The following is a 144,179-nucleotide window of genomic DNA, read 5'->3' on the forward strand; positions in this document are numbered from 1 at the left end:
CTTGATGACAGACCTCAGAAATAAGGTCAAGAGCCTGGAAATAAGGTCACCTGTGAATATTTTCAAAACTGCTGCTGTGGAGAAAGAAGAGCTCTTTAGATTGACAGGAAGTTTAGAGAGCATCCTCAAAGCTGCTTTGTGTACATGGGTTATTTAGCTCAGATACTAATAGCAACTCCATAATGAAGGAACCTTCTATCCCTGTCTAGATGAATAAAGAGAAAGAGAGCTTCACTTGCATAAGATTTCTACTCAGATATCTTTTTGAAAGACACTTTGTGAACCACAACAACTTAGCATAACTCAGTACTAATTAGCAGTTAAATTCAGACAAGAAAGTCTTCCATTCTAAGCCCATTAATTTGGCTTTGGCAATGAAAATTTTGCTTAAGGATCTCAGATATATTAGTTGTCTGCTCAAGTGTTATATGGACTATATCGTTCAGCACAGGAGCTAATAGCAGAGGGTGATACAGAGATGATTTTCAGGAAGAATGCAATGCAAAGAAAATCTTTGTTGAAGTCTCAGAGGACAGCAGCACAAACAAGCTTTCCTAGTCTTTTGCTATATAATTTTGAAATCACTAAATCTAAATGAGATGAGGGAAATATGAGGATTAGGCCAACATCACTTGCTGGGGCAATTTTCCTCGTGGACATATCAAAACTGTAGGGCTGTAATACTTGTCGAAACCAAACTATAAATGGGTTTCATGGGACAAGGGAGGGGAAGGGATAATGGAAAGGATAGTTTGTCTCTCACAGATGCATGTGTCTATGTGAAGAATCATCTAACCTCTTCTTGACAACCCTGTTATGCTTCCTTTTTCATTTTTTGCACAACTCTCATGCTCTATATTCAATTTTTATGTTATTTCTTTTCCTTCTCTCTTCCTCCCCACCACCTCAATTCTCTCTCCTTCAATTTTCAACTTATACAATGAGGAATCCAAGCAGTCAAAGTAAGAAGTTCCATGCTGGATCAAAAAAAAAAAAAAAAAAAGTGCTGTCTCTGCCAGTCTACCAGTTGCTAATACTAACAGAACCACTTAAGCCTTGAAGCATAATGTTGGACATCTTTTCAAAATAAGGGCTGTAATACTCTCACAGTGATGGTATTCCTTCTGCCTACCAATATGTCCCTTCCTTTAAAAAAATTGCTAGTATCTTGAGATGTGTTACTGAATTTGAGTCTTATGTACATGAAGGAAAGGGGCGGGAAAGGGGAGAATTTAATCATTTTACTCAGAAAATCTTTTGATTTATTTCAGTCTCATTTTGCTCTTGTGTTGCTCTGTTTGCCCTATCAGCATAATATGCCAGATTTAATAAAGTCCATTCATGCTTCACTGTCATTTTTATTTAAAGACTATTAAAGCACTGATATTTAGAAATTTCAATTTAGTTAAAGGTGAAGGTTTGGGTTTCTTAGGTATCCTCAGATGCTTAAGCAGAAATGTTAAGGTATCAAAGGGTGGCTAAATCTCAGGTTTTGGATTACTGGTCTTAATCTGAACTTTTGACATCTGGCATTTCACTCAGCTCCCTAAAAAACGTGCTTCAGAAGTGATATAGCTGTGGAGATCACAACACAGCTAATTAGCACCAACAGATGAAGTGTTGATTTCTCACCACAAGTGAAACCTGCTATAAGAAGAAAAATAAAATAACTGATAAATGTTGGTGATTAGAATTTGTAATCTTTGTTTTCATGGTACACACAAAAAGTCTGGGAGGAGGTTTGCATAGACAGCCTATATGAAAATAGCTGCACCTGTACTGTGGGGGAGGGAGGAAACACAAGGCAGCAGATGGAGGAGCCACATGGACTCTTCACTTCCTTTGCTTTCAACTAAGTGCTTTCTGTCACCAGTTCCATAACCCAAATCAGAAGGCATGGCAGGTACAGGCTATACCATAGTCCAGATGAACACGTGGATTCCTAATAACAAGAACCCTGTCAACCTCTGCAATGGAAGGGATTTGACTGTTTTCAGTGGTTGGAATAGCAGCTACAGAGGAAGTTACACAATTACCAGGTAAGGCCTGCAGTTGGATGCCATACTGACGCCTGCAGAGACACTAACCATGAAATCCTCACTGGGTTGCCTTCCAGAGTCAAAGAATTTCAAAAGCCTTGAATTCTTGTAGACCAATCTTTACGCTAAGCATCTATATTTTGGAGAACAAAGGACTGGAGAAATAAATCACATTCTTAGTCTAAATTAACCATCAACACTGCTCTGTATTCAATGAAGAGGGATGGACACTGAAAAAAAGTAATTCATCTCATCTGTGTTGAGATGGAATGAATAGCTCTCTGGAGATAGCTCTTTCTCTCCACTGACTACAGAGTGAGCCTGGATGACTACCTTAGATTAGAGCTCTATCTTTTTGGTGGCTGAAATAAAGTAAGATGAATCTAGGCAAAAATCACTAGAACTTCTAGAAGCCCATTTATTTTTCTTTCATCTCATGTTACCTGCAATCACTGGGTACCATACAGATGAGTACATTTTCTCTGCTCATTAAATTTAATTCAGTAATGTTCCTTACATAGCATAGTATAAATTTCTTAAAAAATGCCATATGCTGTTCAACTCTAATAAATTCCTACCAACCCTTCAGCTCTGTTTAATTTTTGAAATCAATCATTTTAACCCTACATCATAAATTATGCAGTATTTCAGTTTATTTAAATAGTCTGAACAGTGGTCTGTGGGATCTAAAATCTCTGTTCGTTAACTGTCGGTCACTTTTCCGTTTTATCTTTTTACTCTTAATGGCTCTTTAAAAGACAAGCCTATAGGAACTATCATATTTTAGAGCTAGCATTAATTAATTAGTAAAAAAAATGTTATTTTAATTCAACAGAAAGACTTTAACAGATTTAGATTTGGTTTTTTGTGCTAGAATAACTTTTAGGTTTAGTTTAATATATGTCCTGCCTGGGCCTGTGGTTCTTTCTTTGACATAAGATGATGTAAAAATCTCTTCTCCAGCTTGCAGAGGATAATTTGCATTCAAATACACATGGATAGGAATCACTCCACATTATTTCTGCTTAATTATCTCTTTCCCTCTCCAGAGCAAATGCAAAGAAGTGAAAAATGAGTTGGACTTTGGTTGTGCCTTTTGCACAGCACTCTGCACTACTGAACTGATGCCAGCCAGAAGCTGGCAGACCCTGGAGTCCCTGAAGCTGGACAGACTTTGGGTCAAGAGTATTTCAGGAGAACACTTCTGTAGAGGATAACACAGAACAAGTAATAATAAAATTAATGTTCCATTCATCAGATCCAAAATTATCAGCAGCATCTTTCTGCTTAGGGGAGACACATTGCTAATAAATAGTATAAACCCAAGAAAATGGAAAGAACTTCTTGTCCAGAAAAAGGCAACAAAGCTGGTGAAGGGGCTGGAGCTCCTCTTATGAGGAGCAGCTGAGGGAGCTGGGGGTGTTTCATCTGGAGCAAAGGAGGCTCAGGGAGGACCTTATCACTCTCTACAACTCCCTGAAAGGAGGTGGTAGCCAGGTGGGGGTCAGTCTCTCCTCCCAGGTAACAAGTGACAGAACAAGAGAAAATGGCCTCAGGTTGCACCAGGGGAGGTTTAGATTGGATAGTCGGAAAACTTTCTACACCAAAGGGGTGTTCAAGCACCAGAACAGGCTGCCCATGGATGTGATGGGAAAACCATTCCTGGAAGCGTTTGAAAAATGTGTAGTTGTGCCACTTGGAGACATGGTTTAGTGGTGAACACTGTGGCTTTGGGTTAAAAGTTGTAGTCTATGATATTAGAGGTCTTTTATAACATTAACAATTCTATGATTCTATGAACAGTTTGCCACATGTCTTGAATATATGCTGTTTAAACTCCTCTTTGAGCAGAAAATAAAGGTGTTTTTCTCTCAGCCAACAAGCCACACTTGTCATTCTCCCAAGCACAATGAGTGGCAGCTGCAGGGCACAGAGGAAGGCTGGGCATGAACTGCTTTGCCTAATGATGCTCCACCATCTTCCCACCTTATGCTACTTTAGTCAGGGCTAGATTTAATCAGGACTAAACTTAGTCAGGACTACTTTCATGCCTGCTTTACCACATGGGTGCTGGCTGACCTGCATCCTGAGGGCTGTGCTGGAATCCTCTCCCTGCAGGGTGGCCTGCTGTGGGTGATATTTGGGGGATGCTCCTGAGGGCATGGGTGGCCACTGGCTGGGCAGGGTGTCCATCTGCTGTTTGTGGTCAGCACACACAGTGTGCAGGGCTGAACTGGACATGGCTTGGAACAACCCAGCCACTCCAGGTCTAGCTGAGCTGGGGGTGGGTTAAGATGGCCTCTGGGGGTCCCTTTTCACCCAAATTATGATTCAATAACATTATTGTCACTGAATGTTGATAAACAGTCTGGGGCACTGCTCAGCAACAAAGCAATAAAGGTGGAGCTACAGTGTTAGTGAGATGCTTGGACCAAATTAGCCCAGGCAAAGTTTGTGGCATGAGGTGATGCAGTGGGACAGTGTGTAATAATACATATTTGACAAATGTTAATAATTAGATGCAGGTCTAAGGGAGCCTAATTCACATGTTAAGCTGCTTGGAAGAGTCTCCTTCAGCTTATACCTGAATGCAACTACAACAGAGAGCTGAGTAGGCTGGAATTGCTCCTTGGCTTGATGCTCTCTGTGCTTGTCAGCACTCAGTGACACCTCTACATAGGCAGGGAATTAGGCAAGAAAAAGTACACAAGAGGCAATGTGAATGGGAAAGGAAAAGGACCTATAAAAAGAGAAAGACATTGATACTTGAAATTAAAACTCCATACTTCATCATTAGTTTTATAATATATTCAACCACAAATCTATTCATAATTTGATTATCAGTGGAACTTCTGTAAATATGAATTACATTACTTCACAAGCTCATATTTGAAAGCCATTTCATTGAACTGAAATTATTGGGTTTTTTCTTTTTACTGTTGAGAATTTGTCAAAGATATTAGAAAGAAGTGGTATTTGGAGCAAAACTCCTGCTGCTTACTGTGTGCAGGGATCTGCCAGAACCTTTCAGAAGGGGCATCATGTTCCCACTAGGCAGCTCCCACCTTTGGGAAGTTACCCAGTCTGTGTGCAGAAAGCTGCAAGGCCTTTCACACTACACTTAATTTTTCTAACTGAACCTACAAACCAGGTCAGACCCCACCCAGGCACATACACATATGTGAGGTGCATGACAGGACAGAGAAGGTTTCTGACTTCCTGTGGGCCACTTCAGCAGTTAAAATATGTTAATACTGGTGGTTTGGGTGGTTAACATCTCCCCTATAATTCCAGCAAATGCTGTACTAACAGCCTCACTTTCTCAAGCCCACTGGTTTCTTTTCTGTTTTTTTTCTTCCTGGTAGAAAGAGAGCACTTGCTCTTAAGTGTCATACTATTATGGCTGGTTCTGCAGTAGTGTTTATCAAGAAATCACCCTATACAGGGCTCAGCTGACATCAGTGATGAAGCAGGTGCACTACATGAGCAAATATGCTTTGGCAAGATAAAGCAATGTTTGCAGCTAAAATTGTGATTCTGCAACAGAACCAGCAATCTTAACCCCAGTTTCACTGGGGGAAAAACAAGGTTTGTCAAGGCAGTGATTATTTTCAGTCTTCTTAAAGAGTGTTACAGATGAAAAAAATATCTTACTTCAGTCTGTACTCTGGTTTCACTTAACATGTAGAATGCCTGCCTCCCTTACAATGGATTTCAGGACTGAAGAGGCCTTAGCAACCTGATTTGTAAACTTGCTCTACTGTATTATTCTTTTATGAATTCTGTGTGATACCTGGCTTCACCTTTCAGTTTGGTAACTTCTCAACAGAGGAAAGAGGTTAATTCTATAATTCTAAATCTTTTATGGATAGCTCCTGAAAGAGAATGCATTTTTCACAAAGGAGACTTGGCAATGATAACTACATAACCTAGTGAATGCATAAATGTTGAATCCTGACTTCAGATTAGGAAGAGTTTTAAACGTTCCTTCCATCCTGCTTGTCAACAATTGGCAGAAATTTCACAGATTTCCATTAGCACTAATTAGAATTAATTTGCTTTGTAGTATGTGACAATTTTGTCACTTCTTTAAACTTTCCAGAGTTTTGCAGTTATCAGAATAGAAAATTTGGAACTATGTGGCCTCAAAAGTTCAACAATTATTTGATGCCAGCAAATGTCTATTCCAAATGGCATCTGTTTTCCTTTGAGATTAAAAAGGATGTATTTTTATTTACATTTCCCATTCTATTCTTGCATGTAAGTCTAAAGAAAACCTATTATAACATAGAAGTAAATCAGATAAAATTTAGATGCACCTGTGCTTTCATAATTATATAAATAAGTCTGAAAATTCTGCATGGTTCCCATTGTTGCATTAACTCAGCTTTGTGTCCCTAGAAATGGATTAAATTAGATCAAATCAATAGTCTGGCTTTCCTTTTGATATATTGCAGGGACAAAACACAAAGCAATGAGCTTACAGTGATTCCATCAAGAAGGTAGTTCCATTCTGATGGGTCTGCAATAACAGTTGACTCAGAATTAAGTCTTTCAATGCTCAAATCCCCTACCAGTGGAAATGAAGAGTAGAACTCACCTGCGTGGCTAAAAGGCAATTTTAAATATTTTAAAAATAAAAGATATTAATGAACACATGATTATTCAGCTGGGACAACATCCAAATACCCAGCAATACCATGCTCTGGACATGCATTAAAAACATGGGTCTTCACAGTCCATTACTTGCTTCAACTAATTTTCAACTAATTTTTTAAGAATTTTTAATTAATTTCCAGAGGCACTGCAAATGCTATTACTTTTTCACTGTAGAAATACCCATCTATCCTGATTGTTTTGAAATCTATGAATAAATAGAAATTCCACAAACACTGTATGCATAGCTGAATCTCAGATAGTCTTTTCTGAAGAATGACTCAACACAATGAAATCCTACTAGTAATTAAAATTAGCATACAATTAAAAATAGGAAGAATTTAATATACATCTTTTAAAGTTATGATGTGCTCTCCAAGGACCTATCCACATAACTAGCTGTTCCAGAAGCTTCTTGTACACCATTAACTAGTGCAAAGCACTACAGATAAGTGTGGCCCACTTGGTAAATAATGAATGTCCTGTTACAATTATTTGTAGCTCCATGACATATCAGCAACACAATAGAGTGACTAATGGAGGAAGGAAGAGTATGAAATGAGAGATTTAGAGATGCTACATACTAACTAAACCCAGAGTATCAAAGGTATCAGGTGGCAGAGCTCAAACTTTTAATTTCCCTTTTTTTGACAGACAACTGCCCTTAGAACTGGACTGTTCATGTGATAGCATCAGATATTTTAATTCAGTTTTTCTTATGAAAATGTAGGTTTCAAGTTACAAGTTTGTTCTATTGCAGCATCTTCAGAAAAAAAATTTATTAAGGCTCCCTTTAGACATTCTTAAACAGTTGCAATGTAGATATAGAACATCTATATGATTATAATGTAGAAAAATATTTACTATGCTACTCCAGAGTACATTTCTTTAGCCTTTAGCAAACTATAAGAACAGTTACATAGGCTTTTTAGTTCATACATGCCCATAATTTCAGAGACCCCCACAAATACACTGCAAGTGGGAAGAAGTGTTCCTTTGTCCCTCACCTCCCACCTGTCGTTGCCTTGGCAAACAGGTGATGTAAATTCAGGTCTAGTATTGATACACTAATAAATACTAAATATTTACATACTAAATATGTTTCCTACTTAACCATTTGGCAGTTTTGCCACAAGCTGTGTTGGGAACATGATGTCACTTACTTGAAGAAGGTCTCTAATTTTGTTTTGAAAATGAGCTTGCATTTCTTTATTGTTAAATTCAAATATGAATCACTCTCAGATCAAGCATTAATAGGATAGACTAATTTAGGAACTACGTGGCCAAACATGGCGTTGATCATTGGATTGCTACAGACCTTGTCCAAAAAACTGTCAGGGTATTCCTGGAAAAATTAATTCCTGATGAGCCTCTAAGGCATTTTAGAAGGGGGTACTAGTTAGTGTCTTATGTATGAACCTTTCAGTACTTTGAAATTATTATCAGCCATGAATTTGAGGCATGGATTTTTCAGGGAAAGAGTTAAATCTCTGCCCCAAAAAAATCAATATTAAATGTCATATGATAACCTGACCTTAGGCTTATCTATGCATCCCCTTATCCCTCTAACATAGGTCTAGCCTATACCTACACCTGGATCCAGGCCAATTTTTTATTCATCATTAAAACTGGTACTTCCAGTATTTTTAATAGCTGGTTACTGTTAAAGTGTTTGTTTTCCACTAACGCCTGCTCTCTAATGGAAATAATTTAAGCTTTAAGCTTTTTCCAGCCTGGTTTTTAGCACATGAAAGCACAGTAAATTGTCAGTTTTCTTAAGATAGATTTTAAAATAGAAAATAGCCAATATTTATTTGTAAATAATAAGAAGTTTACACCTAAGTCTGCCTTGATCCTTCTACAAGTCCAGTGCATCAGCTTTGGCAAGTATCAAAATGAGACAGCAGGATCAAAGAGTTCTGCACAGGTGGAGTCAGAGAAGTGAACCCTAAGAACCCAGTCTTCTAACACTAAAGTCACTGATTAAACAGCAAATAACAGTTTCTGAAAAACTGGAATCAGCTTCCACTACTATAAGGCACTTTTTCTTCAAAAACATGGTGATAGGAAGGAATGTCCTCATGAGAACATTGTGTCACTAGGGTGTAAGAAGCATAAAAGTACTTTTTTTCCCCAGATATGAAAGCCAAAATGAAAAAACAACCTTTAGGAATTTCATGATCTCCTAATTACTCGATCAAGGGTTTTCCTTCTGGATTTACAATTTCCAGATGTTTCATGATTATAATGCCAGCTTAAATTCTGATTTGACATCAAAAAGAGAGAAAAATAATCAATAACAAGTTTCAAAGGGAAGCAAAGGACAAAACATGTTTATTGGAGAGTTCTTCATACATTTTTAAAAGCAATTATTGCTTTTAAATGTCACAAAAAAGTGACTTCTCCCAAAGCATTGATACTTCGCACTCCCAGACTAGACCCTGAGTAAAGTCACTCAGCTATTTATGTCTTCATTTCCCAGCTATAAGGCTCAGGAGGATATGAGGTTTTCCAACCTCAAACCCCTTCAGTTACAGAATGTGCAACTGTTTAATTGGTTTATTCACAATTGCTACAAGTTTACACGGTTTTGATCCTTTGAAAAGTTATATCTGGGCAAGTAAAGTTGCTTCACTTTCTTTGACCCAACACGTGCACTCTGAGTCAAGGACACCTGGAAAAAGAGGGCAGCTGAGGAGAAACCAATGGGAAGAAAGGGATACTCAGCACTCTGGTGGTATCAGATTCCAGAGTGATTTCTTGGGAAAAAAACCACCCCAAACAATTCATCAATTTTTAACCAAGCTGGGCATATACCAACTTTTAAAATAAATAAATAAATACATTAGCATAAATAAATAAATTTCAGAGCACTTAATTCTGTATTATCTTCTTTTACTTGGATAACTATCTTGGATTTTGACAAAAATAACTTAATTTGGGATCTTTTGTACAAACATGTTTTTTACTAAGCCTTTCAGGGATAAAGCAATAACAACGTGTCACAGCTGCAAGGCACTTTTAGTCAGTACTCTTCCACAAATTCTCTCAAGACTTGTGTTTTTATAGTCACAGCAAGTTTTGGCATCTTCATTTTTTCTTTCTGTGCTCTGGCTTGACTTTGCTTCTCTCCAAATGCCCTCCAAATAAAAATAAAAAACATTCCACCTAAATAACTTCAACATTTAAGTGATTATACATGTGCCTTTTTTTCTGTTTGGAAAATTTTATCTCATGAGTTCTGCAATCATAAGTTCAGAGCAGGGCCAGATCCTCACTCAGCCAGGCTTTTTTAAGATTTATTAGCTTAGTACTAATAAGTATTGAATTTATTTCCTGTTTTTAAAAGTACACTATTCTTTTACTTACTTGGAGCTTTCTAAAAAGAAACTGGATTTTAAAACACCTTTTTTACCTCAGTATACCAGATGATCTTGAAGGTCGCTTCCAATCCAAACCATTCTGTGATTCTAGGATTCTAAAATAAATATATAATAAAAATAATAATAGTAATAATATTTGCATATTTCAAAATTGCTTAATATTATGCCAAATATTATATATATATATATATATATATATATATATATATATATATATGGTTTTTTAAAATGTATTTGTCAGAGTTTTCTGTTGGTATTGAGACATATTTATTGCAGTGCCAAAACCCCCTAATTTTTCTCTGTGATAAATTCTTTTATTCCTCTGCTTCCAGCAGGTCTCCGGGTAAATTTAAAGAGTTAAAAAACGGTAAAGACTGGTGGCCTCCCTTCTATGAAGTGCAATATATGGCCTTACTTCTTCTGCCTTAGAGGATGAATCTGGGTCTCCAACATGTGTGCGTCCCCAGCACCTAAGAACTTCATAGCCCTTCTCTGGTATTTTTTCCCCTCAGAAGCAGGTAGCTTATTCTTGTGAAACAGGATTTTTTCTTCCAATATAAAAGAAGACAGCTTCTCCCTCCAACTGCTTTCTTCTTTGACACTGTTACACAAATTCTTTTCATCGATTTATATAACCTTCTAACTTTAACATTTGACTAAATTTAATCAAATGTATGTTGTCAGACACACTTGTTCCTGTGACAATTTTGTTTAGTTTAAATAACTCTTCTCTCCCTGTTACTTTCACTCCTAGTATGGAGAATCTCTCCCCAGACTTTGTTATACAAGCTGTTCCTGTTTATTTTCATCAAATATACATTTTGTTCACCTTCTCCTTACATTCTGCATTTCAATTTCTTATTTTCAGATAAGATTCTAGAAAACATTCTTGCTCCCCACTACTCTGCATCAAGACTTACTTAAGGACATTTGTTGGGAAATAATTTAATGAGAAAGAAGAAGCTGAGCATTGTAATTCTTTTCTTTTGAATTTCTGAGAAAAACCAGACTTGATCACTCAAAAAGCAAGCAGATAGTAATAGCAACACAAACACACCCACTTCCACCTTGGGCCATATTTTGGAAAAAACTGTCAATGATGGAGTAAAGTTATGGAAAGTTAAATCTTGTGGACATTATGATAAAAAATCCATAGTGAAACTGAGGATTCTCTAGAATGATAAAGTAATAATCCTCTATTTTCTATAGAAAGTGAGCATTTTTGAAATCTTCTAGCCATAAACATGTAATCTGTGGTAAAGAAACTTTCTAGATTTTTCTTCCAAACAATGAAGACAAATAGACATCTCCTAACAGGCTTTTTTATGCCCAGTTTGACATCTGTCTTCCTGTTTCACAAGCAACAAGTTATCTGCTTCACATTAGTAGTTAAACAGGTTCTTAACTTTTCTGCTGAATGAGCAGCTATCAGGAAAAACAAATTGTTATCATATAGCCCACAGTTTGTAGGATAATATAATATGCCTAAAACTTTCCAGTCATGGTGCAGCATTGCACTCAAAGTCAATGAAATTTCATGTAAACACAAAGACGTGTCTGTGTGAAGAGTGATCTGAGACCAGGACCACAAACTCCAGGATTCTAGATCTATTACAGAATAATGTTCAAAAGTTAATTTTCCCTGTGGTATTTAAATAGACTGAATGTGCAAGTAATTCTTGGTCAGCCTGAGTCCCAGCCATGTACAACTAGTAAGAATGTTAAAGTTGAAAATTATTGTTTCCATATAATCTTTCTAGATACTTCTGTCTCTCCTGGGTGGGGGATATAAGTTGTTTCTATCTTTACTATTCATTTCATATAAACTTATTTGGCAGCTTTGTGGGTGAAGGCATATCTGCATTAAAATATTTAAAATATTAGCTTTTTTAATCTACAACTCTTTGAATTTGTTCTCTATCAAATTTTCAATTAGTTGTCCCCCTTAAGTCAGGTTGCCAACAAGAAATTATTCCAGTACAGACACTCCTCAGCCAAAGCAATGCAAGACCATAAGGCTGGCTCAAAAGATCCTCATTATTTTCTGACAACTCCTTAGGAACAGTTGTTTGAAAACACTGTGAAATAGGTTGCATTTAAATAATGTAGAGGTGCCTGTAAATGCAGCCTGATTCAAAGCAAAAGCAACAAAATGTCAAGGCTGGCTAATTTTAGTAGGGGTAAAATGGAATAGTTTTAAACTTATCTTTTCAGGTTTTTGTTTCCAGCCCTGCCTAGATCCATCCTTCATCCTCTTTTTCTCTCTCCAAACCTTTGTTTGTGCTTATCCCTGTTCTTCTATTTAAAAAACACTAAGAGCAACCCCGCTGTAACCTCAGCTCCTCAGCTCCAGCTCTATGCTCAAGCCCCCACACCACCCCTCACTTTCTTGACATCTACAAAGCCCCAGATGGGAGGATGCAGTAGGGGTCAGTACCTATGCAGGCAACCTCACTGGCCTTCAAATCCAGACATTCAAAGCAACATTGCTAAATGAGGCCATTCAAGAGCTGAAGTACTTCGAACTATTTTGGGTGGGGGGGGAAAAACCACGCTCATTATTTATTCCAGGAGTGTTTGAGTATTTTCTTTTTTAAGCATAGGCTTTATGTATTCATGCTTTTCCTCTGAGGGTTAGAAACATAATTCCCATTTAAAGGAAAGCTGAATCTCACATAACCGTGTGATTTGGGGGCTATGGCCTGTTAGAGACAAATATAGTGTATTACAAGTCTCACCCATGAGAACTGGCAGAAGTGAGTGCAATGATAGCATTTCAATCATCATAACAGAATGTTTGGAAACAAATATATAAAATCAGAAAAAAATGGGACAAATATTTCTTCCAGTCTCAATTGTATAAAAGTTTGTTTATATGCAGTGTACAAGCCAAATCTAAGTTGGCATAGTCCCCGTAAGCCAGAATGAGGAAGAAAGGTCTAGACAAATATGAATAATACTTTTTAAGAACAAAAGCTTATCTGAATATCAATAAAAGTATTTCTCTTGAAGACGAGATAAACATTACTTCTTGTTTTATTTCTCTTATGTAATGTACCCTTAGTGATTATTTAGGTAGTTGTAGAAAGGGATTTTTAAAGACAGAAGAATTAACATGTAAAAATGAATAAGAAATGTGAGGCTTTTCTATGCTTCTTTTCATAATAGAAAACATAGTCACACCATAAATTAATAATCACAAGCAATAACTTCTAAGAAATTGATAATCACAGACTATGTATTTGTCTATAAGATGTTGTTTTTCTCAAAGTACTTAACACAGTGATGCCTTATTGTCACACACAGCTAAGGAATTTACTTTTTTGTGACTTCAGTATGCTTTGAACTAGGTTCCAGTTGAGAATCCCAACAAAATATATTACATTATGTGAAACGAATGTATCTGTTGTTTAAAAAATTCCAGCCACTTATAAAAATGATTATTTGAGTGCCCAGAATCACAGTTTGGAAAAAATATACTAAAAAAAATTGGCATTATCCAAATCAGTCCCTTGCATAAGCATAGCAGTAGTGGTGCAAAGCATTTACTGGAAGGCAGCCTGTGATCAGCCTTCCTCCAGCAATGCTGTTCATGGCTGTGAGTCAGTTCTCACGCCGCAGACTATTTCAGAGAAATCTCCATAAAACCATGTCTCTTAAAACACCTTCTCTTTTCTATTACTATTTCATTACAGGCACTTTTAGGAATCATTCTATGTGAAGTAACCATCTGCATTTAAGCTATATGTGTACTGGTAAATTACAGTACTGCTCATTGGTGTGTGCTCCTGACACACAATCATAAACACAATTAGTGGACACAATCATTCAATTCAAAGCATCAAAATCCTAGAAAATATTTTCGATAAATTTGTCTCCTCAGTCACCTCGTGAGGTTCAGAAATTGCTGGTTATTTGTGAAGGGTTAGCTTTTGTTGGAGGATGGATTACACCTAGTCAGCAGGATGGACCGTGTATACAATGAGAAGCATGTGCCAAGATGAAAACTGCTTTAGTAACTGCCCAGAAGTGCCTTGAAGGATTAAATGTATAAAAGGAATATGAATAACAAAATAAAAAGCTGAAACCACACATGTGACCTCAGCATAAAAAGACACTGAACACTTCCTTTTCTGGTTTACACTGAAAAACTAGTTCTCATTTGGTTTGCTAAACATTTTTTATCTCATTTAATATGATGGTAGGTGTTTTTAGCTTTTGTACTCCCATGTTAGAAAAGTGACCTTTTCTGTAGTATACGGGGCAGACTTATATAATGGAGATTAAAATAATTTAGAGAGACATTTTAACATATTAAATATATAATGCAAATATTAGCAAAGCAAATGTAGAGAAATAATAAATATACAAAGTTCACCTGTAGATTTGCTTTCAAAATAATGGGAACATTGTATAGAGCTAGAGCCCTAGAGGGATATTTCCTCTGTATATTATAGGAACATTATAGAAAATTAACATGGAAATAATTGTATGTAGCACTAACAGTACATAATAGACTCTGCCAACAGTGACTTAGGCAGGCTAATTAGAGGATCTGTCAATGAACAGCTATGGACCCACATCCAGTGTTATTAAGACCAGTGCAAGCAATGTTGTATCTTCTCTGTTGTCCACAGATGAAGGATGTGAAAATGCAAAGGCAGTTCAGAGGAGAGCCAAAATAATGAACTAAGGCATAGGCAAAATAAACCCCATTATATGAATCTTAAAGAACTCAACTTGTAAAATACGTGCTTGATCATGAATACATGAAATAGTGGAGGCCTTTGAACTTTGCTGACAATGTCATAACGAGATCCAATGACTAGAAATGGAAATTAGGCAACTCAGTTTCAAAGTAGCTGTAATTTCACAAAAGACTAGATTTCAGAGAAATGACACAGATTAAGTACTTCAACAACTTATCTTTACTAACACCTTGAACCTGTAAAGTGAGATTAGATACATTTCTCCAGAACAGAACTAATTCATCTTTTGGAAGAAATTCCTTGGCTTGTGATCATGGTTTGAAAGGAAGAATAAGATTGGAGAATCTTCCTGGTTTTGAACTCCTTGAATTGGATTAGTATCAGTCATGTCTTTTATTTCTGATCACCAGGGAGACCAGGACTTGCATGCACATCCCCCACAAGCTCTGTAGTTCTGCCTTAAGATAAGGATTACAAATTTCATGCTTTGGGATTTTTCAAAATGCCTGTAAAGAATTGAAAGTAAGTGTTTTGACATGACACCTTTTTGGTGCAGAGTGGGGCAAAGATTCTTATCTCTCTCAGAAGCAACAGAGTCTAGCTATGGGGAAGGGTAAGACATGTAGCAGTATCACCCTCCAAGCTTCCCAATTAGTATACTTTATAAATAAATTAATTAACTATTAATTTAAACTGATGTAGGAAAGTAAATTTCCTCTCCAGTGAGGATGGCATAAACACTCATTTTTCGCAATTTTGTAACTTAAGAAGAGTAATTCTGCTTTCTCCATGTCCTTTTCACTCCAGAAAAATCAATTCATTGTTACATGTAATAAATATTTATTTCCCAAGTACCGAAGTCCTTGGTCTTGTATGTTATGTCTGATAATCTGTAATATAAAACAATATCAAACAAGTTCTCATGGACTACTAGTCTTTGACCTGATTAATTAAGTTAAATTAATTAAAATTAATGTAAAAATCTTAAATATTGCATTTAACATTTGGCCAGTCAGTCTAAGCAAAAGGCAAAACACAATACTTACATATATATATATATATATATATATGCAAATATGATTAATTGCCTGAATAGAGCAATTTTAATAACAGAATCTTCCTTTTCCTGTTGCTACTAAAATCAGAAGATCAGATTTCTGTATGTGCTATTACTAATCTATTTCTTATAATTTTTATATTCCTATTGCACTTAGAAACTTAGAGAAAACCAAGAAAAACATTTTAATGATTTCCTGCCTTGGCCCAAATAACTCAGTTATTTCTAAGGTGGATACTAAGGATTATTATAATACATTGCCCATGTAAAAACAACTTTAAATGCATTTTAACCATGTAAAAATAATTTTCACCATTTTTGAAGAAATCTAGTATTCCAGCCCTCAAAGTTTAAAGAAAGTCTGTGACAAAAAAATGACATTTATATTACAGATATTTTTTTTCTACTGGAAAAAATATCCATATTTTGAAGTTTTCTGTAAACTAAGAAGTCTCACAGATCTATAGGAGCTTAGACAACCTGAGCTGCAAGATTTCTGAGTGACTTCTAGAAGTATCTTGCCAGCTGTGACTCTGAAAAGTCCCCTCCTTGCAGAGTACTCCATGGTCCTCCACTGTCCTAAGTCCCAGCTTCATTACAGAGTCTAGAAACAGGGAGATGTGACTCATGCTGAGTGGACTCCCAAAATTAAATAGGGTGAATTCTGCACCGAAAGCATGCTCATGCTGTTGGGGAATTTCACAATATTTCACAAAGGTGTATTTGGGTTTACTTGAAATGTACTATTGAGCCTTTCCCCAACCTCAAACTTGATTAGAGAGATATTCTTGCAATTTACACAAACTAAACAGAACATTCTTCTTCCACAAATGCATGATGTCAGCAACTTTTACCCAAACCCATATTTGATAACTCTGCTATTTAAACTCACAAGCGGAGTACAAAAAGCTACCTAAGTTGAAAGTAGCTAAGCTCATAATGATTTGTGCTGGTTTTAATTAGTATATTCTATAGGAAGCTGAACTGGAATAAAATATTAATAGATATTATTTTCATTGTTCAGCAGGCCTGATAGGTTTTTATTTCTTAAACAGTGCTGATCTGTTTAATCTGATTTAAGTCACGCTTCTCCACAGCACAGTATGAAGATTTCAAAGCCTGTGTTTCTGGAAAAACAAAGTAAAATAAAACAAAACCCATGCAAATGAGCTTAATCAGCATAATATCAATGAAAACGTGATTTATTACCAGTCAAAACCTCTATCATTTGTTTCAGTAAATTTTTGTACCTCAAAGACAGACATTTTTGCTATGTGCAAATATCATATTTCTAATTAACTTGGAGAAAAGGGGATGACTGAAATGGAAAGAAGACCAAAAATATTGATAAATTTGATCAAAATGTAATGTCCTATTCTAAAAATAGAAAAATTTATTTTGCCAAATAAAATAATACTTAACTGCAACCTCACCTGATCAGTAATTAAGCAAAGGCTCCCATAAGGCTTCCCTGGAATTATGGCCTTTTAATTTAGCTTTGAAGAAGAATACGTTTGGATTAAAAAGATATGTTCTAACCTCATTTATATTGACAGAGTTGATCTATTACTGTAGAGTCTGTGACCTTGATAACACATAGAAATTTTAATATAGACATGATCTCCATTCAAAAAATTGCAGAGGCACATTGTACACAGAGCTTCCCCATCAGATACACCAGCCTTATCTATATTAGCATTATTTACAGGACGATTTGGCCTTGTAAGTGACACTGAGGAATGTATAAAAAGAAAATTCAGAAGTCAGCAAAATGCATTGTAAATAGGGAGGCATACTTTGCTTTTCAAAGCAGTATTACAGGCAAGAGAATGGTGAGAACAGTCTGTAAGCGATTGAAAAATAACCTTCCTAGAAAGGTTTAATTAAAATTTTGTAGTGCTACAGGCACCTTATTATTGCTTCAGGGAACAGATGCAGAATATCCATGTTCCACATATACTAGAAATTCCATTATGAATAGGACTTATCCATAAAAACATAATAAAACATAACTCGGGATAAAAAAGGATGGGCAAATGTTTTGGGTTTTTTTCATTGTCCAAAACACAAGGACAATGTCTGTCTGACAGCATGTCATCTGTAGGGCGCAAGCATAAACAGTGCATAAATAATAGGTCTTGCCCTGCCACTTACTAATTCCTTTCCCCAGCACAGGGCTTGGATGAACCCAGGTAAGACAGAAGGTTCCTGCTAAGCCCTCATACTCATAAACATTTTTATAGCCTTTCACTGAAATTGGAAAAGCAAAAAGTTTTTATTCTGTTTATCTCAAAGCTGAGTTTATTCATCATTCAAATTGTGTTGTAAAAGCTGTCTTTCTGTGTTTACTTTCTCATCATAATTCTATTGTTAGAAAACAAATTTGGTGATTCTGACATTTCATCCTGTTCTGGTCGCTACCTGTAGTATTTAAGAATGTAAGGGATATTCCCATGCTGTCATGACTGACAAGATAATTGACTAAAAAGAAAAATAGAAGATGTAAAAATTAATTGAAGTAAATTGGAGATGTGAATGTAGGGCATTTAATTATTCATCCAAGAACAAAAGGGGCTAAACAGAAAAGAGAACATCCTGCAACACAGAAAAGTCAATATTCTGCAAACCATAAAAGGCAAAGTACAACCCATTCTTCTCTCTGCCTCATAGAGAAAAATTCTCTTTGTCTATTGAATTCATGAAAGGGCAATTCCACTGGCCCTATTAAGCTTCAGCTCTTCAGTATGGGAAGCCTGCAAGAGTGGCTTTGCCTGGGACAGGAAGCCTCCTCCCCAGTACAAGAGAACTTGCAGGTCCAAGGCTGCCCAGCGTGCTCACGTGCATTAAGCCTGTCCCCCAGGCAGCCTGCAGCTCTACCAAGGCAGCCATGCAGATGGAAAGCTTGCAGGAGGTGAACCATGCTGTGTTTACATCTGTCCTGGGATACTGCACTTTCAGAGACACAAAGACATGGCCATTAGAGTCCCTCCACTGTAAACGAGACATTTTCTCACAGTGAACAGCTTGGGTATTAAAGCACTAATGTACCATTTACTAAAGGCAAAGTACTACTGATGTTAACTATAAAGATAAAACAACTTTTTCTGAAGAAAAGAGAGTTTGAGGGAATTTAAATCTAACCATTTTGAGACGCTGAGAAATTTTCTAGGGAAGTAAGGTTTTTCAAATTCCCCTCATTGAAACAGGATGTCAGTGCTTATGGGTTTTAGCTTTTGTCAATGTCTGTTGCTGGAATGATGGTTACCAAAAGAAATTGTGAGACTGGTCACTCCACAGCAGTACCTTATTGTTCAGCCATAAAAAAGACACATATTTGTTGCAAAAATTTTGCATGATCCATAATAATCATTAAGGAAGGTTTGTTCCCTTGGAAACAAAGAGTTCTTTTATAAATGGTACCTTTTTGAACTTTCTGAACTTAGTCTAACAAATGTTTAACTCCAAAAATTTCAAAACTGTTTCAAAATGGCTGATTTTTTCCCCCACTTTTTCCTCAGTTAAACTACTACTGGGTTCCAGTGGTAACAGAGTTTTCAAGTAGATTTAGATAAACTGAAGTTATTTTTATCAACAACTTTTTATCAAAGCAAGTAAGCCTCAGCAAAAGAATACCATAGTCATAGAGTCATAAACATAGCACAAAAACACTGTCCCTCAGAAACTGTCTCACAGCTCCAGAACTTTCTGTTCTGTAAAACATGAGAAAGAACAGACTTCTGGAACAAAACCAAAAGTCACATTATTACTGCTTCAGTCAGGTGAAACCCTGACCTGAACAGAAAGCCAGAGATGATGAGCTGCTGTGGTGGCACTTCTGCAATATACACCGCAAAGGTCCATCCTGCAATAGACAATACTGGTATGATCAGTGCTTCAAAACTCTTCCTAAGAATTCCTGAAGTTACTCCTCCTCAGCAAGATGGCAAAGACTGCCCATAGCACAGCAATAAAAGAAAGAAAACTGAATTTTCAGGGGTGTTCTACAAAGAAAGCCATAGTGTGCATCTTCCTTCTCTAAAACAACAATTCATGAGAACAGTGGGACTCATGCTGAGACCATTTTATGCTAAACTGGCACTCTGCAGTTTTACAGACAGTAATCATAAATGTGTTCATCTGCCATTATGTAACATGGTTCCATGCAATATATTAATTATAGTATTTTATTTATGCACAGAGTACTGTCAATGTTATGGCTTCAAATGTTTGCATTAAAAATCCCAAATAAAAATACAGCGTGCTTTCCAACCACAGAAAAAGTATCAATTGGTTTGTGGGTCATAGGCTGATCTGATCAAGAATTGAAAATACCTATTCCATTTTTGACTGATTTCCTTCATGGAAAGCAGATTGTCAGATAAAATACCCTTTTTTTCCTGAGAAACACAACAAGCCTGCAGAAAAACTAGTGGAAGGGGGGTCAGCTTACAGCAGAAGTATTTGTTTTGGAAATTCTATTAACAAGATTTATTGGGGCTATATTGTTAGTGCCCCATTCATGCTAGTTTCTGGGCTCTCTAAAATGCTGCCAATGCTCTTGTTCTGGGAAACCGTTCCTGTATACTATGGACTGATGTTTTCAGGATATACGGTTTTCTCCCACAGCAACATTGCCTTTTTCTACAAAATGCTATTATAGTAGAAAAAAAATGTTTACTAAAGTATATTTTTTAGAAACCTCATATATTTTTTTCTATTTACATATTTACGCCTTAAAATACAAGGAAAAACATTCATGTTCTCCACAGTAGTCCTATACATGAGTACAAAGATTTACTGAAACCCCTTGAAACCATGGCGTAAGAATAAGCACATTGTTCCCAAATTATTGATTTTGTTCTGAGAAACAGATAATGAAAACAGTTAAACATACCTTGAAATAATGTGTAAGCTCTTTGAAAAGCTTTAGAAGATGAGAAAACTTAAAATCAGGAGATATATTTTTCCCCATTAAAATTAAGCAGCAGCCTATCAAAACAAAAAATTTTTCTCTGTGTTAACATTTGAAATTACTATTGCCACAGAGACAGAGCTGCTGAATATGGGTTAAGGTAGGTGAGAATGAGAGAGCATCTTGTCTGTCTTACTGCACTTTGAGGTATATTCTTAGAGCGGAAAGGCTGAATATCTACCAGTCTCACAGAGCTGATTGGTGCCTGGACTGTTGTGGCCATCCACAGGAAACTTACCAAAACCCCACAGAATATTTGTCCACTGGCACTATTTCAACCTGCCAGTGCCTCTGACCTTCAGACAGCTTTGTTTTTGTGGAGCATATAGCAAGGCTTGAAAGTTTGCTTTACAGGGGAAACCACCTGGGCATTGTGCTAGCTCCAAACCCACACACCGTGAAGGAAGACCTCTGTGAGTTGCCCTTGATTCTTCCTATGCTCTTCTGCTTTTAAAAGGTTTCTGCTGAAGAGTTTTATCCAAGGGGATAACTTGTGTTTCCCAGTCTGTTTTTGCTCCAGCAGATGCCTACTATGTCTTGAAATCTTGAATTTCATGGGATGAGGGTCCTAGAAATAGCCTGATGCCTTGGATGGTAGCATAGAGCAAAACCTTGTGCCTGCCTTAACTGTTTTCTTCTCTAGCAAGAAAATCTATAGAGCCCCTATAAAGCAACTGTACTTTTTTTGCCTAATTCCACTGCATGTTTTTTCTGCATTGCTAATTATGTTTGTGGGTAAAAGTTATGTATTAGAACTGCATTACAAAGTTACACTTAATAAACATGCAAATAGTTTCCTAAATAACTGTCTTTACAGCGAGCTTTGGCAGCTCCTATTAGAGATATATTTTGTTACTGTGAAGCTTCTGGTTGCATTTCTGGCAAGACTGGGAATCGAATTAATGTGCCATTTAAATAAATTGAGCAACATGCTAATTATTGCCAGAAACAAATTAGTGAAACCAGATTGCATTCATTTAAATCAGATAAATAGGTACTTCTTCCTACAAGTAACCGTTGGTTGTTGCTGTAAAGACAGTCTGAAAAAATTTTTGACAATGCCTTTTGACAACTGCTTTTCACTTGCTGGTGAAATCACTGTTTCCATTCTACCACTGTTCCCTATTGTACCGAATACAATTGGCCTGGTGCTATAAAGAGCTTCAAAAGGAGATTGAGAAGAATAAAAATTAAGCTTCCCAAGAATTCCCACACCTTAACTGTAATCTCACAACTGATTTTCTGAACCAGGAGTGTAGTAGTGTCTATGGCAACTTCTACCCATTTCATTAAACTTTAATGTGAGAATACAGACGGCCAAACGAGAGAGGATAACCAGTGAAAAGTTTACACAATGCCTCTGCAGTGCCACAGTCTCTGCATGAAGATCTGGCTCCTGGCAGACATTTTTAGCTATTTATAGGTTGAGTTAATTATTTGCAGAACTGAAAACCAAACTCTTCAGTTCTTCCTTCTGTAGTACTTGACAAGGAGTCTGGCTATGCTGTCAGCAGGATTTTCAAATCCAGTTTTCAAAGGTGTCTAAATGATTTTAGAAGTTTATGTCCCATTTTCAGAAGCAAACCACTTGTTTGTTAACTCACACTTGATTGTGAGAAAATGTCTTTTTTTTTTCTGCAACAACTCCATATAGGTTTTGTTTTGGTTATTTCCTGTTGGATTGGGGTTCATTTGGGGTTTGTTTGGGGTTTTTTAAAAAAATTTAAATGTCCTGAAGAACTTGTATATTTTCTTCTTAGTGAAATAACAATGGCAAAAAAACCTTAAAGCACTAACTAGTACATACTGTCTTGCAAGTTGTTAATAGAACAAACTTGCACTAACTGTACAAATGAACAGACAGGGACCTTCTTGGTTATAAAATGAAGCATTTTAAAATGCTCAGCATTTTAAAATACTGGGTCACCCCAAGGATAATGCAGGTTCCTCTGATTTTCTCCAGTCTGATGTTTGGACAAAAAACTCATGCAATTTCCTGCAGGGGCCTGCCTGAAATTTGTTTGCATTGCACATCCCTCTTCTGAAAGTAAAAGCCCCAGGAAATCTGCTGCCTTTTGTGCAACAGAGCTAAACCAAAAGCAAAGCTACACATCTTCACTTTTCCCTGCGTTTCACTTTGAAATTTCATTTAACTAACAATAAATGAAAGGTTTTGATCATTTTTTATTGTTCTTGGCAAATGGTACTTGGCTGGATTTTTAACCGTGCTTCATATGTTGACTAGTCATTTTTTTAGACAGCACATAAAAGCTAATTCTCATTTTCTCATTACCCTTAGTTACGCTTTTTACAGACTCTTGGTGGCTTGGGGCCTTTTATTTTTCTTGCTTCTTTTTAAGTTGCATAGAAGCACCCCTTCTGAGACTAGTTTATTGGAGACTGGAATATATTTTTTTTGTTATTTTGACTAAGATGGTCTTTTAAGGACAGGGGCATGATTAGCATGTGCCCTGCTTCAGTTTGCTTGGCAAGGGGCCTCTGTGCCACAGCGGTTTAGCCAAAAGAAACAGCCAATCTCCTTGACTCCTGCACAATGTGCTGCATGTTCCTGTGTTCCTGTGTTTGATGGGTAGAGGAAGAATGGCAGTGCAAAGTACATCATGAAGATCCAGCATTTCTGTTGTCTGCAAAAGATTTTTATTTTTTTTTTTTAGTCCTCCTTTTCTCCATGGAACATCTACACCTACAATCTGGGCCAAGTTTGCTAGTCTAAATGATTGCAAACCCTCTTCTTAATCAATAACAGACATGGTTGGTAATTTTACTAGTTGTATTTATTAGCAAGGATTTTATTTCCAAAGGCCCCCATGCCCACAGTAAAGGCAGCCACCCAAATTCAGTAGGTGTAAACTGCCAGAAAAGTGGCTTATCACAACACCTGTGATGAGGAACTTAGCGTAGTGTTACTTCTGCACTCTGAGTGATTTCCAGCTAAGTTAAGTTACAAGAAATAAAGAAGTATTTCTGTGATTCTGCTGAATAGGGTTCTCAGTTGAATCTGCTAATGTATCCAAAATTTTCTTCCTACTGCATTTTACATCCCCACTACTAACAACTTCAGTCTTTTAATGTTCTCAAATCAAACTTTAAAAAAATAAGGGGTCTTTTTTTCATGTGAGTTTTCTCTTTTCTTCCCCCTCTAACTTAAACCTTGTATTTTAAGATCCAATCTACATCAAAATGCCTATAAGTTTTCCAAAAAAGAGATTATTACATAACTATGTAATTATTAAATTCATAACAACTCACTCATTTGCAATACTGTGAGTTATTACAAGTTTACAGTTTAGCTCATGCCATCTTTGAATACTTTGAAATAAGTTTAACAAGTGCAAAGACCCGAAGAAAATGTTGGCCAAACTGCGTCATAAGGCATTTCATATTTGATAGCTAATTTTCAGGCAGCTTTCTTCAGAATATTAAGGACTTTTCAGATGATTGGAGCATAATGTTCAATATTTAAGTCAGGAAAAATGGCTTTTATTCTTGTAGTATGTGATAAGAGAAGTCAGCACTCTTTGGTGACTTTTTAAAAAGAAGCTGTTTAGAGAAAATGCTGTTTCTTGCACATCTTCCAAAATTTTAACCATCTCTTGATTTTAAAAAGTAGTTAAGGAACTCTTTTTCTCAGATGTCCATCTGCTTCTACCAATACTGCTTACTGTAATTCACAAGCCATCACTGGCAATGTCCACTATCACAAACCCATTATTGTGATTTCAGAGAAAGAGCAACCTGCTCTAGAAATCTACCAAGAATACCACAAACACAGAGTAAATACAATCTGTACAGAATAACAGCAGGAGAAAATCAACTGTAGAAAAATAAACCAGTTTGGTTCACTACCAATACCATTCAGCAATAGCTAAATCCGGGTCAAAGTATTTTAAACTAAACTGAATGTGCACACTCATGGGTATATAGAAAGCTTAATAATTTTTATCTGTGAATTTATGGCCAATTTTAAAAGAAATTGTAAAAGAAATTTAAAAGAAAATGTAAAATAGAGTGAGGATAAGAGAAAGCTCAGGAACAGCTGGTTTGCAACATGCAGTTGCAAGTCCCTGCCCTTTGACAAGTTGCTGCACATTAGAAGAGCAGACAATAAGACTGGTTTTTACACTCACTGCAGTTATTAAGCTAAGAGAAAGTAATGGCAGTGGACAGTGATAGAGACAGAGTAAATGGAAAAGTTATAAATTCCATTTTTATGTCTAAATTACATGACTACTGATATTAGGAAATATCAGGCAGAGAAAAGCAGACAATTGGAAAATTGATTGAGTCATCAGCTTAAAAGTCTTGGCAATACAAGACCTGACAACTCTGAAACAGGTTTTAGAATTCTAGATTTCTTCAGCACAATGGTAAAACCAAACTTTTAAAAACTTTTTTTGTCTGAGTGTGTGTGTGTGTGTGTGTGTGTGTATGTGCATATTTTAATTCCCTCTTTTGTGACCAAGGAGTTTCACAGACCCATAACGTTTAGATTTGCTTTTCAGAGATACTTTTCGAAATTCATGTTTGGCTTTTAAAATTTAAATTTCATTTCCTAAATTCTCATATAAACACAGATCTGTATGTACAAATTCCATTACTGATTGCACAGATGGTAATGGTAGAACAATTTGTACAATAAATGGAAATTTGTCCATGTATAAATGGAGATATCATTAAGGCCACTTTTAAAAACATGATCCTGCTAAACACTTTCTGATGCTGCTCATAGTAATTGTCACATCTTCAAACAGATTAACACCTGCCAAAACTGAAGCATTTTTCTCCTTAGAATAGAGGATAATTCAAGATAAGCTCTTTTCTAGTTTAGCAAAAATTATTCTGAAGAAAAAAAAAGACAAAAAAGTACTGAAAATTAATACATCTAGATTTAAGTCTCTAAATAAACAGTATATTTATTTTTTCATCACAGACTCTTTTGAAGATATGCATTTCCCTGACTCAGGAATCATGAGCAAGGAGTAAGTACTGTACCTGAATGTTTGCCAGCCTCCCTTTGGTACTCAATACTTAGTTGTATGTGCATCCAATTATTAATGTTCATTTTATTCTTCACTCATGCTAAAAGGTTAAATGGCAGGCTCACAGTCTTTCCACATCTTCTAATCTGTTACTGCCTTCTACTTTTGTCCTTCCTGAAACTGCCATGTCCTACTTTATCTCCTAGTTCTCAAATCACCCCTCAAGGATGATTTCTGAAGGGTGACTTTAATTCCACTACACTTGCCTCTATACAAACCAAGTATAAACCTCTAAATACCAAGTACATTAACCTGATCTGACTTTCTAAGAGGGCATTTCAGGTTTTTAAAGAAGGCTAAAGAGCCATCAGCTCCATGCAAATCATGCCAGTGCTGAGGGGTTCTGTGGGAGCAAATGAAGTCACAAAAAAATTACACATGAGCAACTAAAGATCTTCCAAAACCTGGGAAAAACAGATGTAGCGCTCTAGAGTGAGCTTGTAGGAACTACAAGGGCAACAAAGCTGAGGCTGGATTTTGAATGCCAGTTAAAATACGTTGAATGCATGGCCAAACCCAAGGTCATATAGGGATTCAGTAGCACATCCTGGCAAGGAATGCAAGCTTTCCAAATCCCACTCAGATGTCCTTCACTGTGAAACACTGCCTCCTGTGTTTTTTTACAGCTGGGGCCTTTGAACACAAAGTTTTTCAAAACAGTGCCAGAGTCATATATTAGTGGATAGCTCTGAGAATATGTTTTAAATAATCTGGAGCCAATGGATTTTTTCCATGGGTAATAGATGGAATTTAAAATTATTATTGTGTCACATTATCCCTAAAAATACTTCTCTTGTGTAAGCATTCAAACTGAACAACTCATGTGGGAGATGGATTCAGTAACTTTTCACTTTCTTCATGTGTTTATCTTCTCTTGCATACTTCTCCAAATTTATGTCTGCTTCTTGAAAAAATATTAAGACAGAACTGAAAGGCAAAGACTGAAAGGGGCTTCTGTGTTTTCTGTTGAGATATTTTCCCCAAAGGAAACCTGATTGTCTAACAAGGTGACCCATCTTTCTTTTACTATGAGGCATCTTACCTTTTACCCATAATGAGTACCTGAACTTCTGCTCAGGTTACCTCACACCACTTACACTGCTGTTGCAACATTGTACCATCGATGTAATCCCTTTTTCTTCATTTTAGGGTGGCTTTGCTTCTGTGTAGCATCACAAAATTACTGTCCATTTGCTGCTCTTAGCCATCCCCACCCTCTTCTCTGTAGCAAACATCTAAAGCACATTGACTCATACCAGCTGCCTGGGAGTGTATGTGTTGCATCAGGATTCAACAGCACACACAGAAAGGAAATATTCAGCATTGAAATATATTCCCTTTGCTGCAAACCAATTCAGTTATAAGGAACAGAGCAATTCATATGCTGCCAGGAATGTGTGTTTTATTTCAAAACATGTCTTAGGTAATTGAGAGCAATTACTAAAATTGACAAAGGGAAATAACTCCCCAAATCAGTCTTTTGTTTTAGATCCTTGTGTGTCAGACTTTAAAGCTTTACCTTCTTTCTCCTTTATATTTCTCCCTTTTGACTGTCTTTCCACATTGCCTCTTCCCCATAGGTTTTTCCATGATTCCTTCAGTGCTCCCAAATGATGGGAGCCACCACACAGGGCCTTCCTTTAAACACAATTTAATTCCTTTAACAGATCCTCTGATTGCTAATATGAGAATGTATTTTTGACAGTTGGAAAGCTTTAATTTGATGCAATATGTAAGTGAACAAATCATGGAATGGTCGAGGTTGGAAAGTATCTCTGAAGGTTACCTCATCCAGTCTCCCTGCTCAAGCAGGATCATCTAGAACAGGTTGTCCAGGGTTGTGTCCCGTTGAATTCTGAATATCCTCATGGATAGAGACTATGAGAAAACTGTGCCAGTGTGCACTTGCCAGAGCAAGGAAGCTTTTTCTTGCATTTAAACAGAATTTACTGTATTTTTGTATTGATAAAATTGATACATTGATAAAATCCCCCTCAAGCCTTCCATTTTCCAGAGGGAACAGTACCAGGTCTCCCAGGCTCTCTCGGCATGAAAGATACTCTGGCCCTTTACTGGACTCACTCCAGCAAGTCCATCTCTTTCTTTTGCTGGTTAGCCCCAAGTTCCATACTCAGGACGGGGCTTCACTGGTGCAGAGTCACCATCCTCAGCCTTGCTGGCAATACTGAGGATGCATCTGGCCTTCTTTGCTGCCTCATGCTCAGCTTGGTGTCCACCAGGACCCCTGGATCCTTCTCTGCCAAGCTGGTTTCCAGACTCAGCAAAGATTGGTGAATGGAGTTGTTTCTTCCCATATGCAGGAGTCTGCATTTCCCTTTCTTGAGCTTTGTGAGTTCCCTCTCTGCCCATTTCTCCACCCTGTTGAGGTCTCTCTGAATGACAGTACAACTGACTGCTGTATCAACCACTCCTCCAAGTTTTCCACCTCCTGAAATCTCGCTGAGGCTGCACTGTCACATGGGTCACTGACTAAGATATGAAACACTATTGGCCCCAGTATCAACCCCTGCGGTACACCACTACTGACTGGCCTCCAGCTGGAGTTTGTGCCACTGATCACAACCCTTCAGACCTGGACATTCAGCCAGTTTTCAATGCTCTTTATTGCCCACGTGTCTAACTCATATTCATCTTGTCTATGAGGCTGAATCATGCATGTATATGCACATTCTATTATGCCTTTTTCCTATTCTTTTCCCTTTCTTCTAACATCACATTAGAAGGGATGTTATCACATCATGTACTTACTTTAATGTCCCTTACATTCCCAGAGTGGGGCTGGGTGGAGCAATGCACCCTGTGATTGGCGCAGGGACTGTGCAGTTCAGGGAACAGTAATTTTCCTTCAAGTATTGAATTTTGCTAATTTGTGGTTTTCGTCCAGGGGCACAACCACATTTCACTTTTTTCATATGTCGGCTTCAGAGAAGAACTCAAATTCAGGGAACATAAAGGAGGCCATGTAATTTCCTGTTTGAAAGTTTGCAGAACCCTCAGGTTTTGCATGTCAGAGAGGATACAACAGAAGCGACACTCTGGAAAATGTTATTTTTGGCAGCAGCAAGAGGTCACAGTTCGGGGAGGGGGTGAGGTTAGTGAGATTCCTTCAAGGTATGGCACTCTTTCGTTCAGACTTGGATCCATCAGTCAGGATCCCCTCACATTTCCACAGAGAGCAGGGGACCTGCAGCTTCTGCCTACCATCCCAATGGGAATTATAAGGATCTGTGAAAACATTTTTTTTTTCTGTAGAAAAGCTCAGCTTCTACTTCATTTTCTCTTGTGATTATTTTTAGGCACCCCAGACACTAAGAAAATTTCACTGCAGAAACATCCTACAGCTACCATGACCTATAAAGAAACAGCTAACTCAGCTTAAAGTAGTCAGCCTACTATTGAGAGTAACATACCAACAGCAGCTCACTGCTTGATGAAAGCAACCTTGGAGGATTTACCTCCATGAGCAGGAAAGGCTCTCAGTTCAAAACTAGTTCTAGCAGATTCACCTTGACTGAAGTCCCTCTAGTAACCAAATTAAGACATGGAGTCAGGTTTTATGCATGAAGTCGAATTTGTGTGTGTGTAGGAGCACTGACAGAATAATCTAGTACAAAATTGTGTTCTGGCAGGTAATGCCAGGCAGCTCTTTCCAGCAAAAGAAAAATTTTGTGTATAATATCCAATATCAAGTCATTCTGTCTGAAAACTGGTATCTATGCTGCACTTGCAGATTTTTTTTCTTCTTCAGAAGGGAGTGCTCAGGTTTAACTAAATGAGAAGACTTCACTAATACCCATTTTCTGAGATATCACAAAAACACACTTCATTTTTAAGGAAGTTACACTTTCATGGGGTCCTGGACCTACAAACAAGAAGGGGCAAACACTAATTAGAAAATTAAGAACCATTTCTGAGGTCCTGACAGGTTTATATATACTTTGTTATAGCTTTTATAGGTGTCAAATACATAGATAGACAGCTCTCCATCCAAGCTTACACTTGTTTTTTAAACTGTGATCTTCGTGGGTCACTTCCATCATAGGCTATTCTATGATTCCATGATTGATCAGTGGCAGGACTCACCCAGTGTGGGTCTATAATTTTGAATGCTTAATAAAATCCAAAAGAATGGCCATGTGTTAATTTAGACCATGACACCCATTCTGTAAATACAGAAATTCATTAATCAGTGAATGAAATACTGTAGTTCCTTCAGCTGGCAGCAAAACAGATGCCTGTGGACCTGTGTATAACTTTTGTGGGAAAATCCCATGTGTACAAAGTCGCTTAGCATTTATCATATCACAGTTATAGTAAAATAATACAAAATAAGATATGCACATATTTTCTCTCCTATCATAAGAAAAATAAAGCCATTTATTCCCCTAACATGAAAATCTATTCAAATAACAGCTTTAAATCCATGGGCTTAAATTATGTTACAGTCAACATTCTCTTTCATGCTCAAGCAAAAGATATTCCCAAAATCTCTCAAAACCTTGCTGCAGTCAGTCATCTGGTACAAAAAGCAAAGCCATAACCCATTGTTCCTGATATTTTTAACTAAGACCACAAATGAAAATAATATCTCAAATGGAACTCTCTCTGTCCATCACAAAATAACACCAAAGAGCACAAACAACCTTTGTGGTTCACCCTTGCACAGACTCTTGCTCTTGGAGTGCAGTGCAGAAATGGGTTTAACAGAGTTTCTGGCACTGTGCACTCATCCTCCTTTCTGTTTTTTCATTTCATTTTCTCACAAAGCTGACCAGAGGGAAGGAACACGCAGCTGCAATTGCTCTCTTCAAGGTCTAATAACAGCCATGCAATATATCACTTTAAAATACATTTTTTTAAATGAACAAGTTGCCCTCGAGGCTGAGGACTGGTGAAATCTCCCATGCTAGATCAAACCACTGCTTTTGGTTTCAGCCACAGGCCCTGCTGTGACTGCTCCTTTGAAGTGCTCACAGGTAGGGGCAGCTCAGCAGAGAATGCCCTGCTGTGCTAAACCAAGGAGCTTGAACCCAAAGATCTTATTTTCTGCTTGTTCTGGAAAAAATCCTGCTGAGCTGCAGGCATAGGTATTCAAATAGGAGGGCTATAGGTACATTAGAAATATTGCAATTGATTAAATGACATTTTGCATGGGAAAGGAGCTCAGATTTAAGCCAGGGTCTTTGAGCCTAAGTGTAACATAGCTATAAACTGAATTTCAACCTGTGTTTTAATGCTGGTGGCTTACTTCTGCTATGAGAGTGGGTTTTAACTACATCTGAGACTGAAGATGTGGTGTCACCTGCCTGTAAAATAGATACAGAGATATCTCTCTGCATTGAGAAACAACTCTTCAAGTTCCAACTAAGCTACAGCAAATTTAAAGGCAGCGTTTTAAGACAGTATGTTTCTTTGTCTGCAGAGAGGAGCTTCAGCCCCAGCTGTGAGTACTTCAAAGGCATAGATTCCACAGCTGGTACTAGAGCTAGAATTAAGATGCCAGCTTCAACATACGCTAGATTTTATGATCCAGAGTTTTTCATCATCAGTTTTATTAATGTATACATTTTAATAAATTGGAAGTCATCTATAACACTAATTTGCAATTTTAAATACAGCTACACTCGAAAATATTATTTAGATGAAGGAGACATTTTAGAATTTGTGAATTATTTACATTTTTCACAGGTTTTCCTTTCCAAAGGATCAGACATATACCTCCTGTAGTTTGGTAAGGTGCTGAAAGTAAGAATTGCCTTTATTAGCATGTCGAGGTAGAACTTTCCTATTATCAATAAAGGCCTCTGAAATATTTATACAGTATACAGAGGAATGACTCCATAACCTAGCCAAGTACAAGGTTGAAGCTACAAAAAGGCCAGTGCTACTACTTGGAAAGATGGCATTATTTCCTATACTTTTTCCTGAAATAACTAAATCACTTCAAGCACACAGCTTGGCATGTGAAGGGAGAGGCAAGAGTGAGACTGCAGCTTTTGCCACTCTGTAAGTGTGGCAAGGCAGGTAAGAACAAGCTCCTCATCACAGAGATGCTGTATCCAGGGGAAGCTTGGCTTACCCTGGGGTAAAGCACAGATTTCATAATACTGCTTAAAAAAAAATCCCACTGATATACATGTAAATAGTATTTCCTAGATTAATCCACAGACCCCCCCCCCATCTTATCCCTGATCCACAGATAATGTGGTTCTGCCATTCTCCATCTCCTGAGTTTGGAATCTAAAGATAGGATTTAGAGGTGGGCAAGGGACACAATAGGAAAACCCCTGCTGGTCCATTGTCTACAGGGTGTATTGAGCCAACAGGACTGGAAAAGTATCTTAAGAACAGGCTTTTTGGGGGCTATCAATTCCATTTTTAGTCATGGGGTTTATTTCATCTGAAATGAAGCCTACTTTGAAGAGTTTGCCCTTTTAATGAAAAATGTAAGTCAATAATTTACAGCCTTGCTGACAAAAAGGTCTCTTTAAAAAATCCTTAAGATTTTCTCAGTGAAATAGCTTTTTTCTCTTTGACTGAATTATTTGATAAACAAGGCATTCTAGTGTATTTGGCTTTGTTTATATGCTTCCTCTCCTTCAAAATGAAATGAAAAAAGACAAAAATGTAGAGAATGAGATGAAATCAGGAGTAAAAGCTAAATTAAACTGGAGACAGCTCGAAGCTTCCTGAGAGTCCTTTCTGCATACTCATTACACCTCCTATTTCCTCCCTCCCTTCTCTAGGCAAGAAGCAACATTGCATTTTATTAGCCCACGATGAGAAGCAGTACAATGTTTGCTATCTGGCCAGGCTGGAATTACTGTCAATTCAGCTGCTCTGTGCAAGAGACATTAAAGAGTATCTCTTGTTCCATACTGGGGTTTACATTTTGTCTGCAGCTATGAAGCTTTTTCAGTCTTTTTAACAAGGACACTACAATGTCTTTGGAGGGATTATATCGTTGCCCTTTTCTTACTGCAACTTAAAGTATAATAGAGAACCATGGAGTAACTATAATGCTGTAATTAACTGGAGTGGCTCTGCTGATGTTATTAACCATGAGCATATAATTCAAGTGGCTTCTAAATAGCCATAAAGCCCCAGGAGTGACATACAGCTCCATATTCACTTCATAACCATCTGTTATTATCAAAATATGTTGGATTTTCCAGTTTATGGTGAAAGTTTTAAAGTAATGCCTGTGGGAAACACAAAAGGTGGAAAGGCTCTTAGGTGTGAGAAAAAAGCACAGGGGGAGTAGGCAGAAATTATAATACATTTGTACTAAATATTAGTTTTATTTTACTGTATCAGATCCAAGACATGCTTGTAATTCTTATTGTCCTTTTTTCTCCCCAATGCAATATTCTTTTTCATTCTAATTCTTCATTCTGAGCAATTTATGTACATCTGACATATCTGTAGCCTGCATTAGGGAGAAGTGGAAAACATGCAGTTCAAAACCATTATGACTTTCCCTGCCCTGTGGTGCAGAGCTCAGCTTGTGTGAGTTGTCATAGCTTTATTAAGGTCAACGTTCCAGCAACTGGAAGAGCATCTGATGCTCCTGTGGTTTTGATCTGAACACACTCACAATTTCCTTCCCATCTGCTTTTCTTTACATGCTAAACATTTATATTTCAAAAACTGTGTTCTTAGAATTGCACCTTTTAATTCACACACAAGCACTTAAAAGTTTTTAAGGTGCATATGCCATCTCTGGCTTCTGGGAACACAAGACAAGAACCATGGCTGGCAAAGCAGAGTTTTAGCAGGCATCAATCCTTAAGTTTTTGGCAAAGAATTGGAATTTCCTGATTTTTTTTTTCTGCTTCTGTTATTATATGCAATATCCTTCGAATTCTATTTTTAAAGATCAAATTTTCAGGACAAATTATTAAAAACATTAAATGGGTCACAAGGAGCTAATAAGTCAAAGGAATCCAATAAGCTGGGCAAGGTGAACTTTACCCCTTCCCTTTATCAGTAGTCTGGCCAAATGTCTCAAGTACAGCCAAGCAGCCAGGCCACTGTAGCTGTGTGGAAAGAACTGGAGGCTGAGTCGAAAACAGTCAAGAGATGGGTGAATCCAGTTGTTGATTCCAGTGTGGGGTGGGGATGGTGTTATGGAGTACTGTTTAAATTTGGGACACAGTCAGATCTGGGACTGGAGTTTGAAACTAAAGTAACCAGAGCTCATTTATAACAGGGCTCTGAAAGGCATTTGAGGTTACATGAATGCTGCTGCTGCTACGGACAAAGAACCTCTGTTGGTTTGAGGCTGTATTATAATTAGTACTAGAATAAGAGTTAGTGTAAAGCTGTCAGAGAGTAAGCAGTGAGAAGGTGGTTGTGTTGATGAATGACAGTGAGACCCATAGGGACAGCAAATGCACATTACCAAAGGTGACTTTATATATGTTTATGGTTTGTTGAGACACAGTAGTATCTGGAGCAGAGGTCAGGGAATTAAATGAGCATGAAGTGAATTTAATATGATGGTGGATTTGATCGGACTGGTAGAGCTCAGATAAAAACTGTCCCAAGGGATGCAGAGCCAGAAGTCAAGGGAATTGATAGGACTATCAGAGCAAGGGCTTTGCCAGGCACTGGTAGCAAGATTCAGCACAGGGTTCAGATCAGACAAACTCATGGCAGTGAGGCAGGGGCAAGGCTAACCTGGGAAGTCAGTTTGCTGGTCAGGGTTCTGGCCTTACCTAGTGGGGGTAGTAAGAGTCGGACACAGCACCATGGTTGCTGGGCAGGATCAAAATCATGCTGGGAAGTCCTTTGTGGATTGGGGTATCGATCAACAGGGTCCATGGACAGACATGCACATGCCTGTGGCTGATCTGGAGTCTGTAACTTCTGTGAATTCATTGGGTAGGGTCTGACAGCCCCATTGGACTGAAATGGGGATCCTGGGCCAGGGCATTGGGCTGGGCCAGAGGCCCCAGGGGGTGGGTGGTCAGAGCCTTTAAGGACTATTAGTGCTCTCAGGGTCCTAGCAGTAGATGATGAGCCACTGACCTATCTTTAAGGTTCAGAATTGGGGTTGAGGCTAAAGGCATAGATTTATGAGATAGCTTTAAACGGTGTCAGATGTACCCCACAGAATTAGGATGTGGGCTAACAACAGCAGCATGGTGGTTTGGTCTATGAAACGTTTCACTCAAGTACAGTTAAGGCTAAGTTCCACTCAGTGAATAAATAAATACAGTAAAAGGCACAGTTTATTTCTGGATCAGTATAGGCTAGGATAAGAGATGTGAATAAGAGCTTTGCTGACTGATGGGTTAAAGCACAGCAATGGCCAAAAAAAAATGAAGATGGATTTCTTGAGTTTTTTACTTCTGGGCATGAACAGGAATACGTTGCAGACCAACCTAAAGCAAGGACAAAGGGCTTCCTTCAGAAAAATAGATGGGGTTTTGTGCATGTGTCAGTGGTCAATTCAGCATGGGCAAATACTGAAAATGGATCCCACTTCCAAAGAGGTTTTGGTTGTAATTAACATTATTGATTGTTAGATATTACTAATATTATGTTTGAAGCTGAGACCAAAGTATTGGCTTTAGCAATTCCAGTGATCTGTTGAACTAGATGGAAAATTTTCCAGTCTTTCACAGGACTTTTCTGAAGTCACCCCACTGGGCACACCATCACAGTGAAGCTGGCTGAGTACAGCACCACTGATCCTGGCCTTGAAAGTAAATCAGCTGGTAGCATTTTGAACACCCTCAGGGACAAGCAACAGAGCTTGCACTGATACTGTGCCAATGGGTTAGCTGAAAGTATGAGAGCACTATATAGAGAGTGAAGAACCTCTGAGTATGATGTCACTACAGCAAAAAAAATCACATTATGCAAAACATTCCATTTTAAAAAAACATGGTTTTAAACAAATACATTAATGTTCCCTTCAGTAGGAAAGGATGAAGTAACTCCCTAGACGCATCTAGCGTTCCTCCGGTGGTATCTTGAAAATACATTTTGTTGGGGTTTTTTACTGTAATAGATATTATAGAAACCTTAAAGACAACTGTATTACTGGACCATGTTACAGGATTAATGGTGCAAAAATGTACAACAATGAACCAGGTCTCAGTATGTGAATTCATGTTTCTAAATTAAAATAATTTTCCCTTCTTCCAGTACATGCTCACATTTGCCAGCCTTTAAGTTTCTAAAGCGCTCCTTCCCCTCTTGGCAGCATCCTGATGATGGTACTGGTGATATTGCAGAGAAAAGTACAAGACTTTTGCAGCCCTCCTTCTACAACATGAAATTTCGGATCTGTCAAAAGAGAGTACCTCTGTGGCTATCACTGACATCTTGGCAGCAAGAAATTTTAAAAAAGACTTATTGACTCACATGAATACCAATGGAAAACCAAAATATTTTATTAACAGAAAGTAATTCCTTTGTAAAAGTGCATACACATACTGAACAAGGTATGGAATTGCTGGAGGAGGTTTGTCATAATAGCCAAGGCAGAAGAGGATAAATGATGCCTTCCTTTTGACCTCTCCTGGACCTCTTTCTCTAGGTTCTGTCCCATATTGTAATGGGAGAAAGAATACCAACAATGGTAATTTTGGACATATAAATTATATTGAATGAAACTTTCATTTGGTGTAAATGGAATAAGTTTGACTTAAAAACCCAGCATAACTCTTTTCAGCTTTCACCAAAGACACTGCTGAAGTATCTTTTTTCTTAAGTGGAGCCTACCAGTTCTCATTTGACTGACTTTCCCAGCATGAGTTTCTATTTGCAGATATTTTGCACACATTTCCTTGACATTTAACCTTGCATTGTTTAATTTGGGACTGGAGGTCAGAGTTCGGTTTTGCTAGGCACATAATCTGAACAGTGGACACTAGGGATGGCATTATTTTAAGTGTCTTCTGTTTGTGTTGTTAAACTTTAGTTCATTTTGCTGAATCCCTAATTTGTTTGGAATGTACATCTACACATTAACATGTCCATACTAAAGTATTCTGCAGTATGCTAGAATAAGGGCATGCAGTAATGGTACCACTACTGAAAAAGGCAAGTTGGAAAAGCAGTTTGCTTACATTCCTGTTTTTTGACAGACTTCTATTGCAAAGAACAGCATTATAGGAATCTGATCAAAGCCTTTGAAAGTTGGTGAGAATTTTCCCATAAACTTACTTGGTATTCATTACATTATGAATGAAATTGATGATGGAATGATGTAATATTAATTTTCTGCCATGAACTGCAGAAGTAGTAGAGGTGAAGGAGATTTTTTGAGAAGGTTGTGACATTAATTTAGTACTGTTGGTTTTTACCAAGTAGCCTGATCACTGTGCTCTCCCCAGATACAAAAGCAGTATGTTTGGCCTCTGCTCCTCTAAGCAGTATCTGATAGCAACTAAAGATGCAAGAAACAAATACAAGAATAAAAAATAAATTATTACAGTTAACTGGAAGAAATTAACTAGCCCAGTGTGGAGTCAAGCCCCATTCCCAGTCCAATTTCAAGATTGCTTCAAGCACACAGGATGGAAAACTTGACGACGGTTCAAGTTTTATCATGTTCAAATCCCCAGGCATCACAGACAAACATCACCTAACAAATTTGTGTTGATCCTTTATGAAAATCCCATTATTTACAAAATAGTTTGTTTGTGGTTCCTGGACTCTGTTTCTGTTGAATGGCCCTCAAGGACAGAAAAATTGAGACAAAGATTAAACACCAGGCTGCAGTTGAAAGTTGACAGATGATTTAAGAAACCTTTCCTAAAAGTAACATCATGCTGCTTGTGAAACATGTCTGGTTTTCATCTTTGCCAGCTACCAAAAAGTCAGGCACTTATTCACAAAGGCTTCAGAAACAGCAAGGTCTATTCCCCTCCAGTCCCTCTTCTTTAGTAAGCTTTTCACACAGACACCCAGCCTTTCCCCTGAGTGCACATCTGCTGCTGTCAGGCGGCGTGAACTGAAATCCCATGAAGCCACGAGACCGGATAGCTGGCAGTGCTGAGCAGGTATGCAGCCGTGACTTCTGCAGAATTTATACCTCCAGAGTGGGGCACAACTGTAGAAGAGTGGTCAAAAGCTAGAAGAGGGTTAGTCTGGGATTAGTCAGGACAGACACCTGATAATTGCGGTGTAGGACAGGGCAAGAACATGAGCTTTTACGCCAAGATGGATAATTGAGAGAGGAAGGGAGAATTCTTCTGAAGTGGAGGACTTTTGGTGATCCTTTTAGATTTTCAGAGGCACTTAGATACAGCCAGGGAAAAACTACTCTTTTCAAACATGAATGCTGACACTGAGTCAACAGCAGGTTAATTCAACCATGTAATTTATATTTTAAGACCCAAATCTGAGTGATATGAATGTTTAAATAAGCAAACATAGCCTATTCAGCAAAGTCTCTTCACTTTCTCCCAAATGAAGCACCTCTTACATTTGATTTTTCAGTGTGAGTTCTACAGATGGCTAAATCAAGACATCAAAATATTTTGAAATTTACATATAATTAATAAATACAGTTTTCCAGTCAGAAATCCCCAGAAATAAACCAGAAACCACTGGTTTACTATTTGTTGTTCTCCCTGAAGAACTTTGTGTTTACGAAATGCCAGTGGCTGTTTTCCTAAAAAAAAAAAAAAAATACAATGAGGTAATTAAAAAAATGAAAAAATAATAAAATTAATTATTTTTGTTTGTGTTTTGCTGGTGATTCAAAAACTCCATCCATATGCTTATAAATGAAAGAAACAGCTATGAAGGTGCTTGCTTGTTCATTTTTACTTGGAAGAATTACCACTATACTTACCTCTAATACAGTATGGAAACCACTCCTGTGAGAACACTTCAAGCAATCATTTTCATCCTCCTATAAACTGGATTTCATTGGCAACCTGTAAATACAGTGTGACACTAAGGATGTGGATATAGGTTTAGAGGACAGTAGCTGGGAACTGGAGTTCTTTAGTGTACCCTGCTCTTTTCACAAGATACATATTTCTCTCCAACCTTGGGCAGGGTAATTTTATTCTCCCTGGATACTGAAAGCCATATTTTAGGCTATATTCTATGTCTGAGAGGGAAGGATCAAGGACTTACATTATTACATTTATATATAGATTAGTCCAGCTTGACTCAGATAGAGTAACATTAAATTAAAAGCTGCTTACCTGCCAGCTCCTTCCTGTCAGCAGGCAGCAAGGAAGAACAGAAATGGCATTTTCTTCAAGTTCTACCTTGTTACTTACCTGTCATATGCAGTAGGTAGGCTCAGGTTGTTTTATGATTTGCTGTTGAAGAGAAGTGGCAAACCATTGTCATAATGGGAATAAGGAGGGAATTTTGATCCTGGCACTTAAACTCCAAGTCAAATGTCTGCTGAAAGAGTAGGTTTGCCTAGGGCTACGGGGTAGACTGCCAGAGTCTGGCCTCTGGTATGTGCTAGAAAGAGCTATACACCTAATGACAACACCTCGAGCAGTGCTGAGTCTCACAGCACCCCTGAGGCTCTGTGGCGAGGAGCTGTAGCCAGCACCGCACCCGCTGAGACACAACATCACCTGCCTGACTTCTTGTTTGCTCCCAGGATGCTGCTCATCCGTGGAAGAGGGAGATAATAAACCTTCAGCTCTTCTGACCACTGAGGCTGGGATTCCTAGGTATTCCCTAGGTGAGTGGAAATAGTGGAAAACTAGAAGGCTTTGGCTTCATTTTTCACATGAAACAATCCCCAAAATGTCTGGCAGGTAGCAACTCAAAGATTCAAGGACTAGTGAGAGATTTAAGAAGTTAAAAAATTTTCCCTCTGACTTCCCCAGGTGAATAGGGATTTGCACCCTTCACTACAAGATGCGGGGACAGAGATAAGCAATATATTCTGATGTACGAACTTAAAAAACAGTAAAAATAACTTTGTAGATACCAACACAGAAAGTCTGAAAACTGTACTGCTTCTGAGAGGGACAAAAGAGAAAGTAATTTAAAATATATATATGAGCATTTGGAAAGACACACACTGAAGGTAGAATTATCTTTACATGGCATGCTTTCAAATTCTGTGTGTTTTCTGAGACTGCTTTTGTTACAAGGATCTTAATGAAAAAGTAAAACACATTTTTTGCCCATTCATGCCTTTGCTCTTCATTCCAGAAGAAACCCTCCAGATGTGAAATATCTCACAGGTTTGCACAGAAGCTAGAGAATGTAAAAATGAGTGTAGCCGCAATGATGCAACCCTAAACCTCTACAAAGTGTTAATATCATCCCAGGAACAGATTCAGATGAGGCATTGTAATTCAATGACTTCAATTTCTATGATCACAAAGCACCAGTGCTTCAGAAGCATCTTTTTCTACTGTTATTTTTTTACTATAAAGCACTTTACCTGCACAAAGAATTCCCTCAGTCATGTCCACTCAGTTTAGTACTTACCTGCTTGGACTGGAAAATGTGAAAATCCTGTCCACATGACAGATTTGGTTCCTTTGTAGTCTTACTCATCTTCTCATAGAATACATGATTTTCAGTGACTTTAGCAAAACTTACTGAGAAACAATTTTTATTCATTCTTAATAAGCATTTCTATTTCAGTCCACTGCTTGCCTAATCTCTCTGCTCTATACTGTGCCATGGCAGAGCTGTTATTTTAGATAAGAAAGTGCTTGGCATAAGCAAGCACAGTAATATGAACAGTAATTACAGGTACCCAGGCCTCCCAGCAGCATTCATCCAAGTGCCAAATGTCTGTGGTTACCTTCCAGGTACCCACAGCCCCTGTCTCTCCTGACAGCAACACTTCAGCCAGACAGTCACTGCCTGACAATTTATCAGTAGTCCAAACTACAGGAACCTGACTAACTGGGGTTTTCCTGCAGTCCAGGAATTGAACTGGATCATTCTTGTTAATCCCTTCCAGTATGCTGTGGATTCTATAAAAGCAGGTTGGTCTCAAATGTATGGACTTGAGGTGAGAGATGCTTAAACAAGTACATGAAGCTGTGGTACTGCCTTGTGCAATGTATATACCAGTAAGGAAACATACAGGAAGGGTAATGCAAGGAGGGGGAAGGCTCACTGTTCATGCCACTTTATTCAGAGGCAAAATTGTCATGACACACCTTCCTAAGAAATCTTTGCCATGTGGTTCAGATTATATTGCAACATTTGGCTTGAAATGACCCATACTACTCTGTTGCTGTGTGAACATGTTTTATCTGATTGAGTACAAAAGTTGTGGGAAGAAAACCATGCCAAACACTGAATGTTTTCCAGGCATTTCTTTGCAAGGCGTGGTGTCATGCATAACAACAAAGACCAAATCTCAGTTTCGGAACAGCAATGGCTTAAAAGGAGAAGTCTCTGTCAGTATTTGCAATTAAGACTGAGTTAAATATTTTCTCCTCCTGAAAGATTGCAAGCTTTTGACTTGAAACATGCCTTAGTAGAGTGTCAACCTTTGCTTCAATCACAATGGCCTACCATTTGTTCTCTTTTTCTCTCATCCCATGCAAAGTCACCTGGCTAGGGTTCATTACAGCTATTCCACATGAGATGATACTGTAATACAAATAAAAGTGTATTTTGTGTATCCTAATTGTCAGCCTGAATACCTGTACTAACCAGTACTAGAGAAGTGGCATTCATAACACATTCACCAAGGACTTGATTCCCTGATAAACTAGTTTCAATATCTTCTACGATTTTGTATGTGGAACTAGAGTACTGCATCCAGTTCTAGAGTCCCCAGCACAGGAAGGACATTGACCTGCTAGAGTGAGTCCAGAGGAGGCAACCAAGATGATCAAAGGGATGGAGCACTTTTCCCATGAGGAAAGGCTGAGAGGATTGGTATTGTTCAGCCTGGAGAAGAGAAGGCTTTGGGGTGGCCTAATTGCAGCCTTCCAGTATCCATGGGAGCCTACAAGAAAGACGGAAGGAGACTTTTTAAAAGAGCATGTAGGAACAGGATGAGGGGGAAATGGCTTCAAACTGAAAGAGAGCAGGTTTAGATTAGATATTAGGAATAAATTTTTTAGTGTCAGTGTAGTGAGGCACTGAAATACACGGAGTATTTGTGGAAGTGTTCAGGATCAGGTTGGATGGGGCCATGGGCATCCTGTTCTAGAGGAAGGTGTCCCTGCCCACGGCAGGTTGGTTGGAACTAGATCATCTTTAAGGTCCCTTCCAATCCAAGCCATTCTATGTTTATATGGTTCTTCCAAAGAGCTGGCACTTTGCAGCTTGTTACTGCAGTTTGGTACTACAGAAATGTTTCTATTCAACATTTCTAAAATCGGCATTTAACCAGCACAATAATTAATTGCTGTTCATAATACTTGTATTTCTGTGGGGTTATCTGAACTGATAGCGTGCTGATTGGTTTCTGTATTTACACATAGCATTTTAAAGGTTGCCAGGGAAACCTGGAGCACTCTTTTTGGAAGAAGAGAATCCAAATTAATTGTGCCAATCATGATTTCTAAGTAGCTTTGCAAGTGATCAGTTACATAATTTTGCTAAGATAATAGAGCCTTTAATATTTATTATTATGTTCCTAGCATTTACTTTAGGTAAAAAGAACAAGTCTCCTCCAACACGGCACACTTGGAGGACTATTGCACTTTAAATGTGGTAATCAAAAGAGCATGTTTTATAGAGCATTTTTCGTAAGTCACGACAGCGAGTACAATGTTGCTATGGATGATCTTATTACTGATTCATAAAACTGACCTTTAAAAATTAAAAGAACAAAAAAGCTCCATTTTAGGGCAGTAGTTGGGATTATATAAAAGTGGTCAGGCCTTTGCCTTGGACCCGGACGATATTAATATGCCAGTATCAAAACTGTGATCCTGAACCCCCTGTGATCTGCTGAAAGGTCAAATGGCTCTTCCCTCCCTTCCTGTAATCCCTACCTGCTGATCTGCCTGCAGCAGGCTACCCCTGGCTGGGGAAAGATGGAAAGCAAGGAAACTTGTGGGTTGAGATAGACACAGTTTAGTAAGCAAAGGAAAGAAAAAGAAAATAACCCAAAACAAAACTAGTGATGTGAAGACAATCATTGAGCAGTGGCTGTCTTCCAAAATGAAAAAAACCTCACTTGTATTTTTTAGCTGAGCACATGTTGTGTAGTGTGGGATATCCCTGCGGTTAGCTGGGGTCAACTGTACCAGCTTTGTCCACTTCCAGCCTCTGCCCACCCCCAGCCTACATGCTGGGAGGGCAGAACAGGAAAAAAAGAAAGCCTTGGTGCTGTGCAAGAACTGCTAACAGCCAAAACACAGTGTGTTGTCAACAGTGCTCTGGTCACAGATCCACAGCACAGCACCCTACAGACTGCTCTCAGCACAATTAACTCCATCCCAGCCAGAGCCAGTACAGCAAAAATATCTGACATATGTAGGGAGGTAACTGTGCCTCTCCAAAACTCTCACACTGTCCTGCATGTAGTTACAGCATTCAGGAACAGGAATATTTGGGCTCACCTTTAGAGAGATCCAAGCCCTCCTTGTGGATAGCACCCACAGGATGAGGACTGCAGGGTATTCTGGTGAGAAGCATTCATCACCTGCCCAGGCACTGTGCAGAAAACCTCCCCTCCTTCATGAGTATGTAAGCAAATTGTGAGGGAAGATCCAAGAGGCGTGGGTGCCCAGCTGGGGCACATGAGCCCACACTGGGTTCCTGTACGTCTTTTCAGTGGAGAACAAATATATAAGCAAGATACAGTAATGGTCACAGTACAAAGTTACATACCTTCTCTGACTACTAGATTATTTAATACAAAAGATGGTGGATAGCTATCCCTCATTTTTCCTCAGAGGAAAGTGTCTGCCCGATGCTCCCAGCTGTGTAGTGCAAGCACTGGCTGCACCTCCTCTGCAGCCTGAGCAGCCACCAAGACTCATTTCAGGCAGCTGCTCTCTGCTAGCTGGCAGCAGCTCCCTGTTCAGCAAGCTTGAGATTTCAAACCCTGCTTTGAGGTGTCTAACTCAACAGGCACCAGCCAAAGAAGTTCAGTCCAAGATCTGTAAAAGACCTATAGCCCTCTTGAGCAGCATCTGGAGGCCAGGCAGGATATACCCAGACACCCAAAGCAGCAAGGCACACCTGTGTTTAGCCAACTTTGGAATACAAGCTTACCTTCAATAGTGACCTAGCCCAATCAAGCCAGGTTATAATCTCTCTTACAGTCAGGTATCATTTCCAAAAGTGAACTCTTTTCTATGCACTTCCCTAGAAGTTTCTGACAATGTTAATTGTTGTTAGATTTAAACTGTTTCAAAATGACTTCTGCCCTCCTGACTGCAGTTTTGCTCAATCCAGGCCACAGCAGAAGTGGCTAAACCTCCTCCCAGCCCAAACCCTGCTATTAAGTAACAGCATCTACAGACATAGATGCAAACAGATGACAAAATAAACAGTACAACACACTTTCAAACCACCATGTAACTGAAGGACCTTGTGACTGCCAAGTCCCCCAAAGTTCAATCACACTGACACGTGCAGTGCATATACCACCTTTAGTAGCTGTTTCAGGAAGCAGGATGGTTTCTGAATGAGAGTATCCCTTAACAGTCACCCTGGCAACAATTTATTCAGAAAATAGATTTAAGCCATGGATTTATAAAATCAGAGTGTTAAATCTTTTGTTATGGGTTACTTAATGTAACCCATAAAATATAATACTGACCTCTTTCAATAGTAGGAATTGAAAAGCAAAAATTAAATACAAATGTGGTTTTCTCTTCTCACAGGCCTGACAGGTGCCAACTTTTCAAACTAGGGACTGACCCCCTTCAGATGTCTACACGCAGCATGGAGTTCCATGCTCCATGTTTTATTCCTTTCCTTCCAGAAAAACTCCTTCTTCTTTCAGCTTGTTGTTTTATCCCCATTTTTCAGTTGCAGACAGCAATTTTCTCTTGGTTTATACATCAGTTGGACTGGGACTAATTTTACAATTGTGACTCATCTGTCACAGGAGGACTGTTCTGTGATAGGAGCTCTCAAACATATCTGCAAAACCAAATATATATGATAGGACCTCTCAAATATTTCTGCAAAACCAAATAAATATGCAAATAACTATGAAAATAAGTAACAACAAAATCAAATAACCAAAATAATGTTTAAGCAATAAGCAATTGCTTCTGGATATTTTGGGCCAGATTAGGCGATTTACAGTCTGTCATGAAGAAGGATTTGACATGAATACTACATTGCCTTTGGAATGTAGTAACTGACTGAACAAAACATCAGGCAATATTGAAGTGTTACATACAAAGCATTGCAGTCAAAGGAGAGGCAGTGAATATGACCACTACTTTTCTTCTTGTTGTTTCATTGTTGAAACAGAAGAAAAGAGTGACAATCAAGATAAGAGGAACTGGACTTTTGTCTCTTTTAATCATCTGTACTTAGCCAACTTTCATTCCTATTAAGTAAAACTTACCCTGGTAACAATCCCCTTAAATGCTGTGAAATAAATAAACTTTCAAACAGAGAGTCTTAAAATTTCCCTGATAATTTCATGACTCTTGGAAATTTTAAGATCTTTGAAACAGACACTTTTATACAACCACTTTTATACAACCATAAATTAATCATAACTTATCACAACAGAACCCATCAAGATGAACTCAGTTGACTTTAATGTAAGTGTAATTTCTGTTTCTGTAGGTGCTCCATTACAATTGTTCTGCATTTAAATATTAGTCAATCATCACTCCAAATGAAGTCTACCCTCACTTTTTCTCCCCAGTATAAGTTCTGGCCATACATAATGTGACTTGAATGTTGAGAGGAATGGGTATTGCTGCTCTTTCTGTGTCACTAGCCTGTACTATCACAAACACACAACTTAGGATTTTGTATCTGGTCAGTCAGATATGAGTATCGTAAGCAGGAAAAGTTATAGAACACAGCCAGCTAAAAGAAATTCTACATTTTGCTTAAGTAAGAAGAGGTGAAAGTGTCTAAAAATGCATTTTTTAAAAAAATCCCACCCTTTTGCAGAAGGAAATAATGTTGCTGTAGCATTGACCAGAGAATGAAGAAAATTCTGTGAAGGAAAGATGCTTTGGCCCTATAATTAGACATGGGGATTTTAAAAATAGCATAGCTGTATTTTAAAGCAAAAATGGCAAAAAGGACTTCTTTTTAAGCAAGGTCAGGGTTTTATTAACATAGAACATTCAAAAGGTGCTAAATATCCTCATGATCTCAGCCATGATAAGTTTCATGACAAATCCTAAGCCATTTATGCTACTAGTTACCAGTAACGTGTATGTAGTTCTGATGGACTCATAGAGATATCAGTAAAACCTCAGTGCTGCATCTCACACAGAGAGAAAAGCTACCTAAACAGACTAAAATAGTTCCCTGCTGCAGGCAAAGGAGAACCTGCAGAAGGTCACTCTGCAGGTGCATGTTGGGAAATTTACCACAGGAAGGGGCAGGGAGAAATGAAGGAAATTCAAACACACAGAAATTATGTTCACTGTATGTATCATACTCATGCAACAGCCTTTTGCATTTGTAATACAGACTGCCTTGGGGAAGTTGGGAGAAGAGTTTTGCAAGGAATGAAATTGTTCTTTCAAAAGATAAAAAAATTACACATCAATGATAAAGAGCATTGAGATGACAGAAATCAGTTACTTGTTCATATTCCACATGCTCCAGAGACATATCAATGCAGCACAGATTTAACCACTTAACCAAAATTCTCTATAGCTATAGCAACTGCACAAGCATACCTCTCCTGCTAAATCCACAGCTGAAAATAAACATTTTGTCATTCTTCTAAAATTTGCATCTTTGCATTTGTGCCCTTTAGTATTTCCATAATAAACTGTCTAACATGACAGTTAGAAAAATTCATTAGCAACGTGTGCATTTAAATATTGATTAACGTGTGCGTGTGTGGGCAGTTTTTGTTTGGTTGTTTGGTTGTTTGTTTTGAATAGGTTTTGGGGCATGTTTGTAAAGAAAAACTGAAACCTGATTTGGCAACACCGATTATAGGATCTATGAATTTAAATGACTTTGAGTAGGACTAGGTCCAAAAGGACATGACCATCTTTTCATCTGTAGAAATTATTTATGAGATAATCCTAACTCTTTTTTCTGAAAACACTGAAATGTCTGGTAGTCAAAAGGTAAAAGTGGAAATCATCTCAGTTTTGGTTTCAAGGATGTATGGATCAGTATTATTTGAATAAAATAAGGAGCTCTAAGAGAGGCTCAAGAGCAATCAGAAGTAGAGAGGCCAAGAGGACTGAGCTCTGTTGTTTTGGTAGCTACACCACTGGTGTTTAGCAACTATTTTACCAGCAATAGAGATCTTGGATAGGTGCCCCTGGGTTTTAATTCTTCAGTTGAATTCAGTAAGTACCCTATTCTAATGTAACCAAAACAGTGGCTGCAGGAATTCAGTTTCCAGCTTTTCATTCCCCTGCCAGGAAACTGTTTTTCTTTTTTCCCAAATAGCTGAAAACAAAAAAATCAGGAAAATATTCAGAGAATGAAAATGGTTGAGGTAGAAAAGAAGGTAATCATTTACATATGTGCATTGAAAAGTTTTGAAAATTAGTTTTGGAGCTCTGCTTGCGCTTGCATTTCTTCCCCACTCATTGTTGGTCTCTAACAGTAAACTTTGTTCAATTCTGTCAGAGCCAACAGGAAAACAGTAGAATATCACCCAGCAGATTCAAACAGCAGGAAAACAGCTTTGCCAAAAAATAAGTAAGTAAATAAACTACTTTTTAAGTCACTGATAAATAATATAAATAAAAGTTTTATTATTGATGTGTCCATGCTATTATCACACACCCTACTCTAGTACACTCTTGTGTGGTTTACAGCCTGTTCACTGAACAGGAAACCACTCAGCTTCACCCTTTGCTCAAAAGCTGCTGCTAACTGAAACTATTTTGTAATTGTTAAGAGTGGGCTACTTGGAACTCAGAGGTTTGTGTTGGTATTTTCCAAACTTTAGGCAATTCCAAGTGTGGATGCTTAGATGTAGATAAAATGAGTGTGCATTAATGCAGTCTTAATGTGATCCCTGGTCAAATCTTCATTACAAAATAACTTTTTATGTTGCTTCTGAATACTAAGTAGTGCTACTGCAAAGATCCACAAATGTTGCTGGACAGGCTGATACAGAGCTATGGTCCAGTGGGTAAAGAGAATCATGGTAAGAGAATCAACACCAGAGAAAGGGTTTTATGGTTCTTCCACACCCAATACATCTCATATATTCTCTATGGGAGAGTAATACCAGGATGCAAGAATACCACACCTGGACTAGAGGAAGTGTTATCCTGAGCTGGCAGAACGGGAAGGGAGCCATGTGGAGTGGCACAGCTGCATGTGGAAACGAGTTTTATCTCCTACCTCCCTAAGGAAACTCATCCCTCCAACAATACACTGAATATGCTAAAGCATCAAGAAGGCTGTTACAATATTTATGTCTAAAATGAATGTTTGCAAAATGAGTAGAGCTCTCTGCAACCAACTTGGAGCTGTAAGTGAACAAAAATGTAAGGTTTGACCCAAGGTTTTTGAATTTCCAAATCTGCAAAGTCATTTCTCAAATGTAGATATTATCCTTGCAGTTTTCACTCATTAATTTAAACTAAACTCTTTGAAAAGTTTCATAGAATATTGGCAATTTCTATTATTTAATTAAGTGGATATTTTTTTCTATTTTTATTTATTTAGATCTTGCCCAAACATACGTGAAGTAATGAATCAGAATATACGTCTGAAAGGTAAAATTCTTTCACTGCTGAAAAAGGAAGTACTATAGCACGTCTATTTAACCTACTTCTTACTCAGAGCTAGTAATAATCTGTGACAGATCTGAACATTTTAATATCATAAAAATTTTAAATGAATTGTAAGAAAAAATTAAAAGTAATGGATACCCACTAAGGAGATACCAAATAATGCAGAAAACAAAAAGGCGTTTACTTCCAGTGTGCCCCCAAAAATTTTTGGTTTCTTGATGGCATACACTGCAAAAAGCCATCAATAAGTTACTCTCTTGATGGGGACTGAAAATATTACTTTCTAGAAAGCAGCTGGGGGAACTTTCTTTTTCCTTCTGCTGCTACCTTTGAAGATCTCTCCTCTTTTTGCTATTTGCTGTTCCAAAACAACAAGACAATGACACAGGATTTCTAAATCTGTTTCCATGACAGATTATGGTCTGTCAAGCAAGTAGCAAGCATGTGTTTAAGCTACATTAATTTCAAAAGTGAAACACTGCACTTATTTAAACTGCTGGTAAATGACACCGTAGTTCACAACTGTAGCTGTGCTGAGACATTTAATGCAAAACATATAAAATTATCTAACTAAAAAGTGGCACAACTGGCCAGATAAATTTATTTCCTGTACCATATGTTTATAGTGTAATGTGAAGTTTGCTTAAATGCATTCAATATCCATATAATATAGAAGATTTAGGGCTGGAGAAAGCACTTCTGGGAAAAATAAAACCCAGCAATCAATCATCTAACTGCAAATCCTTTCTTTTCTGTGGATAGGTGGCCTTAGCACAAATACCCACCATAACTGGTATTTATTCACATGCCTTTTTCACATCTCTGAAGTGAAACCTGCCCAGTCTTTTACTTGGTACTCTAATTAAACCTATACTATTCAGGAAGTTTCTGCCTGTTTTTCTAGCCCCTCGGTAGGCTTGGGGAATATGTCTGTATACTTGAACAGGACAAGTGTTTTCCACCATAATTTTGGGCAAGACAGTAAAAAAATGACTCTGAAAATGTCTATGCAGTTCTTCCTTGAAGCATTTCCAGCTTCAGGCTTTTTTCTACTGAAGTGGTTAGGACACACCATGAGGATCACAAGGTTTATTAAATCACAGCCCACAATTCTTTATCACTTTCTGCCACTGGCTGAAACACCACAGTGACTGAAAAAATAACACTGTGCATTCATAGATTCAGGGAAGCCAATGGGAACAGATTTACCTTCTGCTTTCCCACATAAAGGGCTATGTTTTTGATGTTGGATTTTCATGTACAAATTCCTAAACTGTCACCTTTTTAAACAGAACTTTTTTAGGTCACCATGAAAAGCAGTCAAGGTTGCCACAAAATTCACACACTCTTTTATTCCCTTACAAATTAAAGAGAAGATATTTTTTTTCCATTTTGTCCTTTGACGTCAGGCATTCTCTGTCCACTGGCAGAAACACACCCACATGTATGCCATAGAAATAAAATACCTTCCTATTATTATAACTGATAGTCTCTATTTATTAATTTCACAGGCAATGCAGCAAAGCAACAAAAAATTTTCAGACTGAATAAAATATGATCTGCCCCTAGAGCTTGAGGACTGAAACCTGATTTGGCAACACTGATTATAGTGTTGCCTACTCTAGCCAGTGCCAGCTCTAAATCTTTAGCTTGTAGTGAAAATAAAAATGATGCCAGAAGGTCCAGCTGATTGCAACTACCTGGCACAAAGATTCTGTCCTCTTTCATCCTTGTTCAACAGCCAGTGCAGCAAAAGCCAGAAAATTTGAAGATGTCCCTGCTCATTGCAGGTGGGTTGGGCTAGATGATCTTTAAAGGCCCTTTCCAAACAAACTAGTCCATGACTCTATAATAAATTGGATGTTCCAGGGTAATAGATAGATAGATAGATAGATAGATAGATAGATAGATAGATAGATAGAAAACAGCAGAAATAGTCTCCCCTTAGGTGTTAAGCCTCTGCAACAGTACCTCTTCTAACACCTGGACAAGTGTGCAGCACTTCATATTCTGAAGGCCTGATATGTACAGCAAGGCTAACAGAGTGAAATATTCATCTTCATTATAAAAATTATATTCTTAAGTAACAGGAAGAGTGGTTTCTAGCTGGTTTGCATTCCTCAGCTAGCACAGAGGAAATATTTGGGCAGTGACCTTAGGTAGAGGGCACACCCACGGAAAAGCAGCACCAGTGCTGCTCACTCCATTGGTCCAGTGCAAAGGAGGCCTAAGAAGAAAAGCAGAGGGAAGGCTGGAGTTTATCCCAACTCCAGTGATTCATGCATAACAGAAGAGATGATAAACTGACCTGGACATCAAATTGTAAACTGATATTGGATAGCAATACATCACCCCAAAGGCTTGTTGTCAAACAGTCCCCTTTTAGCATTAAGCCATGAAATGCATGGGTAATAGCATTGATGTTTACCACTGTTATTCATTTTCTATTGTTGAGCATAAAACAGCGACTTTTTTTATTTTTTTAGAAGTACAAAGGCTGAAAATTAAGACACTGCCTTTTTATTTTTATCCTGGCACCACCTTTAACTGGGTTTACTTCTGGTTTGCACCAGTATAACTAAACAGAAAATCAGACAAGTAGCTTGAACGAATAAATCTCCTTCCCTCTCCCCCATGAATGATCCTCCATGCAGAGATTAAAGTACTACATATACTGAATAAATGAACATTCAATGCCATCTGCTGGGGTATACAAAAGTATGCAATACTAGGCTCAAAGAACCAGAGCAACAAATGCAAAGAGAGTGTTTAGGCAGAAACTTGCTTCTTTCAAAACACAGATGTAAGGGAGGGTTGTGGGATCCTGGCTGTCCTTTATACCCTTCTGCCCTGGGATACAATTCCTGGACAAGAAGTAGTTCTGGCTTTAATTCTCTCCTTAGCACAAAAGTGTTTCAGTGCAAAATTATCCCTTTCTTCTAAGCAGTACAGCATGATGTAATTATTTGTTATTGATTGGTCTTGGTAGAAGGACTTTCATGCTCTACTTTTGAAATCAGGCCATTACATAGCCAGAGATGCAAGATTGTGAGGTTACAGGCAGCCTAAGAAAGGATTGAAACAGTCCAGAACAAGAACACATACTGGGCAAGGTCATACCATGGCTGTTTTGCACCAAGGAGTCACTGGATTAAATGCGTAAATCGGGTTATGCGCAGAGCTTGGGAGTCTGTGCCCACCAGCTCTTTGGCTCTGTAGCTCATGCCCTCCTGGCAGACAGGCACCACTGAGAACAGTTTATAGCCTGAGAGCTGGAGTGTTCTCAGTTTGGGCATTGTCTTCTGCTACTAAAAGAACAAAACATGTTTCTATTTGCAGAGGGATTTCCAGACCAGGAGTCCCACAGCTCTCACAGTTCTGCATCAAGAAGCAAAACTCAGGGGAGAGAGAGGAGTGGAAGCACATCCTTCTTTGGGTGTTTTTGGTGGGCGGGCTTAGACATGCTCATGGTCATGAATCCCATTTCCACACAGCTACTTCCTCATGCACTGCATAGGTCCACAAACTCATGGGTGGACCTGCTTCATGTCCTTTTTTCAGTATCTCTAAAATGCTGTAAATAAATACTCTAAAATCTGTGGCTGGCAGATTTTTATTCCTTATATATTAGCTACTGTATAGTTTACTACAGAATGGGACCTGCTGAGAGTTTTTCTCCATTTCATACAGAAAAGAGAACTATTCCTGCTAACACCTATCATTCTGTAAGTACCACATGTTCTTCCTAAAATTTTACTTTTCTTTCACTTCCTGATGTATATTAATATTATCTTGGCTATAATACTAACAAAAAATGCAATCATCACTGGTTTTTAATGCAAAATAAGGCACGAAAATTGTGAAATATAGTTGAGAACTTCTAGTTTGTTTTAGTGGGATCTAGACTGGAGAAGTGACTCACTCACTCACCAATTCTCCATTTATGGGCTAAAATACACCTTTATCATAAGATCAGGTGAAAATAACAGGAGTCAAGCTGAACAAGTATGTCAGTCATAAACCTCAAGGTTAAATATGTAAGTGATACAAATGAAAGCTGAAAAGCAAACAGTACACATTTCAATGTCTTTCTATTTGTATCTGAAAGCTGGGCTTGAGTTTCAGTTCAGGTGTATAAGAGTGTAAATACCTTTTAAATCACAGAAAGATGAAAATAAAGCACAGGTCTGTGTTCAATAAGCAAGTTGGGCAAATAAAGGATAACTAAAGAAGTTTGATGTAATCACTACTTTGACTGCTTCAGACTTCACAGAAAGATTAATAACAATCAGATGCAATATGGGATTAATACCAAATAGAAGGCAGCAACAGCACAAAGAAGAATGGGGAAAGAATGGTCAGGAGAATATTTACTTATGCTAAGACACTTAGGGAATTATTTAAGAAATTTCTGAGACATTAATTAATTATCTTTGGGAATTCTCCAATAAGTCCTGAATTCCTAAAAGGATGGAAAAGAACAGTGGTAACCACAATTTCTTCCAAGAAAGAAAGCAAATCCTAGGACTTATTTGGTACCTGGAGAGATTATTAACCATAGTCAATCTGAAAGCATCTTATGGAAAAAATAGGTCTGATTATGTAAAGAATTGTTAATGTGAACCTGAAGAACATCTCATCAACTCCTTAAACTAAAAGTAATTTCCTTTTCAATAGCTATATGAATACCATAATGAGAAAGAAAACAGTAAATGAGATATATCTTGATTTTTGTTAGGCTTCTGATATTTTCCAGAAGAGTCTCACAAGTAGACACCTGGAAACCTGGTTTAGATGAAAATGCATGAAGTGTTTGCAAAACTGATTGAAAAAATACCCACTCTCAGCCTAGCTGACAGTAGTCTGCTACTGAACTGGAAATAGTTGTGCAGAGAAGAGCCTGAAAACCCAGGTACCCTGCAGGGATCTGTCTAGGCTGTGGTGACGTTTTTATGTACTGTCATAACCTCACCCTGCAACGTACTGTAAAGAACACTCCTTGGAGGTCTGCCTCAAGTTGTAACAAAGGTGTGTACAACTTGGAGAGAGTTCACAGGAAAGTAACACTGGGAATATGAGATTCAAAATCTTTTAAGTTGGTTGACAACTCAGGAAAGCTTTAAAGAAGCATATTTGCTTAGTGAGAAGACTAAAAGAAAATATAATTATAGGCATTAGCATCATAAAAGTTGAAATAAAGTGGGTAGTAATCTTTTTTTTTAGTGTCTTTGGAGGTTTAAATAGGTTTAAATTTTGGCACTCAAGAGAAAAAAGCATGGACTGAAAGGGCAGTTAACTGATAGAAGAAGATACGTCAGGAAGCTATTGAGTCCCATCAGTAATGAGAATAAAACAAACATCAGGGAATAAATTTTCAGAATAAAATAAATTTGAGAATAAAGAAAACATCAAAGAACATCCAAGTTCATGGATGCACCTACATTGTTGGTAACACGATATTACTTCCAGAGGCATGGGGTACCCTCAGCTGAGCTCCCTTGGCAGCAACCTCAGCTCTGTGCTGAAGGAAGCCAGCAGTTATGTTCCAGTGAGTAACCAGTGAGGATGAAGGGTGGGGCAGCACTCCAGAACATAATCTGGAACAAACCTATACAAGTGTATAGACACATCCAGAGACATCCTGAGTCACTCTCAGCACCATATTTCCATGGACTCCACTGTTTCTTATGTACTCGTTATCACATTCACTTGGACTGCACATTTCCCAGCACAAATTCCCCCAAAACACTGTATGTTTTTATTTTGAAGTGTGACATTTTTGATGAGCTAGTTAATATATTCTTGCAAGCAACATATGTAAACAGTCAGTACAATACAAATACCACATGGATAATATTATAATAAAAGACACCGTTTCAAAAGTCTGCAATGATCATATAATTAAGCACTCTCATTATATTTTCAAGAGCAGAGAGGCAAAATTCAGAGAGATATTTAAACTGTCTCCAAAATGGCTATTTTAGGAATCTAAATTAAAAATATGGATCCTCAAACCACTTCCTCAACTACTTTCCAACCCTTCAGTTTCCATCAGAAAATTTCCCATGCACCAAAATGCCTGGTTATGGCAATCATATATTTCCACACTGAAATTAATCTTGAATTTAAAGTTATTTGTATTATCTCTATATCTCTTCTTCTGTCCAGAGCAAGTACTTTACAATGAAGGGCAAGAGTGACTTACAGTTTTCCTCCAAGTTATCTGAGGAGGAAGATGAGTACGAGACTGTAAGTTCTTCCATGCTGGAGGCCATTCATTCTTTGAGAATCCTTCCTGCCAAACCTCTACAAGAATCTGAATATGCAGGTAACATTTTCTGTCTGTGGAAACTGAGCAAAACCTAGAGTTATATAGGAACAGTACAGACTTGGAGTTTTCAGTCCAGACTTATTTTTTAAATTCAATGGTTTGACTGGAAAATAACACTGGTAGGCAGAAACATGAGAAGAGCTTTGTCTGCTTCTTCATATTCAACAGTTACCCTGATTTTCATTAGATTATGCTTAATTAATAATTACACACTCTTTTTTAAATTTTAATATCACCTTCACAGGATAAATTCTATTATCCCATTCCACATGGAATGTGCAAAAAACCGGCTGATCAAACCTATAACCATTTCAGAAAAGCTCACTGCTATTTAAGCCTAGAAACCTTTAAGATGGAAAACATACTAAAGAACACACTAAACTTTCCTCCAGATGATTATGTAGTATTCCTTCTAATGGTGTTCTCTGATGCTTTAAATAGCAGTAATAAGCAATTACTTTGAGAGTATTTCTCAAGCATTCTTAACCTTGTAAGGTAGCTGCATTAATCACCTTTTGGTTTACTAAAGCCATTCTAAATCACATTTAATGCCTAAACATACAGAGCCAATTAATATGCTGTTTATGGAAGTGAAATCTCATCATAGCTGTGCATTTCTCCAACCCATTATAAATACTCTGGAGGTTTTAAATCGTTAAAAAACTGGGGGAGAGTCCTAGATAAGAAAGACTGGAAACCATAAACCAAAAATATCTGAAAATACAGGATCAATATATCTATGAAAGCTTGCTCCAGTTCACATCAAAGTCAGCAAAGACATTTTCTGCTGATTTTTTTGTGAAAGTTTGTTTGATGGCTTTTAAAGTGAGTAAGTTTATCAGTGTGTGAAAGGATCACAATCAGTCTGGACAACCAGATATTCTACATTCTATTCCAAGACTAATTTGTCCATTTAACTTGGAAATCTGAAGTGAATTCCAAATACAGTTTTTATCTTGGTTAGTAGTAAAAACTTCCAGTTAGCAATCAGAAGCTTTTGTTGTTTATGTAAGACTGTCATAAAATAGCCAAAAGACATAGTTTTTGTTTTGTGATTTCAGATAAAGCACATTAAACAAAAAGCTGGTTTTTGCCTGTCTATTATCCCCAGTAACTATATTGTGGCAAGATACAAGAGTGAGGAAAGGACTGAAAATGTATTTCAAAAGGGTAAAATTCAATGCTAACATTTTTGTCATCTTTTCTAGATAAATACCAGTGCCCTTGAGATGTAAAATTAATGACTGACACATGCTTGCATACAACCTGTGCATTTCTTTTTGATAGCTATGGATGCAGATTTTATTAAAAGCTAAAGTAAAAATTAAAATACTCCCTAGAGAATAAAACCCCTACAACCCTCACAAAACCAGAACAGCACAACAGCATTGACAAGAGCAAAGGTGCAAATGAAAAACAAATTCAGTAATCTAACCACAGTTAAGGTCAAATGTCTGCCTTAACTGTTTACCAGCTTATGAAGCCTTTTTTTTTTAACCACAGTGAGCAGGTTAACCATAAAACCATCACCAGGGTCATGCTATGTCCTCAATACAGCTGCTAAAATGGTGTTTAAGTTCTGAAAAAAAAAATAAAATACCATAAAAATGGGAAGACCTGACCTTAAAACCAAATTTTAAACATTAAAAGCCCTTCTTCTTCAAACATCATATAACTGAATTACTCAGGCTTGATTTTTCTTCCTCTTTTGCAGATAAACGTTGCTTAAGGCCTTCAGGTACCACTTCCCCAACAAGCGAGAACCCATCTCAGCCCCTTCAACACTCAACTGTAAGTAAAGACACCAAACCTTATTCACAAACACATTTCCCTTTTCTCTAATATCCCCCAAAGTGCAGTCTATTTAAAGTCTTAGACACATCCCATTCATTTGCACCAGGCCAGCCAAGTTCCTGGAGCCGTTCCTGTTTCACTTTGCACAGATGCCCTCGCCTCCTGCTTTCACTCGTTGACTGCTGGGGTTCTGCTAAGTCTTAGAGGCATCCAGTCAGGAGCAGCACTTTTCTACTGCCATAGCTTCAAGAAGGATGGCTAACATCACATCTTTATTTTGGTTTATTAACAGATTCACACATTTGATCCAGAGGGGAGAAGAGTGCCAAATGTAAGAGGTATAATAAAAAAAAAAAGTACCCATTTCTGCAAAAAAAAAATAGTAATTGCTACTTCCATATTTACCTTTTGTACATAGGCAGAGATTACACATGATAGAATAGACATGGTTTTCAGAGCAGCAGCTGCTTTCCAAGACAATCATCCTGCAAATTTTGCAGTACTGTTTCAACTATCTGACACTGAAGTAATTCTTTACAGAAGGAGATATACTTTATCTCAGGAGCTCCCTGTTCCTACAGGGGGAGGAAAAAAAGCCCTTCAGTTTAAATATCAGATTTTCCTTTTCACTGTATTATAAGGACATAAGGAGCAGGGAGAATCCTATGTCTCCTAAACTCTTCCACTAGAAGGTTGAAAGATCCCTGCTATGCTTTACTTGTAATAATGTCAGGCTTTTTCACTCCCTATCCTTCTCAGACTTTTTGCATAAATATATATCATAAAGAATAATCTAATAACTATTTTTTAATAGTAATACCAATTTTAGCAATTCCCACTAGGGATTTACATCCTAGGGTAACTATCTACAGAGGCTGTCTGACAATGTTCACCTACTAGAATATGTTAATTGTGTGGTACATCACCTAGCATATATTTTTTCTCTGCTGCTTTACCTTTAACCCTAACTTTGCTTCAAAATCCTTTAATTCCGAGTCAAAAATGTACCTTTAATTTTTGTTCTGTTTGGTTTCTTGTGGTGAAATCAGAGACAGACTATTTGATGCTTCAAGAACTTAATGCAGTGTCCAAATATTAAATCCTCTGATTGACAGTTTTACTCAATTGCAAGATCATTTTCAAAGTAGGTTTCTATACACTTTTTTAGTATTTAATTTACTTTGGATGTAGCAGTACATCATGAAGTCAGCTACTGAAGGATTAAATATCTGATTAGCTTTGAAATGAAATAGTATTTTTTATCTTACCATTTTCAAATCTTTGAACCATAAGGTGATATGGTCAAAAAGACTGCAATTGCCAAGCCAAGAAAATATGATCCCTTTGTGTTTGCTGTAACAGCTGATTTTCAGAAATTATTATAATTTGATCAGCCAGAAAAATAACTCAAAGAATTCCATGTAAAACAGCTTTTGCTTTTTTCTCCTCTTATTTCATACTATAATGAAAACATAGAGACAAATAATTCCTACAGATGATGAGAAAGTAAGCACTATATAGTTTGAAAATGAAAGGTTAGATTGATTCTTGTGGGCAAATCCCCAGGCAGCCTGGAAAGAAGCTGAATTGAGATAAATTCGAGTAAACCAGATTCAAAATCTGCAGAAATCATAGGCAAGGACAGTTTGTCAGTTTATGTAAAGCTTCGAATTCCACCAGGATTTAGTAGGTTTGATTTACATGTCTCCATGTGATGTGTGCTGATGTGAAGATGAACCAAAGCCAGTGCAGGAAGGTAAATTAAACTCTGGAGTTTGAGAATGCAACTGATACGTAATTTTAGCCATTCCTGAGTGAACAGTGTTTATAGAGGACAATATAATTTTTAGATAATAACCACACTGTTTTTAAATATAACCTAACATTTTTTCTCATGTCCCATGCTATTAAGTGGCCTTGCCACAAGATGGCATGAATAGCACAGAAGACTTTTAGTCAGCAGTATTTTCTAGAAATGTTAAACGTTTAAGGAATCATTATTTTATTCAGAGCAATTTGTTATGGTTTATTTGAAGGAGAGCTTGAGATCTCCTTTGCATCTCCTTTGCATTAGTTAGGATTTCAGCATGTAGAATTTAGAAAAATATTTTCAATATCAAAATATAGTGAAAATAAAGTAAGATTTTTTTTATTAGCAAGATGTTAATTTAAATAATCAGACATATTTTGGTATATTTGAAAAAAAATAGATTTGACTTCATAGGTTTACAGTATTTTTATATATTTCTATACAAAAATAAAAACAGACAAAAAATGCATCCCTAACTTGATAAGCATATATATATATGTGTATATAAAGTCTCTGAAGAATATTTAAATTTATAATACCAGAATAAATTTTATAAATATATATAAAATATTTATATTTTTTATTTTATTTTTTATTTTATATATATTTTAATATATATATATTAAATATATATAAAATATATTTGTATTATAAATATAAATAAAAGTTTCATTCTGAAAGCCAGAGCAGAGTTCTGGAGGTAGAGCCAGGGAAGGGCAAGGAATGGAGTTGGACTGCCCATACTAATAACAACAATACCAGAATAAAACTGTAACTTCATTTATGAATTCTATGGGTAGCACTCTACTAAGAATTATTAATAATTATTTTTAGGAGGAGGAATGAAAATACATGGATACCAGGTAAGCAGAATCTCTCATCAATTAAAATTTTTACAGGTTATTTTGCCAATTAATAGACTTTTAAATGCAGGCTGCCATTTTGCTAGCACTAACTAAAGGATGAGAGAACTCCTGTCTGCAGTCCTACATTATCTCCCTCACCTGCATTCACAGCTCATGAGGATGTCTTTTATTCCTCAGTGATTTTAAAACAGCATGTTAAAGCATGATGCTTTGTTCTGTAGAGCACATAAACCCTTTGACTCTTGATACAGGCATGTCTACTTAATCTAAACTCTTCACATTTCTCTCTAGTAAACTAAGGGGAAGAAGAGCTTACAGAGATTTTTGTTTTCTCTCTTTTCCAGGAGCCTACGCCTCCCCCACGGTAAGATCACATCAGAGATCACTTACCTGTGGTCCCCAGGGAAGTCAGTGCTAATGAATGCTCCCATCCATCTGTACTGCTCATGGTAATGAGGTGACTGGAAGTGAGCCAGCATCCTTTCACTGCTGGCTCTCTTTGGACTTACAGGTTCTGATACGGAATTCAGGAGAACAAAACATGAGCTCTAAGTGTTCATAGCAGGAGCTCAGGCCTGCATCTTCAAAACCAACCTGGTTGTGCCTATGGACAAGTCAAAAGCCTAGAAATATTGAATCTGGTTCAATCCAGATATAAATTGCTGAGAAAAAAAAATATTCCATCAATTTGATTGGTGCCTTAGGCTCTGTTCACTGTGACAATATTGACTTCATTCTCACTTAAATCAATTTGCCAGCACTTTTTGCTATACATCTAAATCATGTATAGAAATCAACTGGAATATTTCCACTTCCTCCCACAGAAGATAGACCAAGCTCTATTCCACAAATATATTTTTCTATGATATGCCCAAAAATAAAAATTAATCATTTCTTGATTTTGTCAACCTCAAATAATAACTACTATGATTAAAAAAAAAACCTTTCTAAAGGTCATCTAGGAATGACAAATTTATTCCTCCATGCCTACACTCACTGCCCTAAAATCTATAAAGAATTTTAAAATATGATTAGCATTACATGTTCAGATTTGATTCTAAAACGTATGAAATGCCATAGAAGGGCAGTATAATTTCACAAATTCAAAACTGTAATAGTGCAGGAATTCTCAATCCTCATTCTCAATCCATTATTCTACAAAACTTCACTATTTGTTTCTGTTTGTATTGTGGTGGCCAGAATGGTTCTTAATTCTCTCACCTGACTTAATTTGGGTATGTAGTCTGCAAACACTCAAGGCTCCCTCCCCAGGAGCCCACCACTGAAGGCAGTTCTGCCAGGTACCATGGATGCACCTCCAGTTTTGCCCAACAAACCTCTCCATGCTACAGCTTCCAGCTGGAGCTGGGTTGTGACTGCCTGGTCTCAGAGCATGAACAGGGCATGCCCACATCTGCCAGAAAACACCAGGCCCAGGTTACCTGTGAGATTTCTGGGATGAAGCACATTTTTTCCTGTGTGTCTGAAACTGCAGTGTGTTCCCTGGTTGGACCACATACACAGCCATACCCACCCAGAAATATCCACACTGCAGAGCTGTACTTGGCACACCCTCGTGAGGCACACAAAAGCAGGATTAAGTGCCACACAACATGGTGCAGTAATGTCTTGCAAATGTAGAATATTATCCAATATTACTGTTGCTACTGAAGGGCCCTGAAGAGCTCCTGGACCTGAGCTTGGCTCAGCACAAATACACTGAAATACTCTCAGAAAATTCCAGTCTCTTACTTCTAGAACTTCCACTTACAACTTACTCCCTGCAACCCCTTTATTCCCTAATAGCTCTTTAAGTTCTTTGACTTCTCTAGGCCTCTGAAGATGCTGCCAAAGCAGTATCAGCCCCTTCCTCCAGAGCCAAGAATAAGCAGCCAGGTCTTTCACAAGAGGAACATGCTCAGCCAAGATCCCATCTTTCCAATATCAGCAAAAGTCACAAGGTACAGTACATTCCTCATCTTCGTTCCCTGAGAATCAAAACACTCTCCCTGGTCAAACCACAAGATTTTACTTCCATTACACCTCTGCTTTTATTTAAGAAAGTCATTCTTCAGACAGCTGTGAATAATTGAGAGAAGTAGTATTTAGTGTAATGTGACACTGGCATTTTTTTTAAAAAAAGAACTGACAAAATAACGGTAAAGAAGTAAAGAAGCAGAAAAGTAGACAGTACTTGCATGAATACTTTGTTTAAAGTTTGTCCTATTTTTTTCTTTAACAACATTTACCAGTTTTGCAACCACTTTTAAGTAGAAAAATGCAATTTACTTAGGACAAGTAAATGGGGAAAGATGAGGAAATACACTGACTGCACCGGAGATACAGAAATACACTCCACATCCCAAGGACATTACATTCAGCAAAAGAAATGACTCATCTGTAGCCAGAAGTCTGGCTTCAGCCCAGGAGACCGATGAATCCAGACTACAAATCACTTCTTGTCCTTTCCATCTTGCACTCCTCAGTCACACAACACCCATGGTCATTCAGCATCCTGACATGGCAGTGAGGATGAGCCTCCTGAAGCACAAACCACTTGTGTCCAGCTGTATGACCCAGCACATGTTTATGCCAGGTTATGTCTGATTGCTTTTTCCACACAACATGTACACAGTCAGATGAGCACATACCTACCCTGCTCACTGCCACATAACCAGAAGTGCATGTGCTCTTGCTGTGTGACCAAAATGCACATTCATAACGGGGGACAGTGTTGGACACATGCCAGGAAGAGGAAAGACACAAATCCAGGGCCTACAGGGTATGATGCTCAAATGATTCTTGACAAAAACCTATAACAACCAGAAGCTGTGTCAATTTTGTCCATCCTTCCTTAAATGACTTCAATTTCAGCTCAGCAGGATGGAATTTTACTTCATTTTACAGAGATCACTACAAATCCCTCGGGGAAAATAAGCTTATAAACCAAGGAAATAATCTTTTCCTTAAAGTTAAGTATATACTTAATGAGTGAGCTCTTATTCTGGGTTGTTGGGGTGGGTTTTCTTTCCTGAAGGTGCTTAAGTTTTCTCATGGATTAGGTTCCAAATGCTGTTGGTTGCTAAGACATTTTATTAATATGAAGTAGCTTCATATTCAGATGCAAGACCGGACATAAAGCTGCAAAGTTCCAAATACCACGACTGATCCCCTCCCTTGGTAGGGCAGCACATAGATTGAAAGCATTGTGAGAAATGTAATAACCCATGGTGCCAGCAGACATCAGAATGTAGAGCACTTGCATTTGAAAGGTCCTATTATAAAGCCGAATTCTGCGATATATATACATGTCAAGTCTATTGTACTAGGGGTTTTTATCACATGAGTGAGACAGAAATGGCACAGAATAAGACCATGCATGATCTGGGAAGGCACTCAAGAAATTTCATACACAAGCACTTCACTCAAAATATTTCTCATCCATCTTCAGTCCACTTACAGCTTTGTAAGAAGAAAACATACATAGCTGCAGAGGGAAGGAGTATGGCACTACAGCTTACAGTCCTTTGCTAGACTGTAAGCAAAGCTGTCCAACCACAGATGTGATGTAGCAGGGCAAGTCCTGTTTTCCAACAAGATTTTGAAGACACATAAAATTTAACACGTCATTATTTATACACTCTATAAATAGCTTCATAAAAAAAAATAAGGAGTTGCAGGATCCTGGAATGTATCTTGGAAGCTTTGGTATGACTTAAACTTTTACATGCCCGTGGTAAGCAGGCCATGCAAGGGGCATGTCCCTTGGAGGTGGAGGCCAACCCTGCAACCACACCTTTAATGTCACTGAACTTCACCATGCACCCAGTATGCTGAATATGGGCTTTCACACTCTAAGCAAAGGCCCTGGAGACCAAGCTAACAAATTGCAGAAGCTAACACAAAAGCAACTATCCAAACACAAAACAGTTCCTCTCCTTTCTCCTAGCCTTCCGGAAACTTTCTCCAAACTGATCATTCCCAAATTTCTTGCCTCGGGCCTCCATGCTGATTGATATTTTCAGCACAGACATGAGAAAGAGAGACCTTGTCACTGTTGAAAAATAGCTCCCAGGGCTTCCTATATCAGATCTTCCTTTTGTATTCTGACTGATTTAGCAAAGTATCTCACTGTCATATTTTATCAGTCCAGGAGATAGGCTAAACAGGAACCAAATCTCAGAGCCTTCCAAAAACTACAAGATGCTTATTCACACCTTATGTTGCTAAATAACTGGTAAAATCTGGTCCCCTCTTTTATTATGATACATGCTGCTAAAAAGCATAAGCTTGCATTATAACCAGAACATCTAACAAAAGATGCCAGACTCAATACTTGGTCTATTTTTGGAGGGAGAATATTTCCTTACCAGGAAAGGATGATATTCCTGTTATCAGGCATATCAGGAGAAGGCAGAAAAATACCTTAACACCTACTTAATCAGGACCATGAGGAACATTCTCCACTCATCTTTCCCTAGTTTGCACCTCTTTCCTCTACACTTTCCATTCTGCCTCTGTGAGTGTTTCATTTTTGAAACTCTTCAGTCTTCAAGGAACTTACTTCCATTTATAGCTGACTCTGAAGTGTGTAATAAGACCTTTTGGCATGAGATGAAAAGTGTTGAAGTTGATACTCCTCTTTTTCCCCTCCTCCCAGTATAAATCCTTAACAAAGTTGTCTTTTACCATAATGAACTCAGTGGACGCTATTCTTTTTTTAAGGAAGTCTAAGATACTTCTCCTGAAAATAATTCATGTAAAAAAATAACCAGCCTCTGAACTTCTCTAGCAGTAACAAAATCCTTCCCTTGTCAAGGGCTGTTAGTTTTCAGTGATGATGTAAGCAAAGTACTTAAGTACTCAAAGTGATTTTTATTTTAACATAATTAAATGGTTTGCATATTATTCTTTCTTTTCCAGACACTCATCTGTTAAGGAATCAAATAAAGTAAGTATTCATCTTTGTATATATTACGACCATAAAAGCCAAACACATTCCATGGCTACACAGCCCCTCTTGCAATAGTATTTTAGCCTATTAGGTAAAAAATACTGTAAGAATTATATTAGCTTTGGGTCATAAAAGTGTCCATCTTTAATGTGTGTTGCAATTTCAATACTGCTACTTTCTGAATGGGGTAAGTTCCTGAATTTGTTTGCAGAAATAAAAACACAGGTACAGTGCAAAACCACCTGTCCAACTACCCACATAAAAGCACCTCTCATAACTGCCTGATGTGGGTGCCCCTGAAGAGGAGCAGCAGGAGACACTCTCCTTCAGACAAACAGAGCTTCCACATACATTTTCACAAGCAGAAAACTGAAATTAAAAGGTCAATAGAAGAGTGTAGTAGCATTAATGTAATATAAATTCTTCAAATATAAGATGACCCATTTCAATACAAAACAAAAATGGGGTGGTTTTAAATTCAGTTTTAACGCCACCTGCTATCCCCCAGCTCCCTTCTCCCTCTCCTTCCTATTTCTGCTCAGACCAGTGAAGTAAAGCAGAGGAAATGGTTTTAGCAATAAAGGAATTTAGTTCTGACAAGTGTTTTCCCATAAAACTTAAGAGATACAGTCCCTACAAACATGCAGACTGTTAAAGAATGTTTGGAAAATTTGGAGAGAGGTTATAATTTATAGCATCTTGTGCTTCTTACTGAATGTTTTAGTTCCTGCACTAATGTGTTCCTACTGAATTGATTTTAATTTTTTTTCTCATTAAAAGGAACAGAAGAAAGGAAACTATGATAGTTAATTCAAACTGTTTCCTTCCACAGCAGGTTGTAGCACAAATCTATAGACTATTCGAGATCTAACTTTTAAATACATTGAGTTTTCCTTCTCTGCAGCTCTGACTGCAAGGCTGCCCCAAACTTCACTCCTCTCAGGGTTAAAAACTCTTTTAGTTTGAAAGATGGTTACAAAAACATGGTTTGATAGTAATATTGTAATTAACACATAATGTTAAAAAAATGATATATTGGTAAGAAAGATAATATTTTAACAAAAAAAACTTTGTCTTTTCCTGGATACTGACTCATTACAAACCAAAAACCCTCCCAAGAAAAAGAAATATCTTACAGCTGTAACTAATATTTCTGGATGGACACTGTACAGCTGCACAGACATCTCAGGTTTTAACTGGCTCTTAGTTAGGAGAAATATTGTGTCTTTCATGACATGGAAAAGATAAAATTTAATTTTGATCACTTCTCATTCATATAGATGTGATGACCTAAAAAGTTTCAGTGTGCCCTTGTCAGGGTTCCAGACACTGAAGAGTAGGTCAATAGGTTTGAGAGAAGGACTGCCCTTCACCATAACCTAGACAGGCTGCAGGAAAGGGTACTGAGGAGTCTCTTGAAACTGGAAAGGACAAAGGAAAAATCCTGCCCAAGAATGAACTAAACCCTCTGCTCACCTCAGAAGGACCTGGAGACTGAGGCTGAACATGAGCCACTAGTGATGGCCTTGATGGCCGTAAAAGCCAACAGCATATCAAGCTGCGTCAACAGAAGCACTGCCAAGAGATCAAGGGAAGAGACTATTCCCCTTTACTCATCACTCATTAGACAACACCTGGAGTACTGCTCAAGGCTGAAGCTGACAGAGGGGAGAGGGTCAGCACAGGGTCACCAGGACAGCCAGGGCATGCAGTGCCTGCCCTGTGAAATGAGGCTGGTAGGGCTGGGCTCTCTCCCAGAGAGGGGACAGCCCTGGGAGAACCCAACAGCTGCCAGGCAGTGTCTGAGAGATGTTTGTCAAGAAGGCAGAGCATGGCGCTCTACGGAGTGCACAATGGAAGTACAAGAGGCAACCATCTTGAAATGATGAAGGTTTCAACCAGAAATAGGGAAGAAAAATTAATTATGAGGGTATTGGAAGAGGTTTCCCAGAGAGGCTGTGAAATCTGCATTCTGGGAGGTTTGCAAGACCCAGCTGGTCAAAGCTCTGAGACCCCAGGTCTCATCTCACAGTTCTCTGTGCTTTAAGCAGGAGCTCAGGTTAGGATCTGCCTAGGTCTTCTCCAGCCTGAATGAGACTTCAAATTACTAAGTAATAGGTAAACATTATCGGGGAAGTAACTTATAAGGAAGGCTCAAAGTGCAACGTCTACAAAGAATAAACTGTTCTTCTCTTTAATATTTATGTATTATAGTCTTAGAGGCATCAAATTAACAAACAAAATAATTGCTATTCCCACCATTTTGCTCTGTGAATCAAAATAATACAGAAATACAGTGAAAGTTTAGGAGTCAAACTCTGGTCCTTAGAAAACTATCATTCTTATTTTTAACATAATATGCTGGATTAAGACTCTCCACACAGTGATTTAGAATGAAATATCTGCCATGACAGTAAAAATAATTGTACTGTCAGTTAAGGTTCCTGAAAAGAAGTGACTGATTTTAATCTCTGGATAGTATCTCTCCAGTCAACCATAATCAATCTCTTGATTTAACACAAGATCAAGGAAGGAAAACCATATTGTAAGTTAAACTGACACACAATAGTCATCACGAAATGGTGATCTTTGTAGTAAACCATATGTTCACTTACACCCCTAAAAAGTTCAATTCTGATTGTTGCTAGTAGACTGAGACCAATATTCAGCCCTATTTTTTGACAAAGTGATCAGTTATTAATGATTGAATGTCTATAAATTATTTTAAAACTGGCAGGTAGTTGGGTCTGTTGGGGTAAATTCAAGTTACAAATCCAAAGAAAAATATTTACTGTTTTATCATTTTATATAGGCACCTGGAAGAGAGCAAGGTCAGTATTCAATCATATGATAATAATTTGTTGTCTTTTCTTTGTATTCCAAAACTAAAATAGTCCATCATTAAAATTCTAACTGAAGCAAGAGACATCCCCCAGGTATACATCTGCTGAGAATGGAGAGAGTTAGAGAGACCTCAACAGTTGCTTATGAGCAGCAGAAAAAGGAAATTTAACTTGGTCTTAGCTACAGCTATTTGGGGAGCCAGGTATCACATTTGTCCTAAGCAAATGTCTTAAGGTTTTGGGGAAAATAAGAGGGTTGTGCCTAAAAAACTGAGAGAAGGATATCCAAAAGAGATCTGCACAGAGGACATCACCCTTCTCTCAATCTTGGTGCTCTACCATTATTTGAGGGTGAGAATTTTTAAAGTTTTTTAAAAGCTTTAGGCTTTTAAAGCTAAAAAAAAAATTAAAACCTCCCATGTTTTAAAAACATGTCAATTCTTTAGATGTACATACAGCTTTGAAAAAATGGCTTAAACCACTCGCTGTGTCCACATGCATGAAGGTCCATAAGAAATGTTACTCCAAAATATTTTGAAGACAGATACAGGTTACATGGCTTTTATGCTGTTTACACTTTGTGTTAGTGAGTTCATAATTTCCTCTGGCATTTCCTTTTGTGGATTAAGGCATCATCTCCTGATTTTCAGCAAGAAATATCGACTGCATTAATAAATTCAATGCCTATCCTGTCCTATAAAAAGGATTTATGAACTCTCCACATACTTCAAGTTCAGCATTTTACATTATTTACTATTATCTTAAGCCATATTTGGCATCGGCAATCACTGTAATGTCCCCCATGTAACATTCAGTACTAGTCTAAATGTTTCCCACTGAAATCATTACCTGACTCATTCAAGCCAGACTGATTACAGCCCTTCAAGGTTTTCTATTGAACTGCCTCACCCTTGTGTATGAATGTACTTAATTTATTTCACAGTAGTTGCTAGATACTGTCAGTTACACTGAATAGGAAATAATAAGTTCTTATCCTTTTTACTAATAGTTAAAAGTTTGAGGAAGAAACCTGAGGTATCTTTTCAAGCACAACAGCATCCTCCTGAAGCCAGGTAGGAATATAAGAATTTCATGAGTTTTTACTGGATGCTTAAAGGACTAAATATTCTGCTCTAGAAAATTATACTTCACTATGCAATAACACCAAGATGATACCACTTCCTGATGCCATGCAGTGATATATTATGTTTTGCCCTGATGTATGACAAGAAACATCTTTGGGAATTGCTTTCAAGCTATTGTAATTGCAAAGCCAATTTTTATCTTTAACAGCATGCTGCTGTATTACATTTCTGCTGCTATTTCTGTGATAGGGAGTTAAATATACTGTATAAAGAAGACTTGCTATCGCCAGCATCAGCATTTCCTCTCCCCCTCATTTTCTATTTTTATTTACAAAAGATACACACCTGGCTATTCAAAGGCCAATTATTCTTCCATAGAAATCTGCCATAGTTAGTCCTATTTTGCTTTTCTAACCTACACAAGTCTTTCTTTTCTAAATGTCTTTGATCTATTTTCTCCTGAAATATGCAACAAAAGCCAAGAATATAGGAGACAGCATAGGAAGTATATGAATGATCTAACATCTTTCAAACACAGAATCTCTCTGTAGCATGTTTACAATAATGGCGTTTCTCCAAGATAAAATTATTGTATGGAGTAAATATGATCATATTTGTGACCCCTAGTATTCTGTTTCTTCTTGTGCTCCTGTTATGTGAAGTTATTTGGTCAACGCTCTTCCCAGTGTAACACAAAAATACTAACTGAGCACTCAGGAGCAATCTAGAAAATCAGAACAGGCAGGGAAGAACTGCTCCCTGGGTCTGCCTATAGAGGCACTGGGAATATCAGCTGAAATTAGCAGGGAACAAAAGCAAACTATGCTTCACTACACACGCAGTTAAAATGTGGAACTCTTATGGAGAGTGAAAAAAAAAAAATGTATACAACTTGAAAAAGAGGCTTGTGAAAATAAGGGAAGAGAAATCTGTCAAAAGACACTGAATACAAAATTACCACCCAAAACCTGGGAAGGTCCAAAGCTACCATCAGTTAAAGGAAGGGGTATTCTGGGGAAGCACACAATCCATCACTTTCTAATTTGACTCTTACACTGCCACTGAAAGAAATACTTTTCTGACATTACTTTGATTCATTGCTTTTTCCTAGCCCTCTATCTACGTGGAGCTCTAAAAACATTTGCAGCTCAGGTAAGAACCAGAGATTGCTTTGAAAGCCAAACTAAACATGGAAAAATAAGCGTAAGAAACAGATTCAGGTTCCTATGCTTGCATGTCTGCAGAGGATTTTCAATACACTTCCTACTGTCCTTAACCACATAGCATACTTTTATTCTCCTGTAACTGCCTCTGCAAATGCCCTTTTTTATCAAAAGAACAAACCCCTAAGCTGTTCCAAGAACCTATGAGTGCATAATACAAACTTATGGTAAAGCAAATACCACCAGAAAGAACATATGGACTGCATTATTTGTTCAGATCAAGTAGGATTCAAATTAACTTTGGTCACTGCCAGGCTAAACAAGCCCATCTCCCCTAGTTTTGTTTCACAGGCCCTAGCTCCCAGATTCTGGTGGGCTCCCTCCATTGAGCTGCTTCCTTCTTGTCCTGGGGTGCAATTCCAAACACTCGTCTCTGGATACCTACTAAAAACCATTTTTTACATAATCCGTAAAGCTCATCTAGGTCTCTGTTTGCTGCTGCCACTTCAGACACTTCCTACCATCCCTACCAGGGCCCTTGATAATTCAGGCTCTCTGGGACGGCAGAGTATCCTTTTCCCTATCAATTCCTTGCCCTCCTGAAGCAACAGGGAGAGAACAAACAAGTAGCCCTTCTCCTGCTACCCTACAATTGCCTTTAAAGTCTGTATTTGGCTTAAAAAGATATTTTAAGAATATTAATTTTATTAAATATTATTTCTTGACAAGCTGTTGTTAGCTCCATCTCAGCCAGACTTAGTACGTAAGCATTGCAAGAGAATTTTACCCTTCTTGTCCCACAGCTCAAGACACCAGAAAAAAAAAGATCTGCAAAACATACACAGCACAGCTCACATAACAACTATGGCCCTAGCAGTGGGGGTCTCCTTAAAAAAAAAAAATTCTGGGGATAGCCACTAAAAATGCAATGTGAACAAAAATGCTAAAATCATGATCCAATAAGCTGAACAGTAACAATATTGCCATTTTGACAACTCAAAGTGATTGCAGAAACAAAAGGTCGATGTCTGGTCCCAGGCCCTTTGAACAGTGGTTTCATTACTGAACAGACTGATTGCCTGCTGAAGATCATGGCTGTCTGTCTACTGCTACCAGCGGATCTTGTTTTAAAAACAAATGCAATGCAGTTATTAACCAGAATATGGTACAAATATGAATGGAACAGTAAAATGCAATGAAAACCATTTCTCCTCTGTAAAAGAAAGTCTTCCAAGTAAAATTCGATATTGTTATACGCTACATACTGGCTTAACAATAATGAACTGATAAAGTATGAACAGATAAAGCACAATGAAATACCACCCTGACAAACAACACTGTCTCTGGTGACAGTAACCAGGAGAAGATGGAAGCCAATGATAACCACATTCTTCTTGTTTAAATGGACACTGGGTCATTTCTCCCACCAGCACTGCATGAAACAAACAAAACTGTTTTCTGTTATACAGAAGAATCTGATGGTTTTTATCTTCAATTAACAATTTTTCTCCATGTCACATATCTGAAAATTACATTTGATCTTTACATTGAAAGGAAGCCCTTGCTTTTCTCAGGCTGTTTCTGCTGCATCCTGATCAGTCAGCCCAAGCCTCCCATATTACACGACTTGTGTTCCTGACCCAACCCCTGCACTTCCTCAGCTCCACAGAGACCTGGCCTAGCTAGTAAAGGGCAGCCCTAAACCTACAGACAGCAAATCACATTTACTTCAGGAGAAGGGTTTCAGCTATTCCAGGCCCCTGTATGGAGCAGGGGCACACAGCCAAAGACCAACACCTTCTCCTTACTGCGAGAGCAACCTCATGCTTCGGTCCTGAATTTGTTCATTGAAACAAGTTGCAGAGCAGACTGAAATCCATCAGCATGGCAGAACTTCTGAATCCTTTGAGGTTTCAACAGCTTGGTAGAAACAATGCTTGCTGGCAATGGAATAATGAGAGGCTTTAATATGATCCAACATAACAGCAACCAGGATGCAACACAAATAAAAGAAGCTCAAAAGGTGAAAATAGAACAGAATGAACCATTATCCTTGCTCCATATTTAGTATTTTATTTAGCATGTGCTGTTTTATTAATAGTTTATTATTTTGCTATGTGCACAATAGCCTGTCAGATTGAAGTCAATTAGAAACCATCAGGAAACTAATGTGCTAAATCTCTGGGGGCATTAATCTGAAATCACTGATGCTGCATTAGCACAAGACCACGCATAACTGACAGCCCTGAATTTTAAAGGTTAATACCACAATACTCTACTTCTAAACTAAAAGTACTCTTCTCAAAATTACTTAGTAAAACATAGTGTGAAATTAAATTATAACTTTAAAGAACGCAACTTTTTTCCTTCTGCATTTACTTTTACAGGTTCCACATCAAGTGTAGATAATTTGACAGTAAAGAAGCCACCACCTCCGACACCATATGCAGCATGCAAAAATAAATCAAAACATTTGCTTGCAGAACAGGAAATGCAATCTCTTACCCAACCCGCTGAAAAGGTAAAGACCAGCTTTGCTTCATAAAAAGTTTTTAGGAAACAGGATTAACACTCTATGGCACCACCCCTGACCCCCTCTGAAAGATGTAGGTATTCAGTGCCCTTGAGAAAGTCCAATATGAGCTCTTGAAACCATGGATAAGAATTTAAATGTCTAATTTGATTAACACTTCCTAATCAGACTTCTCAATATAGATGCACTACCATTATATACTGTGCTGAATGTGCTTCAAATGAAGATTAAACACAATCTGGTTTTGCTTCTGCCAGTTGTTAATTTCTGTACACTGATTATGCTATCTTAAAATTAAGGATTTAAACAAATGTGAATGGTACATTGGAGAATATGATCGCCATAAAGCAGAGAAGATACTGTTACAGAAAAACGTTGTAAGTACCATTTGTCTCAAAATTGGGGATGTAAACTCTTGGCGGAAAATTTCTGTAAACTGTCCACAATGGCTTACAAGTTTTGTTGTGAACTAACCATACAATCCATAATTTAAATCTGTATCATATAGGATGAGACATTCTTGGTTAGAGATTGTTCAAAGAAGTCAAAGGCTGAACCATATGTTTTGGTTGTTTATTATGGAAGGAGAGTATACAACATTAAAGTACGTTTTCTGGAAGAAAGCCAACAATACGCACTGGGAACAGGGCTCAGAGGAGAGAGTGTAAGTAAAATCCCATCTGTTGTTATAGTCTATAGCTTTTATGTTGGACTTCACAAGTTCTTAATAACAAATATTAGTTACAAACTCTCCCACATAACAAACTTGGTGTTTCATTACAGTTTCTTTTACATTACAGTTTCTTTCAAGTATGTCTCAAGTTTCAAGAAGCTTCAACATAATAATTTAAAACCAAATTTGGCATACCATGCTCAAATTCAGATTTAAATCAAGGTTAAAATTTCCTAAGTACTTACAATACTTCTACCTACTGTAACACCTGCAAAGTAAAAGGGAAAGAGAAGTTCTGCCTTTTCAGGTATACATATTATTTTAGCATATTTTTAAACTTGTGATAGTTTAAGCAGGCATTTTCAAATATATACAACTCCACAAATATATACAACTCCACAACTCCACCAGCAGGACCTGGTGCTGTGAAGCATAGGACAAGTTTTCATGGATATTCAGAAGCAATTAAAGCATGTGAGTCCCCAGCAATCAGTCTTTCAGATATGGTAAACTTCAATTAGAAAATTCCTTTAGACTAGTGATGCCTTTTTATGCAATTAAATTCAATTATAGTCATGATAGGAGTCTAATTCTTACTCTACATATATGGTTAAATAATAAACACTGTGTCTGCAAGTCTCTCACACAAGAAAAAATAAAACATTAAAACTGAAAGTAGACTCTATAAAAATGTGATAATTGCAAAATAAAAAAGCAAAGCAAACAAAAAAACCAAAACAACAAAAAACCAAACCAAAACAAAAAACCCAAACAAGAAAACCCCCCTAAAACTCGGAAGAATGCTCAGCTGCAGAGCAAAAAAGCAAAGCAACAACCTCCTATGGGTTATTAGTTATGTAAATCACTGACACAAATCCAACTCTGGTGAAGCAGCAGACTCTGTAGCTGAATCTTCAATTATATCCTTTTCATGAACACCAATACTTTTCAGAATTTACCTTTTGTATAGATAGACTTTAAAGAGCCTGAAATCACAAATGACCCAGGCTGATTTAAGGCATTTGATGGGTCCAAAATTTATATTAGAATTTTTATTAGAAAATATGGATTTCACAAGATAAACAATGTTTACTGGCAAGTTGATCTTCAGAGACAGTGGTTTAATGACAAAGGCGGGAAAAAGTCCTTCATTATTCAAGCGCAGTGAAACAGTTTTGGAAGCTGAATGGCAGCACAAAACAAGAAGTGTCCTGCAGGTACCATCATCCTGGTGCTGCTGTAGTGACCATCAGTCTTCTGTAAAGCACTGGCAGCATTTCTCAACTGAACCTCCCAGATGATTTCCTGGAATTTAAGTACGATTTCGGAAAAAGCAAGTTTAGTTTTCCATGGTTCTTACATTGTTTAGTCTTCCTGTAATGGCTCTAATACAAATAGGGTCAGAACAGAAACAATGACAGAAATAAGGCACGCTACAGCATGATGTAGTATATGAGTGTGTTCTACACTACAGAAGAAAGACATAGAACTAAATTTTCATCATGTTAACAGCTTTAACAATTAAGGTAACTGGAAAATTACTTGAACAGTACATGAACAATTTTTACTGAACTGAAAGGAAGGAGAACACAATCCCTCCCATCTCAGGAAATACCAAAATATATTACTTTATTGTTTGTTCCAACTTCTGCACAGACAGTACGCATCTTAAACAGTGGGTCTGGACTGACAAGTCAAATTGCAAAGTAACAACTCCAAAATAAGGATTCCAAGCATCTAGTTAACAACACACAGTCCATCCAAGACTTGGCTCTACAAGGCCAAATCACAACTCCTTACCTTATGCCACCTTCTTTGAGGATTCTTTCTCTTTAACTCAAACCTTCCCATAGATCAAGCATGACAGAAAAAAAATCAGAATTGCTTTGCTGGTCAACTAAGTGCTGTGCCAGGAATCACAAACACAGCAATCTTCCACTCCCATGTATTATTCTCAGCAGTAGACATGAAAATAGAACTGGGCACAAAGCACATGTGCAGTAATGAACAATCATTGCTCAGAAAAGCTTCCTCCATCTCAGGCAGTCTCAAAGGATTCCCCAAAAAGGCTCGCTCTTGAAAACCTGTCACCTCAATTTTTGCAGCTCATCTAAGTTTTCTTTCCAAAGAAGGTGAAAACACTTTGTAAGGCTGTGAATTACAGCAAATTGCTGCCTGTAATTTTCCAGTACCTGTTAAAATGCTTTCCAGAGCACTCTGCATTGTCCCTCCACAGGGATTACCTTTGTTACACCACATTTTGCAGTGCAGCCAGACCTAGCTGCTCTATCAAGACTAGCTGAATATTCCCTCTTCACCAGCCAAAGAGAAAGAAACCTAAATGCCAACAAGTATGTGCAGACCTATTACATTTCTCCCCAGTTGGTGATTCTATTCAGGGGTTTGGTCTTAACAGATTTTCTGCAGTATGTTTTCACTTTTGAATTAGTCTATTTTCATCCATTAAAAACATGTTTTTCCTTATGCATAAATATAATTATTCTAAGTTTTCCCTACCTTATTGCAACTTTTGATTTTTACTAAACAGCATACAGGTTGCTAACATATTGTATCATCAAATAAGATTATTAATTAACAGGGTTTTTTTAAATGTATTTAACTCTCATGAGTGCTTCTATCACAAGCTCTCATGTAGCCCTATAAGGCCATAAGGGGGAAAAAAAAGGGGTTGATCATCAGATTTTTATGGTAAAAGTAACTGAAGTTCCATGCAGCTAAATTAGTATCAAATTCTAATATAATAAATAGAAGGAAAAGGGAAAAAAAAAATGAAAATCACTTACTCTCTTAGTGGAGGTACAACTTTTGCTAGCTATTTAGCCATAGATGTCCACACCTGCGTACGTATTTAACATACTATACTGAGCTTTCTAAAGGCCAAATTACATAAAGCTATAATGATCAGATCTCCAAATGAGGCATACATGGAATTCAGGAATTTACATTCAAAACTGCTACCCTGAGCACCCTTTACTTGGCTGTTGCCTTCCTCTATTCCAGACAATTTCACTATTAAAGATGCAGAGATCCCCATAACACTGCCTTTTTTCATGTGCATAGTTCTTTTGAAGATGACGAAATACAAGCCTTCACATTTAAAGCTGATAATGAAAAAAAATATTTTTTTTTTTATTGCCTCTTCAAAATTAGCTCTGCCACAAATAAAATACATGTTTTTAGCATGTCTGTAGAATCAGTCTCAACTCCCAACGCAGTAACTGAAAATGAAAGGCAGAAGTAGGCTCCTCTTCAACTTGGTGCCTGTTCTACAAAGTTTAGCACAGCCCAATGTGTATCTCTGGATCTTCCTGTTCCGGCCACAGACACTTTCTCCATCCTCACCACTACATTTGCAGCTACCTTTCATCTTCAAACTATCAGTCATACCAGTCACACCATTTCACTGGATTCATTTCCATACGAGCCACATGGATTAGCTCCACCTACCTTCAGCAGCCACCATCCAAGCATATTAGGGAGCACTTCCACAATGCCTCCCACTGACAGTAATTATGTCAAAAGTTACTGCCAGGAAAAGAGGCACAACAAACAGCCAGTACCTTCAACTGAGAGAGATGTTTACAACATATGCATCTTGTGCCTAGCTTAAATGACAGCTCAGGGATGAATGGTCTCATTCAGAATGTGCAACATAGCCCAAAGTTATACCACCTTCCGAACACAATTTAGAACTACACCTTTCACAAGCAATCCTTGAGACCCTATTCCCATCTCCCCAGAACAGTCTGGAGACCTGCAGATAGGAAATTCCTACGAACAGCAGAGATTGGCTGACCTTTTAACTTCCCAACCAACAGAAAACATTAGATAACAGGAAAAAAACTGGTGCTGGTAAAGAGTTAATTAAGAATAAAAAAAGTAAGGATTACTTTCATACAGCATGAAATACAGACCAGTTTTGACTCAGTTTTCAGCAGCAGCAGTGACTTTGAACATAAGCAAAGACAAAACAACAAAGTAGAACAAATGCATATGAGTAAAAATTATCAAAACCAAACTTTAAAAAATTACCATACTGGCTTTGAGATCAAATAATTTTCATCTTAATACAAGAACAGTTTCATCAACTCACACATTTAATCAGATTCTGTTGTTATAAATTAGGTGTGAATCAGGTAGGGGTGACAGACACTACCATGAGACACCACCAGGTGTACAATGAAGATCCATGCTCAGAGTAAATGTTATAGAAGTACGTGATAAGTATTACTGTCAAAGCAAGCTTTCATTACTGTGTGCGGTTCTGGTGGTTAAATACCAATGAGCCTAGAGAACAGCTCAAGAGGAAAACACTGATGAGAGCTCTGTGGTGTGATGAGAGCTTAGAAGTTACACACAGGGAAGAGAACTATTTAAACTGAAGGACTGCTAACCATTGGAATGGGATGTTTCCAGAGGACAGATGAGAGTAAACACCTTGGATAGCTTTCTGTTGCTCTTTGATCACATCAGCAACCTTGAACCAGACCTTTATCACTTTAGGAGTTGCTTGGAGGATGTCATTTTTTGGGGTGTGAGAGAAAAAGATGCTTCTTGTTCCATACTTCAAAAGGATTCTATAGCAACTGTCTCAATAAACTGAATGGGAAAATAAAGCGTACATTTAATAAGGTACATTGAAACGTGCAGTGTAAAATATCATGTAAGTGAAACTCGTGGCAGGAAATGTTGGTAAGAATTTATACTTGCTTCATTGTTTCAAGATCTATCATCACATCTGGCATCACAAGCTGTTATAGGTAATACTGCATTATCAGGACTTAGACGTTCCCTTTTTGCCCACAGGAGCTAGTTGCTTTGTCCTGCACAAGATACAGACACAAAAAAGAAATAGTAGGATCAAAATATGGTGCTTTTCCTTTTAGAATTGCTTTCATCTAATTCCATGCGAAATATTACCTATTTTTTAATACTGTTATTTGCAAGTCTTCTAATGTTATAGATTAAACCATCTAGCAATTTCATTTTCAGTCACTGATTACTATCTTTCCCCCCCCCAGAAGAAATTTAATTCTGTGGAAGAGATCATTGACTTCTACAAATCCATTCCCATAACGCTCATTGACGGAAAGGATCAGTCACGAAACCACAGAGAACAATGCTACCTCACACATCCATTCCAGCCATCCTGATGTGTTCTGCCTTATTGTCAATGATTCATCTGTATAGATATAAATAGAACAGTTATTTAAATGTCTCAAGAATCAGATGAGCCTTCTGAGCAAGGAGCTCCCCATAATATAATGAAGCATTCTACAGATCTACTCCATTTTTTGATTGTTGCATTTTCACTTTGAGGATAAAAGTAAAGAATATGTCAATGTATTAATTCCCAAGAAGGTGTTGAGGACTACTCCTGGTATCTTGAGAATGACTGACCAATTTGCTTATCTTGCACTCTACCATCTAACTTAAGATGAAAATGAAACTCGCCGTTGCTTACCTAAATGTCACTGAAACTCTGCTAAGTAACAACACCTAATAAAGTATACCACAGTCATTAAATAAATATTCTTGCTTTTAAAAATATACATGAAACACTGCATGTCAGAGTTCTCACTGTCTAACAATTTCATGTGGTGTGCATATGTTTGCTCAACAAGTTGTGCTCAGCTGCCACTGGAGTTAGTGTCAGCTGATGCTTATAGGCATTGGACATTATAAAGCTAGTTGTAATTATGTAAATTCTATTACTCAAAGAGCACTCATTCTTTAGCTTAAGCAGATACTTGTATTCCATACCTGAGCCTTCAAACATTTACATAATAGAACCATTATGCAAACAGTCACTTTGAATTCATACCATGTGCAAATGTAGAGATAAAAATCATCAGTAGGAAGCATAGATGTATTTCAAAATCAGCAAGAAAACATGCTCCAGTGTGTATGAGCAAAGAACATAAAAATGTGAATATTTTTCTAGGAAAAAAACACAGAAATACTTATTCATACAATTTGAGTTTTGGAAGCCTAGCTAAATTTGGTACGTTTATAAAGGAAAACTACAATTCCGTATGTACATAAAGGGATTTTTTCTGCACAGCATCAATGATCTTCCTAAGCACACTCAGAAGCTTGACTAGGTAAATGTAGTATAGGAAAAAAGAAACCTCAGTTACTTTATCCTTATAGAATAGAAACAAGAAGAATAAAACCACTCAAGCCCAAAACCACAACATTCCAACCCAATTTATGACATACTATGTAGTGGCACAAACTAGCTCTAAAAAAATTTAGCAGTTGATTGTTATTTTCTTGCAACCTTTTTATTTCTCAATGCTGCATCAAAAGGGAAGAAAACATCCACTGTAAATTATTTCTCTCAAACTGATGAGACTGTTAAACGTGAAGGATTTCTATTATAATTTTATCCAATAAGAATAAAAGTAATAAAACAGAAGCTGCTAAAAAAAAAGTAGAATTTAGCAGAGCTCATAAAAAAAGCATGACATAATCTGCTTTAACAAAATTTCATAACCACAATACAATTTAACTTACAAAAGGTTTTCATGTTGAAACCAAAAAAAAATTATAAATTAAAAACCGTAAAAGCCCCAAGTCTTAACAATTTAAATAACGGATTATGGCAGTGACATACAGAGCTTTGCAGATGTTTACTAAAGTAAACAGTAAACTTGCTTACAGAAGACAAGCATTGCTAGTATACTTAAACCACCCAGAGTTTATAAAGCTGAGCAGCAAGACCTCCCCCATCCCTCCCCCAGCACAGCTTTCATGAGCAATGTTCTGATTTTGCCAATGACAACTCTTACAAAGGAAATTCAAAACTATTTATTTGGTAGCTTCTACAGAAACAAAATTAATTCAATCAGTAACCTGGACCAAAGGAATTAAAACAAAGGAGGAATGCTAACCATGGGTTTTTTCGTATTTTCAGTATTTATTGTATATGATATACCAGAATTTTAAAATGGAAACTATTTTCACCATTGAAAATGCAAATAGCACTGTTAGGTTTGGCATCAAAGTATATGAAGTGAAAAAAAAAACCCTCTAGTGTACCCATCTAAAAAAATATAATTCCATTTGAATACAAAATGAGAACTGTCATTTCCTTATTATTGACAAAACAGGAAAAACAAAATTTGTTCTGTGGAATAGACTAGTCTGATACAAATGATATAAAAATTTTCCATGCGTACATGACGAAAAAGATCTGACTTAAAGCACCAACTATCTGAAGGTTTTTAACACTGTATTGCAAAGTTATGGGAAAGCAATAAGTGGTTTTGAAAATAAACTTCAGTCAGGTGTAGTTTTAAAATATTTACATTTCAATGTAGATATGATAAATATTTTATCAAAACAATGTATAATCTGCTGGAGTATATAAAAAAATATTTCCAGCTAAACTGTTTACAAAAATGCACCATCAGTGAATAGAGTTAGGGACCACCAGTTTACCAGAGAAGTCCCAGTTCAAACATAGAACACACATCCAGCATTAGAGTCAGTACTGATTTTCATATTTCTAAAACTGTAACACATTTTTTTAATTGTATGTGCTTCAATATACTTCATTCTATATGATACTAAAATGATTTAAAATTGACAAGATGAAGAGAAACATCCATAGCTCACATACAAAACAGTAACTTCAGTGTCATCCATCCCTCTTTTGTACTAAAAACTGTAATTTGGCCCTGATTTAGAGAAGTGTTTAAGCAACTGAGCAATGTTTACACTGCACTGAAGTACACATCAGACATAATCTGTAACTAGGCACATGCTTGTATCAATTTGAGGCCTACAAAAAATAAATTGTAACAACATCTAAATTCTTAAGCATGATGAAAGATTGCACTGAAAATCTAGTTCAACACTGTCAATGTAAAAGCTGTGCAACATGGCTTTTCATTTTGAAAAGTCTTCACCTTCAGCAAGTTCCCCTGTAAATAAGCTCACCAACTAGAGTTCTAACCAAATACTGAGTTCTGTAAATGCTTCTATCACACACAAGGTGGTAGAGGGTTTATGTTTGGCTAAGACCATTTCAGAACAGCCTTGAGGCCATAAAGAGAAGTGCTTTTCACTATCAGCCCAAGCCTGATGGTATCTGGCTTGATGATACAGAATCCTGACAGTGTTCTGCTGCCTCACATCTACACAACATAGTCTAGGTAAAGACTAAGTACTAAATAAAATTAAATTTTTTAGTGCTATCTGCCCTAGCGGGAGTAACTGATTCCATACATTTTCATTTACACCCTTCTATCTCCTCTGAAGTCAGCAGAAGTGTTTTCATTTCACTGAAACAGAGCACTTGCATTTAAATTTTACTTTTTATGCGTAGTGCTTAATTTGCCACTAGACCCTATGACATACACGTGCTGTCCATGGAGGACCAAAGGTGCATTTCCATACAGATGTGTTCGATCTCTGAAACACCATGCCGTAATAAAGCAAACTAAATCCTGCTAAATTTACAAAGATCTCATCATCTAAGACTTTAATCCATACAGACCTAGCACAAACCACATAAAGCACAGTATCCTAAGGTAACGAGAAAGATGTTTGCATAGCAAATCTTCAAATTTCTCCTATGGAACAGATGAAGCTGACCTCCAGTATAAATTTCAAACACAAGAGTGCAAAGTAGTGCTTAATCCTCACTATCAACTTCTCTCTGTACCTCTACTCTCTTCTTCACTTTGCTAACAGTAGAGGATTTTTGGCAAAATAAAGCAGTTATTTCAATCCTCCATTCCAAGCAAGTTAGTGGCACTCACTAGAAAAACAAGAAGAGAAACCTCCCCTAGTCTCTCACTTAATGTCTTTTTGCTTGAAGAGAAAGAACATCCCAACCCTTGGTTGCCTCTATTAAGTGCCTCTGTCCATGACTTATCCATTCTTCTTGGTCCATATATACTCTTCCACAAAACCAACACTTAAACAGACACTGAAGTGCTTCAGCTGGTGAACTTTCCACCACTTGGTAGTTGTTTTTATGGGTCTTTTTTAGCTTCATTTTTAGCATACTCTGCTTTTTTGCTTGGTTTCCCATCTCAACATTCTGAAGAGTAAGACGCTTTCGATAACGTTTGACACCAAGACAACTACTTGTCCTTTCTGACAGAACTACTTTCAGGACTTGACCTTTATACTTGTTGATAGTCTTCATGACATTAATTATCTCTGGTGAATCAACATCAGGATGGTTTAGTACCACAACTGGCTGGTTACGACGAGGGCATTTTATCAACTGATTTGTTTTCAGAGGAACAAGTCGCAGACGCCTTGCTGTCAACAGGCACGACATATCAGAACTTGAAGTGGTTTCCGACTGAGCTCTTGTTTTCCTCTTAGGAAGTTCTCTGAAGTTTGCTTGTTTTGCCTTATTTTTGGGACCTAGTTGACTTTTTGAATAGGGCTTGCTTTGCTTGCTGACATCACTGCTTTTCTGAAATGGTGCAGCAGTTTGCTTGCTGTTATTTTTAACACTTGCCTCTCGCTTTGGTCTTTGCCTGAGTGATATAGTTCGGGACTCAGCATTTGGCTCGCTCTGATTAGGCAAACATGGGATATTACTGCTAAGTGTCTCAGAAACACTGACAGGGACTGGGCGAGGCAGAAACATTTCATTGCAATGCACAGGAGCTGATATTTCACTCCTGTTTTCTATTCCGTATGAGCTTTGACTGCTAGTAGCATTCAGCACTCTCAGCATTGTCCCTTTGGGGATAAACACTGGGGAAGCAACATGGGAATTTTTAGTTACCCTGTTTTTAGAAGTTCTTGCAAATGTAAAGAGCTGATCTTCACTGTGTTGTTCACTACTGATCACACTTCTTCCACCAGGCACTGGAGACAAATTCGCAGGTTGTTCCACTTCAGTGGCACAAACAACTCTCTCAGAGCTTGCTGAACTTTCTTGAGGCAAAAGCAACTTTTTATTAGAAGCTTGACATCTCAAGGATTTCATGTTAGGTTCAGCAGCAGACATGAGCTGAGCAATCTTTCTACACAGCAATGTTGCTGATTTCTTCCTGCGTGTTGTGTCATCCCATCTGACATCCTCTGGAACATTTTCAGCCCCAGAGCTAAGGGAAAATACAGATGAAATAACAGGTCCTTCAAAAGGTTTGCCTTTATTTTCCATCTTCTGTAGCTCTAGTGATTCCAGAAGACGACTATTCTTTTGACTTATCGTTTCATCTCTCTTTACTTTGCTAAAGCCGAAAGTTATATCCTCAAAAGGTGGAGTTTTAGTAACATGAAAGTTTTTTCCTGCCTCAGAAGATGTAACAGGTTTTTTATGAAAACCCTTTCCAGCTAAATGTGCTTCGGTAGAGCTGACTGGTAGACTCCTACATTCTTTGTCAACCCTCTTCACAGACAGTGTATCCTTTTCTTTATGGACTGCAGAAAAATTTTTGCCCTCCTGAGCAGCTTCTACTGAAATGTTCTTGGAACTTTTACCTTCAGAAACAGAAGCATATTTTGGACGGTATATATCCTGACCTTCTTCATAACAATACAGATCACAATGTAAATTATTTTTTCCATCTACTTTCCCCCTTGAGGATTTAAGATCACTTTTTTTTTCAGTACTGTTCATCACCAGAGATGGAGAACAAAGTTCTATAACACCTGAATGGACATCAATACCTTTCACCAAATGAAAGCATAATTTTGATGTGTCTTCCCTCTGTATAGATACAGAGCTACAGTCTGAGAGTTGAGAATAAGAAGAACAAAAACATTCAGAATTCTTGTCATATGTACTATCCACATTAAGCTGGTTACTAACACTGGATAATTTGTTTACATTCACTTCCATGGTAAGTAACTCATTTTGAGACACAGATGTTTTTTTTATTTCTGCAGACCGTTCTGTACCTTGATTCTCAAGTTCTTCTTCAGCACAGTTCACAGACTTATAAGTTGTTTCTTTCATAGGAATTAGTTTAAGAACCAGCTGTTGTGCTCCATTCACTATTTTAAGCTCTACTATCTGAGCTAAACAGTTAGAAGGAACTACAAGTTCAGATGGTGCAATTACTGTTAAAGGCATCCCAGGTTGTAAAGGCTCTGTTTTTGGGGAATAAACCTCAACCTCCACACTTTGATTCTCACATACACTCATTTCAGATGGCTCCAATGTTGTCTTATCCTGGACTGATGATGTGTTTATGCTGCATTCTACATTTTGAGACGAGCAGACTGTTTTAGTTGGTTTACCTGGAATCTCACAAACCATATTTGAAGACAAATTTGAAAGTTCATCCTGGAAAGGAATTTTATTGTATTTCTGCTTTTTACATAAAGTGCTTTGACTCTGCTTCTTTTGCTTGTGGTTTATGAGAGTATTTGACAGCCGTTTTCTGGGTGTTTCATGTACTCTTCTCGTATGTTTAACTATATAGTCATGCCTAACAGCACCATATTCACAGTATTCACACTGATATGGAAAAGTTCCAGTGTGTTTCACCAAATGTCTCTGGAATTCTCCTTTGGTGTAGGATACATAACTACAGTGGGAACAAAGAAACTTAATTTCCTCATGTTGCCCTACATGCTTTTTATACTGTAAAGGATCCTTTGTTGAAAATCTGCATTTATCACAGTAGTATTTACCTGGCAGAAAATTTTTTACTTTAAATGTTTTCTGGGTTTTACTAGGGGTTTTTCTTTCATGTTTTTCATAGTTTGCAGCATTGGCACCCTCAGGAACAAAATCGAAAGCTGGTGGTTTAATATGACTGCACTTCTTGCAGATGAAATTTTTGTCTTCAGTCCACTCAAGCTTCTTATGCTTTTCTATATCTTGCACTGAAATTTTCTGAACACTTCTGCATTTTATACAGCTTATCAGTGACAACTTACTGTTCTCAGCCTCAGTTCCTTGGTAACAGCAGTTTTGGTCATCTGCCCCTTTTGATGGATTTGTTTTATCATCAGAAGATTGCTTTGGCAATGTAGTTAAGGAATTATTTTCATCGTTAATTTGGCCCGGGTACAATCTTGGTAAAATTTCCCTCATTTTTTTCAACTGCATTTCAGAAGAAGCAACTCTGCACCAGTTTCATTAAACACAGCAGCAACAGACAGAATGTTTTCTTGGTATTAGTCTTGTGTATGTTGCTTATCAATCAATCAATCAACCAACCAATCATTCAGGCCACCAATCTGCAGAATATAAGCTTTGGAAGAAATGATGTTCAAGCAACTGCATCTGTGTTATAGTCCATGTTCTTAGTCAATCAACTTGCAGCACTAAAGAATAAAAAGCAGAAGATTAAGTCAGTTACAATTCACTGATCATTGAAATACAATGAACTAATAATTGAACTATTAGTGGACTACAGCTGAACTACAGAGTGCAAGTCTACTGTTAATATACCACTGATTGTATTCTGCACATACAATCAATAACTCTAAAACATACCAAATCAAATAATCCTTTAACATTTGCTCTCATTCAATATGTTTCCAAATTCATATAATTACCTGCTATGCATCGAAACCTAAAGAGTTCATGATATTTCTCCCATGTCATGAAAAATTTTACACTTAAGGAAGATATTTATAAGCCAAACAAGATACTTGATAACAGTACTGAGCAGCAGAGTATGATTTCAGTTCAAATATAGCCCTCTACTCAGGACAAGATAACATGAAACACTGCAAGTGCCATTCATATGTGAATAGCAGGGAAACAGACTGTGGATACAATGGTTACTAGAAACACAGAACTATTTGTTTGTTCTTAAATAAAAGAATTTTTAAGTTAGCACGGAAATTCCTGACATACAGAAGGAAGTTCTTTTCTAATCAATGCCAACATTTCAGATACAAACAGTCTTGAACATTAATTCATAACAAGATGTGATTTATGCTTCACATGTTCTCAAAGTAATGAAGTCAAAACAATCTGTGGCAGCAAAATTAATTACTTTCTCTTCTATTAATATCACAGTGTAATAGCTTCTATGTATGTGGACAAGCACATAAATAATTCACTTCATCCTAATAAAACAGAATGTCAATCAAGCAAAATAAACAATGCAACATAAGGAAGAGGGAGATCAGTAGTATCACTATAAAACATCACATTAACATATGCAATATATTTGGTCCACGGGTTCCAGCACTCTCTCTATTATATTTAACAGGAAGAAGATCTCAGCCTTTAAGCTTTTGTCAAGACTATGAGACCACTATTATTTGGAAAATAAACAACCAAATTATGCTTTTGAGACATACATGAAGTCCAGTCAACACCTTTCTTATTCTAGCATCACTAGTTATGGACATACTCTTGCACACACTTGCAATCACAAACAGACTTGATTGCATGAGGTTACTTCCATTTTTCAATACACCCAACAAAAGGCTTCTGCTTCTGAAATTCAGATCCTCACCAACTCTACCTATAGAGACCAGGGCCTGATTTAGACTCCAAAAAGCATAGTGCTGAGTTCACTCAAGCAGCTTCCTATCACAATAACCTTACATTCATCAAGAAATTAAACTATGGTACTGGGAAGACAATTGAGGTGCTCGAGTTAGTCCAGAGAAGGGCAACGGAGCTGGTGAAAGGTCTAGAGAGTAAATCTTATGAGGAGTGGCTGAGGGAGCGGGAGATGTGGAGCCTGGAGAAAAGGAGGCTCAGGAGAGACCTTATTGCTCTCTGTAACTACCTGAAAGGAGGCTGTAGCCAGGTGGGTGTTAGCCTCTTCTCAAGTGACAGAAAGAGAGGAAAATGCCACAAGTTGCACCAGGGGACATTCAGATTGAATATTAAGAAAAATTTCTTCACTGAAAGGGTTGTTAAGAATTGGAACAGGTTGCCTACGGAAGTGGTGGAGTTACCATCCGTGGAGATATAAAAAGACATGCAGGCTCGGCACTTAAGGATATGGTTTAGTGGTTGGCTTGGCTGGGTTACAGGTTGGGCTTGATGATCTTGTAGGTCTTTTCCAGCCTAAATAATTCTGTGATCTCCCCAATAGCTTGAGAGGACTAAACATCTGATCCAAGACAGTTTTTCTGCATCTTATGTGGTCACAGCGACCATATCCTGCACTGCATCAAAAGCAGAGTAGACAGCAGGTTGAGGGAGGCAATTCGGCCCCTCTACTCTGCTCTTTTGAGACCCCACCTGGAGTGCTGCTGCATCCAGCCCTGGGGCCCCCAACACAAAGAAGATGTTTCATGGCTCTCCTCTGGACCCATTCGAAGCTGATCACAGGGCTGGAGCACCTCTCCTATGAGGACAGGCTGAGAGAGTTGGGGTTGTTCAGCCTAAAGATGGGGCTTCACAGAGACCTTATAGCACCTTCCAGTACTGAGAGGGAGCTTTCAAGAACACTGGAGAGGGACTTTTCACAAGGACATGCAGTGATAAGACAACAGGAAATGGCTTCAAGCTGAAGAAGGGTAGATTTAAATTAGATATTAGGAAGAAATTCATTACTGTGAGGGTGGTGAGGAGGCACTGGAACAGGCTGCACAGAGAAGTTGTGGATGCCCCATCCCTGGCAGTGTTCAAGGCCGAGCCCCGTTCAAGGGATGGAACCCTGAGTAACCTGGTCTAGTGGAAAGTGTTCCTTCCCATGTCAGCAGGTTGAACAACATGACCTTTAAGGTCTCTTGCAACACAAACCACTCAGTGATTCCATGATCTCCCTTGTGCTCCATCAATATCCCTAACTGCTATAGGAATGCTGCCCTAAAGATAGGGCTCTTCAAAGTATACAGATGTAACCACAAACAGTAAAAAAATGTTAGAAAACTGGTTAGGGACAACATAACAAGCTTTTCACTCTTAAGCAGATGGATGGCTGTACACTAAAATTCCTTAGTGGGTAGTTCTAGGACTGTAGTAATCTCGTCTCATTGCAACGCGGACAGCTGTGAAAATATACACAATGCAGAAAAAAAATCAATGGCAGCCTTGCAGGAAGGAGGAAAGTATATATGACTGCTGTATCGTGATCTGGAGAATTTTCTTTAAGCAATTCTAATGTGGATTACATTAGGTGCTCTATTACCCTGATTCTAAAGAGGAAAGAAAAGCAAAACATTTGTGGTAGTTCAGCTGGAAAACCCCTTCCTGGCTACTACAACACTTTCTAGACTTAAGATGAACGTACTGACACACAAGTGTGGTGGTAGGCCTACATTCAGGAGATCCACTGTTTTGTTTCAGGAGAGAGATGGTAAGAGATCTTGATAAGCTCAAGATCCAGAACCAAAGATGCTTTATGCATTTCTATACAGCTTTAAGAAAGATCTAATACGGCATTTGAAAAGAAGGGGTGAAGCTAGATCAGTATTTGCCCTTTTCTGCTGTTAACATCTATCCATTAATACTGCAACTGCCCTCCATGTGAACTGACTGAAAGCTAAGTATAGAGAATTTATGCCATCAACATCCTTGACCACAGAAAAAAGTATTATAAACCCAGAGAATTTTCTTATATTTTTTTAAACTCTGTAAATTTCACCTTATGGGAGAACACGAAAAAGAATCCACAACCTTTAAAGGGCAAGAAACACAGTCCAACACTTTCAGAACACTTCAATTTAACAGTCCTGGGCTTCTCAGTCCAAGACCATGCCAGAAAAATTTAACAGAGGTAATTCAAAGAACAGGCTAGCAATCCTTCCAAATTTTCCTAATTCCAACAGCTGTATGTAGGAAAGTGGAAACAACTAGGTTTGCCGTGGTTTAAGTCCAAAACCATGCTTTCATGCAGACCTGTGACAAATACCATGTTGCTAGAATGCAGGTTTCAGGTGTTGGTGTGTGCCTGTGCTTCACATGTGCAAAAGGTTGAACCCAGGCAGCAGCCAAGCAGTCACAGAGCCGCTTGCTGGTGTCCCACCCTCCCCTCCCTGAGTAGCATGGGGAGTGAAGTAGAGAAGAAGCACAAGAAAGTTTATGAGTCAGGACAAAGGCAGTTTAACAGAAGGAAAAAAGCACGGAGGTGACATAAGGGAAATCACTCACCACCTTCCACAAGCAAACCAATGCCCAGCCAGCCTGTGAGCAGCAGGCAGCCTGGAAGGCAACCCCCTCTGACCTTCTTCCACTACTTCCAGATTTCTTGGCTGAGCATAACATATGTATGATGTGGACTATCCTCCAGACCAATTCTGGTCAGCTGTCCCAGCTTTGTGCCCTCCCAATCTCTTGCCCACCCCATGCCTACTCACTAGAGTGAGGTGGGGGAAGGGGGAAGAAAACCCTGACATTGTGCAAACATTGTTCAGCAACAACCGAAACACCAGCATGTTATCAACACTGTTTTAGCCTCAGATCCAAAACACAGCACTGTACAGGCTGCTTTCAAGAAATTTAACTCCATCCCAGCCAGACCCAGTGAAAGGTAAAAAAAGAACTAAATAACCAGTTGATGCCGAAGTAACATCTCTGCTGTCTTCCTAGCTAGTTTTTCACCATGTACACTGAACACTGACCAGTTAATAACACAGGTTTTTATACAACCAGCTCAAATTTATTCTTATTTTGGACAAAACAAGCCCAAAATTATACTGTCATTTCATGCCTGTATTAATAAAAAAAAAAAAAAAAATTCTGGTTACTTCAGAAAACCGCGATCATCAATGTACACAGGAAGGTGAACATTACACACATTCGCTCCCTACCACTGGGGGAGGTGGGGAGAGGAGGAATTCCCCTAAAAATTTGTTTTGGTATTTGAAGGGTTGGCAGAAACATGCTATAGAAGATTTAATTAAAAGATAATCAGTTGATTTTTCAAGTTATAATCATATGCAGTGCACACAGACCAATCCAAAGACATCATTAAAGGAAGAACTCAAAGTCTACAAGGAGCCTCAATGGCAAACACAGGAACGGGATGGATTAAAAATGAAGTAAAGAGACACTAAGAGTGTCAAAATCAATTCTAGTCACTGTCTTTACAGGAATGAATTCAGAAAAAAAAATTAAAATATTCAGAAATACAATAAAGTATCTGAATTAGGAAACATTAAAAAATAGAGGCCCTAGTTTGAAAAAAAAAAAATGCAAAAGCTTAGAAGCACATGGAAAAAAGACATCACAAGAAAGATAAACCAAATTTTCTCATTCACTCCTACCAAACACCTGCAATTCAGTGACATTAAAAGGTCAGGCATTCAATGAAACAAACATTTCCGCCTTTCACACAACACTATCATATCCTGAACTTCGCTGCTCAAGACACAAGAGATTAACAGATCCACAGAAATCAAAAGGCATTCCAAATTGTGGATATCCCATGTACGTAAAGGTTAAAAAACAAAGACCCATTAAAACAAAGGAAAACAGGATGAAACATCCTCTGCAGGCTGACTATGCTAAATTCAACCAGTACAAGGGTTTTTGCACTGCAGTAGGTTACAAACCACTGATGTGGCCACTGTCAGACTGGAAACTTCTACTTACTTCAAATACATTGAAAATTTGTTCATCATTTCAAAGAAGAATATGTATATTCCAGGGCTTTAGCTTCCCTTAGTTCAAACTATATGCTGCTATCAATGAAAAGGGTGTGATGAGCAGGATGCATTCAGCCTATGTGATCAAATAAATGAGCCCTTACTTCAGCAAAGCACACACCCCTCACACACAAAGATCACAGACTGCAGCCAACAATCAGGATGTGCTTTGATACTGAAAAGCCCATGTAAGTCATACCTAAGAAAAAGAAATTTAAACAGAATTGGAAGACACTGTGCACCACTGCATCAGGAGGATGCAGTGTGTAAAATTTGAGCCTCTGTGAAAAATTTAAATCCCTGCGCATGCTTAAAATTACCTCGTCTTTATTTTACAATTATATATATGTATATGCCATATACTGACCGTTTAATATCGATTATCTCTGTTCAGCAGAGTTAACCGTTCTACTGACCCAACTACACAGCTGGCAATTACTAGTCAGTAATTTTAGACCTAATGACTGGGAGAGATCCAAAGTGCTTCACTCAAGTATTACATACTGTATTAATTAAAATAATTAATCTTGTATTAATAACAAGCAATTCAAATACAGCAAAGAAATTTTGTCTACAAGTATTTCTTCTTAAAAAGACATTTTGTTTCACAATAACAGCTAATCACACAGTCGTAACAGTTTTTGGTCTGTAGCTGAAATTCACATGAGGTTTTTCAAAGCAAAATGACCGAGGAATGACAATGCAGACAAGTAAGAAGATCAAGGACCATGCATCAAGTTTTTAGAGCACATTTTTATTAGAAATATACAGTTCTTTCACTCTACAGAAAAAAATCAATTACATTTAAAATATTTATTACTTATAAAGTCATGCAAAACACTGATTGAAAGGAAATCACTATTTTTTGAATGCATAAGTGAAAAAATGTCTAATCTACTAACGTTTTTTGGCATTGTATGGAGGTAGGTACATGTATGTACTATGCAGCATTCTACTGAAATGGAGGTCTGCTTCCCTGTGGCTCTAGGAACAAGGCCTAGCTTTATTTGTATCTGAAAGATATATATTTCTGTCATATCATTGTGGTGTCTTGGTGGTCTTCCTGCAATAAGCTAAACAAGGCATTCCCAAGTAACTACCATATCAAAAGCAGTATTCTAGAGAGTGCTCAGAGACGTTTATAGAGTTGTTTATCATTACATGTATAATCAACTTTTTTAATCTGTGCTGCTCTTTCCATCATTTCACACAATTTACAACGATTTTCAAAGTGTTTCTGTATATCCAGAGCATACTGACTAGTATAAAGAATTACCCTACTCTCAAGCTCTAAGGCCTATAGGAAACACAGCAAGGAAGTATGGCACTGAAGAAAATGGGAGAGGGAAGAGTCCCATTAAAAGCACATATCCATCTCTTGATGTCCAGATCTCAAAGCAGTCATGTAGGTGTTAAAATGGATTTCCACAGATTTCATTCCTGCTAAAATTAGCCACATACTATTTGTATGTGCAAGAAAAGAGCCTTGACTGTAACCACCTACTGCAGTAACAATGCACAACAGACTGCTAGAAAAATCCTGTAAAACACCATTAGTCTTCTTAAACATAAGCCAGACTTTTTAAATTAAACGTACATTGCAGAACACTTTGGCTACATCTACGATAACACTGGATAATTTATTTATAAGAAAATGGGTTTATACGTCTAAATTATTTTAAGGGTCCAATGTAACACTTTACAATGATAAATTGTCTTGCAACAAAATTCAATATGGAATTCAATTAAGCCAATCTTATGCCCAAATACTCAAAAGAACCTCACTTGCACACAAAACACAGGATGTTGTATTTTGCTCATGAATACATTTACTAACCCGAGAGCTCCTTTTCTTCAGGAGGATGACCAAGACGACAAACCTGGACAACAGCTTTAGTCCAGACGAGTCCAAAGCGGCCTGATGGCGTCCACGAGACAGCAAGCACCAAGAATCTCCTTTTCTTGGGCATCCAGCCCACGCACGCGTCAGTGCTGCCGCCTCTCCGCAGAAGAGAGGCCTCCCTCGGTCGCTCGCTGCCCGTGTGCGGGGCCCGAGCGCGGCGCCGCGGGGGATGCGGTGCGGGGACGGCGCTGCGCGGGCCGCGCAACCTCCGCCCGCCGCCGCGCAGTGCCGCCGCCGGCCCGCAGGGGGCAGCACCGCCGCGCCCGCTCCGGCCCCCGGTCCCGCGCGGGCGGGCAGGGCGGCGGCGGCAGCCGCGGGCCCGGGGGCCTTACCTGGCTCGGAGCGGGACGAGGGGGAGGAAGGAAGGGCTGCCTCCCTCGGCGCTGACCCCGCCAGCCGCCACCGCGCCCGTTGTCTCCGGACACACGAGAAACGCAGCGCCGCCCCGCGTCCTGCGCGGCCGCTGCCGCCCCGCCCTGCGGCGCTTACCCCGGCAGGGAGGGCGGGCGAGCCCCCCGCCGCCGGCCCGGCCCGGCCCCCGCCCGCGCCGCGGCGGAACTGACCTCACGGCCGCCCCGCCCGCCGCGCGTAGAGCTCTACCGAGCCCGCACCTGCCCCGCCTCAGCGCCCTGCGGGAGCGGCACTGCCCGCGGAGCGGGCTGCGGGAGAGGGAACGACGAGAGCCCTGGGCTGCGCTGCGTGCGGAGGTGCAGCCTCGGGCTGTTGGCCGCGGGCCGTCCCTCCACACTGACACAACAGGCCAAAGGATGCGCTGTTGTTCCCAATAACCCCTCTACATCCTCGATTCCGTTGTGTTTTACTAGAGTATGGTGTGGGCATACATTTCATGGGCATTGCTCAGTGAAGTACTACAATGGTGTAGTAGTTGCGTATTTTCAGATCCTTGCTATGAAATCCGGATGTCTTTTGAAATAAGGTGTTCTTAGCAAAATTTGAAGGGAGAAAAAGAGGATTTGACTGACTGCACCTTGCCATATAAAGTACCTTTGATGTCACTTCAATATCAAATCACTCCACTTAAAAAGCAAACCATATCTAACGCAGGGCCAGAAGTCTTGCCAGATGAGGTCTTTGAAATGAAGCTTTTTGGTACATGTCTTCAGAGTTGAACTCTCTGTTGCTGATTGCTCTGTTAGTATGGATTTTGTGTGATAAGCAAAACCAGTAACTTACATTTTCCAATCTGTTCTCTGCTGGAATGATTTGAGAGTGCTTGATCTCGTCTAGGCATGGACACACATCTTCAGGGATCTTGGATTTTGGGATAGGCTCTTCAGGTCACGGAAAAAGAAAAGGGAAAGCTATAGACAGGAGGTCTGGGGGGAAAGAATCCTCTCAACTATGATTTTTCAGTTCCAAAATGAGATGTTGCCCTCAAGGGTCTGTTACATCTTTTGATCAGCAGTGTAAGAACGCACTCTTAATTGGCAATTTGGAACACCATAGTTTACTGAATATTTTTAAACTTGTGAAGAAGGTCTTCTAGCTGATAGAGCCTGTTGGGATTTCTAGAAGGCTTTTGAGAAAGACTGTCAAAGAAGCTAAACAGTAATGGCATAAGACTGAGTATCTTGTTATGAACAGCTGGTTAAAGATGGAGTGAGTGTGTGGTCCTTATAGCATAGATGATGGGTGCACTGCTGTATCAATCTCTGCTTGGACCTGTTCAGCATACAAGTCACTTGAAAAGGGAGCTGGGCACTCAAGTGACAGCCTTCTAATACCAAGCTATTGAGGGACCTAAGGGCAAAATCCCACTAAAGATCTGCAAAAGGACATTATGCAGCTGAATAACTAGACAGGAAAAGGGCAGATTAGATTTTGGATAGATAAAAGTGATGCACAGTTAGGAAAAACATCCTGACTTCAAATAAAAAATCAACTCTAAGCTGACTCGTACTGTGCAAAAGGAGCAAAATCTTGGCCTGAGAAAAAGTTTCTGTGAAAATCTCACTTCAGTGCTTAATCAAGTTCATAAAAGTAAGCCTTATGTTGAGATTTGAAAAAGAACAGAGAACAAAGCAGTGTAATACTGCTGTATAAATGCATGATTTTACACATTTTAAAAGCTCTTTGAGTTTCTAAGTTCCCTCAGCTCAGGAAAGACAGAATAGTAGTGGAAAAGGTTCAATGAAAGGTAAAAAGGATGATCAAAGGTACTTTGCTCTCAACTTTCACATAAGGAACAGCTAGGTAAGCTTCTGTCTGAAAAAAAAAAAAAAGAGGACTGTTGATATAACAAAGGACTAAAAATTATGAGTGATCATTGTAATTGTGAGCAGTTAGAGCTGGAAGCTGTGTGTGTGGATCCAATGAAATCCACCAGGGACAATTTGCAATTACTGACTGGTGTCAGCTATTCTGCAAAAATTATTACAGGGTGTTATGACAATTTACTTCCCTAACTGTTATATCAGTCAGTGTTTGTAATATGAATATATATTCACTTTGTTACTGTGTATTAGCTCACATAATACAGTGAAATGGAATGAAATAGTGGAATTTTACTGGAGACTTTGGGTTTGTTCATACTCAAGTAAAACAAACTAAAGGACAGCCCAGCCCTGGAAATAAGGACTTTGCTTCTTGGAAGCATAGAACTGTCCATGAAAGATAAAGGACACCCATGGACAGCCCAGATAAAGCCTGAATTCTAGCCACTCTAATATGTGTTTGAAACCCTTCCAGTGTTATCTGGCAAAACTGACCCCAGGGACATCTGGATCAATAGACAAGCAGCAAGAATGCTGCAGAAATACAGCTGCCTGGAAAAAATTTACTGTGATTAGAAATCAGTAGTGTGGGTCTTAGTTATCAGTCAAATCATATTGTACTGGAGTGGTTGAAGGGTATAAGAACCCTGTGTAAAACCGCATTCAGGGTGACCCAGTTCGGCTGGAACACCTCATGTACATGAATAAATATTTACTCTTGTAATCCTATACTTTATTTCCTGGTCTCTCTTGGTTAGAACCAATTGTTGCAAATTTTCATAAAAGTGAACTACACTGAGTAGATTGTTTTCTTCAAAGCCAGAAAAATTAGAAACATTCCTAAAATACAAGATTACAATATTTAACACAATAATTCGAGAAATAGTTTGCTAGCCAACAGGTTTTTTCAGCTCATCTATCTGTATCTGAAAAAGTCCAGACTGCAATAAGTATACTTCACATCAGTAAAATGGAATCAGTTATCTGATACTCAACACTGATTAAGCACTTTTACTTCTCTTTCTTAGATATATGTAGCTAGACAGCTCTGAGGTTAGAATGGCAATTTTGTCTAACAAATGCAAATAGATTATTTAGTATTTAAATAAGGCCAAACTAAACAATGTCATCCAGAAAAAGCTTTGTTATGCAAAGCTTGAGAGACAATCTGCATCTTCCTGTGTTTTCCAGCTACATAAATTCAGTCCCTCCCCTGCATTTTCTAACCTTGCGTTCAAAGCGACTCAATTTCCCTTCCTTGTCACATGAACACTCTCTTCTTTGCAGACATGAGTGTGCCCTGATCAGATCAGATCACAGCACCTCTTTCTCACTTAGGCTCCAGCCCTGAACCGCCTTAGTACACCAGACAGCGAGTAACTCTCCTGCAGTTTCCACCTTATCTGTCCCCTTTGGTTTTCCATTTGCAAGCTGTCTTTCGTGACCTCCGAATTCCCAGCTCTTGCTTGGTCGTTTGTTCCCTCTCAATTTGTCCTGTGACTCAGCCACCCGAAGTGCTGGTTAGGCATTCGTGAGCTTTCCTGCTGAGGGTCCTAAAGGAAAGGTCAGCACTTAGTAATGCCAAGGCTTGTTACCCAAGTAGAAAACGCTGGTAGCAGGGCTGCTAATTGGCAAACAAAAGCAGCATGCAAGCAAGAAGCTTCTTTAACCTCCTGCATCCTTTGCAGCATTGCTGTCCATGAAACTGGTCCTGTCACATGCTGTGGGACACCCTCACATCAGGAATTCACCATGGTTCCTCAGTTGCCACTGCTTGTCCTGTTGCCATCCTGCATTCCTTTCCAACCTCTAACAAGATTATCTGATATGAAATGCTGATTGTTGCTTGTGGATCCATGAGAACCACAGGTAGACAGAATCACAGAATCACAGAATCACAGAATCACAGAATCACAGAATGGGTGAGACTGGGAAGGACCACATTGGGTCATCTGGTCCCACATCCCTGCTCAAGCAGGGTCAGCCCAGAGCATGTTGCCCAGGATTGCATCCAGATGGTTCTTGCAGATCTCTGATGAGGGAGACTCCAGAACCTCTCTGCGAAATCTGTTCCACTGCTCCTACACAGTAAAGAAGTTCTTCCTCAATACTCAGGTGCAATTTCCTGTGCATTAATTTCTCTCCATTGCCTCTTGTTCTATTGCTTGGCACCACCGGGAAGAGCCTGGCTCCATCCTCTTGATGACGCTTCCCTTCAGATACTTAGAGATATTGGTGAGGTCTCTTGTCAGTTGTCTCTTCTTGAGGCTGAACAAGCCCAGCCCCTTCAGCTTTGAAGCTCGACTACAAAACTAAAAGAGCTGTGTTTGGAGAAGGTTCACAATAAAAGAAAATAAAGGGGGTGAGTAAATGAGCTACAAGATAAATCAGGTGCTCTATGTGCTTCTCTTGGAACAGTTTTTCTTTGTGTGTTACTAAATTCACAAGCCCTTCTGCCACCAAAAACGTTGGCATAAATCAAACTCTTTAACACTATTTTTAGTGTTAGATTGCAGGCATTACTTTATTACAGCACTGGATGCATGCCAGATCTTTCCCTGAACATGCATAAGAACTTTCAAAACTTTTCACTATTTGTACATTTCAGCAAACAATGAAATTAATGTTCACTGGCTCTAATTTATATAATTCTCTTCATTAATTATTATTCTATCTTCTACTGGTTGTTGATTGATTTCTCTCTTCTCATGCTAGTTAGCCCACATTTTTAGGTTTTTTATTGCCTTTTTTCCAGATACAGAGGGTTTCAGTACAATTGTTGAAATGACTTTGTCAGTTTCTTCTTTATCTCAGGGTTCTGCAAAATGTCCTTGTGGTTCATAAATTCTGCATTCCTAGTGTCCAGTTTCAGCAATATATCTCTCCCCCAGGTGTGAGATCATTGAAGCATATCAAGGTTGGTTACAGCTGTTTTAGTGAAACTTAAAGTTTCAGTAATTTTCCCAAACTGTGTTCCCACTAGAGCAGCTTGTGGCAAACCCGAATCGACACATAGAGGTAACCAGGGTGATCACCAAGCCCCAGCTGAAATGCAAAGGGTGGATTTATTTCATTACCTCACAAACAACACCATGCAGCAGAGACACAGGCTCTGCCAGGCTTAGTTCATCCTGGGAAATAGAGGCACATGAGGACACGGGCTCTGTCAGACTTAGTTCATCCTAGCAGACCATGAGCATGGGCAGGGGCTCACTGCCTGCCCCAGTATATCAAAGGGCTTCACACATGCACAGTTTATCCCAAGGCTGTGCTTTCCTGATCTCTCCCTCTCCCAGCAGGAGGCTCAAGTCTGTGTGTTGAGAGTGTGTTATCCCTGCACAGGAACCCTGCTTCCTCAAAGCAGGTGGAGGGCAACACTAGGCATAATAAATGGAGTTTGCCCACACTGACATCCTGAGCAGAACTATTCCCTCCTCACCAAATCTTCCAGTTTTAACCCTTTCCTCCCAGCACTTGCTAAATGCTGGCTACAATGACAGGGTGGAAAATTATACTGCTTATGATTAATTAATACAATTAATTAGAAAAATTTATTAAAACAATTAATTGGAAAAGTTATAGGGAAAGCTATATCATTTCCAGTTTTCCCCCAAAAAAAGTAAAAAAAACAATGTACTGGAAAACCTAAAAAAAGCCAAAACCCAGCAGTGATAACCCAAGTTGAAAATGAAGAAGGGGGCTTTTTTGAGACAAACAGAATTTCTCTCTGAGCCATTGCAGTACCTTCATATAACAGCTTCTCCTGCCCCCTTTCAGGACGTTGATAAAACTACAGCCAAGTGGATATGTTTTTTTACTCCATAGGCTGCAGTAATGCAATCGTACAGTCTACTGAACTCAGGGAATGCACTTTGTACAGCTAAACTATGTTGGGTGGAACATTTTGGCTTCCAGGGTAAAAATATACTACTTTGTAAGCATTCAGAGCACTTGAGAAATGCAATCTTTGTTTTCCAAAATCTGCACACAATGGCAATAGTCAGTATTTAAAACAGCAAGAGCAGAAGTTTCAGTTCTGAGTTTCCCAGCCTCGCATATTGCAGGCTTGGACTTTGAAGGAACCGGCTGAGTCGCTGCTTTGCGTTTCTGCAGCTGTTCATTTGATGCTGTTTGATACATTCCCTCTTCAAGTGGCTGAGCAAAGTGCAGGTTTCTTTAGATACAGGTTGCTGCTGATAAGCAGATCTCTTCCTCCTGCTGCTTTCTGGCTTAGAGGGCATTAGAGCCATTGAGACTGGTCAGAAGGAGGTTTTACATGACGATGTTCGCTTCTGCATGCGCGTCTGTGCGGGCGCTGCGGGCTCGGCGCGCCCGGCTCGCCGGTCTCTGCTGCCCTCCAGCGGCCGCCGCCCCGCTCCGCCCCCCGGCTCCGCTGCGGGCCCGTCCGCCCCGTCCTGCCTCGGGAAATCACATTTGGAGCCTGGCGGAGGAGAAAACACACGTCTCTCGCGTTTTTCTGTCCTCTCTTGCGCCGGCATTTCTAGTATTTCCACCTGCATCCCCGTTTGTCGGTGACCTCACCACCCCACAGATAGTGCCTCTGCTCCGCCCCAAAGCGCACGGCATCCAAAGCCTCGCCCCCGTGTTCCTGAGCTACGTGGCAGCGCCTGTGCTGCCTGTCAACAAGCAAAATGCGTTTGGATGGGCTGCTAGCAGGCGATGAAGTGTGGCTACTTGGGTTAAGTTAGTGGCTCCTCCAGCAAGCAACCAGATTTTACAGTCTTACAGGAAACACTCTCCTATAGACCTCAGCTCATTTATCAAGTTGTTCGATTTGGGAAATAGATTTAAGCATATGGGTGAAGGTTGTGGGTTGTGTAATCACATAAACCTTGATCCTCTGGGAAGTCAGGTCAACAGATGAAAGTCAAGATGAAGAAAAGAAGAGCCAGCTGAGAGTGTGGTCAGGGCAGAAACTGGAATGAGGTTGAGCCAGCGGAGACTGGAACTCCTGCAATGGCTTTTCAACAGACAGCCTGTGTGCAGTCATTAATCTGGGGGTAGCTTGGGCACTTTTTGAAGGTCAGCAAGCAATGTTTACCTGCAAGAAAGAGACCAAAGGTGAGCTAGAGACCCTTCTGGCACTGTGTTCCCTCCTGGTGGCTGAGCTAAGAAAAGCCCCTGGGATAAGGGCCTGGGGCCTGCGGCTGTCAGCCAGCACATCTCCAGTGGCAGCCCCCAGGAAGGAAGACAGTGGGGACTGGTGAGCATTCCAGTGTACCTTACAGCTGCCTAAAAGAAAATGGGGAGGAGATACCAAGTGAGTGAAAGCAAAAATTAATATTCAATCAGTTAGCTTCAAACCACACCCAGTTATCAGTCAGCAGTTGTCCCTCATCATTTATTTTTGTGGCTCATAGCTATTCCTTAGAAAATATTTGAAACTACCTAGGGATAGAATAACAGTCTTAGTCAAGCAGTAAAATGTGTTCATGGTAAAGATGTGTCCTGTAAACCAATACAGCAGGAGAAATCTGAGATAGAGTGTTGCATTTGACACAGAAATTAGAGAAATGGTGCTTAGCCAAATACCATTAACATGTCTTCATACTATTTTCAGGCCTTTCAGATTTCAAATTTCGTTGCCTTAGACTTCTGTAGGTATTGCAACTATTGCAAGAGGTTTTTCAGATAACTACCCATTCTGTGAAATTTTGTTTTGTCATCTATGAGGAAATTAAAGACAGAACTATCCCTGTTAAATCTGTACATAGTTAAACCCTGTTAAAGCTATGGAGATCTTAAATGACATTCTTTATTTAAAATAATTTTACTGTGTGACTTTTTCTAAAGGATCTTAGTTTCATAATAACGAAAATATTCTGTAATGATGCAAATCCAGACTGCTCAATCAGTGCCTTTTTCTTTAGAATAATGAAGAAGGGCAAAATAGGAATTGGGGGCCGTTTTGGGGGTTTTTTTTCTCCAATAATTCAGAAATCCAAGTCATCATTATCACTTGTGTTTTACTTTTGTATCTATGGACTATAATTCCTGAAGAAGTAAAGGTGAAGAATTAGTAGAAGGAAATGTTTTTAATCATTGTCAATGTTCTAGAATTAGTAAATATGTGTTTCCATCAAGCCTGAGAACAGCATTTTCTTTCTGCTGCTTAACATCCCAAAGCACTGGAGCTGCTCTGTCATCACAGAGCACCATGAATGGCATGAGATGTGCTTTATGAAATATGAGCCCTTCAATACAACCCTGAGACATGATGTGGTATCAAAACTGCCTCATTTTGGATCAAAATCACATTTAAGGGGCATCTTTTAATTTCTTAATTAATTTTCTTGAATTTGTCTTAGAAAGAGATGAGAAGATTAAAACTTTTTATAGCTCCTGGCTTACTTTTTTTCCCAAGCCTGTAGATGCTGTAAAGTATCTCTGACATCTGATAGTTAAGAGAGTCAATGCTGCACCCGTACAATTTAAGAGAAGAATGTAGTTTTTAGGACAGTCTTCCAGCAAGCCTATTACTCTAGAAGTTATTTCCCCATTTATCTTTTGATGCAAAAGAATGTGAATTTTAGAAAATGCTGCAGAGTCACAAGTTTTCCATACTTAAGACATTTGGTTTTTAAGTTTCCTGCTGCTATGGCAGCTTTAGCAATAAATGCATTTTAAATGCCACTTTGATGAGTCACAAGTGTCTGTTGAACTCTCTTTGTGGTGAACTACCATTTCACTTCCATTCAAAGAGTCTCATTGCTCTTTTACATTAATCATTCACTCTCTCCAATCTAATACTAAGGAACGAAGAGGTAATGTTTCCTATTTGTGCAATCACAAAAGAAATCTTACCTAATTCCTTGATTTTCTGACACAGTCATAAGCATAGTGAGAGGAAACATTGCATCACATTACCAAGCAGCTCCAAAATGGAGCCAAAAAAGCCTTGGGTGCTCACATATCTGAAAGACAACTTTGTAAGCATCAGGTACAACACACTGAATGCTATGAATTCCAGGTTATCATCCCTACTGTTTATCAGAAATAAGATCTAATAAATAGTCACACTTGCTCCCTATACACTACATCTGTAGATATTTTTATTTTACATGTGTCCAGAAGAGAAGGATGGTAATAAATCACTTGAGATGAGGCTAAAAAATAAGCCTTTTTAGTATAACCACTTTCCACCCCACATACTTAAAGTTAGTCTCTTCCCTCGGGAGCTTTAAACCTCTTTAGTTCTATAGAGAGTCTCACAAGGCCAGAGATATCTGGTGATCTGTGGGAGCTTACACGAGTAATTGGGAAAATCTCTTAGGCTTCACCATTTAACTGCCTATGACTGGTTTGATGGCATCAGTCTGGACAGTTCAGAGAACAACTCAGGTTGGGAGAAGAACTGTGCTGGCAGAATATTAAACACCATGGGGGCTTCTGTTTAAGGACTGATATACCTCAATTTTTTTGAGGGTTTTATAAGCTACATTGGAAGGAAATAGATAAAAACGGCTTGTGGTGGGGAAGGACTTAGATATAGATGTATTCTGAATTTTTTTACACGTTTAGTCTTGTAATCACTACTGAAAAAATGTGCACTGTTGTAGAAAGGATTTCTATTTTTAAATAAAAGTCAGTTAATTTACTTTTAGCAGATAATGGATGCAGGTAATCTTTTGAATACACCTAATGAGCTTATTTGGCTTTTTGAAGTCAATTTAGTGTCTCAACAGGCATCCTTAGTGATATTTTTAGTTGCAGTAAATAATTTCATAAAATAATGAGGTTTCCAACTGGGAATTTAGTCAAGTTAGAATTCCAAGACTAGAATACATTTCCTAGCAGCTGCAGATTTTTTTCAAAAGAAGTACAGTCCTCATCTCCATTCCTGGAAACTATTCAACATAAAGGGAACCAACACAGTAAAATTCCAATGGAGACACTCCTTATCCTGTTACTTTACTGTAGTGCATTTTAATCTGCACTATTATTGCTAAAACATGGCCTGGAGCTAAACTGATTAAATTTATTAAGTTCTTAAATTTAACTATTCTTCTACATAAGATCTTGAGTTTAGACTTGTAGATTTAAACATCCATTTTATTCTAGAAGCAAATTAATACTCTGTTTTCATATTATTAATGAGAGTTTTTTGGACTCCTGTTTAAAAAAAAAGCCTGAATCGCCCCAAGACCCCATCTACCTCTTCAGCTACCAACAGAACTATAAAGCCCTTACCCAACCCCCATCACTGACCTATTCAATAACACAAAACGCTGCATAGATTGCTAGTGCCTTTAGCTATATTTCTGCAGAACTAAAATTAAGAAGTGCAAATGGCTCCACTTTTCCATTGTAATGCAATTTTACCAATATTAACTTTACTTAATTCATATTCCTAATTTTTTATAACAAATATTTTTCTAGGCACTTCATAACATGATTAGAAACATCATCATGTCTCTGTTCAATTCTGTGTTTAAAAATCAGTCATTAACTGATCAAAACAAATTATGGATGTATGATCCATTCTTTTTATGCTCAGAAGTGAATTCCTTTCTCACTGTCATCTTTATTCCAAGTTTCAAAGGCAGGATTCAAAATCCACTGCAGCTGATGGAAGTATTTCCATTGATTTTCACTGGGCTTTGGTCAAACCCCAGATGTCAATGAACAAGCTGAAACTCATTGAATTGCCTTGTTTACAGAAGTGATGAAGCAGGTCAAAATCCTCATTTAATCTCACTGTGCTGGATAGGCCACTGATGAAAGAGCACACTAGCAAAAGGCAGATTTTAAAGAGACAGACCTGAAACAACCTGCTGTGCAAGTGTCATTTAGTTACCTTAGCTCTCTGATCTTAATTTCTCTTGATCCAACCTGCTACAAACTGAACATTTGAAAATAAACATAAGGCTATTTCTATTCCCTGTCTTTGTTTTCAATTACCTTTGATGTTGGCCAAATGGATGTATGTACACAATGTTGTAGAGTGCAGTGGGAAGACCTATAGGCTTGAAGGGAGTTCTACCCCATGGGTGAGACTATGTGGCCCTGTCAGACCACCCAGGGAAATCCTTGCCTCCAGCTGTTTCCCTCTGCCCAACAGCCCAGTGTCTTGTGTAGCCCTTTCCTCTCATAGACATCCTTCTAGGTTTGAAGTCAGCAGCAATTGAACTGTCTCTGCTTTTTCTTACTACCCCAACATGCACACATCTATCTTAAAAGTGCATGGTCAGTTGGATTATTACATAGGTTATGTAAAACTAAGTGACTTTTAAAAGTAAGGCACCACCAGTGTTCACTCTGCTAGCAGCCCCATCACTCATCATTTAATGAATCTGTTCAGAGGGGGAGTCTGAGTCTCCACCTACTGAGGTGAAGCCTGAGATGGCCAACTAAAAACAGAGACTAGACAAAAATAAGAGAACAAAAGTAGGTATTTATTTGAAGGGCCTTCAAAGGTACACCCTGGGCAGGCCAAAGGCTACACCCAAGATGGACCCTGGGTCCTGAGTTCTTCACACTTTTGTAAGTTTGGTTCTTTGCATATCAGGGTTAATTGTCCAATTATAACTTAAGTTCATGATGTAATTATACCAAATTTGTCCCCCTTTGGAGGCTTTTAGTTTACACATTTTGGGGCCTGGTGTCCTTGAAGAGCAAACCTAGAGAGGTTTGCTATGTCTAACCAGCATGAGAGAACAGCAGCTAACAGGCCACATGAAACTTCAGAATTACCCACTAAGCAGTACAGGATTTGAAAAATAAAAAAGTTAAAACTGAAGGCATCAGAGGAAGAGACTCCAAACTGCAGGATAAGCACAGCTGACAGCCAGCATATGAGTAAAGCAAAGCTGAATATGAAGCAGGCATTGCATGGCAGGCACACCAGTTCTGAAATGAGGAATAACAAAGGATGAGAAGTCAAGCTATTACCTTTGCACACCATTTCTAAAAGAAACCATAATTCTCACAAGTTCACAAACCTACATGAGACTTCAGGTGAGAGACCTTCTGTGAGAAACCATCACAGCTTTGTTGCCTCCAAATCAGTGACCATTTATGTCAGCTGTCAGTCCAGGAAGGTAACCCAAAACTTGGGATGGTAAATTCCTCTGAGGAATTTACTTCTGTGCTAAGGGTCAATATAGAAGCCTCATGTGGTTCTAGCTGATGTTCATCTCCACGAATGTTACCGTAACCTTTGCAAGTAGAAAGCATATTTGGTGGTTTATTCATACTCCCAGTATGATCTTAAATTAACACTATCTTTCATGAGGAAAAGATCAAAAGTTCCTAAGGCCTCTGGTCCCTCCTAGCAGCAAACACACACAGAATCTTCTCATGCAAATATCATATCTGTCAGCACAAAAGAAGAAACCATTCATATCAGTGTCAGTTACCAAATGTGTTTCTGTGTTTAGAATTCATGGTAATTTATTCTAATGATTTTTTAAAGAATCTATACAAACTGTTTAAATTTCTATTTGTTCTCATATCAGCTGTTATACAAGATCAGGTCTAGACATATACAAGATAGGGTCTGCTGATTTTAGCAACTGAATGCTTGGATGCAAAATGAGCAGACTGACTCATGAATAAGCCTCTACAGAACACCCACACGTTACAATATTTTCCTCCATGCTACTGCAAGAACACAAAGAGGAAAAACAAACTCAATAGAAAGCAAAATTAATTCTCTTGGGATTGTTTCAATCAAAATTTTAAGTGTCCTGAAAGCCTGAAAACAGTTAAATGGAAAAATATACTCAGTTGGTAGTGCTGTACACCTCCACGGGAGTACTGCAAGTATAGAAATGAGATATGGTCATAACAAAAATTAAATCAATTCAAAAGCCTTTTTACTACCTCTTTAGTGTGTAATTGCACATACAATCTGAATCAGGTATAATATTGTTTCAGTGCATTGACTCTTATCCACAACCTCAGGACAGAAAATATCTGCTTTTTTCTTCTCTTCTCCCTATTGGAATACTACGTGTTTTGCCTTCAAAATTGTTGACAGCCTTTTTCCCCAGGGAGGTTTCTTTAATGAATGTTTAGTACTATCCCCAAGCAGTTAATGGTGAATTTTTGGTCAGAACAGAAGGGGTTCGTCATGGAAGAAGACGGGACAAAAAGGGGAAAAGCCTTTATTGCAATTTCCATCTCTGTGACACTGATAGAAGAGAATCTTTTGCACATCCATATGCTTAAGGCGTTAATGCACAAGAGAGGCAATGACAGGGGAATTAGTGTCAATACAGAATGTTATACAGGTCTGCATTGCCTCAGATTCCTGAATCTAAAAAAATATTGCAGCATGACCAAGTGCATTTTGTCAGATGATGACATAAGTTTTGTAAAAAGCAAGAATAAAGAAAATAGGGAAATTTGATACCTAGATTCCACATGGAATCCACATGCTACTGAAGGAAAAGTAGATAGTTATGAAGGATTTTCAATGAGGAAACCAAAGTGGAAATAGAATAAAAGATGATAGATCTAACTTTCAAAAAAAAAAAACCACTTATGGAAATCTCTTTGTGGAAAAAAGTATAAGGACATTTATTTTTAAAAAGGAACTGCATATTGTCTAAGGTAGAAATCTTAGGACTGTCTTGTATGATGAAAACTTGGTTGAATTAAATATGTCTCTGCATAAAAAGGGGGGATAGTAACCTTTTCTATTCAAATAAGGCATGGCTTTGAAGGAGAATTTAAATTGAGTAGTAGCCTGGAAGCTTTGATTTACATCAAATAATTGGATATGTACTTCCAACATGCAAAGCAGGCAGCAGCTGAAAATGATCTGAAGCAAAACAGGATTTTCAAAATCATAACTGAATTATTTGGAACAAAGACCATGAGTATTGGGAGCAAAACCAGGAGTGAGAAAAGTATTAAAGTGCAGATGATTCACATAGGAACATCTTATATATAAAATAATAGCCTCTCTGACTGCTACTGGAATTGAGAATTTTATTGCAATGTCAACTAGGTTGTCAAGTGCTCAGGTCAGAAAAACAAATCAAATGCTAGAAATGACAAAGAAAAGAATAGAGGGCAAAACAGGAAACATTATTTTTTTCCCTATATGAGCCCCATGTGCCTGCACCTTAGGTATTCTGGGATGACTCTTCTATTCCAGGGACTGGACTGGGTTCAGAGAAGGGCAGCAGGGATGATCAAAGTTAGAACCAGCTCTGTGAGGAGCAAGTGCCAGCGCGAGAAAGAAACTGCTGAGAAGGGAATACAATGGAGGCCTCTGCAGCCATTAGCAACACAGAGAATAAATGAGAACAATTGCATTTTCAACAGTTGAAGAGACAGCAGTATTACACTCAAATAAAGCAAGCAGGCAGCAGATGCAGAAGAAGCAACAGGAGGTGATCTTCCACACAATGAGTAAGTAAGCTATAAAAATTCTAGAGATAGTGTTGTTCAATGAAAAAATGTATATGGATTCAATAAGTGGTTGGGCAAATGCAAGAAGAAATATCCACAGGGGACTAAGTTAAGGGGCATCACTCTCTGAAAATACCACTACATGATCCCTGGGTTTTGTATTCTGCACAAGACATCTGCTGGTGGTTGCTGCAGATTGATGGGTTAGAAGGACCATTGGCTTAATGTGTCATTTTTATACTCTTAGGCTGCTGTAATTTTGTGCTTCTGTCTTAACAAATTTTGTTTGTATTGTGCATTAGGTTGATGCACAACACAAATTACCTTCCACCTGTCAAAAAGGAGGAGCATCAAACAGCTGTTGCTAGGGATCTGTAAACTAGAATTAAATAACAAGTTATTGATAGTGATTTTACCATCAAAAACAGCAGTAGGCATTTCTTACATAAAAGTGGGTTTGATGCCACACAAGCAGAAGGAATGTTACAGGTGATAAAACAAGATTTCGACTTAGAAATCCAAAGGCATTTGGGGTGCTTTAGCATATGGGAGTTTAAGTTACCCGTTGATACTTGGCTCAGATTTCAGAAAACAGCATAATTACTTTATAAATGTTATATAATATGAATACTTAGCATATCTTTATTCATACTATCCCTCTAAAAAACAACTTTATAGTCCACAAGAACTGATCAAAAGCTTGGCACCCTTTTGATGTTAGATAAGGTAGAAGCTTAGAGACAAGAATTTCATTAACTAAGCACAGAAATGAACAGCAGTGTAAGTATTCTTTAGGAAAGTAAGCTATGAATAAAGTGAGAAAAGCTCAGTGAGAAGGTCTGACCAAAACTATCTTTCAGAAGTAGCAGCAGAACGACCAATGACTGAAAACAGTTAAGACAAAAAGCCTGTAAAACTCACTCCTTTGATTTTACTGGGAATAAAGTGTCCTTCAAGTATTAGTGTTTCTCTGTATCTTCACTAATTGAATTCAGTTTCTTGGCTGAACTGGTTTAGGGGAGGATTTACTGCTCATAGAGCCTGGCAGTGCTGCTCAGCAGTCCTGCATTGATTGTTCCTCAGGACAATTACACTTCCTTTGCAAGGCTGTGGAGGCAGTAGGTGGAGGATGATGGATGTGGGCTGTATATTCAAAGGCTGATATAACCTCCTTAACATCTGACTTAACATCTTGGGCTTCTTCTAGCATTAACAGTCAGAGCTGGGGTCCTTCAGAAACAGGTTCAGGAATTAAATTCCAATTTCACTACTTTGAATGTCTCTCTGGACTGCTTATCTCTCTACACTGACTGTGCAGGGAGCTAAGGCACTGGGGCTTGCTATGCATTAGCTTAGCAAATTGAGCTTTGGGACACTACTGCCCTTTGAAGATCTGTCACTGCATGCCAGAAGCCTGTTGGCTTTCACAGTAGCATCACAAAGCCCCCAAGAGTGCCAGAGAGGCCAAGAGCAGAGGCTCCAGCTTGGGTGGAAACACAAACCACAGAAGGTCAATGACTCATCGGTGCAGGAATGCAGCCTTGGGAAGAGCTGGTTTGGGGAGCCGGGCGTTGCAAATAGAGCAGAGATGTATCTAATGTATGTAAACCATCCTGTACACAGTGACAACACAAGATAAAGTGTAGATAACAGACACAGTCCCTACTAGGGAACAAAGGAAGAGCAGAAATTGCTCCAGCATCCTCTCTTCCAGTTACAGAGGAGTAATGTCTGAGTAATGTCACTTCATCATGGCTACCACCTCCCTCACCTTTTGTAATGATGAAGCACTTTCTGATTTGCCATCCTCTCCCTTTTGCTCCCAGATCCAGCCATTTTATGTAAAGAGTTTTCCTTTATCAAATCCTCAGGTTAAGTACGTTGAAGAGTAGTTTGTATCTTTCTGTTTTCTGCTTCTACTTTCCCACAGGACAGTGTGATTTATTACCCCAGTGGTTTATTACCAAACCAATGTGAAACAGAGTGCAACAGTTGTGATGGTGTGCATGCATTGGAAATGTTTAACAGTTCAGCAGTGAAATTAAAACTATGAGATGGCAAAGTGAACTGTGAAACTGCCTATTATATGAGACAAAGAAGAACCAATGACTCAATGAAGGTCACTAGTTTTTCCACAGTGTTTAAAAAAATGACACTTGAGCATACACAAAAAGTCACTTCCAGAGTACGTAGATAACTGGATTCTACCTGTTTAATGTACAATACTTGGCAATAATGGTTGACCTGTGAAACTGTCTCTTTATTCTTTCATAGATGGAATATGCTCTAGATAGGACATCCCATTGCTGAGTGGACTGGATTTTGTTTGTCTCCCTAAAAGGCTTCATATGTTTCAGGAAAAGTCTTCCAGATGAAGTAAAGTAAACCTTATTTCTTCTACATTTCCTCCTGTATGACTATTCTGACAATAAAGCAGCTCCCATCACCATTTCTTTAGTTATCTCCTTCATCAGGCACTCTGCCTGATGTACACCTTAGAGCTTGCTGCATTTGAAGTTGTATTGTTATTGCCACACCTTTGAAAGATAGGATCTGGAGTTCAGTCATCACAATGCAAATATCACCCCAAAGGAGGTGCCTCCCACGCTGTTCTCAGCCAAGTGCCATGATGCACTGCATGGGTGAATCTCATTTGCATGTTTGTATTGAGGATTCTGGTCAAATACACAAACTTCAGAGCTCACCAGGTACAGGCTGGAGAATGTTTACTTTTTCATTAATAGCCAACATAATAGAACAGTCAATTGCAGGATGTATCTGACAAAATAAGCTCTGTTGAAAGGGGTGAGAAAGCCCTTAGTTTAGGGGAGAAGTGTCGCAGCAATCTCCAATGATATTAGAGATGGAGAATTTCAAGAAAGAGACCAATAAAGGAATTTTTTTCTGATAAATGTAACCTTTGACATAAAACGTGGATGAAGAGAGAAGTTTCTGATGGTGTAGGCCAGCATAGAGCCTACAACAGGCTGTCTGATTGCAGGTAGACTTAACGGGTTTGTTAGTTTGTTTTTTAATTTTGGTATAAAAAGGAAAAAGCACACTTTTCTTTCTTTTTTTCACTGATGTCCTTTATAAACATTTATAACTGTGTAGCTGTCCTGGCTGTTTGAGAAGTTGTAAATAAATACTTTCCACACCAGTTATCTTAACCTAAATCAAGTGAAAGAGGATATCAACCTCTGGATAATATTACACAACTTTTGCCCTTAAAGGTAGGAAACTGAAATTTTCAATGAGGACATTTTGTCCCAGCAGTCCCATTTTGTTTTGGGATATTCAGCTGGTAATAAGTTTTTTTCACAACAGCTGCTCAAGTCAGTTTGAGATCTAGGATCATATGAGTCAAGAAAGATATTTCTTCTGATGATTAGCTGAAGCTCTCTGGGCTAGTGTAACACACTGAGGGCTGTGCCTGACACCCAGCAGTCCCCAGGGTATATCTAGCAGTTGTCACTTCTTCATACCGCTTAGCACGCTTTTTTCGTTAATTGTTAGAAAGCATTAAGAATTCCTCTCATGCCTTCTATCCAGTAATCATTATTATACTCATTACCGAGTTAATTGCAGTAAGCAGTCATGATTTTAATACTTATTCTGTCACCTGTTTAAAAGAAGTGCGTATAAGCATTAAATAATACAGCTACTTAGTAACAGCATTGGAAATGTAATTCAGATATCTAATGGAAATATACTACTCTCTAAGCTCACAATGCTAGAATGCAACAAAAAGCTTGTTACGTTTTAATTAAGGAACAGTTCTTACAGCTCAAGTTAGACTAAAAGCATACAAAAGTATAAACCAAGCTAAAACTTCCCATTGCATCTTATTTTAGGTGGAACTACAACCTGAACTAAGCATATAACCAAAAGAACAGAGCATGTGCCTCAACCAGGGGTATATAAAAGAAAGATAATGGACAAAAGAAAAGAGAAAAAACCAATGTGTTGTCTTTAAATGACATTGTCTCACATTTCTTAATGTAGAATGAGCTACCTCAGAACAGAAACAAAATCTAAGAAACATTACTGTTTGAGTACTTTCTTCATGTTAAACCTTTTTTGTATCAGATGAGAAAGACTTCTTGGAAAAGAGACAGTTAAATAGGACTAAATTCTTCATATGCTTTATACTGAAGAAAAAAAATGAAGCAAAGTTCCAGTAGTTCATAAGAAGAATACAGTAATACATTATAAACTGCATGTTAATCATATGAAAAGTATTTGAAAGGGTTAAGGTCATATCCAGTCAATATGCAGCCAGATCCTCCTGGGTTTTACCTTGTAGATTGAGTAGCATAAATACAATTTTACAAATGAGTCCCAGCTCAAACCCTGTTGAAAAACAGCAGGAGAAATGGTGCAGAGTGGGACAGGAGGATGCTCCATGCCTGCACCTCTACCTGTGTCCTACTTCCACTCCAGGCTCTTTGGAGAACAGTGGCAGTCTGAACCCATGCTTTTGTTCTCTGCCCTCTCCTGTTTTTCTGGTTTTCCTGCTGTGCTGTGGCTCTGATGATGCTGCTCAGCCCTACTCCATCAGCGCATGAGGGGGTTCCCAGAGCAGCATCCAGCAAACTTGTGGGGTGAGATGCAGTGCACTGAGTGTTAACAGAATCACTGAACCTTTTTGTTGTGGCTCCAGCTATGCTACTTGCTAAAAGTTTCCTGCCAGTGATACACTGCAATAGTGAAGGCTACAAATGTATTACAGCTGTCAGCCAGCTGTAAATAACAACCAGTTGCATTCAGTGCATCAGACCTGTGCAAGAATAGAGCCTGAGGAATCTATTTTGTTTGGAATAGAACCAAACCCTAGCCATAATTCTGTCCAAATGATTAAACTGAAGTTTCAGTGCATTTGAAAAAGAAATTAGGATTTCTATTGAAAAAAGGTTAAATATTGAAAACCTTCTTGATGAGGACAAAATGCCAAATAAATGTACATTTGCAGTCAGGACACAGCTGTGGAAAGTTGCCTCAATTTAAGTCACTGATTGAGGTGTGGGAAGTAAAACAGTGATTTCAGTTACTTCCCCAAAGAGGAAACTGGAATGAGAAGTTAATATAACAAGTCATTTGTTTACTCCCCAACTCCAGTAAACACGGCTCAAGCATGATGATTTTTGCAAATGAAATTTGCAGATGATTGAAACAGTGAAAAGCAAATCTAAAAGTAGTGCAAAATGAAGCAGAAACAGAACACAGTATGTGGGGAAGTGGTCAAGAAGATCCAGATAAGCATCACAACAACTCAAGTGGCAGCTGTAGCAGAGATCAGTTGATCAGTGGAGGCCAGGAACGTAACACTGAAGGGAGGTTGTTCCTTTGCCCAGAGATTTGCAGCTACAGACTTCATATTGATAAGAGTTCTTGACAAAGCAATACAACTTTTAAGAGACAATATATGATATTTATCATGATTATAAAATGTAAACTGTAGAGGCTGATACTAGATTATTCTAACATTTATAAGATTTATATCATGCCTGAGCTACTTCTTTGTTACTTCGGGCAGGAAATGGGCTTGTCCTGGCAGCAGCAGGATGTGATGCATTAACAGCCGTACTGGAGCCTGCTAAAATAACAGCAAAGATTTTCAGATCCAATAGCTGTCCTTCCATTACTCTTATAATGCTTTATTGAAAGTGCCAGCTGGAAACATCAACCATCTCCTTTGTTGCCAAATAATTACCAGCTTTAATAAAAACAGCAAGTTAAAAAAAAACTTGAATAGGCATTTCTGGCTAATGTCTATACCTAAATATCAATTTCTGCTATCAAAAGAGGACAAAGTCAAGGTAGAAGTTAGAGTACCATGGCCTTCACGTTTTATAGATGAAGTCCTTCATGAATGTGTCTACACTATAGTTTAATTTTTCATGTGATGAATACTGAATTCTTTCACTTGTTGGCACATTTGAACTTTGATGAAATGGAGATTTCGTGTAGAAAGAAGTAAATAACTGAGCAGAGGTGCCATTTTAACCTTAGTGGAAAATAGAAAGTTAAATGGGTCCATTTTGTTCTGAGCTTTGACAAGAATCAAAATATATGTTCTTCCTTTCTTTAAAAACTTGCTTGGAGAAGTGCCGTCAAATCAAATCTTTCTACATCATTCTTTACCAATAAATAAACATTTTCAGCATTTAATGCAGTTAACAAACAAGACCAGTTCCTCTAAACTGGAATTCAAGATACCTTTTATTTTCCCAGACCACCTACCCCCAGCCCATCTGGAACCCGTTCTGGTTCTGTCTTCTGGAAAGTTAATACAGCTATTGATTAGCCATTGCTTAAAACAGCACCATTTACGTGACAGTAGTAAGTGTCTTTTCACATAAGGTTAAACATTTGCATTAACTGATTTTTCAGAGTTATCCAAGATAAATTTGTCCTTATTTTCTTCGGTATGGCTGTTAGCTTAATTTTTTTTTCTATAATGCCCCAATTCTTCTGGAATCAACAACACTCACAGGGTTCATTATACTGCAACACTCAGCAAAAATGCTGTAGAATTGTCCAGGATTTCAATTTATTCAAGGGCCGCATTTTAGTTCACAGTTACATCTGTGAATCTGACATTCGCAAAATACAAATGGTGAGATTAGCATGCTTCTGAGCAGTGAAAGATAAGCTCTGTCTGACCTAAATCATTTCAGAATAGTAGAAGTTATTAGCACAATGTGAGTCTTTCCCTTTACGTGACTTACATCCTGTTTTCAAGTCCAGTCTAGTCAGGGTGTCTCTATAGCCTTTGAAATCTAATCCATGACTTTTCATAGGACTGTGGGTGGATTTGGCTAGAAAACTTCTCAATGATAGATATTGTTATAGTGCAATTTTATTCTGAAACACACCAAAATTTTCTGCCTAGTATTCCTCCTCTTGTGGATCCCTCTTTGAGAGACAGGAGTTATAAATTACTATGAGCCTTGCCAATAGTGTGTTTTATTCAAATATTTCATCAATTAAGGGGAATTTTCTTCAGATAATGTGAGGGATATGAAAGCTAGATCCCTTGTTAGACTGCTTTTTAAACAATTTCCTTGCAAGTCTCAAGGCAATGAACTGATGCTTCCTGTATGTCACTTTACTCTCTATTTTCAGCATAGAAATGAAACCTGAATTGCATATATTAGTATCAGGAAGAATCAAAATGTTGAAGCTGTGGGAAACTAAAATACCAAATTTGAGGTCCACCAGCTGGTTTTTCCACAGATGACAATGCAGCCTAGTTCAGAGCTATTTTCTAAAAGCTCAGCCTGCCATTCCTGTAAATGAAGATAATTTACGCACTGGACTTGTAGCAGATTTCTTGTAAATGGCCTGAATAATAATCACTCTTGGGACAATATTTCTGCTTATATTATCCTTGTGTGCCATTTCTCAGCATTGCAGTTCTTGTATTTGTGTGGTTGTTTACTTCCCTTTAGCAGAAAGGGAATGATCATATGCTGTGGCCTCAATATGACACAGGCAGAGCATGTTCCAAAAACCACGTGCATAATCTTTGTGGAGAACTCACACATGCTGCTACAAGGCACAGAAAGCTTGTTTCTTGCTAAATGTCATTTTCTTCTCCCACAGGGCAGAAATAGAGAGGCAGAAGACAGGAAAAGAATCACAAGCAGCTGAAGCCCTCTCCTACATCCTTTTCCATTATTTTGCCATGCCAGAGGCAGTAGCTGACCTACCTGAGTAGGTGACCTAAGCTCTGGAAGATGAATTGGCCAGATGACTTTCACAGACCTTGACTATGCAGATGGTATGATCAACTGGAAGAACATCAGAAATACTTGAACATTTGAGTCCAGATTGCCCTGTGAGGTGGTCTCCTCTTTCCATTGCATCTCCTGAGATGAAACCAATTTCATGCAGGGCAACATCACTTGCCAAGGCCTGCAGTCCTGCCCTCCTGGGCAGCATTTGCACCCCTTGGCTACTACTGCCTCTGGATCAAGACTGAGCTGCCATACATGTCCCTTGGCTGTACCATGTATGGCTATGGCTTAGGTGGTAAAATGATCAGGGGGTGTTGCTGTCTGCTGAGGGCAAGTAAACAACTGCTGAAATGCCATCTCAGTGCATCTTCTGCCTACGTTCAAAATGGCAATTGTTTTAGTGTCAGTATTGCATGAAGGATGTGGATTAGAGCAGAGTTCAAAGCTCCCCAAAATGTGCAGTGAAAAAGCACAAGAGGGAACAGTGCTCTGTCAAGTTACCCAAGGTTTTTGAGAGAATAATCAAAATTTTTATTGATCCTTTGTCCTTTTGAGACCCCTGAACTTGGACCACAATTTCTTAAAATTATATATCTGTCGTTTTGCAGCCTTTTTAAACTTCACAAGTATCTGTCAGTCCCTCCATGAGCCTCAGATCATCAGGACTTGCCATTAAAAAAGCATTATTGGGCAAATCCCCTTTTGGTTCTGTGACCAGAGAACACAGAGGGAAATTTCCCCCAGCTGTGCTCAACGCTGGCAGGGAGCATCTCAGAGCAGCGCAGGTAGCTCACACACATGGATGGCAACACTGGCAAGCACTGTCTGAAAAATGAGCTCCCCTCTCTGCAGTAGGGCTTCAGCCTCATCCAGGGGGGGTGGGCACAGTGGTTGCCGATGTTTGGTACAAGAGCAAAACCCTGAAACCAGGCTCATGTATGTATGGGGTGATTATTCACTTTCTCTCCTAGGACACTTAGGGCTGGAACAGCATCAGACAACAATTAGTATAGACAGCCGTGAGCCTGCATCTTAGTGTGCTATACAAAATTAAAAGTTTCTTTTGCCATTTCTCTGGCAAACACTTGCATTTATTATGCAAGGAAAACTGCCTTGGCATCTTGATTGTGAGAGTTGTTAATTTTACAGAACAATCCCTTAATGGGCAGGAACTCAAATATAAACACATACTGCTGGATCTGTTGCACCTCCCTGAGAACATACACTAACATCTGTGCCAAATATTCTTCAAAAAAGAATTGGTTGGTTTCAGGGTTTAAAATACCGATAGTAACACATGCAAATTTAAAGCAGGCTGTGCAATCTCATCACTGGGACTCTATGCACAGGAATCCTGGCAATTGTTTACCTCTCCTATGGGCTTGTTGATGTACTTGAACAAATCACTTCATTGCTGGTCCTGTGTCACCCCCAAGAATGCCTGAACTGTTGTTAGACACCGCCAGAAAAAGGAGCAGTGACAGGTATCTTAATTCTGAAAATACTGCACCAAGAAATCACATATCCTTCTAGGAATTAGAAATGTACCTGATTAGAGTGCCTCAGAGACAACTAATCCTGTGCATCAAAACATATCTCCAAATCTCAAGTTGAAAGTCTCAAAAATAACTTATGCAGGTAATAATTATTCTGCATATGGTGGAGATTTGACCAACTAAAATAATACAGTGAAAAAAATCCCATTAAAATACAAAAAAATGCTAAGCAGAAAAACTCCTTTTTTACTATTTCTATTCTCTTCATGACAGAAATATATTGTACCCCCAAGTGTCACATGGGGATAAAAAGACTGAACTCCTCCAAATTTCTTTAGGGTATCTTTCAAAAATTAAACATGCATGGAGTTTTGTAATTTCTGATCACACCCCAGTACATAGAGAAGTACAGACATGAATTAATCTACCCATGAAATTCAATAACACGTTTACATGTTTGAGAATGTGACTCATCAAAACAAGCAGTAAATAAATGCTTAGAAAGAAATTATAGCTACTGTTGTTTTGACTGACAATGAAACCAGTCTTGCAGTCACCTACTGCTCTTACTGAAGCAGGAAAGAGTAAGAACGTAAACAAACTGGCTTAAACACTGTAGTCTTAAAAACATTAGTAAATAAGCAAATGAGAGAAAATACTGAATCAACTGTATAGAGACGAAAACCCTCAATGGTTATTATAGAGAGAGATATAGATGCACAGTTATATCATTATAGAGAGAGATACAGATGACCAGATGTATCACTATATGGAGAGATATACATGTATTTAAATAAGCCACCCTCCCCAACCGGTTACTGTTTAAAATAAATGCATAAAATTGTGAAGAAATCAGTGTTCTTAGAAACCTGATACAAAAACTAAGAATGTGAGACAGGGAATATTAAGATAAGTGAGAAAATATTTCTAGGGCTTTATGAAGAAAGCTTATAGTATGAGTTAAAAAGTTTAACATAATAACTGTGGGTGGGGTTTTTATATCTCCTTGAGGAATGATACTACCATGATACTTGCACCAAATTCAGTGCAAGATTGACGTCTATAATGCTAATTATTTTTTAAAATTAAGCTTCCAGTTTGTACATATAAAGAATGTTAGATATCATGACTAATGAAGATATAAAAGAGGATTTTTATTTAAAGGCTGCAACTCAGAAAAATAAGGTAGCCTGAAAAAGCATCAAATCAAATCAAGCCTCTTTAGCAAATAGAGAATTCATACATAATCACATCTATAATCTCAAATATAATCCATACAACTACAGAAAAAGGATTTGCTTATGAAGAGTACCACATTTTGCTACTTATTCATAGTTTGAACAGGGGATGGATAAAATGGAGCATGACATAATTCCAGAACCTGTCACAATAATGGCAAACCTCCAGTTAGACCTTCAAGCCTCCTTGAGACAGGCATAGAGACATGCAAGTGTGAGCCAACGCTAACCTTGGAGTTCTGTGGTGGCTCTAATCTAAGAGTTGACCATAAAAAAGGATATGACATAACCCTGCTACTTTGGCACCTCAGTAATTCAACTTGCTCCTCCGGTTAGATTTTTGATGATGAGCAATGGTTTTTGGCACTTCTGGTCCCAAAAATACCATTCTTGTTTTGCTGAACTAACGAAACAGAGGCTACCCAATACATCAGACCAGTAATGTGCAGTATTGCTCTATAAATCAGCAGTTATGTTCCTGGATTATCTAGTAGGCATCTGCAAAAGACAATAAAGAGAAAATAAATGCATTTTCAGGCTTAAATCGCCTTCAAATAACTCTCAAGTGCTGGAAGAAAATATTTATAAGCTTGTTAATTGAAAATGGTGCAGATGTTGGAAGGAGATTTCACCATAAGGCAGCTCTGAGAGACCAAATGAAAACTGGAAGGAGGGACTGTAGAGTTCTGTACATCCTTAGAGACATTACACTAGCTTGATGTTAAAGTTGTTAAAGACTACACTACAGGGTACCACATCTCCAAAACAGGCAATAGATTATCCATGGACATCATCTCTAATTGTCCTGAATACAACCACTGACTGCATTAAGCAGTTGGCAATTATAACTGGGATTAATGACTGTGACAGTTATGACCATATTCCTCTTCCAATTAATGCTGTTCTATGACAGGAAAGATGCATTTTTTACATGCTCTAGTGGTTAATGTGAGGGATGTCTGGGGAGTCCAAATACGTATGCTTTGAATTCAGTCATTTTTGGACCAGAGACTACTAGCTAAATTGCATCCTGCTCCACATTGCTCCTGAATAATAATATGAATTGGGAGTCTGGACAACTTATTAGGACACGGATGAGCTACGTTTAAAATATTGAAGAAAGAACTTGTATTACCTTCTACTCTTTGCTTAGAAATATTTGAATTTTTTCATGTATGCAGTTAGGGCTACGTAGGAAGACAAAAACTGCTGTTGTAGCAATATCTCTTTCTGCTCATCTCTTGTGACAGCAGCTGTCTCAGTGACTGTTTATTATCCCAGACTCCTCAGGATTAATAAGCCAGTGCCTTATTCTGTCTCTTAAACTTTAGGTTTTTACACCCAAAGACTGTAAGCTGCAGCAACACTGTAGTGTTTGCAAAATGTCTTGTTCCCAGCAAGCATGCAGGAACAGGAAGGGCCTACACTGGCCTTCAATTCTTCACTTTGTGTTTCACACCTGTCATCTGTGTGCCACCACCAGCTGAGATTTTGTTAGCTTGTATGGGGAAGGAAAAGTATTGTGGGCAGCCCAAGTGACCATATTGGCTGGATGAGTTCCCTTCCATTTTTGTATGGGAGATACCTGGCATTTCCAGAGATGAAAAATTCCTACGTGAAAAAGACAGTCAGAAACTCTGCACTTTTTGAAGAACACCTGTCTCCACTGAATTGGTCTTTTGTCCTTCCAGAGTTGTGTCCAAAACATGAAACTTAGAACACGGCATCATGAAAGAAAGAAGTGGCGGTGGTTTAGAGATTTCAGTTATGGAATACTCTGCAGCGAAAATATACACAGTGTCCTTGTGCAGCTTTTATCTTAGAATTATCAACCCTAATATAATTAATGCCCAAAGAACTAATTAATCTGTCATTCCTCTTCTGTATGGCAATGCAAAACCCCTCTCCCTGTGGGTCAGTATGCAGGATTCTTGCCACATAACCATTTTTCCCCAGATAAAACAAAAGCATTTTCCTCCCCATGTTGATCACTGATTTCATAGCAAATAAATCATAATGTCCACCCTAGCAGTGGGTTTCTGGACATGCACTAAAAAAGGCCACAAAGGAGTAACAGTGTTTGTGACTGGCCAGCTACTCCTTTGCTAAGCATTAGGTCCACCTAGTTTATTATTTTCAGGATCAGGGAGGAATTATTCTCATCCACTCCCTTCCTCCTCTAGCAGATTGGTCTGAGCATCAGGATTTCATCCTCCAGGAAGTAGAGAGGGATAGAGAGAGGGAGTTTCTTCTTGTTACTGCAGTGCTGCTGCTTTGTATAAGGTAAAAGAGCCCTCGGGGCTGTGACTGACTTTATGAGATACTTGGAAATTCCACTGCAATTCATTGGATTGTAAGATTTCAGGCCTTTCTATTGTCTGTCACTAGTCTGCTAGTAGTGGTTTCTGTATGATAATTTCCCTCCAACACCCTTGTAAACTTGTCTGTTTTCTGTGTTATTTTTAAGGAAATAAAATGTAATGCAGGAAGAACCTAATGAAGTTTGTGACTGGTTTTGGGCCCACTGTTCCTTAGTTTATTTTAAAATTTTGGATTTTTCTTGATCCAGATAGGATGATAATGCACTTATTAATTCCGGATGTCAGCAGACAAGAGTATAAGGAATTCCAGTGACTGGACTTTTTTTCCAAATAATACAGGACTTCAAAAACTAACTGCTGTATAGCAAAAGGCAAGTTTGGTTTGTCTACAGAGCAAAGAATCTCTGCCACAACTATTCCTATCACATAATTGCAGACTGCTATTTTTTCAATGTAAGCCCATCTGCAAATACTGTGACTAATGAGCAATTGTGTTTGAGGAAAGCTCTATTACCTGACAATTTTGTGGACAGTTTGTTCCACCTCTTCACTATTTGTCTCCACCCATAAGCAAGATACAAATGATAATTTCAAAGCCACAAAAACAGACAATCTTTATTTTCACATTGTGTACCAGTTTATATCATCTGGCAAATCTTCTCTGTCTGTAAATGAAAATGCTCAGAAAAGGTAAGGAAGGGAAGACCATGTCTTTCTTCCTTGCATAGTTCTGGGAACATTTGGCACTGGGAGACCATTTGTCTGTCCTTTTCTCAAAATACATAATTTTTCTTTTTCCAAATAGTCAATGACTGTTTACACGGTTCAGAGAATTTGTATATAGTGGCAGAAAAAGACAATAATCTGCTGCAAGAATGAGGGTTTGTATGAAGGTGTGTTAACACACAATTCAGGCATTTCATTGCATTCGTTCTCATATAACTCACCCAAAACCTATTCTTTTAAAGCCATTGTACTACTTTAAGGAGGAAAATAATTACAACTGTATGTCCAATGTTCAAAAATACCAGTCATATCTCTAAAAGAAATTATACTATTGTGATCAGAAATCTGTATTTAATACAAAGAGGTATTCTTCTTTTCCATCCAGCTTTCCTTCTATTACTGACAGCATTTTAAAAAATCAGGATTATTTTAAGGCCCATCAAAAGCCTAATGGTTAAATCTTCTTACCTACCCTAAGAGATTAATGTCAGCTAAAGGGGCTAGGGTGACATAAGCATTGCTTCAGAAGCCTCTCTTCTCCCTGGGTAGACTCTCCTGGCTGAAGCATCCTGACAAACAGCCAGGATCCTGCTTCCTTAGTGTCTCCTTTCAGGGAAGGCATAGAGGGATCCAGCACAGAAACTAAAGAGAGTCTTTCTGAAGTATCTTCAGGACATATGCCTCTGCTTTTGTGCCACCTTCCTTCCTAGCTTAAATAGCTCCTCTCTTCACCTGGGATGTTTCTACAAGTGTTCACAGAAGGAAAACAGATCTCCTTTAAACCTCCCCCTCCCCAGCTCTCTCAGTAGCCTCTCTCTTTCTCCAGTCCTTTTGAAACATCAGTGGTCCTGCCAGGACAGTCTTCAGGGAATCTCACCAGGCCCTCTCAGTGACATTTGTTCCAGCACTGCTGGAAATGCTTGTACTGGTACATTCTGGAATTTCATTCACCTTTTCCATGGCAACTTAAAATGAGTGAGCAATACCTATCCTGTGATCAGGACATGTATCCAGCTTCTTCTTCTTCTCAGGTCCTTCTTTGTGTTTGCTTTGTAATGGAACACCAACATGCTAGGAAGTCTTCTATCTGCCAGACCCTGAGTACAAAACCTTGCCCTTTCATTCTGTGCTCTGAATTTCATGCCAGCTCTAGCTGTACAGTGGTCAATGTTGTTTAGTTCTTCCTTTATGAAATTCTGCTCTCTTCTGTTTTGACAGTGCATCCAAGTTCAATGCAATCAGGAATTTTCATTTTTAAGCACTTAATGAGTCAGAGTCATCAGAGAAGATTTCGAACAAGAGCAGTCCTGGGAATGATGCTCAAGGAGCTACCTTGGTCACTGTTGCTGATACATTCCTTTGCAACACAGCCCACTGTTCCCTCCTTTCTCACCAGTTCCCCATCCATTCTCACACCAGTTCCCCATCCATTCTCACACCAGTTCCCATCTGTGATGACCCACCTGCAAGGGGAAGGAGGCATCTAATCCATCCTGTGACTTAAAGCCAACTCCTCTGGGTCTCTATGCCATCTTCTATGCCTTAGTTAATACTTCTCCATAAAGTGCCTTTGGGCTACAGAAAGGCTGCTAGGAGAGTTCTTGATTAATAAAGCCTGACAGCATCCATTCATCTAAAATTTAAGGTCTTGTACAGAAATGTCAAGCACGTTTCACAAAAGAAATTGGTTGATAACACAGTGTTTACAGAAAGCCATATGACATTCATATGATTTCCTTTCCCTAGAAAACTGGGAATAGCTATCAGGACAGCCTGCTGCCATCTATGGTATCTATATTGCATTTTACCCTAATTTCCAGGTAGCTTCATGTCTTCACAATTATTCTTAAAATATGTACAAATTATTTATGTACTCCATGTGCTTCAAAATTTATTCATTTACTCTTGCTGCTGTAATTGTCCTAATTTGTGTGTTTTGTCAGGCTTCAAACTAAGGATGGCTTTCTGAATTAGTAGACTTTTTAGTGTTTCAAGAAAACTCCCCTCAATGCAAGCACAACAGAGCAGGCAAACAAAAATTACCAGCTAAATTTTAGTTTATTTGTTTTAACATTCAGGTCAATTAAGGAATAAAACTGATTAGGCTTGAAAGAATTTCTTTTGATCCACATTCATCGTGGCTGGTGCACACCACCTGCCAGGCTGAGGGGAAGCAATATGGAATGTGACATGCAAAAGAAAAAGAAAACATTAAGTTTCATTGTAGAGATAGATAGCAGGCAATAAGGCAGGCATTTGAGTTTCTTTGCCCCTCTGAGTATGTCCAAACCTGCCTTTTTTCTTCCCAACATGGAATACAGACCCAAGGGTGATTCCAGGTTGTGGGGCACTGAGTTTACCCTCTGTTCTTCTCTGCAAGACCCAGTCAGGGCTCTATCCATCTCAGGAAGGGCTCTAACATTTTTTCTTGACATCGTCAAAGACCCTGCTCATTCTGTGGCCAAGAGGAACTCCAAACTTAAAACTCTAAGACACCACAAGCACAGAGTTATGGTATTGTGTGGGTTCTGGCTGAAGTGAACTGCCTGTACAGCACAAGGTCTTCTCTTTCTCACACTGCCCCACAGCAAGGAGGTTGGGGGTGGGAAAGGGGTTAGGAGGGGAGGGGATACAGCCAGGACATCTGACCCCAACTGACCCCAGCTGGTCCCAGGAACATTCCATAACATCTGATGTCATGCTCAGCAGTGTGAGGTGGTGAGTTTTCTGAGGAGCTGTTGCTCAGGGGCTGGGTCAGCAGCAGTCAGTTGGTGGGAGGTGATTGTTTTTGCATCACTTTGGGATATTTGGTTTGGTTTAGCCGCTTTTTTTTTTTTTTTTTTTTTAATCCCTTTACTTATTATACTGTATTTTATCTCAAAGCATGACTTTTCTCATTTCTACCATTCCGGTTTTTTCTCCTATTCCACTGAGAGCTGAGCAAGCAGCTCTGTGAGGCTGAGCTAACATCCAGGGTGAGCCCATCATAGTCCTTCTTGGCACCCAACACAGGTCACTAAGTGTTCAGTATAATAACAGATTCGATCAGAGTATGGTAGAGGAACCTAATTCTGTATCTCTTTAGCAGTTGCTGGTTGTAATATTGACTTACTTGCTCTTGCCACTGACTTGTTTGTTGCCTTACGTTCTCTGTGCCACACTCCATGACTAGCTGTACATCAAATTTGAGAGTGTGTGAAAGGCTGGTTTTGGCTTTTGCCGTTTGCTATGCTGTGTATCATTTGTTCCCAGGCTTTGAGAGTAATCTGGTATTTGGGCCCAGCATTGCAGTCACCCCCATACCTTGGGCACCATCTCACGAAAACAATTAACAGCTACACCTTTTCCCTTTTTTAATTTGAGAGCTAATGTATGGTCAAGATGAAGAATGGCATCTTTCCCTTCTCCTGTGGTGAGATACCTTCTGCCGTGTTACAATTGCTCCTCAGTCCCTCCAGCATCGTTGGGTAATCAGAATGTACATAGTAGTGTGTCTCAAGAACCTGTTCTGGCTTTTCCCAAGATACACCTGTTTAGGAATTTCACACAGGAACATGTCCTGAAGCAGTACGGTCATGGGTAGCAAGGTGCATGGGAGAATATGGGCAGGTACCGGGAATGGTTTTCACCTTTGAGGGTGTGTCACTTCACCCCAAACATGTGTGGAAGGATGGAGAAATCTGATGTGTACCTCAAGGAGAATTAATCTTGGATGAAAAAAGCCATGACTTGAATTACATGGTGCCATTACTGTATGAGACTGTACATCACCATTAGCAGCAAAATATCTTCAGGTTAAAAAAACTGGCTTGGTCTAAAATGAGCAGTGAGCAAACAGTGTATCAAAGAGTGAAGTCTACCTACAGGACCTGGCTTTTGAACACTCTTCTTTAAGCCAAACTGACTCCTTGTCTGACCCATCAGAGCAGTGCTGTGTTTTGCATGTCTCACCTGTGCCTGGCCCTGCAATAAGAGCTCATGTGCAGCGGTGGGAATTGGCTGGCACTGGTGTGGAGTGAGGCAGGGCTGCTGGGGCTCATCAGCCACTGTGTGCACACCCCTCTAAGAACAGAGAGTCAAACCCAGAAAAATAAAAGAACATGATTACAAACCTAATTCTCATATTTTTTTAAACCAGATCAGCCTGGTAACCCCATCTGCCCAAAAGGAAGGCCACACCACCACCTGTCCATATGGAAAATCCGTCTGGATCAAGAAGAGATGCTTGTTTACATAATAAATGAGTTTGCATTGATTACACAGCTCTGTCCTTCTGTCTCTCTGTCCCATTTTTGCTCACAAGCCCCTGCTATAATCCCACATGGAACACTCTCTCTCTGACCCAGGACAGCCTAATGACACACTGGGCTGGTATGATAAGCACAATACATATATATTCTCTCATACAGAGTTTAACTCTGTGTTTACAGATGGTTTGATTTTTCACAGCAGTAACAGCATACACTGAGTACCTTATGTTTTCTGCATTTTTGTAATGAGAAAAAAAGTTTAAAAACCAGTTCTGGAATGGAGAAAAGGGAAGATATTAAATACACAATTCACACAATTATTTAGAATTCAAGCTGCACACTCTTAACTGAGAGTGAGCTCCCTATTTTACACACTGTAAAGTCAGATTTGTTGTTCACAATTACTTACTATGGTCTAGCAAACAGCACATACTGCTATGGGAATGCCACTCACCAGGCTGGGAAAGCCAGGACTTTATAATTAAGTTACAGCAACTAGTAAAGAAAACATTTCATTGTTTATTTACTTCTTTAATAGACATAACACTAATATAATATTATAAACCTCTTTATTTATAATCAATTTATTATATGTACTTATATATTGGATTCGGGCTCTTCTGCATCCATAGCTGTGTACGATGTTGACTTTCATGTCTGTTGATAAAATTTCTATTTTTTTCTAAACAAAACATATAAATAAAATAGTTTTCATCCAGTTTAATTTTCATTAAGCACTGATTTATGAGGCATATTACAGGTACAAGCATGGTAACACAGGAATGATGCAACTAAATCAGAGTGTTTTATTTCAGTTTGTGATGGTGAAGTAAGAACTAAGCCTGTTTGAACATGATAAGAACAGGAACAAACATTCAGTCTGTGTTTCGCTGGAGATTGTCAGCATTTTATTGTTATGTGGCAGGCAAACCACTGCAATGTAAGTGAGAACAGATGGGGAGAACACTAATGCTTTCCTAGACTGCAGAACACAACTGGACATTGTACTTCAGTTGTCACCAGGCTCCACCATCCATGTATAGTCTCACATTCAGCTGACAGGAAAAGTGATGAAAGATAGTATTTTAATAAATTAAAATTACATCATTCATGCTGCAAGGGAGGAGCATCATCTTCCTTAATAAATCCGTGTCATCAGCTATGAGATTCAGATACAATGGAATCAATGGACAAGACACACCAAAGGACTTCACACAAACTTGGAGATATTTTAAATACAGGGGAGAGAGAGATCTCTCAGCTCCTTTTCTGGAACACTTATAGAAGAAAAAATCAAACTTTTGAATTAAAAAATATTGTTAAAGCAACAACTGTGCAGTAGGGTATTTATTCTGAAATTTGTTCTTAACATCTGCACTTGCATTCCCAATTGCCATCTCAACAGATCAAGATATGTCGCCCTGTGTATAAAAAGTGTTGCTTATGTATACATTGTAATAAAAAAATATATCTTGTATCTTAAAAAACTATAGCAATATGTAGCCAGATTTCTCACAAAGTAACTTGTGAAGCCTGGAAGTTAGGCTCATAAAAGAGACCGGAGTCAGAGCCAGCCCTGAAAAGCCTGCAGTCCTACAGATGGACATAGGTTAAGAGCGGGAGATGCCAGTCAGAGATTCAAGCCTTTATACCAGTCCCTTGTTAAAGAACTGATAGTGTGTGAAGTTTATACAGTGTCTGACAGCTTCCTAGAAATACGTTATCAAAGTATAACTTTTTATGAAAGCTTTGAACCTCGGATGGCAGGTCTGGCTCTAAAAATACAGTGTGGAAGAAGTCCTGCAGAGAGGAATAAAGGAAGAAAACAACCTGGAGAAAAGACTGGAGACATTACTGAAGCAAGGGGAGCAACGTAACAGAGAAGATCAGACTGCTGATCGAGATGGAGCTACAAAGACCTTCAGGACAAAGATGAGACATTTAACGCGATTGAGGAAACAAGGAAAAAGGAGAAACAGTGGCAGAGGTTGGAGGGTGTTGTGTTTTGAGCGATGGGGAGTGAAGAGAGACAGCTCCCAGTGAGACTGCAAGAAAAGAAGTTATATCAAGGGAGGAAAAATATCTGAAAGACTGTGGCTATGGTTAAACTGTGTTTAAACTGGAGGAGGGAAGGAGCAGAAAGACTTTTGCAGCCAAGTCAGGATGTAGAGGAGGGAGGAGCTTCCTTCGGTTAAAGTCTGAGTGACAGGATGGAGCTGTTGTCAACAGCGACAGATAAAGGCAGCAGCGAGAGGATTAAGGGCAAGAAATAAGAAGCTTGGTGTCACTACTGTGTTACACCTGAGCTGCCAGGGAGTCGTTCACTGCCATGCCAGGGATGTTCTGCAGCACAGCATTGGACACACAGCATGAAGACAGGAGTGGATTCATAATTCCCCAGTGATAATAACTGGAATAATTTGAGAAATTCTCCAGGATTAACATGTGAAATAGTGAGTTGAGCTCCATATCACAAACTCCTCTCTTTCCTTCAGAACATTTGCTCTCTTTGGCCCACGCTGTGCACCAGCTCTGTGGACTGCCTGGATTCTTCCCAGGTACCTTCAGTTTTCTATCACCTCTGGCAAGCATCCTTTTCTAGACTGCAAAACAGTTTCTTCAGTTTATATTTAAAGCATGCAAGTGTCTGCAAGGTCTTCACTGCTGACCAGGAAAATAGTGCTTGCTCTGTGTTAGACTCCTATTTATGCCTAAGCTTTTTGTGTCTTTAAAGCCTTGTCACTCCTTACAGTTTCAGCATATTTGATCTACCAGTCTCTTCTTACAGTTAATTGGTTTTGCAAAATTAACATGAATATTTTCGTCTCAAGACTTTTTTGACCTGAGTTTCATCAAATTTGTATTCATCAAATTTCAGCCTAAGGAACGCAAAAGTTTTTTTCAAAAACATATACCAAGAATAATGTTAGTAATTCTGCTGTGATACAACTCCCACTTTTCCTGGTTTATTTTCACCTAGGCTGTCTAACACAAGCAAGATGGATTTTGTTTCCTAATATGAGCCTGTATTTTTCTTATAATTGAAAATGGATCAGACAGTCAACAGTTATATAGGAAAACAAGTTACCTGTTCCACATCTTTTATATTAAATTCTAAGAAAGTGTGAGTTACAAGAAAGCTCATGAACCTGTTTTAAAAATTTGAATGCATATAGTAGGAAATTGTATTATAAGATATTCTAATAAGGCAGGTTTTATTAGCTAATAAGTAAAAAAGGTAGAAATAATTTGTAAAAAATTGATAAATTAACAGAATCAAATACTCAGAAAGAGAATTAAGCAAACTTGTTCCTCATTCAGAGAAATATGATTAGCAAGATTTCCATGTCTTAATCTGCCTTATGGAGGGGTGCTTTTAAGACATGTAGCATAGGCATTAGTCAATATAATCCTAATATATGTCCTTTCAATGAAGCTTTAAAAATACCACTGTCCTTTTTTTTTTCAAGATAACTTGGAAACCTGAATTAATTTAGAATTAACAAGCATTATTACATAGGAAACACATTTAACATAGCTGTCACTCTCTTCATTAGGGACAAAGGCTAAACAGACACTTCTCCCTTTCGGCTCTCCAAGTATCAGCCATCCAGAGGTTAATGGCTAGCAGCAACAGCCACAGCATTGTTGAGGGGAGGAATCTCGTACCTACCTGCAAACAGCACCCAATACAAGAGTTGTCATCACCTTTTTCATTAGGAATTGAAAAGTTTATGTCAGCAATTTACATAAAAGTATAGCAGATTTTAATTCCTGTACCGGAAAGAGAGATAGGTTGAAAGTGAGGATAATGCCAGACAAGGAGAATAGTGTCAGAAGAATACCCATGTCTTTTCTGTCCTACTAGAAAGAGTGGAACACCAGCTACCAGGCAGTGTCCCTACCCAGCACGGAGCAGGCAGCCTCACACTTTGCATTTAGATTAACAGCGGCAACAAAAAGCCCTTCAAGCAAACCTGGAGCTGCTGTTTCAACAAAGGGTGCAAAAAGCCCACAAACCAATAACAGAATATAATGTCATTCTAATAACAGAAATTTTAAAATGCAGTCAGCTTAGTAGAGAAGGCCAACTCTTACAAACACAGTAAAATTTCTCTGTATTGCTTGTCTGTTCTGTAAGAAAGAACAGTTAACAGCAGTTATTGAGAAATTGTTTCAGAGGACATCTCTGCTGCTTCTTGCCTCCTGGAAGGCAGGTGTACACTCCTGGGGATACCAAGAACACCCCTGGGAACAGTGTCACAGACATATGAACTCACCAGTTTTGCTTGGGGCAGAAAATCCTAACACTTGGCCTAGGATCTAAGAAGACAACATAAGCAAGGATGAGATTGGCAAGTAAATGAGCATCAGTTTAAAGAAATCAAATCTACTGGAATGTCTCCATGTCTCAGTAAAAAGGGATGCAGACAAGTATTTAATATGCAGTTGGCTCTACATTTTAACAGTGACTGCAGCAGGGAAGAGTAAATTCTGAATCTTGTCATTCTGAACAAGGACTCTCCCTGCAGACAGGTACTGATTAATGATACCATCCTCTGAAATCTGAGCCACAGAGTCCTTCAGACTTCAAGAACATTTTAAACTGAATTTATGTGTCCTTCCTAGTTCACTGAGTTCACTGCTTCATTGTGTCATATTTGCACACAAGAGAAGACTTGAGACCATAACTGGTTGATATTTTTCCTGTTTTCTTGTGGCACATTGACACAACATTTGAAAAAATTGTGATTTTGAGCAGAAAATTTTATGAGGTGGCAGAGATCACGCTGATCACACATGAAGAAAAATCCATGCACACTGGAAAACTGTATGTCTTTGCCACTGCTGTTTATGCTTCTAAACTATTTACATTTCACATTCATACAGTTCACATTTTTTTTCCCGTATCTCATTATCTGTGTATCCCAGTGGTACTCTACTAATGAGACTAAAATATATCCTCATCAAGAGGCTGAGTCAGACTTCAACTTGTTTTAGAGAGATCCCCACAGCTGGACTGTCTCCATTGTCTAGGAATATTTAAAGATGACTGACTAATTCCTTCTATGTCTTCACTGACTTAACCTGGTCCAAAGCACAGATGATGGTGATTTCTGAAATCCTGATCATTGTGAAAAGCCTTCAAGGTCACTTGAAGGGTTAGGGATGAGCACTGGAAATTAGGGTGTCCGGCAAAGATAAGGGGACTCACACTGATATCCAAGCTTATACTTCCTTTAAATTTGTGTCAAGCAGATATAAGCAGAAGCATAATATGTTGTCTAACTGCTTTTTTTACTTCTTTAAATTAAAGTTCTCATTTTTACTATCTTTAGGCATAATCCCTAAAAAGTAAAACTCCCAAGAAATCCATATACTTTTATGTTACTGGATAAAGTCAGTCTGTCTGGACTCTCTCCCCATCTCCAGGACTGGAGGAAGGAAGGCTATGATACTTCAAGCAGAAACTCTTGTGCCAGAGACATTTCTTCCCTTGGCATACAAGATAATCATAGAATCCTGCAGAAAACATTAGGTTTCTGCTGAGCACACAGTAAAAATACTTTATTTCTTAGACGTTTTAAGGTAGATATATCAGGTTACAGAGGCTATAGGTTCCCAGAACTCTCTTGTCTTGTGTGGTAGTTCTGCTGCTGGAAAATCCCTTTCTCCAATTCTAAAGACAAAGCTCTTCCTCCTCATCCTGGATGTGGTCAACCCTGACACTCCAAATGTTTGGAAACATGAGTTTTGTCTCCCTAGCTTGAGACAGATTGACTGGATAAAAGCAACAGTAAAATAGGTGGCAGAGACCAGCATGATTGTCAGCTGGTCATAATTTCTATAACCAAGTAAAAGAGAATATGTCATCAACAAGATGGTTATTGAACATGGGTGACTCTTTTCCTTGTAACTTCAGCTGGGGATGTGCTGCGTGTCCCATCTCTGTACCAAGCACTCCCAGGCAGGTGATTAACACAATAGAACTGAGGCACAAGTTAAGACACTTGCCATGGACTATGGAGGATGCACCCACAAATCCAATATCCAACAGAAAAATTAGTTTTAAAAAGATTATGACAGGGAGGAGGGGGAAGGTGACAGAGGAGGGCAGCAGCATGAAGTGTGATACTATCTAGAAACAAAACTAAATACAAAAGACTTCATGAAGAAAGCCGAGCCACTCCTGGTTTGAAGCCTCTATCCGAGCTCCTGACACTAGGTGTCATTGGCACTGCACCTCCGGGGCACCAGAGCCGGCTGCCGCAGCAGGGCTGCCTTAGTGCGTTGCTGGCACTTGCAGTACTTAGGAATATAAACCTTTTGTTCTTGTTGCTGTAAATACTTTCGCCCTTTCCTTCAGCCTGTTTTTAGTACTATTGTTTCCTGGTTTTAGTATTATTGTTTCCGATGCAGAGTGATACCTTGATGCCATGAAGATTTTTTGCCTTCTCTTTTATACCCCTGTTATACCTTTTTACAACTTCTGTGTTCTTGGTGCTTTTTGCCTACGTTCTTGGACTTGTTTGTTCAACTAGAAGACTAAACATTTTAGAAGCTTTGTAGGTAGAGGACAGTGTGCCCCAGACCCCAAGGTCCTCTCCAGAACACATTCTGTAAACTAAGATTGCACCATCCAGGGGAAGGTTCCTTGGGGAGAGGGGCTCATTCAAGCCTCTCATTGGGGAATTTTTGATAGGTATGCTAATTAGTGAGACCTATAATGAAATACCAGATCTTTTGGGGGTGTGCATTGCGGTGTGCATTTCGGTGCATTCGACCTGGACATAGTGCACCTAAGGATCCTTAAAATAAATACCAAGGTAAAATCCCTTTTTCCCTTCTAATCGTGTTTGACTCTTGATTTTAAGACCAGGAAAAGGCATCACCTGAAGAGAGAGGGTTGGTCAGGGAGGGAGGTTCAATTCCTTCAGCAATTCCCCAACAGGCAGAAGGGATGTCATGCTGCAATTCTGCCCTTGCATTCTGTCTGTATATATATTCAAGGTGCAGGTGGGTAGATATCTCTGCCTGTTCACATCTCTGGCAGGAAGGCTGGAAGGGCCTCCCGTTGCTCCAGTTCCACGTGTACTGCTATTGGAGAACCACAGGGCAGCATCCCCTTCACACTCAGCATGCCTTGCATTTTTTCTCTGAGAGTGATGAAGGACTTCCTTCAGTCATAGCAGCATTTTGTTCATGTGCAGGGTTAAACCTCTATCATCCTTCAGCATGGTGCAAAGGAAATTCCCCTGTTTTCGCTCATGCTGACCCAGATGTAGCCAGGGCGATTGGAAATATTGTGTTAAGGTTACATCCTGAAAAACTCTGATGAGTTAAAAATAAAAAACAAGCCTACACAGCTGGAAGGTGGATGAATGTTAAAGAGAGGAAAAATTAAATTAATGAATATCCAATTAGCCTAATACCTTTCTAATAATGTTTTTCTAAGAACGCAGAAAAAAGTGATGCTGTAGATGATTAGAGAATTACTGTCTCCAGGAAATATTTGCATTGAATCCTCAAGAATCAGAGGTTGTAAGTTACTCCAATACAGAGAATTTATATCTTTAGAAACTCTGGTCTTACAAACCACGGAACTCTCTTGAGGTACGTAAAGATTTTTAAAAGCAAGAAACTCTAAGATTTGATTAACTAGATTTTTGTACCCTGCAAACATTGAAGTTCACAGTTTCATACTGCAGTCCTTACCCACCAAGAATGCTTCACAAGAAGCAATTTTTTTAACTGAGTGGTGCATTTTCTGAATCCAAAGAGTCTGAAAGAGATTTTACTGTGTCCAATTTTGGGTCACCTACTACCAGAAAGATAGATGAGGCATCCCAAAGGAGGATCACCAAGGACGTCAGAAGCAGAGCACCTGCCCTAAGGGCCGAGGGAGCTGGGCTTGTTTAGCCTGAAGAAGAGATGGCTTCAAGGGGGGAGGGGGAGGCTGAGAGCAACTTTCAAATTCATGAGCTGCTCTGAGATCCAGCTCCATGCTAGTGCATCTGCCTTAGTTTCTGGATAGTCTGGCGCATGCTTCTGCTAGTACAAGAATAGAGTGCCACAAGTCCTTAGTTCCCCTGTGCCTTTATCCCTCTCTCTGTGAATCAGGAAGAACACAATTCCTTTTTTCACCTTTGTCTCTGTCCCCATCTGTCTGAGCCTCTCACTATCAATGTGTGCGGTATCTAAAGCTGCTGATTAGGGTTTCTCCTCACAGCAATGACACAGATAGGTAGTCAAAATCATTAGACTACTCAGTTAAATCTCCGTGAGTGGTTTCAGAGGTTCAGGGCTGCCATCTGCAGTTTTTAGCTGTGTTTTCAAGGATTAGGTTTTTCATAAATCAGATGTCACCAGAAGCTATTGTTCACAGGGACCACTGCACCACTTGTAAGAAAAATTCCAAGTTATTTATCATCTGCTTAACAGGCATAATCTGCCAGACATGTCCATTTACAAATAAATTGTATTGAGACATAAAGCGGGCATTCTTCAGCTTTGACAGTGGATTTCTCCATTTTGCTTCTGGATAGTTTTCCCTAAAACTGTGACAATCTCATTATGCTCTTTCTGATTTTTCAGAAGGACTCCTTCTTTTACAAATTTATTAATGCTCCTTGATCTACAGGCAGCACTAGCAGAACAGTATTTTGGCAGCATCTCAAACTATATCTTTAGTTTCATGTTGTTTATTTTTATTCTCAAAATAATCCTTATGCCATAGTGTACCTTTTTGTGTAACATTAAATATTTCCTAAAAAGGACTTTTTTTCCTTTTGGTTCAGTGATGCAAACCCATGATGTTGACCCATATAAGGATGCACTACATTAACTTTGCCAGATCTGAAGTACTGGCAGTCTTCTTCACTCATTTCTGCAACTAAGGGAAGGGATCTAGTAAACATCTCCACACCAGCCACACTCCCTATTTCCAGAAAGGTGCAAGAGCAGTCATCATGGGGACTTCTTTCTTTACAGGAATGATCAGCTTAACCAGCAGGATTTGCTTTGGTATACTCTATCTAATTTGCTGTAGCGATTCTGGTTTGCCAGAACAAAATGTCATGGTAACACTGTTAAACAAACACTCATACTTCCCTCAGCCCCACTGTGAGCTTACTTCTGCTTACTTCAGAAAGGCCAAAGATTTCACCTTCCATGCAGGCCAAAAGGCTGAGCTTCCTGCTGTGGTTCCTGAGAGTGGAACACATCAGCCCCTGCAATGCTGCAGGATGACTGCAGGGAACATGACTGACCTGACTTTAACACAGGGAAGAAATCCTGTGTTTTCAGGCTGCTGTGCTTTGCAGCCAGGAGTACACCAGCAAGATAGTTACACACCTACTTGGGAGTGTCTACAGAAGCCATGGCTCCTGCAGAAAAGCCCTAGCCCAGTACACTGAGGGAAAACCTGTTCCCTCAAATTTACACTGACCTCGTGGCAGAGCTGCTGCTTCCCAAGCTGCTCACTCAGCTCTGTGTTCTTGGCACCTGCCTGGTTCAGACACACTTCATGTTCTTGCATCATCTGCATTTCTAAGTCCCCTTGCTCACATGCAGACAGTTCTGCTGGGCTAAAGTTAATATTGCATGACTGCTTTCTGAATGAAAAAAAAAAAGGAAAAAACCCTCCTTTCTCCTTTTATTTTTAGACTATGGCACAGTTTCAGATGATCCTGGACTCATTTCCACATCAACTGACACTTGACATTAATCTCACAGATCTGTGAGGGAAACAGTTCTTAAATATTAAAAGAACTCTGTATGTCTGGTAGAAAGGCCCTGGAAGTAAGGTGAAACCCATGTCAGAAGTAAGAGTTGCTTCTCCCTGATGCTTGCTTGCCTGTCAGCATTGCCTCTGCCCACTCCCTGAGAGAAGTCAGGCTTTCTGACATGTGGGAGGCTTATCAGATGGTGTCTGTCTACATCAAAGACCAAATAATGCTGTTACACAGCATGTAGAGGTGTTTTGTTTTGGTCCTTTTCAATAATTCTGCTTGAAAAAATATGCCTTCACAGTCAGAATATTTATATATTATAAATGGTCCTTTTACAATGGCTCATCTTTCTTTGAGAAATCATAAAAACCCTACTGTTTTCCTTCACTTAGGAAATTAAACATCTATTAAATAAAGGTTGTTATGCTTGGAAGCCTTTCAGAGTGCTGAGGCGGTGCTCCAACATATCCTGTATGCAATATATTTCATTGGGTACAGACCAGCTCTGACATTTGAAAGCATTACCATCTGTAGGCTAAGGATCACTGTTAGAAGACAGTATATACCATGCTGGATCTAACAGCCCAGGAGGGGAGGCTGCACCATCCATGTCTCCATGTCCAACCAGCAGTGAGGCTGAGATGTGTTCCTAGTAGGTGCATGCACACAGAGCATACATATATGACACATTTACTTATATTCATGCCCAGACACACAGATGGCAGATACACAGAGCATTCACATGAACACTGAGAACCCACAGGAAACCTGCCTTTCTTCCGCCTTTCTTTTCAAGACTCTCTCCTCTTCTCTCAAGGTTCTTTCTTCACTGGCAAACCATAGCACTGGTAACTGTCACACCTACACAATGTCTGTGCACAATTTGAAAAGCAACCAAAATTAGTGTCCCTCAAGGAAAGGCCCCAGTGTAAACTCAAGTCTTCTGTTGGCCTGACAAAACCAAACAGCATCAACACAGCTCCATTCTGAACGCAGCTTCCTCAGATATTGTGAAGGAGACTTGGTGTGAAAGTGATGGTTAGCTATTAAGTGAGGATTACTGGGGCATTTCAGGTGCAAAGAACATGCAGGTATGGTACAGAATGGGAAAATGCTGACAAAATGCAGTGAGAAGAGTATAGAAATAATACACAAGGTTTTAGAACTCAGATGTTATTAGTTCCATCATTAGTGTAATAAATTTCTCCTGTCAAGACTTTGGTGTAGAAAGTATGTCTTCTTTTCCCTTAAGAGGCGAGAACCTCAATCTTGTCATTTAAGGAAACTTTTTTTCATGTCAGAATTTCCACTTCACTATTAAAAAAGGGGTCTGTACCTGTGTTGTCTGAGCTGGAATTCTTCAGGTAAAAGCAGATAAAAAGAGCATGATGGATGAACAAGCTTGTCTGAAGTGTGCTTTGCTTTGTTGCTTGTAGTCTTCAAATACTGAACGCTACTGATGTTACTAACAGGCACAGGAGTGTTGCTGTTGAACTTCTGGCAAACAGTTGCAAGCCCAAATTTCAAAGGTCCTTTGGTACATATAAAAAAAAGGATTATTTAATATGAGTTTATCTAAAGTATTTCTCATGTGTGCACAAAAAGAAATCTGTACTAAGATCAAAGTTGTGTGCTGTGTCATGATTACTTACAAGTTCCTGTTTCTGCACTGCTGTGAAAGAGCAGCAGCAATCTTGTACACAGAGTTTCGCTAGGAACCATTAGGATGTTTTTTGAAATTATTAAGCTGCCAGTTATGAAACTACATTTATGAAAAATAAAAGAGAAAGGAAAACAAGTAGGCTTGCAAAGCTCAGGAAGACGTGCTTATTAGTCAGTACTTATTCATGCAGTGACTAATGTGAAATGTCACTTGTACAGAAACCAGTGTGTCTCCACAGCCTGCAGCAGTGGCCCACAGGTGGTCTCCAGGCAGTTACCGACCTCCCTGAGATCAGAAACATTCTGTTTAAAGTATCTTGATATTTTTTACAAAGCACAGTTCAAAATCATAGCTCAGCATTCCCTAGGGTATTGTGTCACTTTCCTGAACTCTTTGGGAATTCGCTGTCTGTGCTCCTCGCTTTCTTCATTGTCCCATTTCTTGTCACTATAAAGGAGCAGAGGACACAACAGGTACACAACAGATGATTGTGTCCTTGGGCTCCTACAACACAGACTGATGTTTAAGCTGGAATCTCATGGTTTGGAGGCGAGAGGATCCAGATGTGCCAAATAGCAAGATAACTCAGACTGATAATGAAAGGCAGCTCTGAAAAAGGCAAAGACCTTCGGATGTTTTAACTACAGTATTACAAGCAGAGAGAGGAAAATATCAATGTTCTTATGTGAAGCATTTCTGCTGTCTTCTCTGGGGTAATGCATCTCATTCCAATCACTCACACGTGAGACATAGACTAAAAAACTGCCAAAATGACCCTGAATTTGGAGACCCTATCATATATGGGTGGCTTGGCTTATTTAATCCATCCAAGCAGAACTGAGAATTGATATGATGGTTGATTACAAATACATCGTTGCATTGTTATGAAAAGAAAATTCTGCCAAAGTGAGAGAACAATTTGTCACTACTAATTATAGGGTCATAATAAATAGCTTTAGGATAGAAAATTAGAAAAAGAAAGCTCTGAACAAGAAGTAAGCTGAGCTTGTGAAACAGTCTTCCAGATGCAACAAGAAGGTACAAGAGTGCTGTCAGGCCACAGCGAGGTCAGGTGAGAGATACCCAGGGGGGCCATCAGGGCTCCCAAGAGCAGCTGGGGGCACAGCCAGCCTCAACCCTGGGCATCTGGCACCTCCCTGGGAATGGGAACAGCCTGAGGTGAGGCCAAGCCTTCAGCCCATAGATGGGCCTTGCTCAGGGGATCCTGTGGGTGGGCAAGGGGGCTGGACACCAGCATCCAACAGCATCACTGGGGCTGGGATGGACATCCCCAAATAGGGGCTGAAATGGCATCCTGGGCAGTGTGGGGGGAGTCCACGGGGCTGAGAAGGGACTATCAGGCCTCTTGGTACCCCCCTCCCAGGGCGTCAGTGAAAAGAAAAGGCACAACCTAGCTGTTACTAAATTGGGTTTGAAAGTCATTCATTGTACCGTATCTATAACAGTAAAGGATGGCAGCTGATACACACAGGATCACTTCCAGTCCTATATTCCCAAGTGGTATGATGAAGTGGGGCAGAACAAAGGACTCCACAGGCAATTCTTCCCAAACTCAGTAGAATAAGCTCACTAGCAGCTGGATCAGACACCTAAAAAAATGCAGGCAAAAAAATGATGCCCAAATGGCGTTCTATTTTCTGCTTTCAGAATGAGTCACTCAGATGGAAAAGGTGGCTGGTAAGCATTTGTCAGAGCTGGGCACAGTTCTAGACTAATCTCCAAGACATAGACCACAGTCAGAGATGAGGTATAACATCTTCAACCACTCCCTAGAGCTTTCAAATTCTGCTGATCTCCTTGATACAGCAGAGCAGCTATCTTCTCTTGACTCAACTCTAAACCCGCCTCTGGACATTAAGGTATCATCACTGAGTGATCTGTCAATAAATATCATAACAGCACAAATGATGCTACATCAGTTTTAGCACAGCCCCCGTCTGGAAGACGTCCAGACATCCATTATCACCAGAAAGCCTTCCTTGGCAGAGTTCACTCACCCCACTGGAACAGTACAACCACTAACTGTAGAGGGCCCTTGGTACTCCTCACCTGATGTGCTTATTTTTGACTGTATTCTTTAGGTAGATAATATGTATGAGAAAGGGGACAAAAAATCTACTGGCTAGTGAAATCCTGGCTGTGAAAATATTAGTGAAAAATTCATGAGCTGAACATCCTGAAGGGGACACATGGTGGCTCATAGAACTGTTTGCTCAAAAATACATATGTTCTACAGCTCCACTCTTTGCGAATTTTAGCAGGGGACTCAAAAATATTGGTCATTGTGTCTCGAGGTCCACAGAACATGTGAAAGCTATGACTAGCAAAACTGCCTCTGTTAAGCACACTTCTACTCTCCTGTGACAGTATCTGGTTCTTTACAGACACAATACAGCAGTGTATTTGATTATGGCAGGATTGTCACTGTCTTCCTGGTGCTGAGTCTTGCCAAGCTTGATGTGCTAGATAATGGCTTTTAGGCACTGGAGGCCATGGCTGCTCTTGTATCAAGAGAACCAGCATCTGAATGATTTAACAATTCCTTCTGCCAGAAATGTTTTTAGACCATAAAACCTCAACATTCCTGAAATAGCAACAGAAAAACAGACAAACAAGCAAGCAAGCAAACAAAACCCACAAACCCAAAGCTTTTAGCACATAATTTACTGTGGTATATTGGGACTCATAAACTGGGTGATTTTAAAAGTTTTTTTAAATCAGTACTGGTTGCCCTCGATTAAGAGTGTGGCATTAAATTTGAACATGCTGCCAGAGTAATTTGGATTGACAAGGAGGGGGGATAATGCACTCTTAGTTGCTTTCCTATATGTGTGTAAAAGCTGGGTAGCAGATAAAGATGCAAGAATGGATGTTGCCAGACAAAACCAACAGTGATGCAAAGCAAGGTGAAAATCCATCCTCTGAATAATTCAGTCATGCTATTAAAGCAACAAGACTGAATTTACTCTAAATTCCTGAAATGCCTGTGGTGTGATCCTGTATCACAAATCTCTGAGGCAGGTGCTCTCTGCATGTCCTCCATTTAAGTGAGTTCACTGAAACTAGGCTTTGACAGTTCAAAACATAGGCTGCATGCAATATTACACAGGTATTAATAAACATTTATTTATAACTCAGATGTGGTCATCAGCCTTTTACGAACATATGGTGTTATTTATAATACCTTTTTGAATGAAATGGAATGAATGAACAAGGTATGTACCTCTGCATGTCTGTGTCTGCATGCAATTAATGTATGGTTTGCTAAAGAGTAAATCATTACCTCTTAGAATTTGGGGTCTGTTGTGGGTTAACTAAAGTTATACTCTCTGGCCCTGTATTGACCAGGGAGGATGGGACCAGGCCATCTCCAAAGGTCGCTTAATCCTGTTTTTATCCAACATCCAGACCTTTTTATTATCAAATAACTAATATAAGTTAGAGAAGCATACGGGTCAGGCCCTCACTCAGTACCATGGAAGCCCTGGGTGCAGCTGTGCATTGGGGATGATTGCAACCCACCACTGACACTCTCTGCCAGCCCACGTAAGCTCTGCCAGCCTAGCAAGAGTCACTCCAGGTTCACAAAGGTTTCTGAATGACACGTGACACTGCCTTCTTTCATGGGTTACTTGTGATCTCTACAGCATGACAATATTTCTTGACAGCTTACTTTATATTATAATTCTCTGCATTTAGGAAAAGCCTTTCATCAGTGGATCTCACAGAGCTGTACAAATGATAGATTATTTTTTATAGTGAGTTTATATAAAAACAGATTTCATGTTCTGACTCCCCTGCTTTACTTAGTAGTCAAAGCTATTTCTTTTTTAATAAGTATGTCTCACTTAACTGTCTCTCATCAGCAGGATTGTGTGAATTTCCCTCTGCCTTTTCCCTAGAAGAAGTTGTCAGGAGCAGAGCAAATTATATTCATATGGGCCAAATAACACAGGATCACTCACCACCTAGATTTTCTAAAGCAGAGATAAAGCAAGAACCAAAGAGTAGAACCCAAAACTTTCTCTGAAGAAGAATTAGTTAAACCTGTAGGGGAAAAAAAACCCCAAACCCCTACAAAGGAACTACGATTCCATCTGCTGTGGTTTTTAGAGGATACTTAAGCATAAACATGTGAGAAGGCATTATTGGCAAATGTATCTCCTTTGTTAATATATTTAATTTCATTAACTCTTGAAATCAGCAGATCAATTTTTTATTAATTCTGGCTTAAAATAATTTTTACCATTACTGTAGTGATTTCATCTCCACAACAAGTGATTCTGCATGGTTCTTTTATGACAGAAGTGAAGATGTGAGCAAGAACAGGAAGCGCTCTGTCACCAATTCAATTATTTCTAGAATTTTGCCTTTTTAATAAGGACTGTCACCTAATTGTCATCTAACAAACAGCCCCCCCAGACAATTTAATGTCCCCCCCGGTAAATGCTGTTAGGCCTCCTAAGGACAGGCCTGACAACCTGTCATCATTAGCAGTCATGCCAAAAGCATCAGCAAAATCAGGAAGTTCTCTTTATAAAAATTAAAAATTCTTCCCTATATGGTAACATGAGGTGATCCAAAAAAGTGTATGCCTACAGTAATGCTAATACGTTAGCTCACAGGTAAACTGTTTCAAAAGTTATTTTTCCCCATTTACAATCATTATGTAGCCCAAAGATGCCCACAGATTGTACAACAATCAATAGATGACTTGATAAACCAGTTTAATATCTCCTTATGGTGTTTCCATTATATACACAGATATTGCAGATGATGACATTGGTTCAACACCACAGAGATTTAGGTTTTAAGTTCTATTTAAAGACCTAATTCTCAGTGGTTTCAGTGGAAGGAAGGCAATTTAAACAGGATTTAGACATTTAATTCCCTTAAGGATGTAAGCCTTTGTCTTTCTATAGTAGATAGATCACCATTGCTTTCCTGACAGTTAAATGCTGATGATTTTAGCTTTTGGTTCTTTTGGTTCTGTAAAAGCTAGTCATTATATATGATGCAGAAATTCTAGGAGAAATTTGGATGATTATCAACTATATTTAGCAACCACTTCTAAAGCATAAATAACTCCACCATCAGAAAAACATTTCTATCATAATGTCTGCACAGAGACAAAATAGAGCAATGAAGCCCATGTAAAAGTTCCTGGCGGGATTTGATTTCTGTTCTGCCAATTTGCATTGCAATTTTTACATGTGCATTAAAGCATTCTGAAATAGAAAAAAAAAAAAAAAAAAAGTTCTTTTTGTCCTGTCTAGCAACTATTAAATTGGTAGATCTTTGAACTTCATGGACCTAAAGTTGTTGAAAATACTCTTACTGGGCTTTAGAACCATTGGAATTAGAACTAATTTCAATTCAATACGAAGAGTTTCTTGACACTTAACACATTGAATAGCCCAACTGTAGTAATTTAAGAAATTGGTTACAAATGGAGTTAATCTAATCTCACTTAAGGAGCTTCTCAGTTAAGAAGCTCTGACTCTCCTTTTGGTGGGGTCATCTTGGCAGACTCTACTAAAAATCAAGCTGAGAGAAGCATGGAAAACAAAGATCTCTGAAGGCTACTTAAATAGGTTGGAATCAGATTTTCACTATGTGGAAAATGATACTAACCTGTCTACTGGTTCAATTCAAGTCTTTCCTCATAAATGTTGCACAACTGAGAGTTCCCTTTGCTAGACTGAGCAATCTCCCACATAAATGAACATTTTGCTGGTTTATATAGTGGAGATGAGACAGTCCCTCTTCCAGAGCTCTGAGTAAACTTTTGGGATTACAATTTTTTATGGATACATTGTCACATCTTCTGATGCAAATCCCTCTTCGCCATTCCAGAAATCCCCTGTAGTTAGATGAATTATTCTCTGACACTACTGCTTTTTTGAAGTCTTTTGCCTTTTTTTTTGTTCCTCTTGCCTACCAGGCTTCTTTTTAATTTGCATATGTTAGTCTTTGTCTCCCTCATTTGCTTAATTAAGAGTATGGTTCTGCTCTACTAATGAAAACAAAACCCAATTTCTAAAGAGCTTGTTAATGTAGAATGGAGAAACTGTGTTATGATTCTAATTCTTGGAAAGCAGTATATTCTCCAGCACAGGATTAATATTAATGTTAGAAGGAAAAAACTTCCCATGCCCCAAGACATGAGAAATATTCCCTATGGTATTAACGATGCTATAGTAACCTTAAGCATATATATGCTACCATCAGAAGGCAGAAGATCAAGACTTCCAGATGTAGATGCCTTGAGGTAATTACTTTAAGCTGTTTCTATTATAGGTCTGATTTTTATGGTGGTGCCACATACACACCATACCCTCCCTTAATGGGGGTGAGGAAACGTGTATGTGCTCACAGCACCTGGAAACGAGGCAACCTTATTTTGAGGCCTAAATGGCGTTCCTTAACCCGCTCAGCTTTGACAAGTTTAGTTTGGATTCAAGCTGGTAGAAACCAGAGCACAGCGAATCCAAGCAAGTAACAGGAATGGCACGGGAAAGCTACTGCATCCCAGAGAGCTGTATCTTCCCGTGTGCACGTCACATGGCAGTCAGAATTATTCTGGCTCTTACCAGTGGCATTAGTGGTATGCCACAGGGAGCAGAGACTAGGTCACCAGCAAAACGTGACAACTATAAATGGAGTGGCGATTATTAGCTGCAAAAACAGCATGTAGGAAAGAGCACCACGACTCAAAATAAAATGTTGATGTCAAAGTTGAATCCCATATAAGGCATTAAAAGCCTCATTAAATGAAGGATACTGCCTAACCCTCAGGGGTATCCCAGGTACATGAGTGACAGTTAGATGTCATTACATTTTTAAAAACTTTGTTTGGTTATAATGATCTTAATTTTATTATTTTTTTTAATAGCTAAAAATCTTTGTATGAGGAGAAACTTCATTTTTATTTTTTTCCAGTATACTCTCACATTTCTCCTCATGTAACAGCACTGTAAGCAAATATTACAGCCTTTCTTGTCGCACCAAATCAACAATGAGCATTTAGAAAGGAATATGTTTTGTTTGTAGCTGTGTCTCACTAAAAGACAGTGTATAATCTGTCTCTGGGATGAACAGAAGCTTTCCTGGTTTAGAAGCTAAGTATTCCTTTTGTTGTTGGGAGTAACATGGGTATGGCTTCTCCTGTTCATGGCAGCAGACCTGGAAACATTGCTGACAACAGAGTTTCTACACCATAGCAGTCATTGTAACAAATGTAGAAGGTGCTCTGTTACATGATAACTCTGTTTTGTTATCCCATATAGGGTAAAGATCCTTTTATACGCCCCTTAAGCTTTAACTGCTCAACAAATTTGGTAACTGCAAATTGCCTCCTTTAATTTGGTTTAAGCCGTTGTGAAATACGGAGGTATAAATATACATGTTTTCCCAAGCCTCCATGACACCTGTTTCAGGCAGGATAATTTTCAATACAGTAAAATAGAGTAACCCATAACCCATATAAGGCTGCAGACACCAGTCAAAGCTCTGTGCTCAGAGACACCATTTTCAGGTAATGTTTCACATGGGGAAGTTTACTTGTACTTCCACGTGGTGTATACCTTATGCCTTTAACCAGGAAAACAATTACTTTTCTTCTTACTTAAGGCAATTACAGGGAGTATTCTAATGTATATAACATCTTAAATGTTATCTTTGTAAGTGACTGAATTCAGCTAAGGAATTCGACTGGAAGTTAGCCTGGGGCAAAGAATTCCATGGGTTAATTATGCAACATTCCTTCTATCTCTTCTAAATCAATTGCCTCTTGATTTCAACGTCTGTCCCCTTAAGAGAGTGAGAAGGATCTAATTGCCTCCCTGTAGACCACTTGTAACTGCCTATCCCTGTGAAATTCCCTTTTATGAGCCTGCGCTGTATTTGCAATTTAACTGGATCAAAACTCCTTCCTTCCCCACACTTGTTAATTATTTTGTCAACGCCTCAGATTATTTCTTATACATTTTCTGACAAAATGCCCTAAACAGAATGCTGTATTACTGGTAAAAGTGCATACCAGGCTGATACAATTGGGTTTTTCATTTGGGTTTTTTCCCCAAAAAATTTACATATAGTTTTCCTTTTTTCTATGCACTGAGGGTACTAGAAAAAAAAAATTTTGTCAATGATACTGACAAGAATTACCTTTGCCAAAGCAGGATTTAGTTTATTAAC

General features: G+C 38.7%; 2 protein-coding genes and 1 long non-coding RNA gene across 5 annotated transcripts; 2 read left to right on the forward strand and 1 right to left on the reverse strand.

Annotated features, from left to right (window-relative positions):
* Positions 1-21,111: 21,111 nt before the first annotated feature.
* Positions 21,112-78,334, forward strand: CLNK (cytokine dependent hematopoietic cell linker). The gene is made up of 19 exons (XM_019287247.2): positions 21,112-21,229; positions 25,768-25,816; positions 47,582-47,653; positions 48,635-48,684; positions 52,393-52,427; positions 54,871-55,030; positions 56,748-56,824; positions 57,120-57,165; positions 59,472-59,500; positions 59,848-59,867; positions 61,336-61,464; positions 64,427-64,454; positions 67,270-67,288; positions 68,310-68,373; positions 69,497-69,537; positions 71,936-72,069; positions 72,381-72,458; positions 72,590-72,745; positions 77,797-78,334. The coding sequence occupies exons 2-19, from the start codon at positions 25,782-25,784 to the stop codon at positions 77,926-77,928; spliced, it is 1,305 nt and encodes a 434-aa protein (XP_019142792.1). The 5' UTR covers positions 21,112-21,229; positions 25,768-25,781; the 3' UTR covers positions 77,929-78,334.
* A 709-nt stretch (positions 78,335-79,043) lies between these two features.
* ZNF518B (zinc finger protein 518B) lies at positions 79,044-92,680 on the reverse strand. 3 transcript variants are annotated; one of them, XM_039550831.1, is made up of 2 exons: positions 92,507-92,680; positions 79,044-85,033 (listed from the first exon to the last, which is right to left on the reverse strand). In XM_039550831.1, exon 2 carries the CDS (start codon positions 84,813-84,815, stop codon positions 81,585-81,587), a length of 3,231 nt encoding a protein of 1,076 aa, XP_039406765.1. In that variant the 5' UTR covers positions 84,816-85,033; positions 92,507-92,680; the 3' UTR covers positions 79,044-81,584. The 3 variants fall into 3 exon arrangements, with proteins under 3 accessions (XP_039406765.1, XP_019142788.3, XP_010400195.3); XM_019287243.3 differs by lacking the exon at positions 92,507-92,680 and adding an exon at positions 92,152-92,371; XM_010401893.4 differs by lacking the exon at positions 92,507-92,680 and adding an exon at positions 92,109-92,371.
* Positions 92,681-106,544: 13,864 nt separating this feature from the next.
* LOC109144894 lies at positions 106,545-116,905 on the forward strand. Its single transcript, XR_002045940.3, has 3 exons — positions 106,545-106,792; positions 109,067-109,168; positions 114,401-116,905. It is a non-coding gene; the product is annotated as an uncharacterized LOC109144894 (long non-coding RNA).
* Positions 116,906-144,179: the final 27,274 nt, after the last annotated feature.

The sequence above is a fragment of the Corvus cornix genome, chromosome 4 (genome assembly GCF_000738735.6).
Source record: "Corvus cornix cornix isolate S_Up_H32 chromosome 4, ASM73873v5, whole genome shotgun sequence".
Classification (NCBI taxonomy): Eukaryota; Metazoa; Chordata; class Aves; order Passeriformes; family Corvidae; genus Corvus; species Corvus cornix.

Bases quoted from the DNA above. Each gene is read 5' to 3' on its own strand.
- CLNK (XM_019287247.2), top strand. From the start codon at position 25,782: ATGCATTTCCCTGACTCAGGAATCATGAGCAAGGA. The intron at 56,825-57,119 runs GTAAGTAAAGAC...GTTTATTAACAG, and splicing joins AGCCCCTTCAACACTCAACT to ATTCACACATTTGATCCAGA. The intron at 57,166-59,471 runs GTATAATAAAAA...AATTATTTTTAG, and splicing joins AAGAGTGCCAAATGTAAGAG to GAGGAGGAATGAAAATACAT.
- ZNF518B (XM_039550831.1), bottom strand. From the start codon at position 84,815: ATGCAGTTGAAAAAAATGAGGGAAATTTTACCAAGATTGTACCCGGGC.